The sequence below is a fragment of the Antedon mediterranea genome, chromosome 5 (assembly GCF_964355755.1).
Source record: "Antedon mediterranea chromosome 5, ecAntMedi1.1, whole genome shotgun sequence".
Lineage (NCBI taxonomy): Eukaryota > Metazoa > Echinodermata > Crinoidea > Comatulida > Antedonidae > Antedon > Antedon mediterranea.
Window position 1 is genome coordinate 21,105,340 of NC_092674.1, and position 134,765 is coordinate 21,240,104.

Consider the following 134,765-nt stretch of genomic DNA (forward strand, 5'->3'; position numbering starts at 1 on the left):
TTTTGAGGCAAATCGTTGAACAGGGTTACAACAGTTGGTTAAAATCAGTACCGAAAGTACGAACCAACTTTATATAGGCCCTACCATCGAGTAAACATTCTAGAAATAACGCGCAATTTACCGTTATTTGCCCTCAAGTAAATTTATTGACTAAAAGTGATTCTTGATAAAGTAGTTGAGGTGCAAATAGACCAACATTTCTAATTTCAAATCACAAAATGTGTTCCCCAGTGGCTCAGTCGGTTAGCGCGCCGTACTTATAAGCAGTACATGGCTTCGCCCTTACTGGTTTGGTAATGCGGAGGTCGAGAGTTCGATCCTCTCCTGGGGAAACTAAATTTTTACCAACAAAATATCGACTATCATAATAATAATACATATTACTTATACATTTATGCTAGTATACCAAGTTAAAAGAAGTTGTATATAATAATGTTTTCCAACATTCTGCCTTTAACCACCAAATTCGTTTTGAGCTAAACATAGGTATACGGGTACCAATCGAACGTCAGAAGTTGTATTGTATTGTATAAGTGGACGTAGTTAAGGCGATAAACTTGAATTTAGGAGTTTCCCCGCGGATGTTCGAGTGCTGCCATGCCGACTACGAATTAAACATTTATCACAATCTAATATTTATTACTGCTACTACAATACATTTTTCGTGTAGGCCTAATTTTACGTATCTCGAAGCCGAATTGATGAATTGTACGTGCTGCTCACATTTGGCACACTGATGTTTATTGAGGGGACGCACACGATAGGCTACCGTATGTCACATTCCTGAATTTTAAGGATAAACACTAAAAAAAGGCAAAAAATAACAGTAATTTGACATGTTTCATGAGTTGTTACGTCACGCAACAGAAATTTATAATTCCCAGCAATGTTTTAACTGTATATATGAACTGTTTTATAAGTTGTTTTGTGACTGTGTAATTTGGCAGTAGTCACTCTCATACTGTAGGCCTACATTTAAAAGTAACACATCCAAATGCCAACTTCAAGTCAATGGCTACCAGATGTCTCTGTGAGACGGTTATTTGAACCAGTACCAGTACCAGTACCATCAACTACGCATCAACCTGATACCACTTAAAACAGTTTAAATTAGAGAATAAGAGTGACTATAAGGAATGGTATGATAAAGCAAAATCAAAGTCATCCCTAAGTGATTGTGCATTATCTATTTTCGAGTTGTGCACTTTTTGTGTTTAAAAGTCCGTACATTTCTGATGCGCACCCAAGATTAATAATATTCACACAGCACAAAGTCCCGTATTCAATATTGCGCTTTTATTAATAACTTAATCATCCTATACGAATTATTATTAAGGCAGGCAAGTGGTGCGGAGCACGGGTTACTGCTATCCCACAACATTTAATTAAACAAGTTACAGCTAACAAATATCCCACACTCAGATGCATGACTACCGTACTGAAAGTGATTCTTGATAACGTAGTAGAGGTGCAAATAGACCAACAATTCTAATTTTATATCACAAATGTGTTCCCCAGTGGCTCAGTCGGTTAGCGCGCCGTACTTATAAACAGTACATGGTTTCATCCTTACTGGTTTGGTAATGCGGAGGTCGAGAGTTCGATCCTCTCCTGGGGAAACTGAATTTTTACCAACAAAATATCGACTATCATATTATAATAATACATATTACTTATACATTTATGCTAGTATACCAAGTTAAAAGAAGTTGTATATATTGTTTTTGAACATTCTGCCTTTAACCACCAAATTCGTTTTGAGCTAAACATAGGTATACGGGTACCAATCGAACGTCAGAAGTTGTATTGTATTGTATAAGTGGACGTAGTTAAGGCGATAAATTTGAATTTAGGAGTTTCCCCGCGGATGTTCGGGTGCTGCCATGCCGACTACGAATTAAACATTTATCACAATCTAATATTTATTACTGCTACTACAATACATTTTTCGTGTAGGCCTAATTTTACGTATCTCGAAGCCGAATTGATGAATTGTACGTGCTGCTCACATTTGGCACACTGATGTTTATTGAGGGGACGCACACAATAGGCTACCGTATGTCACATTCCTGAATTTTAAGGATAAACACTAAAAAAAGGCAAAAAATAACAGTAATTTGACATGTTTCGTGAGTTGTTACGTCACGCAACAGAAATTTATAATTCCCAGCAATGTTTTAACTGTATATATGAACTGTTTTATAAGTTGTTTTGTGACTGTGTAATTTGGTAGTAGTCACTCTCATACTGTAGGCCTACATTTAAAAGTAACACATCCAAATGCCAACTTCAAGTCAATGGCTACCAGATGTCTCTGTGAGACGGTTATTTGAACCAGTACCAGTACCATCAACTACGCATCAACCTGATACCACTTAAAACAGTTTAAATTAGAGAATAAGAGTGACTATAAGGAATGGTATGATAAAGCAAAATCAAAGTCATCCCTAAGTGATTGTGCATTATCTATTTTCGAGTTGTGCACTTTTTGTGTTTAAAAGTCCGTACATTTCTGATGCGCACCCAAGATTAATAATATTCACACAGCACAAAGTCCCGTATTCAATATTGCGCTTTTATTAATAACTTAATCATCCTATACGAATTATTATTAAGGCAGGCAAGTGGTGCGGAGCACGGGTTACTGCTATCCCACAACATTTAATTAAACAAGTTACAGCTAACAAATATCCCACACTCAGATGCATGACTACCGTACTGAAAGTGATTCTTGATAACGTAGTAGAGGTGCAAATAGACCAACAATTCTAATTTTATATCACAAATGTGTTCCCCAGTGGCTCAGCCGGTTAGCGCGCCGTACTTATAAACAGTACATGGCTTCGCCGTTACTGGTTAGGTAATGCGGAGGTCGAGAGTTCGATCCTCTCCTGGGGAAACTACATTTTTACCAACATATAATAATACATACTACTTATACAATTATGCTAGTGTACCAATTTACAAGAATTACCTTATTGTATAAATGTTCTGCCTTTAACTGCACCAAATCCCAGTTTAGCTTCGTTTTGAGCTGAACATATTATTTTATACAACACGCTAAATCACCACGCATCGACGTTGGCGTGTTGTATAAACAGAAATGAAAAAACACCCAAAATAATACAGTTTAGCATTTTATACTTTCGTTAGTGCTTGCGCGCATCATCTAATTCACACAGCACAGTTTTCCTTAGCGCCATGAGTGTAAAGTCTGAACAGTCAAAAGTGAACTTAAAAATCTATATCCAGTATTGCTTTCAATTCTTTAAGTGAAGGGATAGTGCAAAATCAATGGCCGTAATTAGTTCCGAAATATAATTATTCTTACTACAATTTGTTTTTATTTTAATAATTTGTCAAAGTACTTTTATCAGAGTGCGCTTTTATTATACTTGCCCATGCAAAGTATATAACCACATATAAAGCAGAAAAAGACCGTGCGGAGAACGGGGGTTACTGATAGTTGTACATTATTTAATTTTAATTAGGGCTTCGATATCAATTAATATCATAGGGTACCACGAACATCACCAATTAGGCATATACTTCAAACAAATATACTACATTATTAAGGTAGTCGTGGTCGAGTGAGCAAGGCGATATAATATACGAATCTATAGGTTGGAGTCCTCCGACGAATTAATCTTTTTTTATGCATTTAATTTTGGGCTTGGATGCTAATTAAACAGAGTCGTATTTGGAGCCATAGTCCTTTGACATATAGAAATATAATGTTTAACCAGGGAGTTGTTATTATAATATAATAACAACTCCCTGGTTTAACAATATGGGCCTTTGCGACTATTCGTTTTGAAAAAAACAACCACGAAAAAAGAAAAATGCCAAACTTAGTTGTTGAAATATTTTTAAAATCCGATTACGATTAGCAAATGTTCATACATAACTAAAACAGGCGCATAAACCCCAGGAGGAGGTCGTCAACCGGGCTCCTATTGGTAGACCAATTGACAAACATCCTCATTCGTGCTCAGAGGGCAGCCAAGTTAGCAAACATTTTTGACAAGAAATTATCAAATAGCCAGCTAACATGGTGTCTAACGTCAACCACAAACATTCTACTGAAAAATCAACTTTGGCTGTTGGTGGAGGAATAAGTATTGGTGTTCTGTTAGTTTTGATATTGACAACGGGGACACTGATTATGAGAACTATTATTTTCCGACAAGAAATCAGTGAGCAGAAACATACACTGGAAACCATCTCAGAGCGTCTGGCTGATCTAGAAAACAACGGGGTAAAACCCGAAATTGCACAGGTATTATTACGTTATGTTCACATGACAGAGAGTTATCTTAACATATTATTTTTTTGTACTAAGCCGACGTATGGATTTGACCAATAATCAGCGAATAATAGGCCTACTCTAGTAGTAGGCCTACATACTTTATCTGTATCTTTCCTATTATTTTACCACAAAACTAACTTTACTACTAGTTCTTAAGATTTTGTTTTGTTTGTTTTTTTTAATATTTTTTATCAAAGTATCGGTCAACAGCCTTGTGAGTTTATAATAACCAGCTTGAAAATCAAGAAAGCCCAGCGGCATGCCTACTAAAAAAAAACTGCATTTAATGATAAATCCAAATGTAACCGGCCTTTCATGTATCGTCCGATGATGGAACTTCCGTTCGAATGTATATTATACCTTTATGTTATATAGGCCTACACGATACAGACTATATATATATTATGTAAAGTGGAAAAAAAACATATTATTAATTAGACAATGTATTGATATTGTGACGTCGATGCATCAATGGTGAGAACAATGACGTTTACGAACATTAATTATGACGACAACGCAGCGATTTGGACAATTAAGACATTGCATAACCACAAAAACAGTACGAAAATGATGAACAACAGACGACGACCTTTGTGAATATAAATGACGACGAACATGACGAAACCGGATAGGCCTACTGATGAAAACCGTAATGACGATTATGACGAAAATAAGGATACGAAAGCAAGACAACGATAACACACAAATTACGATAGGATTAAAATTATTATTAGGCCCAAAGGCATATAACTTCACAATGTTAATAGTGATTACGTCTATTGTGCCTTGATAATATTTTATTAAATTTCAAATCACAGACATCAGTTGGCCGCAAATTGCTAGCTGTTGATGGACAACAGTGTACCTGTCCTCCAGGTAAGTTTTAACAGAGTATGTACACATAACAAGTATGGCGTTTTCTTCCTGTTTTGTAATTGTTTTACCTTTTGTATTGTTTGTTACATATATTTATATATTTGTAAAACGAGCATTGTATTTCCGAAATCATTAATAAAAGATAATTTGAATTTGAAGTAATTGAACATTGTGTATATGTACTGTATATCTTGCTATCCTGCTATCTTGTTTTCAAATCAAAATCATGCAGGCGATGTGTTAATAGTTCGGGGAAAAGTCTCAATGGTCTCGTTGCAAAATTGATTAACAACTTGACAATTAACATTATATATTTTTTATCATTTTAGGTCCAAAAGGAAATCAAGGTGAAAGAGGTGAACGAGGACGGAGCGGTAGGACAGGCAAGGCAGGTAAGTTGTAACACCTGCTGTGTCTTTGATTTAATTACCGCTTGATGTTTACGGAAATGGATTAGGTAAAATTGGCTTCTTATGTGCAGGATTTATCTATTCAGTGGTATACACCATTGCCGATAGCTTATACCTAGTCTATCAAATTAGAAAATCCGGGCTCTAATTTGGTAATCAAAAGTAGATGGAAATAGGCTATCAATGCCAAGATTTTCTGAATTTTAAATTAAATAACTTCAGTTAGAAATAAATTCGAAGAAATCAATAAAATATTAATAAATCTGTTAGAGTAGAACTAGAAGAACCATAATTAGTAGGTTGTAGATATCAAAACGTGTTATTTAAAGCTACAATATCAATATTATTATGACCAAAATAAATTTACAGTTTTATTTGAGGAAAGAAAACTTGGAAGCTTCAGCATATTCTCACACTTGTTTTTCTTATTCTAACATAGGAAATGTTGGGACTCCTGGTCCCCCAGGACTAGATGGCAGTAAGGGGGATAAGGGTTTGAAGGGAGATAAGGGAGACACGGGGCAAAGAGGTGAAGTAGGTAAGGCTGAGCCTATTTTAATATACATTTTGATTTCTAACTTTCCGCACAACAAGCAAATTAACCTGCTGCGGTGGTAGTAGGCCTACGGGACGACGTCAAACACATCAATTTTCTCCGAACAAGGAGCCGTTCTAATGCCATTGCCATCATCATACATAATTAAGATCGTCCCATGAACACAGAATATAGCATATGCCTAAACGATGGAAATGTAGAAGAATAACTCATACACATCTAAAATATGATAAATATTGTTATTACTATAGGCTTGGAAGGTGCTCACGGAGCAAAAGGTGAACTTGGAGAGAGGGGTCAGCCAGGAAGACAGGGCGTCAAGGGTTCACGGGGAATCAAAGGAAACCCTGGTCCACTTGGCCCAAATGGACCACCAGGTCCTAAAGGTAACATTGGAAGAACAGGACCACCTGGTCCACAGGGTAAGTCGAATTACAATAGGCCTACTGTTTAATCGTTTAATCATCGACCATAAATATAATTTTCAAATAAACCTCCAACGAATGGTAGAATTAACTAAAATAGTTTCTTATTATCGGACCATAAAGAGACAAATTTAAATCCAGGATTTACGGGGTAGTTTGATACGAATTTATACCAATATTATTTTATTAAAAAAATAATAATAATAATACTTCTACATCGTGGTAAATTTTGATGAGAGTCTACACAATACCAAACAATAGTATCAACGTTATTAAGGAGACAACTTCGGAACGCCAAAGTGGCCCTTAATAATGATGTCCTCTGAATAGGGGTTGGACGTGTGTAAAACTCAGATTTCCCCATGGTATATTCCTTAATTGGGGTCTCCCAAATGAGAGGTATATACTGTAGGCCTACATTTATGATTATCCATGTGTGTTGTCTTTAGGTATGACAGGAAACTTAACGTTACTTGAGGAAGAGGGCCGGTTGATATCTGGAGGTACGCTGAGAGCAATACATTTACGCGGGTCTGGGGCAGAAAATAAACTAACGGGAAAAACAAATCTTGGTGAGTAGGCCTATAACAAGAATACGTACTATTTTAAAATCCAATATTGTTTGGTAGAGCTCTCCTATAAATATTTAAACAACCACGATAGTGATCACTAGGCCTGATTTTCGTTTTCTAAGTGTTTTTAGTTTAAAAGGTCATGTCTTTTTCTGAAATGTTGCAGTTTGTTGTGGTACCGACGATTAATATTTTGGCAATACATTACTTTAATAAATAAAAACAACTGTTTGTAATAGGTGCATCTGGTTGCATGAAGAAATGGGAAATTGCGACGGATACAGGTGGTTTTAAACTTCAATCTAATGGAAACGTTACTGTAATTGAGAAGGGCCAGTACTTCATATATAGTACGGTACGTAATATGTTAATCTTTGGCAGTTTGGTGCATGTCACTTCTAAATGTTAATATGATATTCGATATCAGGTCCTTTACCTGGCAGTCACGAGTTACGATCCGCTTGTGTATTTGTGTATTACATTTATTTACAATACGGAACAAGTTCTTTTGCGTCCCATCCATAGAACGAGGTAATACACGTAATGCAACTTGATTAGAAATGTCACAATGTAATGTATTTACGTCTAAATATCGCTCTCATGTTTGCTTAATGGTGAGTAAAAGACGATGGTGGCAAAACGTTCGGGTATCCAACCTAAACAATCTTGATTCCGATCCACTACGTCAACAACCAACCGGTCAAATAAATAGTGTTGAACTTTCTACCTATTATTACTGTGAAATTGGAAATGCATTATTTGTAATTGACCAATCAATTTCGTTCCACTGACAGATATCTTAACATGAATCAGCAAAATAACTTGATACTGATAACTTCATAGTCGATTTCCATATTATTTGTCTCTATAATTTAATATAAAAGATACGGTAGGATAAATAAATATGTTTGATTGATATGGTTTTTATAATTTTTTTTATTATATATATATTTCAAATTCAATACTACCTACCTTGTTTAAGTAGTACCTTATTAATTTATATTTTGTAATTGTTTATGAAAGATGAAAGAAAGAAAATAAATGTTTATGTTGAATTGAATTGAAATGTTTACAATTGGTTTTTGGAGTTTTCAGCAGCCCCAAATCGTTATTATCGTTCACGCAAAGGACTAGGTTAGCATAAATTAACGATTTCAAATGTAACCGTCAAAGTTGTCCTCAAGAACGTGAAACATAATTTACATAGAAGGTTAGCTTACACTAGTAATATCAATTTAGTCGATAATATTTATAGCTCTATAGTTACAAGGAAACTTTAAAAAAATTATAAATAATCGAACTAGCCTATACATTTTCGAGGTAAGATTTGCTTTGCCTTCAAACTTATGAACTGTAAATCGTTACTTTTTCTTTCTGAAATTAATTGCTTGCAAAAGAAATTTAGTACAAAATGTTATTCTTCTTTTTTAGATATTATTCTACGATAAAAAAGCGTTCTTCGCAGCTGACACCAGGATAAATGGAGTTCCTTACATAAGGTGCAGTGGGCAACGCGCTTCTGCAGCTCAGAAGTTTGGTTCTTGCACAGCGAATGGAGTTGCTAATCTGGAAGATGGAGATGAAGTCGGAATCAAATCTGTATACCCGTACAGTTTTGTCGATATTAGGAATGATGCTAGCTATTTCGGGCTGATTAAACTCAACTAAACTCAATGTGTCGTGTCTTTAATAAACATTGCCTGAAAAACACGGCAAAAATGTGGAATATGCCTCTTTGCCAAGTGCTTGGTATGTGTTGAGTTCTAATTGTTGAAGTACTTTTGATAAATGTTTTCTTTGGTTTATGTTTGTGATAAAACAACATTTTGAAGGAATTTTATGTACATATTATTTTACAATTGTCTAGTAAACGTTGCCCGAAAACATGGTGATAATTTAGAAAGGTTCTTTGCTAATTATGCGTTTGGCAGACGTTTAAATATAGTTGTTAAGGTTTAATTTGTAATAAGTTTGTGATGGACAAATGTGATTTGCTATACAAATACTATAATACAAGTAGTTTAAGTGCTTCAAGGAACAGTATTTAATATATTGATTATATGCTATAGTAAACTAATAATCTCTAATAATAAACATGTGTACATAACTGTCAATAAACCATGATTAGATATCTCAATTTTAGTACTGAATTTTCAAAATACAACTTGAATACTGCTTTATTGCATATACTATTGATAACATAATTCACATTGTAAACAAAAAGTAAATTTAACTACGAAAATATAATAAACGTAGTAAATAGTAAACGTTGCCCGAAAACATGGTGATAGTTTAGAAAGGTTCTTTGCTAATTATGCGTTTGGCAAACGTTTAAATATAGTTGTTAAGGTTTTATTTGTAATACGTTTGTGATGGACAAATGTGATTTGCTATACAATACTATAACACAAGTAGTTTAAGTGCTTCAAGGAACAGTATTTAATATATTGATTATATGCTATAGTAAACTAATAATCTCTAATAATAAACATGTGTACATAACTGTCAATAAACCATGATTAGATATCTCAATTTTAGTACTGAATTTTCAAAATACAACTTGAATACTGCTCTATTGCATATACTATTGATAACATAATTCACATTGTAAACAAAAAGTTAATAAAATATAATGTTCATTTAAAATATTAAGTCTGTATGTCAAACCATCAGTTCTCAATGTTAGTACTGTTTTTTCAAACACAACTTCATAGTAAAGTGTTCCCTTTATATGGGTGTTTAAAGGTGTATTCTAGGGGTGTTCTAGAGAGTATTCTAGGGGTGTTCTAGAGAGTATTCTAGGGGTGTTCTAGAGAGTATTCTAGGGGTTTTATAGATTCTAGGGTACTTTAAGGTAGTAAACTTTTTCCAAACATAATTTTGAAGTTGACATCGCTTTATACATATTCAAAATGGAGTTCCATCACGTTTACTTGTTTTTTCAACTTTTATGCAGCCTTGGGAATCTTCAACAAGCTCAAGTGATTCTGAAAATGAACTAAACTCATCTACATTTAGGGCCAAATTATCATTATCGTTCTGAGACTCTGACATAAAAAACTCTGATTTAGTAGTAAAGTTTTCATTAGGAATTTGACAGTCTTCAAAATATATTTCATTTTTTATTTTAAATTCATGTTTCTGATTGGCATCTGATTTCAGGTAATTAGTCTTTGATGTTTTATTTTTATCAGTACTCATTTCTTCTTTTTGTAAATTGTTGATACTATTTTGTAGACAAGAATCGCGTAACTTTAAAACATGTTCTTCAGAATCTATAGTAAACCTAAGACTCTTAAGAGAAAACTCATCAATTGGTAATACTTCAACCATAGAGGGCTCACTTTCAAACATAGAAGGCTCACTCTTTTCAAAATCCAATTTTCCATCTTGTGAAATAATCCCCACATCTGATTTTACATCATGTTCGTTGAACTTAATTTCAGAATGTGTGCTTGTACTGCTGTGACCTGTTCCTTCAACTTCCTCTAATGTATGAAGATAAACGTCACAAGAATTCTGATTGGATGTTTGTCTGCAGAAATCATCACTATAGTCCAAATATGGAGAATATGTGCTATCTTCACATTCAGTGTTATGCGATTGCAATTCATTGTTCAATAATGAAATATCATCACTATTAGAATTAGTTCTTGATGTGTAATAATTACTTTTATCTTGTAAATTGTCAGCATTACTGTTGACGACAAGATCGCCCTCTACAGTGTCTTTTGTACTTGTATCTTCTATTCTGTTAGTACATGTATTTCCATAAGAAGATTGACCATGAAACCTATTTGTCCATAGTTCATCAATTGTGGTCACTTGGTCTGTTATCATCTTATAATTGTTGTGGACTGTGATGGCACCTGTAATTTACAATATATTCATCAGAGAGATGCGTTTTCAGTTATAGTTTTATACTGAAGTAAAATACTCAATCATACTTAGCTTGGTTTCATCAAATCAACCGAGGAGCTGGTTAGATTGACTAAGTATAAAGAAATCACATTCGCATACTTGCTACAGTTTCCTTACCAAGCACTGTCTGATGTCAGTAGGACTTACACAAATGTGTGGCTCATTTAAACTTCCCACGTTTGTGCGACTATAGTTCATTCAATTTTATTAAAAAAACTAATTCTTATTGTTTAAAAAGGAAAAAATGGTGGTACTATGGCAATAATAGACATCCTTTAGCATCATTGGCCTTTTGTTATGATGCACCACAAGTTTTTGCACTTTCAAAAAATTGTATGAGCATTTACAGAATGACTGTTAGACTCAAGAGCTGTATACAATAGAAAAGGAAAGGTCACAATTATGCAGAAATAAACACATTCATGTTTATGTATGATACCCAACGTTCCATAATATAAATTTGGGTAAGCTGAATAATATCAATGATGATAATAAACTTTAATAAGACAATTGAAGAAATTCATGAAAATGATGATGTAAAATTTATATTTTAATAAAAATTATAAACTTACAATTTTGGTTGCAATTGTTTTCTTTCCCAGGATTAATATTTTGGAAGAAATCAGAAAGTTTGGTCTGTTTGGTAATATTAGTAACATTTCCAACTGGTTGCATTTTGGTAAGATTGTGCATTCTCAGTCGTTGCTGTGACAACCGCTGCAGAGTAGATTCATATTCTTTCAAATCCTTTATGTACATAAAAAAATAAAATGGTTTAAAGTTAATCTCATATCAGTTTAAGCCACAGGTTCAAGAATGTATGAAAGGATGGCCAGACAAGAGAGGTTGCTATAACAATCTTAGGCATCAGATCTATAGTACAGCAGTAACAAATGGCTATTCCAGGCACTTTCCAGACAAAATTTACAGTCCTCTCTATTTCATATATAATTGTTTTCATCACCGTTATCATATAAACTTTATTTTTATTTATTATATTCCATAATAAACACTGCTGATCCTAGTGGTTTCTGATTTTAAATATCAAACTAGGCCTATGTATTATGACCTACCACAAACTATCTATGGGCCACGGAAACTATGGGACGCAGCACAAATTTTGGGCGCAAAACAGAAAAAAGAAATCAATCAACGTACAACAAAAGGAGTTGTTAAACATGCGTTACTAGTCACAATTCCGATAATATTTATTATATAAAATCCAACAGTGGACTGGCACATCACAGTGTGACATGATGTCATGTGCATTATATTAAAAGGGAAACATTGGGCTGTGTTGAATTTGCTTGACATTAGCTGATAGATTGCTCTAAAAAAGTGCAATTGCAGGCTCATATTTCCAAAATTTACTTACTCAGCCCCACTATGGTTGGGGCTGGGGGTAGTGAACTTTCTTCTATTGGCTACATTACATGGGTCACTAAAACAGCAAGGGGCATGGGCCAAAGCTTCTTCCCTTCCAGGAACTGTATTTTAGGCTGTGAAAGGTTTGCGGAATGCTTGTGTATTATACCTGTTTTTTATTTCTTGTTGTCAGCCATGTGTTACAGGTTGTTTCCATTTCATCTGCTTTTCGTTTATTCATAGTAAATTGATCATCCTGTGAAAACATAATATATGTCAAAGGTTAACTCAGTTTTCAATAATATACAGCAATCAGAAAGCCACCTTTTCATGAAAATGTTTTCAGCAAGCACAAACAAAGATTTTTTTTTTGTCTTGTGTGAGTTCATCTGACGTTTATTTAAATTCTCATTGGTGAATATATTATATACATATAAGTACATTTGTGACAATTAAAAGTAAGTGTTTTATTTTTTCAGTATTAACCATATTTGTTTTCATTTAAAATTTTAGATACGATGTTAATTAAAATGTAAAAATGAAAAATGGCGGTAAAATACATGATTAAAATTTTCTTGTTAAACTATCTTATTTGTGATTTTATTTGTGTTCGAGTAGAGAGGCTATAAACTCAGGGGAGGAAAATATAGTATCCTCCCTTTTCACCAAGATAAAAAGGATGAAATGAAAAAAGAGGAATGCAAAAGTTAGATAGAATGATAGCATGCAATGATATATTTAATGAAAATTGTAAGGTTAGAGTCCATACACTGTGCAAGTCCAAGATGCGATTTTGGCTCTGTGCGTATGTGAGACGCTTCATACCCGATGTCACCTTAGTACAACTACTACTTACAATTTGTATTTACGATATAAAATATTGCAAATATAGACAAATAATATTGGACAAATGCAAATACATGCAGATAACATTGACATGTATACAATATAAATATTGCAAAATAGATCGATCGAGTTAAAGAACAATACCATGAAAGCCCCAGTGGTCTAATGGTTAGGGCAACTGCATATCAAGCAGACGGTCCGAGTTCGAGTTTCGGTTGGGGCGACATTTTCTCATTCTCACAGATTTCCTCATCTTTATCGTTTAAAAAATTAATTAAATAATTTTCAGTGTATCACCGGGCGGTTTGGAATTTATTTCTATGCCTGTTGTGTTTATAGAAAAATATATATATATATATTTTTAAAAAAGAGTTTATATTGTATTGTATATAATTATTTGAATTTCATTCATTCATTCATACACGGTTATTCATTTACAACAATAATAACAGGGGCCCACACTAAAAGCAAAAGCTTGTCTCATGAGGGCCCCTACAATACAAATATGTATAATACATGAAAAGAAATATAAAACAATAAAATAAGTTTAAAAAGAGATAAAATATTGAGCATAACAAAAGTTATGTTGTTTAAATGGCTAATTAGCATTTTACAGATTTAAAAAAAAGTGATTGGCTAGTGAAACAAAAAATTGATTTCTATCTAGTTAATCTTGTAAGTTGTAAAAGTTGTTGTTGTAACCAATTATCATTTTTTATGCAATATTTTCATTAAAGTTAAAAGTATATAGTTTGACAGTGCATCATTTTTAAAAATCTTTAAAGATGTCATCATAGTAAAACATTATAATTCATTGCGGTATGTAATAATCTATCTGCACCAAAGTGGTTACTGCATAGTAAATACACGGAGGAATTTTTCTACAACTTTTAGTCAGTTGTGTATGGCTCGGTGTTCTGTGCTCGTGTCTATGGCACTCAAGGTACCGAGATCGAGTCTCACCTTGGGAAACGAAATAAGATTTTTTTTTTATTATCCGTATTGTTTGTTCAAATTTATTTCTTAGTGTATATATTATACACATGATTTATAATGAAATCTAGATAAAAAGTAACTTATCTTTATTGTTATGTAACAACAAATGTGGTTTATGACATTATACGCAGAGGGATCTTTGATCGGATTGTGATACCGGCTATGGTGGTCGCGTTAGCAAGGTCCTATCATATATTATAAATAATTAAAGAATCTGAGAAAATCAATCAATCAAAATATCTTTTAAAAATCAATTATCTTTATTTAAATCAATGCATATAACCTATAATTCGTCATAGTGACGAATTAAATCTAGTTTATTTATTTGTTCTTTCTTTAAACTGAAATACACTTTCAATACAAATGTACTGATTTCCAAAGTGGTTCAGTAAACATATTTACAACAAAAATAAAATATAAAAGAAAAACAAAAAGAAAGAAAACCGATATAAAACTATTTACAATTGTGAAGGCAAAAGGTTAATACATATATGTTTTCTATAGTGAAGATTTAAAAGTTGCCAAAGACATATTATGGAGTTCTGATTTTATGTTATTTGGTAGAGAATTCCATAGTTTAGTTGATCTTATCTATAAACAAAACTTCTTTTAGCCTGAGAGTTATTCCATGAAGTCATTATTACACATATACCCAAGCACATTATCTATGTATTTTCCACTCTGTCTGATCTAATTAATACCCCTTTTTTTTACACTGCCAAGCTATGTGAAAGTGTTCTCTTCCTTTTATTATTGTATAGTTTTGCAGTTTTAATTTTTGTTTTAGTCATAGTCAATTGACTATGTTTTAGTGTAATGTATTAAGTATATGAGGTTCTACAGCTAATTAAATATGCAAGGTCTTGTACTCAAGTCACACCTCATAAATATTGGGCATAGGTATGTAAACAAAGACAGATATCATGTATCAAGTTATCTTAATCTCTACAATTCACTTCTATTATAACATCAGTGCTGTGAACATCATATTCTTTTCTGCAGAGTTTCTTTAAAATTAACATTACCAAAACTCAATTTTGTAATTTGTTAACTGTAGTGTAAGTAAAAATCAATATTACAATTTTCTTGTTATACAATTATGATTTAACCATGTAGGTTTATGTAATGATTTAGTTTGTATTATTAACATACAGAACAGCATGTACAGTGTCACAATGTAATGGTGTGGCCAATCAGATTATAAGGGACATAAATTATTTTGGACTAGTAGTAGGTTAGGACTAGTAGTTGAACCTGAATGAATGACATACTGTTACAGTGTTTTGTTTATAATTATTTTAGTAGGGAGTATCGGTACCTGATTAACAGTCGATGTATAAGGGTTGCAGTGTTGCGTATGTCTTTATACTTTCCGTTAATAATAATTAAACAATTATTAATCAAACTTCGTAATCTAGTAATATAATAAAGCTCAATATAAAGTAACAAATGAGAATAAGTAAACGACAGAAAATAAATATTCCTTTGCTTTATAATTAATCAGTGCATAAGTTCACAATACGCAAGTACATAACTTCGTTCCAGGTTGACTTGATGCGGAATACATTGCGCATCACTTAGGGGCCTTTCACACCTGTTCTGGCATGGTTCTGGTTCGGCGAATCGAACGGCAATGTTTCGTTTTCACATGCTCCACATGGCTATGCGCCCCGGGGGGGTCACTCTTAAATATTTCCATACGGGGAGGTGCCGCATTTACGACGGGTATATTTTCGAGGGCCTGGTAGCACAAGTGTGGGAAATTATGGAGAGTTGGTAGCACAAGTGTGGGGAATGACAGGGTGAAATTAGTAGTTTAAGTGCCTGGCCCGCCCACCCGTGTCAAAATGTCACGATTTATCGCCAAATTTTGCAGGTATTTTAGCATAATGGATGCTATAAGCCCAGCTATAAGCCCATCGCTAAACACCTTTGAATAGGCCTAGAGTTTTCGCATCAGCAGAAGAACACGAAACATAGCCTACGACAAAATCATTCAACTGTGACCACTCTTGACTCTTGATCATCGTCGTCATGCACCGCGGACGAGCGAAAACACGTTCATGATTTTGCCATGAACGGTCTCTTTGGCCATGCGCAGATCATGCCGGGAACCAGTACAAATATTGCGCCCTCTCTGGCGTGGCCTTGTTTCTGCCGTCTTTTTAGAGAACACTGGATTTTTATTTGGTAAATGGTAGTTCAAGTCCGTAGTATTTTTCAGTAAAACAGCTGGTAGCACAAGTGCCTCATGTCTTGAAGTGGCTGCTGCACCCCCCCCCCCCCCCGTTTGGTTTATATACAAGTGACCCCCTACGGGCTATGCGCCAATCGATATGCGCATGGCCGCGTAAAAATGAAACATTGGCTTTGCCAGCGCCAGACTGGAACCGTGCAGACGGGCCCTTTACCCGTGTGGTTCAGCGACCGGGTTGACTTTTTACCTTGTTTAAACCGGCCTGAATTTCTGCGTCCCAGGTACAATTCGGGTTACTTAATTCTGGATCAACTTGATTTGAGTTGTTATTTGTCCTAGACTCCTACTGTAAATTCAAACTATACTTTCAAATGATGTTTTTATTTACAATATAAATTTGTACACAATTTTAATTTCAGTGATTTTTTTTATGAATGGTAGGTAATTTCTTTTTTTCAGTGACTTCTTGAGAGTGTACCAATACCCAGCGGTGGACAGCCGGGGCAAGTCAGGCTTACAGTACTTATGCCATCTGTGAATAATGAATTTATACAAATGTGAACATTGTGGAGATAAACTTCAAACACACCAAGAGTTTAAATTTCTTCGATGTCAAGTGAACGTTGTCAGACTTTGTCTAGATTTAAATAGTGGATGGAGCAGACATTTGGGAGAGTACACAGAAGAGACGCCATATGAATGTGTACATTGTGGAAAGAAATTCAACCAGAATGACGATCTGAAAAGACATATGAGAATACACACAGGAGAGAAACCATATGAATGTGAACATTGTGGGAAGAAATTCAACCAGAATGACGATCTGAAAAAACATATGAGAATACACACAGGAGAGACACCATATGAATGTGAACATTGTGGGAAGAAATTCAAAGACAATGATGATCTGAAAAACCATTTGAGAATGCACACAGGAGAGAAACCATATGAATGTGAACATTGTGGGAAGAAATTCAACCAGAATGACGATCTGAAAAAACATTTAAAAATGCACAAAGAAGAGACACCATATGAATGTGAACATTGTGGGACGAAATTCAACCGGAATGACGATTTGAAAAAACATATGAGAATGCACACAGAAGAGACACGATATGAATGTGAACATTGTGGGAAGAAATTCAACCGGAATGACGATTTGAAAAAACATTTGAAAATGCACAAAGAAGAGACACCATATGAATGTGAACATTGTGGGACGAAATTCAACCAGAATGACGATTTGAAAAAACATTTGAGAATTGTGCACACAGAAGAGACACCATATGAATGTGAACATTGTGGGAAGAGATTCAACCAGAATGACGATTTGAAAAAACATTTGAGAATGCACACAGAAGAGACACCATATGAATGTGAACATTGTGGGAAGAGATTCAAAGACAATGATGATCTGAAAAAACATTTGAGAATGCACACAGGAGAGAAACCATATGAATGTGAACATTGTGGAAAGAAGTTTAACCAGAGTGACAATCTGAAAAAACATTTGAAAATACACACCGGAGAGACAACATATGAATGTGAACATTGTGGGAAGAAATTCAAAGACAATGGTGATATGAAAAAACATTTGAGAATGCACACAGGAGAGAAACCATTTGAATGTGAACATTGTGGAAAGAAATTCAACCAGACTGGGATTTTGAGAAGACATTTGCGAATACACACAGGAGAGACACCATATGAATGTGAACATTGTGGGAAGAAATTCAACCGTATTGGGAGTTTGAAAACTCATTTGCGAATACACACAGGAGAGACACCATATGAATGTGAACATTGTAAGAAGAAATTTAAACATAACGGAAATTTGAGAAGCCATTTGCGAAAACACACAGGAGAGACACCATTTGAATGTGAACATTGTGGAAAGAAATTTAAAGATAAAAGTAATTTGAGGAAACATTTGAGAATACACACAGGAGAGACACCATTTGAATGTGAACATTGTGGAAAGAAATTTAACCAGAATGACGATCTGAAAAAACATATGAGAATACACACAGGAGAGAAACCATATGAATGTGAACATTGTGGGAAGAAATTCAACCGTATTCGGAGTTTGAAAATTCATTTGCGAATACACACAGGAGAGACACCATATGAATGTGAACATTGTGGAAAGAAATTCATCCCGTTTAGGAGTTTGAAAATTCATTTGCGAATACACACAGGAGAGACACCATATGAATGTGAACATTGTGGGAAGAAATTCAACCATATTGGGAGTTTGAAAAGACATATGAGAATACACACAGGAGAGACACCATATGAATGTGAACATTGTAAGAAGAAATTCAACTTGATTGGGAATTTGAGAAGACATTTGAGAATACACACAGGAGAGACACCATATGAATGTGAACATTGTAAAAAGAAATTCAACTTGATTGGGAATTTGAGAAGACATTTGAGAATACACACAGGAGAGACACCATATGAATGTGAACATTGTGGAAAGAAATTTAACTTGATTGGGAGTTTGAAAACTCATTTGCGAATACACACAGGAGAGACACCATTTGAATGTGAACATTGTGGAAAGAAATTTAAAGATAAAAGTAATTTGAGGAGACATTTGAGAATACACACAGGAGAGACACCATTTGAATGTGAACATTGTGGAAAGAAATTTAACCAGAATGACGATCTGAAAAAACACATGAGAATACACAAAGGAGAGAAACCAATGAATGTGAACATTGTGGGAAGAAATTCAACCGTATTGGGAGTTTGAAAACTCATTTGCGAATACACACAGGAGAGACACCATTTGAATGTGAACATTGTGGAAAGAAATTTAACCAGACTGGGAATTTGAGAAGACATTTGAGAATACACACAGGAGAGACACCATATGAATGTTAACATTGTGGAAAGAAATTCAACCCGTTTAGGAGTTTGAAAATTCATTTGCGAATACACACAGGAGAGACACCATATGAATGTGAACATTGTGGAAAGAAATTCAACCCGTTTAGGAGTTTGAAAATTCATTTGCGAATACACACAGGAGAGACACCATATGAATGTGAACATTGTGGAAAGAAATTCAACCCGTTTAGGAGTTTGAAAATTCATTTGCGAATACACACAGGAGAGACACCATATGAATGTGAACATTGTGGGATGAAATTCAACCAGAATGACGATCTGAAAAAAACATTTGAGAATACACACAGGAGAGACACCATATGAATGTGAACATTGTGGAAAGAAATTTAAAGATAAAAGTAATTTGAGGAAACATTACACACAGGAGAGACACCATATGAATGTGAACATTGTGGAAAGAAATTTAAAGATAAAAGTAATTTGAGGAAACATTACACACAGGAGAGACACCATATGAATGTGAACATTGTGGGAAGAAATTTAACCATATTGAGAGTTTGAAAACTCATTCAAGAATACACACAGGAGAGACACCATTTGAATGTGAACATTGTGGGAATAAATTTAACCAGATTGAGAGTTTGAAAACTCATTTAAGAATACACACAGGAGAGACACCATATGAATGTGAACATTGTGGAAAGAAATGTAACCAGATTGGGAGTTTGAGAAGACATTTGAGAATACACACAGGAGAGACACCATATGAAAGTGAACATTGTGGGATGAAATTCAACCAGAATGACGATATGAAAAAAACATTTGAAAATACACACAGGAGAGACACTTGTATGAATGTGAACATTGTGGGAAGAAATTAAAAGACATTGATAATCTGAAAAAACATTTGAGAATGCACACAGAAGAGACATCATATGAATGTGAACATTGTGGGAAGAAATTCAATCAGAATGACGATTTCAAAAAAGATTTGAAAAAACACACAGGAGAGACACCATATGATTGTGAACATTGTTGAAAGAAATTCAACCAGAATGACTATCTGAAAAAACATTTAAAAATACACACAGGAGAGAGACCATAAAGTAGATCCTATTAGTAAGGTGTAGGCCTAAACAGGCTAGCAGGCCGTCTGTGACACAGTCACAACAGAGAGTGTGGAGCGGGAGTAGAGTCTGGAGTTGTGTGGAGCAAGTGGCTAGCCTCTAGGCCTATACCTAGTACTAGTAGTAGTACTAGTAGTAGTAGGGCCTAGTACTAGTAGCCTAGCTAGCTAGTTAGGAGGCCTAACTAGCCTCTAGCCTATCTTATCTAGTAGGCCTATTCTGTTGAACAATCAATAATGTCGTCTGCTTGTGTTGTACGTGTTGGTTGCGTTCGTTAATTTTCCAAACAGTTCTCATGCTTAGTTGGCCTAGGCTAGGCCCTATACATTAATAATTATCATAATGAATTTCTAAATAATTTAACAAAGACTATTATTATACCGTACCTACCCTTCTCAAAACATTGGCTTAACTTTGGATACTTTTGTCCTAGCCTAGCCTTTTTAAAGTTTCGCGCGAAATATCGTCAGTTGTGTTCCGCTTGATCAATTTTTCAACATACACACTCCCCCCAAATCCACCAATAGCAGCCTCCGAAGTCTGACGGTGGTGGTGTGTGTCAGGAAGGAGGTCAAGCGTGTCATCCAGATCCACCAAACACAAGATTATTTACCTGTAAATCCACATTGTGTTTCTAATCAGTCAAGGGAACTTACACAATAGTCGGAGATGGTATCTGTATTAATTAGTAGCACAACTTTATCAATGTTATTGTGTTCAAAGACCAAATTCCAAGTCCAGGCGGATCAGGTTGATCTAAATCGTAGGCCACACTCTGTCACGTCTGTGGTGTGATACGAAACAGAGCACACACGTACATATAGGTAGGCCTACTCTCTGTCTGTGACGACCATCTTGGCCGTGAATGATACAGGATAAGAACTATTTTATAGCCTACAATTACAAACATTCATCATGACTTCCAATGAACACACAACAAATGCAGATGATGTGTATGTTTTAGGAGTTGATTATGGAACAACAACTGTTCGCTGTCAAGTGTTTGATCGACATTCATCTGTTGTTGGAAGCAGTAGGCAGAAAGTAAGTAATTTTTGTTACAACAATTTTTGTCCTTACAGTTACACTATCTACAGATCTTCCCCTCTTCCCCACATTATTAATGATACAGGGGTTATATCAAAAAACCTAAATGGTACGTCATCTCACTTTACCACCAGAGAGAGGTCATGGCGCGTCCTCTAAAAGATCTGTCAGTGTCACTAATTTTAAACGCCGTGGCTAAAGATACGGTACCGTATTCTAACTTCTGTTTACTAAAGGTACGGTAAAATTGCATTACGTCATAATCAGCCAATGGGGTGCTGGTACGTGTGTGACGTCATCGTATAAGGACTTGGGATTTTTTTCATATCGCGTCTGTTGTATTTGTAGAGAACTCCTATCGGCGGCGCCAGGCTGCGTGGATGTGTGTGCGATGCAGATGAGGGTTTTATTTTTATTCCAAATGGCCTATTTAGGCCTATATTTTTTATTAAACTTTGTTTTCAATGGTGACCATAAACAACAAGCAAATGCGGACAATAAAGGGGCCCTCGATATGAAAAAAATCCACTAAGTCCTTATACGATGACGTCACAGACGTACCAGCACCCCATTTGGCTGGTTATGACGTTATGCAATTTTACCGTACCTTTAGTAAACAGAAGTTGGAATACGGTACCGTATCTTTAGCCACGGCGAATTTTAAAATGGGTGCGTCATTGTTTTCATGTAAAAGGTAAGTCAATATTTGTGATGCAGGGGTGTGTCATCATGGAGTAATAATTTGAAAATAATTCTTTTATTTTTTACCAATAATTTACTCTCAAACTTGATTTTGTTTGTCTGAAATCTTTCCATTCTAAACAGGTTTTAGGTGAATTGCCTCTTTAACATCCTTCCTTTGTCTGGGTTCATATTAATGTTCTCATGGGATTTTATAGATTAGAGAGTAGTCTGCATAAATGTTCACCATATGGCACTTCTAACGAAAGTTATATCTGTTTATGGATACTGCAAGGTCATAACAGAAATATTTATTACAGGGTGCATTCACACTTTAATACAACACTGCCAAGCTCACCTGCATATGGTACGCTAACCTAAAGGGTCTTTCACACCAGTACTTTTCCGGCACGGTTCTGTGCCGGCCAATAAAATCAAACATCAATGTTCTTTTTTGACATCGCTCCCCACAGCTATGCGGCAAATGACTACACAACATTGACATTTGATTTGACGATGCCAGACCGGACCCTTGGCGGATCATGCCATAAGTTGTACCCTTTTCACACTGCATAAATTGTTGCAATTTGAATACAACTTTTAACAAGTTGTAATACAATACAGTCTTTTATCTCCCAATTTATTATACATACAGTATTCATACATGCAAAGCAACATCTCTTGAGAAAGTGTTGTTGAATACAGTAGGATGCGAAGCGTAATTTGCTATAATTAGCATTGTGTTACTGTACCAGTGCAGTGCAATGCACAGTAAGAACTCGGAAAAACATCTCAGAAAAAACATGAGCCTCGTTGGTGTGTTTTTTTTTAGGAAAATCTCACAAAGTTTCTTCACAATATGCAAATCTTGTTACAATTCAATTTTAATTTAATAACTAGTGTTATTGTGGCAAGACAAAAGAGTCCAAAGGCTTCTGTCGCCAATTACTACTAGACTGTAGGATTAGTACCACCAAACATCTGCATACAAGGTTTTTTTCATGATTACACTACACAGTATTAACAGCATTTTGTGCAAATCTTTTTTTTTGATAATTCTTTGGCTCAAATTGCATATTACACAGTTCTTAATGCTAAAAATAATAATAATTCAGTTTCTTAATTAAATAATAATTTATTATTCGTATAATAGCATAATATAGATAATCAGTTTCTATGACTTGATTGCATTTCAAAATTAATCAGTTATGTTAATGAATACTTTATCCACAAAAACAGTAAATTAGTAAAATTTTCATCATCCAGTTTATCACCAAAATACTGTATTATTTTGACGTTATTAAAAGTGCAATAGAGCAATTATTTAGTATCAATCATGTGACAATCTTCCAATCAAATGATGATAATTTACTAAGGGTGTGTTTTAATACTGAATCTGTAATAAACCTAACTGAAGATCTGTATAGCAATTGTAGAAGATATACTATATTTTGGTATTGTACTGAATCTTTTGATTATTTTTTGGAAAATTGTGGTTATTGAATAGAATGTTTATCCCTTGTATTTATCTAATTCTTATTTGGGAAATTAGTCATTTCACTTTGGTATAATAACCAAACAATCATACATAATAGAAAGTTCAGGATGTTTGGAATAATTGGACTTTTCATTTCTATAGAATAAAATATAAAGCTATCTTTAAAACAGTGTGAATGGAAAGGCTACTTAAATTTCACAGATTATCTAAAATATAATACTTAATAGAGTATGAATAATAATTAGAAATCATAATGTTTGATTTCATTAATTGATTCTTTTGTTATTTAATACTTAAATTTTTCCCTATAGGCCTACTGTAATCATATCATCATCATTGTCAGTTTGAAACCCAACCAAACACTTTAAAAAATTCAACTACTGTACTGTATTTATAAATATAATAATACTGTAAAACTGACTAACTCTCTAGTATCAGACAGCATGGAATGATTACTTAATCTAAAGTATATTAACTAATAATATTTCATGCATAATTTAATATCGAACACTTTGTTTTTTTCTGGTTCATTACATTTCATTTGGTTGCATGCATGTTTGTTCTTATTCCTTTGTCTTTGTCGTGTGCTAGTTAGTGGAGGATGAATGATAGTGAGCGATGGTATCGACTAATGCATTCAATATCTTGAAACAAATATCTTTTTATTTCATTTTTTTTCTATTTTGAACATTTTTGTTTTCATCAAAAGCGAGAATAATAATTTCAAATTAAGTCTGTAATAAATGACCTGAGTGTTACTGTTAAATGTTGGTGGGACATCAATTGCCATTTATGATATTCGCTGATAATGTTCCATCTTTAATATCCTCGTGACAACTCTTCCTTGTTGTCACACTGACAGTGACACTGCGGTGGATGCACAGTTTCCTACTGTACTGTATGTGGAATCGTTTCTTTGGAACAAACTTCCACCTTTTGTCAAACACTGATTAAGCTTGAACTTGATGGGAAAGCGCCTTCATTTGCTGTACTGATCCTTTAGTTGAAAAGTGTGTACAAATGGGTACCTGTTTTGAAGCACAACATGTACTATAGTACTGTAACAGGTAGCTGCAACATTATGGAAGTATTTTTCCATACGTGTTTGATGATGACCAGTGTAATAATGTGAAGCACTTTGACTACATAATGAGGCGTATTATTATTTATTATTATTTTTTTTTAATTACTGCAATACTGTTTGATTATTGATTATTATTATTTGATGTTGAGGTGGAGAATTTTAAATATTTCGGACTCATTTCTCTACTGTACTGTAGTTTAGCAAAATTGCAGACAGAAATGGACAATACTTGTTGACATTATTCAAGAATTTAAACACCATTCTGCACTTTGTTTTCAATACAGTGAACATAATGGGTCTAATGAATCATGACAAGTTGCATATTTTACAACCGTTTTTATGCATAGCAGTTGCTTTGATCTGATGATGCTTTTTGAAAAAATTCAGTTGGTGTTTTCACATCAAAACCAATACTACAGTAGATCTACTAGACTTGAATTATTAAAGGCATCATCTCTCTGATTGTACTTAATTGTGTCTTCTTTAAGTCCCAAAATTATCTTAAAATAGCAAAGTTATTTGTTTAAGAAGATCCTTTTAGAGTTGATATTAATGACCTGTCAAGTGTAATGTTCTTTTTCATCAAAAGCTATTGGAAATATTCAAATTATGTTGTTATTTTTCAGTGTGCAAAATTCCTAATAACATTTCTCCAGAGTTTGGTATAATATATTTTTATTGAATTCACTAAACCATATTAATATTTATTCACTAGGTTGAGTTACATTGTCCACAGCAGGACACAATTGAGCTGCTTCCAGATACAGTGTGGACACAATTTACAACTGTTGTCAAGAAAGCAATTGCAGGTACTGTAACAATAATGGAAAAACATATCATCAACATGCTCAATTTAAAGATTGTCGCCCATAAACATAAGTGAATAAATTAAGCTTTGGGGTAATTTTGTAGAAGCCTTGTTTGATTGTCCCCAAAAACATGAAAAATAAGGAAAATAAAATCAGACTTTGAATAGGTCATGGTATAGTTTTAACAAAGTTAATATCCGTAGAAAAAAAACCTTGTTTTCACTTATAAAATGACAACATATAAAGTGTTTAAATTCAACCAAACCCATTGACTGGCTATTTTTTTGCTTTGAATTATGGTTTTTTCAGGTAAATCATTTTTTTTATGCAATTTTTTCGTATAAAGAGAGTAACTGTTTAGATTTAGATTAAAATGGCATATTAAAAAAAAACTGTTTTTAAGGGAGTCCTGAAAACATATTTTTGTATTAAAAAAAAATACAGACATTTAATTGTTAATACATTTTGAGCAACTTCTATTTTTTTTTTTACACTGTGGTTTTATTAAAATCATTTTTGTTTCCGATTTTTGGTTAAATGTGACATTACTGTATGGCGTTTACAACGAAAAATGTAGTTTAAAAATTATTTTTTCAGTGGAACAATTGGTATCTTTACATTTTTTCCCAAAACTCACTACTACTATACTGTACTGTATGTGTGTACTATAGCTTCTTTCTACTAGACCAAACAATGACAAAAAATAACATTACTTACAATACACTTTACAGTTGTGAGAAGTGAATTGATAGTAAATCAATTTAAAAATACTAGTTAAAAGATTTATTTTTAGCTCCATGATAGTATTGAATGAATTTAGATTCAAAGATTCTTGCATTCTCACTTGAAAACAATATTTAATAGTGCAGTTAAAGCATTGTAATCAATCTCAAGTGGTAATGGTATACAATGAATTTTTATGAGTTTAGGCAGAATATTTTCATGAGTTTTGTTATATATATTTTTTTTAAAGATGCTGGCATCTCGGTAAACAATATTGCATGTATGGGAATTTCTGTACAGAGGGCTACATTTACATTATGGAACAGGTACAGTACATTTATACTATTTAAAACAAAGTAGCTACAGTGTGTTGAGGAGAGGTGTAAACATAGCATTGACTTGCTTTGGGTGTGTGATAATACACATGCAATTACTGATATGACTTTTAATAAAGACTTGTCTGTTATGACATCGCTCCATTGTAAAGCCAGTTGAATTCTAGCGGTCTTTGCTAAGGTTCCTACAACATAAGACTGTACTACCTTGTCTACTTTGTCATCTGCCATTTGGCAGGTCCATAACAGTCTTCTTTCTCCATACTTCTCTATTTGTGCTTCTTCTTTTAGTTCCGAATATATATTTTTATGTTTTAATCTATCAAGCATAGCTATCCTTTTCCTTCCTCTTCTTGTTTTACCTTTATATCTTTCTTCTATCAACATTTTCAATAATCCTCCTTTACCTAATTTTATGTCCAATCCATTGTCTTCATTATCCTTTTTAACGTGAGACCAGAGATTGAAATACCTATCAGTATCTATTTATTTTTTTCATTATGCCATTGTTTTTATAAGCTTTTTATCACTATTGACTTTGCCTATACTAGATTGATTGATCGATTGATTGAAATATATATTTATACTGGGTAACCTCTTCAGTCAATGACTGGTCTCCCAGAGAGACCATTGGGATGTTTTTTTTTTCCTATTTATCGAGGTCAAAAGCCCAATCTTCTTATGCATACTACTGTAGATACTATTAGTGTCTGGATGTGCATGCCCTATCGGTCACCGTAAGGATAGCTCTCATGGGTATTTACCATGTTTTTTAAGCTTTCTCTGTATATTGCATAGCAATACTCTCCATAGTGTACTTATTTTTCAGTTGCGCAATTTTATTGAAAGTCTGTTATTAAACATTCCAGACGGATCAGACATTATAATTGCAATAGAGCTAATTAGCATTAGATATTTTATCACTACCTTAGTATAAAAATTTACTCATTTAATGAACGTTTCATGTATTGAAAGAGTGACTGTTCTGGTTTAAACGATGTGGGGCTGATTTACAGTAACTAGGACAATCGGGCTTTCAATGAATGAAAATATTCTCTCATTCAATGAATACAAAACATGTTTATTTGTTCATTCATTCATAATCATAAATTATTGTAATCAGTGCTTAGCTTACCTGGATATTAAATTGACAGTAGTTGTATTTTGCACGACTTACGGACTGCCAACGCTAATTTAATTTTGGTTGGTGTTTTTTGATCATCATTTTTTTAATTATAGGCACACGGATGAACATTACTGTAACTTTATATCATGGAATGATACACGTGCAGAACCTTTCGCTAACAATATTAACCAATCATTATCATTTAAGGTAAGGTTATTTAGTGACTCAGCAGTCTGGATCGCAAAATTGTTGCTCAGTTTAGACACAGACTTGCCATAACATAAAGTTATGTCAATATTTTGATTGAAAGTTTAAATGTGTGTACTCATAATAATATTGTTTATAGCCTAAAGGCAAAAAACAACCACAACCAGTTTCATGTTTATAGTAAATACAATCCTGTATTGTATGGTATTGTACATAACAACCATTTAATTTTAATACTATGAAATGACTGTATAGTAAATGATACAAATCTTTAGTGTTCTGTTTGTGTGCAATAAGATCAACAACCACCTACACATTTTCCTCTATTGGTGGTTCATCATACAGTTATTATTAGATCATGGATGGAAACTAATTCAATCTTCCATAATTAGATATTGTTTTAAACTTCCTGAATGGAACCTTACTGTTCGTTCCTAGCTTGCCTGGATAAGTCAGCTATAGCCATTTCCGAACAGAGGATAATTTAATTACTCATTTTTTTTGTATTGATGTCCGAAAGCCCCATCTTCTTATTCATAAATACCTAATGAAGACATTTTGAGTGTTGAGCACCCTCATTGGCCTATGGTATTGTCTTTGAGTGTTGAGCACCCTCATTGGCCTATGGTATTGTCTTTGAGTGTTGAGCACCCTCATTGGCCTATGGTATTGTCTTTTGTTTTCTTTTGAAATTCTTAGAATTATTTTGCTCATTACATTACAGTATTACAGTACGAAAGGAAAACAATGATTCTGGTGAGTCAGTATATGTATAGAAGGCGGTCATTAACCCTTTGAAGACGTGGCCCATATACCATACGGGGTAATTTACTGTCACAGGACGTGAGACCCATTTGTACAGTATAGGTTTTTGAGCATTTGACCTTTCACCTAGGTCCAAAAAGTGCAATTTTTCGGAAGGCCAAAACATTCACCTAACAATAAAACCAACAATTGCAGAAAGTTTACAGGCTTCATAAAAATGTATTGTGCATTTTTCCTAAACCTATTAAAATACCTCATTTAGCCTCAGTCACTTTGGGTAGAAACCTCGCATCTTAAAAGGTTAAATAGGTGACTCGTGGCCACCTGTAATTCTTCCTTAGTAATAGTAATCCTAGTCTGAAAAATATCCCAATTTTGCAATAGAAAAATCCCCGAAATTTTGGTCACCAGAGTGTGTACTTTATCCAAGTTTTTGATAGAAATAATTATATAATTTCTAACTGTACACATACTTTTCATGGTATTGTACCATATGTTGTAATGTCTAAATCAAGTTTAACTTGTAAGTGAATATATTGATTAAGTTCACCTGAATGATTGGATCATTAATATTGATTTGCCCATATCCATTAAATATGTATATTGATGTGATAGAAATAGTTTATGGTTTACATTTCGAGGAATCATTTCCAGAAATGTTTTCCTGAATTTTGCTCTGCCTTTTCCTTATTTTCATTTCTTCGGTTTTTTTCAAAACATAACAATTTAAACAAGTACAGTAATCAACTGCACCAAAACTTAACACATTAATGACATCTTCCTACAGTAGTATTGAGAAACCCCATAAATTTAGAACAAAGCGAAAACATAGATCATAAACATGAAAATATTTTGTCAAACCACTTGCAAGAAGCATACATGCACACATTTGAGGGACGTACTCTTTTGCTTATTGTCATACGTCAGTCGTTTTAGAACCTAGTTGATATGAATTTAATACTTGTGCATAATGAATTCAAAGAATTATTAAATTATGGAATTTATGGTGAAAATGGTAATAAATCTTACTATATTTTATGGTTGTTTTTTATTGGTTTTGCTTTGATTGTATTTAAGCTTTTGAATTACTGTATTTTATCATAGCCAATTTACAATAACAATTTTTAACCATTTTAGTGTATAACCAGCTCAAAAGCTTCAACATGTAATGTACAGTTAAGCTTTCAAATACAAATATTGGTAAATGCTTCTGAATGAACTTGTGATAAAACTCCATCTATAACATGATGGTTTGGTAAGAAAAATAAATCTAGGGACCTAAATGATAAAATACAGTAAAAATTGTATGAAAATGATTAGTAAATTGTACAGTAGATCATGCCAATCAATGAATTCAGATACTACAAATAGAAATGTGATTGTAAACACAATATTTTATGCATGTGTTGAGGCATTTATTCGAGGAAATGAATAAATGCCCTGTGCGTTTTTTCCACATGATGATTGTTCTTGGGCGACGTTACGGTTAAAATATAAATTTCTTCGAAAAAAGTCTGTTTGGAATTTTGTTTTACTGAATTATTTGACTGACCTTTTCGCCCACTTCACCATACTTAGATTCACAAAGGAAATAATAACACATTGTTAACTACATTCTATTCATTGTTACTGGTAAAATATTTACTAAACTTGTATTTTGTTCAATTTGGCAACAACTTGTCCTTGGGGGATGTCAGTGATGGATGTACCAGTATTGATCACTCTTTTTTTTCACGCTGCAGCTCTAGCCCGCTACGTCCCATTAGGACTATTCAATCAGAAGCTAAAGCAAGCAGCAGTTATAGTTCTAAGGACAGACAGTTTTGTGAAAATGGAAACTCCACTATGATTTATTGATTCCAGCTGCTACAGTAGACCCAAAAAACGGCTGGGAAAGAGTCTATTAGGACATGTCATGCTAAAATTTCCATTCCCTATATTCACTGTCAGTGTCAGATATTCATTGAATTATTATCGAAACAGTCCATTAAAGTTTGTGTTTGTAATAGGATACTTCACAATTGAAATATCTAGGGTGATGAAGTGACCCCCAGATTTGACCTTAGCAATAAAATTAACTAAAATGACAGAAATTGAGTATTCACTTCTGTAACAAAAAAGTAATATTTATTCACATATAAAAAATGAAAAGAAACCCCAAAAACATTGTCTGACAGACAATTTAAGTATTTGTTGCTTTAAATTACATTTTTTCAGGTAAAATAAAAATCTATTATGTGACAATAAAATGACACATTCAAAAACATTTGAAATAAAAAATATTTTTCAATAAGCGAGCAGCGTTTTTTGTAAGAAATATTTCTTGTTTAAATTTCTTTTGGTTTGTTTTTTGTCAGTTTTACACCCAGAATTGTCTATTCAATAATTTCGATATTTTTACACATGGCAGCGATCGGTTTAAATGTTCCAGATATTAGTCTAACATGCTTGCTTTCCAATTCCATGGCTCAATCCTACTTAGTTCTGGGATGTAACTCGCAACTGTTCAACTCCACTCCCTATCTCAAGTAAATGAAAAATGATTAGTTTATTCTTCTGTGTAATTGGAAAGTTACAGTACTTACAAGGACATCTCTCAGTGTTATTAATAGAAAATGTGTTTCCGATATGATTTTGAAGTAAAGATTTACAGTATACTGTAACCCGAAAAACCTGAAAAAATTTTGAATAGGCCATTTCACAGGGTTTTTTTTAATAAGGTTAATAACTTCTGAGTTCCGTAGAAAAAAAAATGTTTTCACTTGTAAAAAGAACAAACTAAGTTGTTAAATTCAACCAAAAACGCATTGACTTTCAGTAATATTGCCAGCTTGATGTAAATTACAGTTTTCAGGTAAATTTTTTTATCCAATTTTTGGTGAAAGTAGATCTGTAATATGTGACATTAAAATGGCATATTCAACAAAATATGTTTTAAGAATTAATTTTTAGCAGGTCAATGAATGCAGATGAACATTTACAATACATTTTGTCAAAATCCATTCAGTAGGTTTGATTTAATCTTGATAAAACTGACAAATAAACAAATGTGATTGCAACCTCCTTTACTTTGCAGAGGTTCATTATAAACCTTATTTTAACAATAATATCGTGACATAAACACAACAAATCTATTGGTTCAACAGTTTCATAGGTGAACACCAGGAGCAAAACCATCCAGGATTAAGTATGTGCTAAAACTATGTTTTATGTGTTGACTTTCAAACTTGAGTTATGTTACTGCAATTTAATAGGTGCTAATTGAATTATTGATTAATAAATATAATTTTGAGACAGTAACGGCCACCTTCACACTTGAAGTGTTGATGTTTCATGTATAATTATAAACACCTAACAAAAACCAAAATTGCAAGATGGCCTAAAACAGAAAACACTGTAGTCTACAATAGGTTCTAAGCAGTGATTCCAGTGAAGATTCAGGATTATGAAATACTGTAAAGATGTTGATGTGTAGGGTTCGAGAGCAAAGGCTTAAACATTGTAAAATAAGGTGCTGAACTTAACTGTAACATAATGTCCTATCTTTTGCAATACAACTTGGGCAGGCCCATGGCAAATTTGTAAGCAAATTATGCTATTTTTTTATATAGCCGTAGTAAAAATAATCATTAATTTTTCATCACAATCGTAGGCCATGATCAAGATTATTCCAAAAATGTCTGTAAATAGACTATCATTACTGTACAGTATGCTTGACATTTCACAAAGCCCTGAATTTAAAAAAAAACATTATTTTTTTAATTGGCCTAATCTTGAACTTAATAAAACACTATGACTTGTTGGCTTTTCAAGGTATATTGTTTTAATAACCTTGATTCAGATTAATATGTATTGTGAAATCCAAAAAAAAAGTGAAAGTGACGTTAATATACCTAATATTGTTAAGCCGGAGGTTTATTGTTTTTAATATAAATAATGTACAATAGAATTGTGTCATGATATTAGGAAATTATAGATCAGATTAGTTATTTCACTATGCAAGCATTCAAATTTAAAAGTTGGGGATGTTAATATTTGTTTGACAGTTTTATTTGAGCATTATGGCTAGTTTTATAATAATACATTGCTGTATAGTGTTAATGTGTTAAATGACTTCCAGGAAATGCCTTATATTAACACTAGCTATTTTGCTTTTGTTATCAATGACATTGAAAAACATACTGTAATCATCAGTTGAGTTTATTACAGAAAATTTTCAATTGTTTTCTTGTTCAAATACTATCTACAGTATGCAGTACTGGGCCTACTGTATGACCCTATTAAATAAATTTCATGTACTTACTAATCATAGTTTCCGATTGCCATTTAATGTTTAAAAACATTCCTTATACAGTATATTTAGTTTAAAAAAAAAATGTATTTGGTGTTCAGATATTGAGTAAAGGGTCTTTCACACCTGTGCATACAGCATTAGCGACTTTTCATATTCACAACACACCACATGGTTACACGTATATTGAGTAAAAGGATAGAAAACACAATTTTATTTACGAGAGCCGAACGGAGTCGGAACCTGAGCAGGTGTGAAAGACCCTTAAATATCACAGTATACAGTACCTGTAATAATAAATAAATGAATATAGTAGTCCAATTTTAAATTCAGAGTGGTACAGGGTTTAAAGAGAGAAATACGTGGGTTCTCAAAAGTTTTCTAGCATGGCCCCGATTGAGAATTAACCTTGTAAGCCAGATTTAGAAGTGTGTCTTCAACAACATCCCTGAACTCTTTTTTAAAAATGTACTCGCATGTCTGAACAAAAATCGGTTGAATCAGTAATTTTTTAATTGTGTTGTTTTGTTTATCAGGGCCTGGGTACTGGAGCCAAGTTACTTCACATTTTGACAAGACAACAGAGGTGGGAAGCAGCTAGTTCTTTTCATTTCCAATCCCAACATGTAAGTAGGATTACACCAACAGATTTAGAGGATTAAACTTTACAGAAATGAAGCTTTGCAGTGTTTCGAGGACAACACTTAAGTTTTTACTAAAGCATATCAAAAAGTCAAAATAAATATTTTTATTCATTACAATGTTGCTGTGCAGTTAAGTTAGTACAGTCAAAAAATGTGTACTGTATAAAATGTTAACACACTAATTATAGAACGCTGGTTGTTGACGTCCCAATGTGTAAACTCCAGTATGTTGCAGTATTGTGAAAAGGGTGATACTTTAGGGCCTGTTTCTATTTAGAAAAAGAATTGGTTTTTCAAAATGTTTTTTACCCACAGAAATTCCTTTCAAATAACCCGATCTTAAATGCGGTATTAAAAACACCAATTGATTTCATTCCTGATCTTAAAAAATATATGGAGCAGTTTTTAGCTGCATTCAATCTCAATCTGATCTGACTTCACTGAATGGCAGAATACTGTATCTCTGGATACTATAATGATACCATCACAAAACCACAATTTATCACCAAATTGGCAACCAGTTGAGTGATTAACCTGTATTGGGAACATTCAAAATAAACCAAGAAACTGGTTTTAATAGAAACAGGCCCATAATTTTTTAACTTTGTTAGATACCACAGTAATTTAAGAATTCAATGGCTTTATTATACTTTCTCCAAGATAAATAAGCTCCGGATAATGTAGGTGTTAAAGTCAAAGTATTTTGTTTATCTTGGCAGATTAATCGAACCTTGTATAAAATTATGAGTGCTTATATAGGTTTGCAGGTATTGTGGCATTATCTAAATTTCAATTTATTTTTCAGGCAATTATACGATTAGCATGGATCCTCAATACCAACGCAGAGGTAAATATTACAATAATGATGTTTATGAGTGCAATGGTACAAATATTTTCATGAGCTGAAAAGAGAACATTTCATCTTTCACTGAATGAACTCCAGGGTTTTGCGATAAGAATAAATAATATAAAGTATATAAAAGATAAAGTAGGGGAAAGTGAAAAGTTGAAGAATATTAACAAATAAAGTTTCAATACCACCATATGCTTTAATATTTGTATCTGTAAAAAAAATTAAATTGGTGATAAACTGTTGGTAACGACATAACTTGAAAATGTTATATTTACATTGATTTACAGTCTCCTGATTGTAATGCACTTAGTTAGAGCTTTAACTTATTTGTCCCTTCAAACTTATGTTTGCAAATTATTTTGAAATAAATAGGCAAATACTTAAAAAGTGGTGGGCAGACCAAATATTCTCAATTGAGCTATTGAATATTATGTCCTGTTTGGTATTCAGACCTTTTAGAGAGGAAATTGTGGATTTTATCGTACTTAAAGCTCAGGTACAGGCATGAATTTTAAATATAATATTTGGTTAATTGTACATAAATCAAATATTTGTAACAGAAATCAAGATGAAAAAACATGAATTTCCCTTAATATGGCCAAATACAAAATTTTGCAAAATTATTCCATAAAAACCAGGAAGACCTTTTTTCAGTAGTTAGGTATTTAACCTAATGTAATAACATGTCTTGTGACTCCCTAGAAGGTGAAAAAAGATGGTGGATATATGGTGGATAATTTTTGCTATAGCATGAAAATAAAAATTTGAAGTTGAATAAAAATTCCAGAAATGTAATATTCAAGTTATATTACCTATACTTAGTCATCTGCTAAAATTTTTTACCACACTGTTTATTTTTCGTAGCTTTTTAAAATGCCTCTCTATTTACAAACTGTTTGTACAAAAGAATAGAGATTTTACTTTGTAATTTGAACTATCCCCCCACTGATAAGAAAGTGCTTATTTTCAACAAGCTCTTGTAACACAAATAAAATCCCAAAAATTATGAAACATAGGGGAAACTATAGATCGATAATTATTGGAATGTATGATCAATAGAAATTTTTTGCCCGCACCTGGCCTTTAAACAAACATACATTTAGTAAACGTATGGTGCAGTGTGTTGGACAGTGAATTAATTGCCAGATCATGGGTTCAAATCCAACACTATTCACATTGCTTTTATCCTTAGGCAAGACATTTTAGTTTACTTATGTTTGCCTCTCTCTACCCAGGTGTAGAAATGTGTACCTGAAGGTCAAGATACAACTTGCCCTGATTACTAGCTGTATTATGGGAGTTTGATCAAAAAATGACAATAATATATATAGGGCTTAGATATTTCACAGCACAAGGCGCTTTATAAATTCAGAATATTATTATTTTTATTTACATGTACAAGCATATAAAGCAAGTACCATACACTTTAATAACAAAAATGATGGAAAGAATATGATACCGGCATTTGTATTACTCTATTAAAACATGATCAAATACTTTTTTTATTTTTATATTGCAATCCTACTACAACTACTACCTTTCAATAGTTGGCAGTTAAACAATTACTCTACTGTACTGTAGGCTACTATGAGAAGCTGTCATCATTATATCATTAATAAAAGTCACATAAATATTTAAAGAGATATTAACATTCTTCAGACAACATTAAATCAAACACTACAATAAATTGCCATTTTAATACAGTACTGAGCTTTAGTGTATTGATTGTTGTAATTTATGGTGTTGGTAGTTTTATGTCAAGAAAAAGACAATGTTATATTGTCCAATAATCTTGCATTTATAGAGTAGCAGGGGTTTTATTCATCTGTTACTGGTCCCTGTCTGGTGCCGTTATGGTCACTTGTTTTATTAATAACAGGTGAAACTTGTCTGCTTACAGATTTTATCCACTGTATGTATATTATCAATAGGGACGTGAACTAACACAATCCATTTTAAAGTTAATCTGAAAATGTTTATACCATTTTGACAAAATATTAACAGAACCTCCTGAGTAGATGAAGAACAGCATAATGTCCAATAAGGTTGATAAATACATTCTACAATTCTATTTTTGAATGCCATAAAACTGTTAACAATTATCTTGAAAACAAAAGAATCATATAAAACACTAACGCCCATATTCTTAAACCGGACTTTAGTCGTAGTTCGAAGTTCGACTTGGAAAAGTCGTAGTTCGAGCTATTACTTCAAATTCGATTCAAAAACGAAGTAGTCGAAGTTTGCAGTTCGACTTAATGAAGTCGAGCTTTTAGTCGAGTTGCACACGTCTGGGTAACAAAGGCTATACATTGGCCAATGACAAGAGAGTATTGAGGAGCAGACGAAATTTTGCGCATTGATATCACTTTCCATTTCTTACAACACTTTTTACGCATCAGGACTATACATGAAAAATAATTTTAATCGTTAATTATTAGAACAATATCAGTATTAATTTAACAGTGAAGTATATTTGATTAACAACAAATAAAATCTTAAAAATATATTTAGGAACCATGGCGGTACGGTAACTTTTATATTTTCTAGGCCCCCAACAAAGTATGATCGCCACGAACCACGCACTTCATAGCGTGACAAGAAAGTGCTAGGCCCCCTAAACATTCCATCGCGTGGTGAATTGCCGCATCTCCCATTGTCGCTATGGCGTGACGTAGCTCAAGTCGGACTTGCGCGAAGAAAATAATGTAATTTGTATACAGTTGTAAATAAAGATGATTTTCATTATTATAATTTATACCAATGTAATTAAGCTAATATAAATATAGATATTTCATTCTTCAATATCTGGCCAATATAACAACTCAAAGACTGATTACGTTTTTTATAAACATCGTTTAAAAACCATTTAGTCGACCATTTAGTCTGCCCCCTCCAGGACTAAAAAAATCGATCAAAATCCGTCTCGATTTAGTCGAGGTTGGCCTGATTTAGTCGGTGATTTAGTTGAAGTTCGGTTTATGAATTAAAATGACGTCATTTTTTTAGTTTTAGCTCGAACTACGACTAAAGTCCGGTTTAAGAATACGGGCGTTAATCTGTGAATGTTAAATGTTAATTAAAAAATTAATCACTTTTTCCAGAAATGTTTAAAAGGATGTTTCTTTTTCCAATGTAAAACAAAACTATTTTTTCATTTCACCAATTTTTCATGTGATTTTTTTTCTTGTGATCTGAGGTTACAGATTGAATTTTTTTTTAGAATAACTTTGTTGTTTTTGCAGATAAAGAAAGAGGCTAAGGCTGGAAATGTGTTGTTTGGAACCCTTGAAACATGGCTTGTATGGAAACTTACTGGAGGTAAACCAAAGTAGTCATTTATTAGAAGATGCAAGCTTCACCATTGTTAATACAATAAGACAAATGAATTTTGAATGGGGAGAGAATTTGTTTGTGTTGAATTATTTACTGTTCTATCAATATCAGTATACAAACACTACAGTCATTATTAAAACATTTGTTATTAACCAACTTTTTATTTTTGAATTGAATGTTGGGAGGCTAAAGACCATGAACAATGGCTGGCACTAAATATTGGGCTGAGGAATAGAGCAGTAAAAGACAGTGTACACTACAATGGATTTCGATCCCACGTGTTTACAAAGACAGAGTTAAAATGTTCAAAAATAATGCATGTCATGTGATACAAAATCAGCCAATCAAATGGCAAGAATTCACCTTCTATTAGTGTTAGCATTTTATAATTTCTAAGTTATAATTCAATAAATATTATTGTATGATTGAATCGTAAATATGTATAATTTTTTTTTGTTACAGGCAAAGTACATGCAACAGAACCATCCAACATATGTTCAACTGTTTTATATGATGTTTTTAAGGTGATTTGTTGTTTTAAATATCCTATTTTTATTACATTTAAATGCTTCTTTATTCAATTCAGTTCAATTTTTAAATACCTAGCTCGGCCTAGTCTTTAGACAAAAGGCATTTCATGATTGTTTTAATGAGAGCGGCGTATGTTGTGTATGCGGAACATGTGTTGCGTTCTACACTTTCGTTCAGAATTCAGACAAAGTACATAATTAATGCAAACTGTTATGCAAATGAGTAGAGTGTTGAGAATGTTTATGTGCTTGTGCAAAAACCTTCTATATCGTGCCTAGCTTTGATATACCAACAAAAGCCTATCCTCAAAAAGTATAAAATTAAAGTATAGTATAAAAAACCCCAATCTTCACAAGTTATATAGTCCACAAGCTACTATAATACCCTCAAATGGCAGCATCGCCACAAATCACTGTCATCATTTCTTTTCTAAAAATGAAAGAGTCTGACAATTTCAAGTTCCAAATTACAAATTGAAAAACACGAGAAAAGCTTTTGTTGTTACACTATTAATATATCAATACCGTAATTTTGTATTGCATTTTTATTACAATTTACTTTATTATTATTTTTTTATAAAATATTTTCATTATAGAAAGATTGGAATTCTATTCATATTAATTACTTTGGCATTCCGTTTTCAATCTTACCCAAGTTGAATGATACAAGGTAAGATGTATTTTTTATTTTGAGCAGCAATAATACCATAATGGACCAAAATTAAGTTCATGTAAATGTTGATATATGTAAAATTCTCCTACATAAGATTTCTCCGGTAAAAAATATATCTATATATATTTGTGTGTGTCTTAATGCTGTTTGTGATTTAGGCTAATTTCACTAAAAGCATGTGTATGCGAGTTCGGTGTAATGGTTATGTAACAAGCCTTTCAATTAACAATAGCTTCAGTTGACTAACAATAGAACAGCAACGCGAAAATCAAACGAGTGAATTTGAAAAGGGTTTTTTAAACTACTTGAACAAACAACAACAAAACAAACGTGCACATTAAATCAAGTTATGTTTAAAATTACAAATCAAAAATTATAATTTTTGCCTCTTGTACAAAAATGAAGTTTTTTGGACAAGTAGTTCTCGAGATGCAATGCAATTTCAGTTTACTTGTTACTTTAAGACTACCAGCTTTTGAAAAATTCTGTCCTATCTTTTAACACTAGCAGGTCTGAAAAGTATACTAAAAAGTGGTCCAGAATTGGGACTGTGATCTTGTAATTACTTGTTGAGTAATCCTGCTAACAAACAAACAAACACAGGCTACCGATACCTCCTTGGCGGAGGTAAATTAGCAGATACTGTACGAATAGCAAATCAAAACCATTTTAATTCCTTTTATCAATAACTTTCCTTTTCTGTCTTTAGTTTTTGAAACAAGAATGTTGATTACCAGCAACCAGGAAGGTATACCAATACTTCCCTGCTGAAATAAACAACTTTCATTAGTTTGTACCTATGCCAAAAACTTGTCCATCTACAGACTATCTACTAACTATTTTAAGAAATTAAACCCTACAGTACTTTACAGTAGTCTATAAAAGTTTTCAAATACAAATATTTCTAGTTCCTTGTAGTAAGCTCCCAATTATAAAAATCTCTCACACTCAATCTCCCCCTTGGCCGAGATGTGCAGTATTGCTAGCTGCTCCTGTACTTTTTAGATATTAGGTATTATATCTATATAATATATATATATATATATATATATTTCTATATGAAAATGAACCCTCGAGATAATAAATATGATATATTTATTTGCCATCCATAATTATTTTCACAATGATCACGATACTGACCAATATTACCAAGGACACGTGCCACCAAATTTCTTATTAAATATAATTTCATGGGTTTAATAATGATTTATTGTTTAAAATGCCCCAGCAAATGTTAAACTTGCAAGTTTCTTTGCTGCTAATACTGATTTAAGTTCAATGAGATTAAGATATTAAATCAGCAGTTACTCTAAAAGGACAGTGACTTGTGAAACACTTAGAAGTAAACAAAAAAAATGTTTTTAGCAAGAAAATGCAACACTTGCATAACTACTATTATAACTAAGGTCTTTTGGCAACTCTGATTGGCTTATGTCCAACTATGTGTGCATTGCAATTTTTATCACATATAATTTTTGGTGAAGATTTTATCCAAATGTTGTCAATTCTCTTTCTATGGGGTGTGTCTGCAAGGGCTGAAATGTAGTTTTGTTGGCATATCCCCATAAATTTTGCAATAAAAAACTGAGGTATGTCAATAGAGTTATGCAGATCCAGGATTGAAGTTAAAATCCTTATAACACATACATTTTGTTTTCTTAATCAGCGATGATTTCGGATGTTGTGATAAAGAGATCTTTGGAGGACCAATTCCTATCAGAGCCTGTGTAAGTATTTTTGTTCAATGAAATGAAACATTAAAAAAATGTTAATTTACAGCCTTCTGTTTGATATGATAACCATTCTAGACCACTGGTGCTTTCATGTTATTTTTAAAATGTTATTGAGTAACTCTTTATCACCCTCGGCGTAATAATGCATTTGTTCCTATTTTAGTGTACTGTTTTATCAAAAAAATTTAAAAGTATTTTTCCCCATAACAAATAATTATAACATTTAATTAAAAATTTATTTGAAATAATCAAGTAATAAAGTTTGAAAATTAGCATAAATAATAGTAGGTTTGGGAAGAACTTCAAATTACACAATTTCGGTCTTTTCTGATTTTACAATATATAAATGCAGAGAATTCAACATCGACTTTTCGTTCAGCGCAATTTGCATTCCAGGCTGCAACTTTATTATTAGGCAGAAACATATTCAGATACTCTAATCATTTTAGATTTCTTTGTTTGGCACAATACAAAGAGCATTCGGCTGTGAATATATGATCGTGCAGCAACTGCTTTTGCTGGTTCAATGTTCTAATTTTAACTTTAGACATAAGGACAAAACAGTATTAATGTTTAGTAGCTGTCCGTCAAATGACTGACAACTATGTTTATTGCTGTCTTGTATAATAAGAACTTTTCTTTGATTTGAAACGGATGATTGAGATTTAAAAGACACTAAAACACATGACCATATTTAGTAAAAAAGGTCCTGTTTCTGCTGCATAGCAATAACATGTTATAAACGGTGTAAATAAATTAACCTCAATTTCTTGGCAGCAGAAACAGGACAATTATTTAATAAACGGTTAAATAACCGGCAAAAACAATGGTTAAAAACATGTCTCATTCAATTCGGTCTTAGAACGCCATTTAACCGGTTATCGCTGAACAATGTGAATAGATACCGTCACGTCCTGACCTTTGTGTTGTTGTTTGTATGTACCATGTGTGCTTTCCTCGTGGATTTGACAGTCGAAGAATTAAAAATGTGGACGGATGAAATCACAAGATACGTAATTCAGTTGAGTGGTGAAGAAATGAGGAGGATGATGCCAAAGTAGGGTAGAAATTATTGAGTTTCCTAATGAAAAATGTCAAGATGACCTACATTAATATTATATATATTATATTACTAAATCTGCAATCACTCCTGGCATTCCATATTACAACAGCAGCATCTCAGCAAATTGTTTGTTTTATATTTGTAACAATTTAATTTAGTAAACAAAGAAAGGAAAAGTGCATTAAAAAGGCTATCAATCTTATCATTTGGATTTATAAGTTTAATCCAATTATATACATCTTTTTTATTGATAGCATGTGTCAATAGTTATAGTTCAATGACATGAATGCCTCCAGGGAATTGCTTTTAATGCTACAGATAAAATTGTGCCTGATTCACTAAATTTAAGCTTCAAAAATGAGAATTCATTTCATTTCTTTGTTCATAAATTTTTCTATGTTGAACTCTAATTATTTCCTTTATAAATGATATTATCCATTGTACCAAATTTGTTGTTAATATCATACTGTAATGCAATATTACAATACTACTAATTATAATACAAGTACAGTACAATTACAATCACAATACAATTACAGAATTACAATGCAATACAATTACAGAATTACAATGCAATACAATTACAATGCAATTACTGTACATCAATTACTATACAATTACAGAATTACAATTCAATTACTGTACATACAATTACTATACAATTACAGAATTACAATTCAATTACTGTACATACAATAATTATGCAATTACAGAATTACAATTCAATTACTGTACATACAATAATTATGCAATTACAATTCAATTACTGTACACACAATAATTATGCAATTACAGAATTACAATTCAATTACTGTACATACAATAATTATGCAATTACAGAATTACAATTCAATTACTGTACATACAATAATTATGCAATTACAATTCAATTACTGTACACACAATAATTATGCAATTACAGAATTACAATTCAATTACTGTACATACAATAATTATGCAATTGCAGAATTACAATTCAATTACTGTACATACAATTACTATGCAATTACAATGTTTACTGTCCATATATTCATATAAATTAGTTTATTTGTTAGTGTTTTATACAGGGCGGAACATACATTTTTATAATAAAAAATGATAATAATAATCACAAAATTAATTTTAATTACAAATCATACACACTATCAGAAAATGAAATGTAGTATTTGTCAGATCCAAACATTTTACCGAAATCCATGCATATCAAAAAAGTGCAGAAGTATATATACTCCACCTGTTTGTATACAAATGTTGTCTTTATAAATTTTGTAGTCAGATAATAATTAGGTAATTTTTTAAATAGTTTCTGAGCAGTGGAATATGGTTTACATGGTGCTACATCCAATATGTCAATCTGTATTACATCACTCTACAACAACTACACTTGTTAATATAACAACTGGCTGCCTTACTTGGCTGCCTTACTTGGCTGTCTTCATTGATCTTTGCATTTGTCACTCTCAATCATCCAATCTTAATAAAGCTGTCCATAACATACAGTATTTAACTAGTTCCCAAAAGTAAAAATGTACCCTCCTCTTCAGTGTAAAGTTAATTGAATAAAAAATGAATAAAAGAAGTTACTACAGGCATATGCACTGACAATTCGTACATGATAAGTATTCTGTGCACCAGGCCACTTTAGTTGTCTCAGGGTTATGTGCCAGTGGCTGTATTCACCAATCACACTTAAGTGAGATATTTTCCTTAAATATTAAATATTTTTCTTAACTCAATATAAATCTAAGTATTTCCCTTAAGTTGTATTAACTTAGATAGGAGATTTTTTAAATTGAAGGGTAAGTGTTATTCTAAGTGTGAATTGTGAATAGTCGGCCATAGGTCATCAAAATTATATGCAGATGACCATACATAACTCATGTGCTGGGGTACTGAGAGTTACGGTGCACAGACCATGACAACTTTTCTTTTGTGCAAAGCCACCTTTATTTAACACTTTGCAAAAATAAACAATGTTACATAACCAGTGGCATAACGGATATAAGCAGTCAGTGGCTAAACCCAGGGCCCCAAAGCTTAAAGAGCTCCAGAGTATGAGCAACGCTGGAGGGCCCTTAGGAGGGATAAACCCACCATCTTTTCCAATGCGTTACACAACTATTTTAGTGTTACCTGTACAGTATGTGTTATTATGTTTATCATTATGTATCATTTAGGTTGGTGACCAACAGGCAGCCATGTTTGGACAGTGTTGTTTTGAGGAGGGAGACATTAAAGTTACCATGGGAACAGGAACGTTTATCAATTTAAACACAGGATCCTACCCTTGTGTACCAAATGTTGGTATGTACTTTGTATTTTTATCGTAGTAAAACAATTATTTTTTGTAAAATTGCAGGTAATGCATATTTATATAAAAATATTTTTTTCTGCAGCAAAAAATAACCGGTTACGAGTTGAATAAATTAACCCCAATTTCTTGGGAGCAGAAACGGGAAAAATTTTCGATAACCAGTTAAATGGCATCCTGAAAATAACAATCGCTTCGGTGTTATAATACCATTTAACCGTTTATTGCTGTTCAACTTTTAGCTGCAATGTAAAATAATGGTTATTTGATTGACAGCCGCTGATCCTGACACTACAGAAACATTTGAATTGACTGCCAGTGCCCATTGCATTTTGGGTACTGATGATAACGATTTCCGTCGATGACCACTCACTAATTTAAACAGTTATTTAAGAGCAAAAATTGAGCAGAAATACATTCGATATAAAAATTATATTTTAACTATTTTAAAATAAACTGTTTATTCAGCGCTCTGCAGCAGAAGCAGATGCATAGAAACAGTTTATGCTGAATTACATTTACAATAGAAATTTTTATTCCAAATGCTTTTCCATTCTTACCATAGGAAACCAATAACATAAATAATCACATAATATACACATTGGCGTTTGAGATCATTTCAGGTACTGAATATTCTCTAATTTCACTGTAAATTTAGATTCTGATAATATTACTCTAATGTTTTAGGTACGTATCCTCTGGTTGGTTGGAAGATTGGGTCAGAGGTGGCATACACAACAGAGGCATTTGATTCAGATTCTGGAACAGTACTAACATGGCTTGAAAATGCAGGTAATGAATGTAAACATTACTAAATATAGTGTACTACCTCTATAATCTAAAGATCAAAATTGACAAAAATCATTATTTGTTTTTGTTTATGTATTCTTTACACCTCTGTCTTTCAAACTAATTGTAACTATTCCTGGATACCATTCCGCACACACAGCATATGTGACTGCTTTTTAGGTACATCGAACTGGTCGACTGAACTGCTCATATGCATACATATTTTGAATTATTTTAAGTTGCGGTTAGTTGTAGTCATTTGAGGTCAGTGTTTATGTTAACACAGTTGAGTTGTATTATTACACTCATATCAAACAAGTTGTGAATTATAGGAAAACGTTAAATGATAGTGTTTGAAGTCAATTCAACCTTAATTTTTTGTTTTATGCTTAAAGAACAAAATCAGGCAAAAAATGTGTATCAAACAATCTATCCATCATGTGCAAATCTTAATCCTATAATTCTTAAAATATTTTTTTTTTCTTGGTTTATTACATGTAAATGTTACTACTTCCATTTTATTGCAATCTCATAAAACCTAGGTACAAGCATTACACTTGACACAACATTCATCAGCAATCAATCAAAACCTATGGTATGAGTTGTAAACAGAGTATAGCTAGCGCCTCAAAGATGCCATTGCAAAGGTTACCAATAAATTACCCACAAGAGAGTAACATTCGATTTACCCCCAAAGATGTTATTGCAAAGGTTAACAATAAATTATCCGTAGTAACTTAAAGATGTTGTGTACATCCTTTAAAAAAGCATTTATTATTTGATATCTATATAATAGACCTGTTTACACTTGTTATAGAATATGATGCTGATAAACATTAAAGTATGTACAATCAGTGTTTTTGCATAAGACGTAAAGACATAAGTCTTGCAATGCTTATGGAAATGGGCAAGTGGGCATAATATGCCAATGTAATTCAGCTTTCTATCCAATCAAAACATGTTCTATGATGATAACAAGAAGTAATAACAATAATAATATTTATTCATATTATTTTATAGGCTAAAGCCAAATAGATTATACCAGTGTACACTAGTCGCCATAACTCTGTATAAAGAATCTATTATTAACCTTTTGAGTTGGCAAACAATAATAAATTTAATCCACAACAGAATGTTACAGAACAGATGTTAAGGTTGTAAATTTTAGCAAACATCCAAGAACATTTTTTGTCGCAAATAATTTGTGATACTGCCCTCCTTTCATTTCTTTCCCCCATTTATTTCATAAAGTTATATTGCAATTTGTTTGATGATATCAACATCTGAGAGAGGGTAATCAGCTTTAGGCCAAGAAAAAAATGTTTTGTTTCACTTCCAAATTTTTAATTGTCCATTATAATTTTACGATTGGAACCATCATCAATGGTTCAGAGGTTTGTGACAACAACCAAATATTTGGTAGTCCAAAATAGCTAATAGTACACTAACACTTCTTTTTTTGTCTTTTATTTAACCAACTTTATTCACACAATTATCATTGATTTGAAATTGAAGTTTTTGTTTTAGATTTTCTCAAATACTTTCTGCTTAAAAAATGATTTATTTAGAGTTATTTTTCTAGTTAATATTAGCTGGAGCTATACACCTGCATGGTAACAGTGTTATAGGCTAATTGTGTGCTTTGCTGGCAGCAGTGTTGCAGTCAATAATGCAAAATTCTTTTTGAAAACATTTTTGCATTTTTAATTATGATTTAATTACAATTCACAAGATTTTGGACATTAATAGACTATATTACATATATTATTACCAGAATAGATGAATGTTCATGACACAATATGCTTCATATTTTTAGGATTCATTTCAAATCCAGGAGAATCGCAGGAAGCAGCAACAGAAGTGAAGAGTAGCAATGGATTGTGCTTTATACCGGCTTTCACTGGATTACAAGTAAATTGTTAAATTTCAAAATACAAAATCCAATATAACAAACCTCCCTACTTGGAAATAATTAAATATCGGAATGTTTTATGGAACTATAGAGGTATAATTCATTAAACCATAGAGGGTTTTATGAAACTATTGGAGTATATAATAACAGTATGTCCGGTGTGCTAAGTGAGGAAAATGTGGTTCCAACTCATTATTTCACTTAATAAACAATGAACTAATTGATTATTAACATCTTACAGACCGATATTATTATGTTTTCTGTTCTCTTATCTATATCTAGAGTAGAAGAATATAATTTGTTGGTTTATCTAAAATATCGGTAGAAATTTAATTTCTTAGTGGGAGACTCCCGCCATTATCTGAAGAATTGGGAGGTCTCAAATCATCTTCATTATATCTTAGTTATTGTAGAAATTGTCTAAACTTTTAAGGAAAAACCTCAGAGTAGTAGAAATCATTGTAGAAAGGGATGGAAATATGCTTTCTATTCACACAAATATTATCGGCCAATTGAAAACAGGCTTTAAAAACACCTGTTTGCAATTCAGCCTAGTTTTGGCAACAAGTCACATTTTTTCTCTTACATTCACCTACATTTAAAATCCTACTTATATCGGTATAATAAGTGTTTATTAGGATTACTTAAGGGATTTTGATGGAACATTAAGGCAAAGTTCATTTAAAGTGGTCCATTTATTTTATTGTGTGTTTAAAGTCACATGCATTTTTGTTCTGTTTTGTTGATAGTGGTAGTCTATAAAGTCTACGGATTGTAGGCTTGTCTTGAGTGTAATAACTGAATTTTGTATTTGTGATACTGTGGGGTTTACCTGTCTGTTCCAACCACTCCAACCACAAGTGTTGTATTAAGAGCAATTTTCGTCGTTGTTACAATTGTGAAGTGGTGGATTGGAGCTGTACCTTCCAATCCTAAACTCCAGGGTTCAATCCTGAGCTAGTGCCAGGGTTCTGACTTTTTCAACTTCATTCCTTAAGCCTCAAATAATACTTAGTTTATAAGCATGATAAATTATAAAATAGTTTATCCATCCTGTAAATGGCGAATTTGTGCTCGCTGTAGATGCATATGAAATAAAAAAATATCATACTGTACAATCATCATTAAGGACCTTTTTTTGTACTTTATTTGTCTCTATTTTTTGTAGTCTGGTATAAATGATAACACGGCTTGCTGTTGTTTGATAAACATTACTCCAACCATTAAGAGAGAGCACATCGTTCGGGCCGCCTTGGAATCGTTAGCATTCAGAGTGGTTCAGATATTCAATACTTTGGAAAGTAAAACTAAAATAAAGATAAATGATACGATCAAGTAAGTACTTGTAATTAGTATCAATTTATTTGAAAATACTGTTTATACCATAAACAATGAATATTGTGAGAAAAGATTACTGTGAATACTGTCAAAAAAATGAATACTGTGATTCTATCAGAAAATAATACTGTGAATACACATAGTACTGTACTGTCAAAAATACTAAGTGAATACTGTGGGACAAGAATACTGTGAATACTGTCACATACTGTACTGTCAAAAATACTAAGTGAATACTGTGGGACAAGAATACTGTGAATATTATCAGAAAAGAATACTGTGATTCCTATCAGAAAAGAATACTGTGATTATATTTTGTCAAAAATGAAAAAATTTAATAATATCATCAGAAATTAATACTGGGAATATTGTCAGATATGGAGAGAGTTTGATTTGTTGTAGAGGCGTATTTGACTTTTCAGCTTAACATAGGCTTGTGTCTTTTAATATTCCTTATTTTCACTTTCTCCATCCTATGTTTAGAAATGAATTTGATTCCTTGTTGATTTTTGTTTGATATATTTTTGTTTGTATAATATTTATAGATTTGATGGTGGTGTCAGCAATAGTGATTTTGTGCTACAATTAGTATCTAGTTTGGTTAACAAGAAAGTTGATCGACCCGACAATTTGGACATGTCTTGTCTTGGAGCTGCCTTTCTTGCAGGTCTTAAAGCAGGTAAACTATTTTTTTTTTAAAGTACATGCATTATGTATGGCATTGTGATGCCATATTTATTGTGTGTTGTCATATTTGTTGTATGATGTCATATTAATTGTGTGATGTCATATTATTTGTGTGATGTCATATGTATTGTGTGGTGTCATATGTATTGTATGGTGTCATATTTTGTGAGATTTTATTGTATGATCGATTGTATGTAATGTATATTAAAATGTCATAGTAATGTATTCTTATTGTATGATGTCATACTATATTTAGTGGTCTGCCAATGAGGTTATACTAGGAAACTTTCAATGACTAAACAATGTTAATTCATTGTGTGCAGGCAGAGATATTGGGATGGGGGTCCTTACTTCCCACATCGACACAGGGTTAAAGTCCGACGACCAGATGGCACATTGATTGACCAGACATACGTTGGTCGTCAAAAATCGAAAGTTACTGTAACATACCTCTTTGTCTGTTAACTATGGTAGTAAGACTTATACATCAAAACTACATAACAATATTTTCACCTTAGACAGACCATAGTCATTTAGGATCGTTCCTTTAAAAAGATGTATGTAAAACATGTAGGTATACTAATAGCTCAAGGCCATTGATATTAAAAATTACTTTTTAATATCAATTTAATATTAAATGTGCAATTAATTGACAGGCGTATGGAAAAGCAAGGAAGAGTTGAAGGAAGTACGAAAGACAAAGAACATGTTTAAGCCGAAGGCAGATGTGCAGGTCGACTACAAGCCAATATTCAAACAATGGGGCAAGGCAGTCAAGAGGTCAATGAACTGGAATGAATCTGTATAAACATATGATCAGTATAAGCATATTGTGTGTAAAGCAAAACAATGCAATATTAAACAATTATAATTAATATTAAATATAATTGATAAATATTAAACTTATAAAGCAGACGCTACTTTAAAGGGTAGTTCCGGGTTTTGAAATGTAATGTACAGTAGCATCACAAAGAACATGTTTAAGCCGAAGGCAGATGTGCAGGTCGACTACAAGCCAATATTCAAACAATGGGGCAAGGCAGTCAAGAGGTCAATGAACTGGAATGAATCTGTATAAACATATGATCAGTATAAGCATATTGTGTGTAAAGCAAAACAATGCAATATTAAACAATTATAATTAATATTAAATATAATTGATAACTATTAAACTTATAAAGCAGACGCTACTTTAAAGGGTAGTTCCGGGTTTTGAAATGTAATGTACAGTAGCATCACTTTTGAAATCAGTTTAAAAGTGAAAGTTATTATCAATGTTGTTACAAATAAGAAACATTATCATATATATATATATATATATATATATATATAAACACATCAGGCAATGAACATTAATTCTAAACCGCCCGGTGATATACTGAAATTTAATTAATTAATTTGAAACGATAAAGATGAGGAAATCTGTGAGAATGAGAAAAAGTCGCCCCAACCGAGACTCGAACTCGGACCGCCTGCTTGATATGCAGATGTCCTAACCATTAGACCACTGGGGCGTTTATATATATATATATATATATATATAATAATATTATTAATATTAACACATTATTGTTTTATAAGAAACAATAGACATTTTAAACCTGGCACTACCTGTTAAAAGAAATTGTTCTTATTAAATGCCTCGCTATAGTCATCTTAACAATACAGTAGTTTGGTAATGTACAATTTATGGTGTTTTTGCTTTGAAGAGCTAATCTTAAAATAGTTTCTTAAGATCTAGTTTGAAAACCTTGGTTACATTTTTCAACAACCAACAACATGATTAATTTACTACACATTTCTCTACATTCCTGTGCATATATAATATAACTTGAATCTTAATAGAATTGTAGACACAAATTCATTGTACTTTATATGCATCTCTCTCTATATATTCTATGCAATAAAGTAGGTGCACAAATGTATTCATTTGTTGTATTTCAAAGTATGGTGGCCCATAAGTTCATGGCAATATTATATTTTGAGAAAAATAATATTGCTGTAAACAAATTGTTATCAATTTAAGGGCCACCGTAAAGAGCACAGCTAACACAATTTTTTACCGGTAATTTTTTAACATTTTGCTGAATGATAAAAAACATATAATATATATAATATATACATTCCTTGTACAGAAACATAAAAAATAAAAAGTATTACCGCCTCAATGTAAATGAAAATAATAGAATAAATCCCACATGTCTTTTGCAAGTTTATATTAGCTGGTTCTGTAATGAACCTTAAATATAATAGATTTAACTATAAAGTAATTTTTAAAGAAAATTACATCCAGTCTTAAAATTCCTTTTTTTATTTAAGCAATATTCATTAAAAGCATTGGGTAAATATAGTAGAAATTGTATTTTCCCAAATAAATTGTACAGCTAATTTGATTTATACAGTACTTTTTTTCTACATGAATGAGTTTGCTAGTTATTTTGCTAGACTACAACAATGCCCTGTAACGTCCACTTTTTGTTACTGCCTACTGTATCTTTTCAATTCTGAATAAAATGAATAAATGATGTAACATTTTTTATTAATAAGATTGCAAATCCTTTCATAGTTTGTTTCAATTGTAAAACTGGAATTACCCTCTTTCTCAGCTTGACTTCCACCTACATACCCATTGCTCAGCAATACTTTTTAATCTGTTAAATGTTTATAGTTCAATAATTGTTAACATGCTTTGTGAGAAGCAATATTCGTATTTAAATTCAGCCACCTGTATACAAAATATGCAAATAATATAAATATAAATTAAATATTTGAATATATAATCCATTAAATGTATGAAATCACCATTTTTTTCGGTCTACTTCAAGAAACTTTTGTTTTAATGTAGTACACGATGTTACGTAATATTTTTTAGGTGATCCGCAATTCTGCAGATCACCTGATGTGTTATAATGCAAGAAATGCAAATGTTAAACATTGTTTTTGTACAAATTGCTGTACATTCAAACTTATTTAGTTTCATTGTGTTTAAATTGAATGTTAGAATATAATTAGAATATATTAAATATTTTGTTTTTATTTTGTATATTTTGCACAAAAATTGCTTTGCTTTCTTCATAACTTGTAATTTTGAAAAATGTTAAACATTGTTTTTGTACAAGTTGCTGTACATTCAAACTTTTATTAGTTTCATTGTGTTTCAATTTGAATGTTATTGTTAGAATTTAATTAGAATATATTAAATATTTTATGTTTTTATTTTGTATATTTAGCACAAAAAATGCTTTGCTTTCTTCAAAACATGTAATTATTTTTGGTTACAATGTTAGAGTATGTTTTTGTGATTAAGCGCTACAACAGTTTACAAGGGAAAATTCCACAAATTAGCAGCTATTCTTACCTTAAATAATCACCTTAACTCTACCATGTTTAAGTATACATGCTGAAAACATTTTCATCATTGGCTGAAGATACTTAATGCACTTTGTCTGATGCGTTTTCATTAAAAAAAAAAGTTTCAACATGTTGTATCTTTGGTTAAAACTGATTTCCATTAGGCCTACCGCTTTTTTTTAACACATTATTGTAATTTGTTTTTTTTATTGAAATATATGGTTACGTTTATCAGGTTTATGTATAATATTCCGTATTTTGTATATAAAAAAAAATAAAAGGTGTGCGAAATTGGGAAAATATTATCCAATGAGGCTGGTGTACACATAGAGATGGTGGTCATAAATGTATCTATATTTATCCAATAGGGCTGGTGTACACATAGAGATGGCAGGTGGTCATAAATGTATCTATGTTTATGAATCGTATAAGTCAATTTATGAATATCTTATTTATGAGAAAATATATTTAAACTATTGTTTATGATCGTCAGTAATAGATTTCTTTTTTTCACCTAAATACTAATACTAAATTCTACTGTATGAGTTGATGCATACCTAATGTTTGAATAATAACAAATAAAATAAATAATTAAAATTACATCTTTAAAGCTTGGTTTTCACTCGACTGCAACGACGTAGGTTGACCAATTATAACATTTTGGATGGTCCATCTGGTCGTTATTGGTCAAATTACTTGCGGTGCGGTTACGTCCTTGCGTTATGTCCGAGTGGGAAAGTTAACGAAATTGGTTTGCACCATTGTTGTTAATGTAGTGTGTGATTGGGTAGGTTTACACTGAATGTGCATTTTACAGTAATGTTATTACTTCTAATGTAAGTAACCATTTTAGAGAAAGAATATTATAGTATTGCAAAATGTATAATATAATAATTTAAAATTATTTATGATTTTAAAATTCGTATTTATAAATGTGTATTTATTTAAGAATTGTCCATCATTTGAGTACTGGCATAGATTGCTTAAATCGATAGGATTAATTGAAACGTATTGTATAATGGTACCATATACGCTATATTATTATACAAACCTTCGTTTATAGAACACTATATTCCTCCATCCATGATCCATCAGTTCATAGGCAATCCGCTAATGTATCGGTAATGATGTTCTTAATTTATTTGGGAACTGATTTTATCATCACAATTCTGTCAGGATTTTCTTAGAATCCTGGATTTTATGGTTGCGGCATTGGGAATTGTATTGTCGAGATGTCTCTGAAATCCCACTAGATTTTATGGTAGCAGCATTGGAATTTCATTTTCTAGATATACCTGAAATCCTGCTGAATTGTATACTTACAGCATTGTAATTTGTATTGTTGAGATATACTTGCAATCGATAAATATGCATATTAATTTGATTATAATAGAGAGGGTGTGTTTGTTTATCAGTCAAAGAAAATATTGGGAGTTGAAAAATGATTTATCTATGAAGTATTCTTTAACTTAATTCATGAGGTATATCTACGAGGCCTATTCATAAAGGACCAATCATCAAATGTTTATGGTCATTTTGTGAATGCATACTATTGAACAATAGAATAAATGATGGCTGAACAGTGACTGTACAGTACTATACTCAAATAATTGTACAGTAGTAATACATGACTAGTTATGTTATTTCAGAAGTGTTTAAAAATCTTGTTTAACTGTATTGTAAGGAGTATTTTTGTATACTAATAAAATTACACCACCTGCTAAAATTGTTTATTTCATTATTGTCCCCTTGAATAATGTTGTTGAATCAATAGGCCATTTTAATTTCACACAATAGTTATTCACATTCGGATATATTTGAGAGAAGGATTTGTTATCAATCTTACATTAAATCGTAAAATGACCTTTGTCGTAACAATTCCTGTAGTACTGAAATTTGCGAAGATCTCATTATGTTTTCGAAAAATGAGCAGAATATCGACTTTTCCAAATATTATATTGAGGTAACATGAGCAGAACACATGTGCATCTTTGCATGCCAAACAAAAATAATATTTATTGAGGTAATATGCCATTTTTTTTTATATAACTTCCATAAAGGAATTTCAACCCTTTTATTTTTTGACATAACTGGTTACTATATCATAATCTGGGATGCATATAATATTTGGAAAAGTTGATATTCTGCCCATTTAAAAAAAACAAGTGACTTTGGGGTTGGATCAACAGGCTTAGCTAGAGTGATTAAGTTCACTTAGGTTGACCCTGTTCTCCCCAATTTTTAGTTTCTTTTTTAATGTATACTGAAATAGACCGAATAAATAATGAAATGATTGAATGAATTCATTCATATTTATTTAGTTATCGTTTATAATACAATTTCGGTACATAATTAAGAAGTTTACAATTCTGTTTTTGCAAGACCTTTTTATATAAAACAAAGATAATACACAACATAATATAATAAAAGTAAAAAAGAAACGTCATTTCCTATATATACAATTCAGTGTTGTTCATCAGCATAAAGCGATACATTTTTCAACATGTTTATGTATACATTTATTTAAAAATATAGAATTCAGCGAATATTCCAGAAGTTGCAAGTGTTTTAATCTTGGATTTCTATTGTACACTTATTAAACAATACAATCCAATTAAAACAAAGCAGTGTGATGACAGATGAACGAGTACCGTTTGGTGGCAGCACTCACCCTGGAGTGAGAGGCTAGCAGCATTGGTAGCTGAAGTATTTCTGTATATTATTACTATCTCTCAACTACCCTTTTTGTCTGTGCTAAACATTTTTTCCTTTTTTAGATTGCTCATCTGCTTCTGACTTAAAGACCTACAAACAAAAATTTAAAAATACAAATACAACATTAACCATTTCTACTGCAGCCTTGTCTAGACTATCAAATAAAAATAAAGACAGCATTCTTGAGTTATGATTGTTTGCAAATTTTTCCATGTCACAAATATTTGATGATAATAGTATTACACATGTGAATTAGTAAACACTTTTGATTCACACAAATAAATTCGGCTAGTAGAAAAATGGCTTAAAGATGTATTGTCCCCCAAAATTATGAAAAATAAAGATTTTTAAAATCGGACTTTGAATAGGCCTTGCAGTTTTAATGAAGTTGTTCACTTCCATAAGAAAAAAAACAGGGGAAACAAATTATTTCACCTATAAAAAGACAAAATAAACAGTTTAATTACCCAAAAACTCATTGTCTTCCAGACAATTTGACCATTTTTTGCTTTAAATTACATTTTTCTCAGGTAAATTAATTTTTTTCAGACCCAATTTTTTGTGAGAGTGAATAACTATTATGTGACATTAAAATAACATATTCAACAAAAAAATTAAAAAAAAATATTTTTTTAGGGGGACAATATATCTTTAAGGGTCCCTTCATGTCGTATAGCTGGCAACAAACGGCGCTGATTCGTCTGTGTGACCCTTTGTTGTTATGTGTGCTGAATGTAAGTACTGTACTGTAAGTAAACAATCTTTCCACTCACCTAATTGCGTACTGTGGTACATTAGATGCAAACAAAACAAATAGCTGATATGGCTTATCATCAATAGCATATGCTTTGTAGTCCGGTCCACATATATATGTTTCTTTAGGCGTGTGTGTGAAAGGTATGCTGACTTCTGAGTCTGCAATAAATAATATTACCAATGCCATGCCAATGCTTTTTATAGTGAACTCTGACTTTTAACATTTGACCTACTAAATTATCAATTCTTTTCAATTAATTAATTTTAATAATTAAAATTATTGTTCATTTTGGTATAGATATGTACATGTTTTTATCCACGAAAACTACTATTAAGGGGACAATTTTTTTTTTTTTTATTAGTGTCCCAAAAGTGTCTCCATAAGCTACTGTATTTGATAACCATTTATTATTTAAAAATTACCCAAAACAAAGCAATGTCATACCTTGTTCAACATCTTGTTTTACTAGTGGAAATATTGTACCAACAGTATTTCTATAAAAACATGACAACAGTTCAAGTCGTCGTTCATAACTAGGTAATTTACTTGCTGGAATTGCTGCTGTTGGTGGAAACTGGACCGTTGATAAGCATTTCTTCTGAACGTAGTTGATAAATAAAAAGCTGGAAAATATAAAAAAAATATAATGTAATGATAAAATGTCAAGCCCACAGCCTGGGGTTCATAGTGTTCAAATGTCAAGCCCACAGCCTGGGGTTCATAGTGTTCAAATGTCAAGCCCACAGCCTGGGGTTCATAGTGTTCAAATGTCAAGCCCACAGCCTGGGGTTAATAGTGTTCAAATGTCAAGCCCACGGCCTGGGGTTCATAGTGTTCAAATGTCAAGCCCACATACTGGGGTTGGATTCATAGTGTTCAAATGTCAAGCCCACAGCCTGGGGTTCATAGTGTTCAAATGAAAACCGTGTTCTTTCTAGTAAATTGGCATAGCTCATGACAATTTTTTTGGCCAATCCTAACTAGCCAGTAAATAAGTATCTCTTCTTCAGTAGTTTCCTTTTTGGCCCTACATGTGCAGTAGTGCTTGTACTCCATAGCTTTTGGAGGTGTGTTTTCATAACTATGTCTTGTGTATGTTAACATCTTTGATTGGCTGATTTATTTTATTATGTAATTTTGTGACTACTATGTTATCCTTTGTTACAATTCTCTTCACCTGATGATGGGCTAACATGCCCGAAACATGCAAAATGGCCAATTGTATAGCTAGGCCAAAATGTCTTTGTGCCCTTAATTTTAAGGACTTTCATGATTTTTTTTTAAGCATATCAATCAAAACTTATTCCTTTTTGGAAACCCTTTGTTTACTGCAAACCTAACTTCACTAGCCCTGCAGTATTTCACTATCCCTGCAGTATTTCACTAGCCCTGCAGTATTCCACAAGCCCTGCAGTATTTCACTAGCCCTGCAGTATTTCAGTTAAAATTATGCAACAAAAACATGCATACCACATGTATTATTCTTACCCTATAACACCTTGTTCTATTGCAAAACTTGACGAAATACTCTTTGTTCCCATATTTAAACATGCTCTCATTGGCTCCATGTGAGGCAACCAACATGCCTCTACTAACTGTGATTTGACCGCATCTAATGACGGCGATGGCCCGCATAGTACACTCACGACCAATCCACTAAGAAGATGTATACTTAATAAACGGTGTGGAATCTATAAGAAAAAATACACATAATAAGAAAAAAAGCAAAGTAATCTAATTAATAACATTAGTATATATATATATTAGTATATAGGGCATTGTGGTCGACGTTGGATTACTGATCGCGAGTTTGAATCCAATTTTCACTGCACTGCTTGTATCCTTAGGGAAGACACTTTACTTACAATGGCCTCTCTCCACCCAGGTGTATACAATGGGTAACCCGGTTAGATCAAGACACAAAATTGCGCTGATTACTAGCTGCATTATAGGAGAATTTTTCCATGTGATTGAAAAAATATCCGGGGTAATAAGGTGAAGCACTTATAGAAGCATTGTGAGAATAAGCGCTACAGTATATAAGAAAAAATGTTATCTTATTATTACCATAAGTATTTTTTGTGTACAATATAAATTCCATTTATATATTATATTATTTATATATTTTCCTAAATCCTGAATTTAACAAGAGCGTCAGGTTTATGCTTAACAAAAACAAATCATCTCACATTTGTTTGAAGTCAATTTTTTGTCCTATTTCTTTCTTAAATCGTGCATTCCATTAGATAAAAAGAACTTTGATAAAAAGCCCAGTTTTTTTACCTAAGCACTCCTTAGCAATCTTTTTTCAAACACAAACATTGGTGTGTACTGCAATCTCACTCTTTCCTGATGTACTTGAATAAAACTGTATAACCTCTATTTTAGGGGTCCACCCATTTATTTTGACACTTTCATATAAAACAAATGAGGGGCTTATTATTATTTTAACAATATGGCCAACAACTATATATACACATATAAAGAGAAGACTCCTACAGTAGTGAGGAGACACTTTGTTGGGTCCTAAAGGTGTCCCCTTAATAGGGTTCTATTGCACCGTATGGAAGTACCTTAGGACTTGCATCTGGAAGATAAATTGGCACATCCGACGCCGTGTTCTCAGGAAGAGTTCTTATAAATGTAGCCAAAAGGTTAAGTTCAAATCCAGTGAGGGTCCACCATTTATTAGTTGCACATACAAGTAACCCATTTGAGTGAACACAGCCATGTGTACTGCCTGCTGAATTCACAAACACTTCCAACGGATCCTAAATAGTGAATAAAATGTGTCTTATATTACATGAAGGGAAACTCTATTATAATAAATATAATTACTGTCGTTCGACAGAGGTCTTTCATCATTAAAAATATTCATAAAATTGAGGTAATTTACAATTAATATACAAGTTATAAGCACATTTTTAAATATTTTTTCTTTTATTTGTTAAAATACTTTAAAAAAATAACTTCACTATGAATAAAATTACATACATTTTCTGTCATGATGTTTGAAAATTTGTAAAAATTTAAATTCATAATTTTTTACTGTGTATTAAATTTGATATTTCAATAAATTTGTATAAAATTAATATTTGTTTATAATACAAGATGTCAACAATATAAATACTTACCTGAAGTAAATTACTGTCTGGAAAGAGGCTAACATCAACAGAGTTTGTAAGACCACCAAGGAATTCACAGTCATTCAAAAGTGAATCAACAACCGCATAACAACACTAAAAAGTTTGACAGAGAATCAATTTTATTTATTTATTTCTTCATTACTGGGTGAATTCTTCAGTAAGACAATTGAGTGGGCCCATTACACAACTTCTATAACAATACCAGATTCCCAGTGATCCACATACGACAATATTTGCCCAGTATGAAATACAGCATCTCATATTAATGTAAGATGCTTACCAAATTTTTCTATGATACTGGGGAAATGTAGAGTATTGACAGTCAGATGCAATTAATTACAACCTGCCATTAAATCAAAGTTCAGTACTTGATAAAGTAAACTGCTCTGTGGCTGACATAGGAAATGAATAAATGAAAGCAACCACTGTCATGAAATACTATACTACTGTACTACCAGTACAACTAGTCCCTAGCGGTCGTAGGGCTGCTTCGCAATGCATAGAATGTCCTGGACATATATACCTGATGGAGCCCATCTTTCTCAAGCCTGTGTGCCAGTGGCTGTGGTAAATAGTACACCAAGGCAATACTTTAAAGTGCACACAAGCATTTTTGTGTACCTACTGTCTATAGTCCTTATCTAAGAAAACTTGTTCTTCCACCAGAACCATGGAGTGAGCCTTTGGTTTAAGTTTTACAGTTCCACTGTCTTAACCAGTCACTCACTATACTCTACAGCATACCAAAGTATATGTTTTTTTAATATAATTTCCCTTTATTGTTTGTAAAAATTTTATGAATCCTAATATTTAATTTTTTTTTATGGGACCTCTGGCATCATCACAGTTCACCATTTCTATAGAAATTTTTATAGAATTTTACCTTTAAGTCTTTACGCAGACGTTCAACATTCTTTATATTTTCTAAACTATCCAAACCAACAAAAAACACCTGAAAAAAAAAAAAAAAACTGTTAGGCCGTACAGCTACAATATGTCAAAACTACAGGATGGATCTTTATCATGATTCTTTATGGCGGGGTTGTAACTCTTGCTCTTATTGATATGTAAAAACTACAGGATGGATCTTTATCAGGATTCTTTATGGCGGGGTTGTAACTCTTGTTCTTATTGATTTTACCTACAGTATAATTATTCTATATTCTTAGTTACTAAAACTTCCATTAAAATGATATTGTTTTTTAGGTTCAGTCTTGATCTAAGACATATTTTCGACATTTTGCATGCATTCCATGTTTTCACCAATACACTCACTGCATTGTAAACAGGAAACAGTCTGTACATGATAATGAAAGTGTATAGTCACCATTGCATTGAAGATGTTCTGTAGTAAATTCAAGTAATGACAATCCTCGCTATCATCATCATCCACAACAACAATCAGGGTAATACTGGAAAAATAAAAAATGATTATATAATTTGGTGCAATAACTTGTCAGGAGATTCATCAAATACAATTTGAATTTGGTGAATCCTAATTATGGTTAGTGACGTTTAATAAAAAGAGTTTCGGTAGAACACGGTTAACTAGAAAGCTTCACAAAACACTTTTTTTTATTGCCTGTAAAGATTAAAATTTAGCTACTAATATTAAAAAGGTTGAGTAGTTTAATTTATTATAATCATTCTTGATATAATAATTATAATGTTACAGATGTATTCATATTAGTATCACATCGTGGAATCACTGACAATCTGTATTTTGCTTAAAGATATGATTCTTTTGTGTAATGAAGTATATATGTAGCTTGGTGGTTAACATGCTTGCCTTCCAATTCCAAGAGTCTAATCCTCATCTATTGCCAGGGTTGTAAATTCACAACTATTATAATTATAATCCAGTCCTCGAGACTTGCTTTAGTAGTAGTACTTTAAGTTGTTGTATGGATGCTGGTACCTTTAGTTAAATGGCTTACCTGTCCGAGAAAACTTTCCATAGGACGCGCGAGTCAGTGGTTGTACTTTGTAACTCAACATCATGATTCTGTGCAAACATCTGTACGCCATATAACATGCCAATTTCAGCAAAAGCCAGCTGAAAATGAAACCAAATAATTAAAAGCCTTCTTTGTATGGTGATTCCATTTGCAGGAAGTGACTACCAACACAACACAAGTCTTACTCTTATTCGCCTTATTCAACATACAAATTCAATATAATTAAGAAAATATTGTAAACATATAGGCCTATTTCATATTTTATATTGTTTAATGTAATATGGTAAATGAATGTTTATTTAGGCATATAGGCCTAATAAATTATACATAAACTCTGTTTTCATTTTAAGGATTTATTTGGAAGTCTCTAAAAAGATATCAATCAGTCAGTGTATTTAAAGCATCAAAAATGTATTTTAATATTTTATAATTAGGCCTTATCTATATATAAATTTACGTAAAGGGCAAAAATCGGTAAATCGTGCGTTATTTCTAGAATGTTTACTCGATGGTATATAAAGTTGGTTCGTACTTTCGGTACTAATTTTAACCACCTGATGTAACCCTGTCTACTAATTAAATTGAGTTCGATAATTAGTTATTGACGATTGGAACGAATTTAGGTTCAACGATTTGCCCCAAATAGGGGTGTTTTCCGATCGTGGTATACACTGTCTTATGGATGTCAATTTGAAAAATACCCGCACACAATAATACGAGGACACTTCGCATTTTCCTATCTCCTCCTACGATAATTGTATTTAATAGCTGAAAACCGGTTGAACAGTTCGAGTACAGCATCATAATGTTGAAGACAGGCCGATTTTCTTTAAAAAATGCTATTTTGATACATGTAATATCAATTTTTACACATGTATTGATTTGTGATGAATGGAACATTCCAAATTATTTGGTTTAACCATAGAGGTATAGATTTAGATTTATGGGCCCCCTTGGAGAATAAACATAAATAGTATTGCAATGCACTTTTGATCGCAATTTGAATCGCAAATATCTTACTGTGAGTGTTGGTACTGTTAGATATAATATAAACAAATATACAAATAAACTTTATTACTGTGAGTGTGGGTAGGCCCTACTGTTAGATTATAAACATATAATATACAAATAAATAAACGTTATTACTGACAGTTGCTTCTCAACGTTTGTATTAATTAATAATTTAAAAATATATAAACGTACGTACGTAGTGGTGTATCGTTACATGTACTTTACTATTTCAATCGACTATGACAGTGAGAGTTTTAACAAAGTATTAAATCGTAAATGTTTTACTGTATTTAGTGGTATATTATTTATAGGCCTATAAAACATTAAAAACAATATTTCGTTACTGAGTGGATAAGAATATATTTTAAAATGTTTCCTCTTTGTACCTATCTTCTTCCCCCATCCCTCAACCCTTAATGTTACATACAAAACACAAATTGGGTTTGTTTAAATGAGTCCAAATAAAAAAATTTGACTCATTTTGTTTCTCTCTCGGAAGTACTTCCCAGGGTGCTAATTTTAGCTGACTACATAAATATACGTCGTTTCTGTAAACGACAATGTATTATAGTCCTGCAGTACGTACATTTGAAATCTCCATTTTTTTCTCGCTGGAAAATACTGTGTATTCGAGAACCATCTGTGGGCACGACCTAGCCTAGATGGTACGCGAGCGAAGCGAGCGTGCCATCTAGTAATTTATAATGATACACTGTAGACTGTATTGAATTAAGTGTTGTCAATAATTAGGAAACCAGCTCATTTTCATTCTTGCTGTTAAAGTGGAATTACAGTAGTAGGCCTAGGCCTAGCTAGGCCTACTTTAATGCTTTACCTACCTATTATATAGGCCTAACTAGGCCTAGCCTAGTACTACTACAGTACTACTACTAGGGCCTAGAGTAGAGCCTAAAATAGGGCTCTGAGCTTATTATTAGCTACTATGGGTCCAGGCTAGTATATGGCTCGGCCTAGCTAGGGCCAGGGGGGCTATTTATTTATTTATTAGGCTCTAGGCCTAGGCCCTAAATTAATTATTATAGTATAGGCCTAGGCCTAGGCCTAGCCTAGGCTAGTAGCCTAGGATTATTTTATTCTTACTTGCTTGACTATTCCTTTAGACCTTGTAAATAGTGGAACTCCTCCAGCTGTAGTTAAGCACATGAGATATATGGATCTAGGAAGAGAATCTTCCATTTTCGTATAATAGAAGTACAGCAAGATTCCGAAGTTAGGCTTGCTAGGCCGTCAAACAGCCTCTCTCTCCTCCCCCTACGGTGTTGTCCTCTCCGTGTTTGGTTGGTGGTGGTGGTGGCGTAGAGGTAGCGCAGATTAGGACTACGCCCTCTGTAGATAATTAAAAAATCAAACTACTCTCAGACATTCTAATCACAAAAAAAAATTTTTTAATTTCAAATATAACATCATACCTCCATACAATACAAACAATACACTTTTCCTCAACGTAAAAAAAACATCAATTTCGACACAACAGTCTACTGTAATTGTTTAGAAAATTAGCCAGCGACTCCAAAGAACCTTGGCGCTCGCAATTTCTTGTTTCTGAAAACAATACTATGCGGGGAGGTTCTGGAATTATGTATTCGACACCACCAACTACTAATCCCATTCTTAAACTCACTGAAACAAACACGATACCCCATATACTATATAAACTAAATAAATAAATTATAGCAAAGAACTGATTGAACTTTTTTCAATTGTTTATAACAAAAATTGTTTTGTCGAAGTTGATAAGCTATTCACATTAAATTAATAGGATAGTTTTATGTTTGTTAACATTATTGCGAAAATATCATTTTAAGAAACTAAAACAACAGTAATTTGTTGCTGAATGCAACCGGCAAAAATAAATCGGGAAAAGTGGTCCTTTAAAATTGTACAGACGCGGCTCTGCTCATTCTGAATGAATCAGTGTGTTTATCATATTCCCTGTTGCCATTGCTGTCATAAAGAAAAAACAATATCTGCTGATCCTCGAATAATTATAACACTCACTGTCTCCGATATGTATGGTAAACCAATCCGTGGTAAAAGCATAAACTGGTCATCTCGACTGAAAGTTAATGTCCAGACGGCTCTAATGTAAATAAGAATCCTCAAATTCTCGCCACATGCTGTAAGTCGTTATTGAAAAACTTTGCAACTTCAGCAAGACATCCATCCATCGGCGGTGTTTTCCCACTTTCCGAATCGCACACAACGCACTGTGACACGCGCACACACTTTCGTTTCCGCCGCCGATTTGTGTTGGTACGCGCGCGTTTTATTAGTGAATGCGGGTCAAATTGTACTATGGAAACGGCAATAATAAACATTCAATTGAATAGCTAAAACGAAGAAGATCGTTTTAACTGACCACATCTGATATTATTAACTAGAAATCTAAGAGAATTAATAAATGGATATGCCAAATGGTAAGATCATTTACTTATGTAATATTTTTGTTATATAATACTTTAATTGCATTGATAATTAAATTGATTTAGGCCTTACAACAATTCATCTTCATTTTTTTTAGAAGACCTAGGCCTAGGCCTAAACAAGTTCGAGTAAATTCAAAAAATGATTGTGATGCTGGAACAATCAGAAACTTGCTAGCAAGTGCCCGTTCTGAGATTCAACGGTTAAGCCTGGTTTCCATTAAAATCGCTACAGCGTTTCCATTAAAATCGCTACACGCGCAGATGTCGCCGACGCAATCGGGAAGGCTCCCCGATTCATCGCAGTCAAATCGGCAAAGTTCAAACATGTTCAACTTTGCCGATTTTGTCGTCGGCGATGAATCGTATACGCGTACCAAAGAATATTTAGCGCTCGCGTACTAGATCCCCGATAAATTCTAGCGTTTCCATAGAATCGCATGCTCTGTCGTGTAGCGATTTTATGGAAACCAGGCTTTACTGATCTGATGTCCGATTACGTCGACTTAGCCGATCGACGAGTTACACATATACAAGAACCATAGGATGGTGCTTTCCCCGGAGGAACGACAGGAGTTATCTGACAAAGATCTTGATAGAATGTTGGCATGTGAATAAACGGTCAGTCGTAGCAGCTCCGCTAAATTCTTCTAAAACATTACTAATATTTAACTATCATCAAGTCTAAGTATATTTGAACTGTGAGTATTTCATTTGTAGTATACTAATCTTAATTAGATGATTTTGTAGAAAATTGATATTTTATTTATATAGATAAAGTTTTAATAAGTGACGGGTACCACTTTTTACCCTATAGTACATCGACACGTTTTACCGTATGCTTATTTTTTTTTAAACAGATAATATTATTATAAAGGTTAAAGGCATATCCAAATTAAGTTGGAGTTTTTAGAAACATTTGAAGCAACACGATCTTGCTGGTCGACTTTGAAAAAAAAGATTACAGTTAGAATTTGTTTGTTTGTTTTTTTAATACAGTATGGTGCATGGATCCGCATTAGGCCAAGTCGCCTCGTCGGTTGAAAATTAAACATGAAAGTTCACAATTTCAATTTTCAAAGATTCAACTCAGACAGCACCGACGAGCCAAGACAATTTCGTCGGGCCTTGTCGTACGACGCTATCTGAGTTTACAATATACAATGTTACGTTAGCAATATTCACATGTCAATAAACATTTTGTTTAAACTAAGGCCCGTTAGTGAAGAAGCTATATTGGACTGGTGAAAAGTTGACCACATTTTAACATAAAACTCTATCAAATACAGCCAATCTCTAAACAGTGACGATAAGTGTACCAACAAATGTATCAAATGAAAATATCATACATTGCATAAAGTTCCACAATTTAGCCCTATTTAGTAAAAAATGAACGACATTATAAATCAAAATGTGTTTAAATAAGGTAAAACCTTCTAATATAATTAACTAATCCTATGCAAAGTGCAGATAAACTGGCCAAATTCATGATAAAATGATACACCTTAACGACCAGTTCTACTGAATACTGTTAGACCCTACCCCTTAGGAAGGCCTTTTTCATAACCAAACAATAGAAAATCGTATAGATATCTCTGATATAAGGCTTCTAATTCTGAATCTGAAATTGCAGCATAACTTTGTACAACTCTCTCATGACTCGAGCTATTTGTAAAGTGTGTTCCTGTTGATTTTGGGAACTCTAAGTTAGTTCCTACAAGCTTTAGGATGTAATTTGAATCATTCTCTATATCCTCCATGCGACCGATGACGTCATAGTTGATATCGCATGGATGACATATCGAATACATTCTTTCCCAGTGAATATTGCGGTAGTAATGTTTAGAAACTAACATTTTAACGAATTCACCAAATGTCAAATCATGTTTTCCAGTAACGTTTCCAGGTCTTACTCTCTTTATAATTGCGTGATTCAATACTTTTTGTAAACCGTGTTTAAAATCACTTGTATTCTTTGCAACAAGTTTATCATTATAAGCTGATAATAACCGAGTAAAAGGATTCCTCACAAACATAACTTTCGTGTAATTTCGCATTATTTCTTCCTGTTCATTGACAGTAAACTGTTTTAGAAGAGATACATGTTTTTTCCAAGTAGCAGACACCTTTGGAGCACTCATTTCCAGTACATCGGAATAGTTTTTATATCCAGACAGAACTAAGAACAGTTTACACCAACTAACTGTTGCTACTTTAGGTGTTTGACAATAAACAATTTTATGTTTTTCATTAACTAGAATATTAGGATACTTTTTCATTTTTGGAATCTCATTACGATATTTGTTGCACATATTTGTTATGTATCTAGTGTATTGCTCACTTCTGTCTGAGTATCGCTTCATAAATGCATCCGAAGCCATCTTAGATTTGACTTCATTAGATGGTGCGGCTTGTATGATCTGTAAGAAAATTAATCAGAATTATGGATTTTTTTAAATAGTTTATATTTCATTAATTCAGTCTATAGATATAATTCTTATTGACCTAAATGTTACATTGTGTCTAAATAATGATTTTCAACTCAATTTAACTTTATTTTATCAAAGCAGATCAAACTATCAAGTTGGTCTATCATGTGTATTTAGGCCTACTATCATACTGTAGGCATATTTACGTTTATGTTGTCTTCAATCTTGTTTTACCATTTTCCTTTTAGTTGCAAATCACCACTCGTTAATATTATATGCTGAATACAAGTCAGTATTTTTGCTAAAGCTCTGTTATCTACATTATTAAACTTGACGTGACAACAAAATGTGATGTGCCCATGGGCATGATGATGTCATATCACTACCATATTTGGGCATATCACTACCATATTTGGGCATATCACTACCATATTTGGGCATATCACTAACATTTTTTTACTTTGTTTGTCAAACTAGTTTTTTTTTTAAATAGACAGCTCTGTTGTCTACACTATTAAACTTGATGTGACAACAAAATGTGGTGTGCCCATGGGCATGATGATGTCATATCACTACCATATTTGGGCATATCACTACCATATTTGGGCATATCACTACCATATTTGGGCATATCACTATCATTTTTTTACTTTGTTTGTCAAACTATTTTTTTTTTTAAATAGACAGCTCTGTTGTCTACACTATTAAACTTGATGTGACAACAAAATGTGATGTGCCCATGGACATGATGATGTCATATCACTACCATATTTGGGCATATCACTATCATTTTTTTTACTTTGTTTGTCAAACTAGTTTTTTTTTAAATAGACAGAGCTTAATTCTACACATAATAATATGTTGTTATCACTTTGTTATCCTCTCCTATTTCGTTATATTCTTAACAAGACAATAACGATCGACAACACATCTTTTGAATATATTATTTTCATCAAAGACAGTAATTATTATTCTGATAAAAACTGTTTCTAATATCGTTTGTCGAAGGAAAATGATTATTTATTATCGTCGATCATCATTGTCCGTAAATACTATTCAGGCTACAATTTAAGAGTATAAAAACATGATTACTTGTTTTGTTCTGCCATAATATTATAATACAATTATAATTTTGGTTTTTAAATTTCAACTGTGTACCTTTTTTAAACAATTTACTTTCATTGAAAGGTCATGATGACGTATAACAAGAATATGATTATTAATATTTTAACGTGGGCAATTAACCTAAATTACTCAATCAACAAGTTGAGTGTCCGAACAAAAGAACGATTAAATATCACTTTGAAACCACCTTGTATTTATATATATTTTCCATATGTTGAAGGAAAATAGTAGTATAAAATTATTGTTAGAAATCAATATGTTCTTTTCAAATCGACATGTGTTTTCAGTTAAAACACAATAATTAATTTGTCGGGAAAGTGCACAATGTCTTTATTATAGCCAATAAATACAAGAAATTGCTTCTATAATTTAATACTAGTAGTTTTCGTTTTGGGACGACGTGGAGAGAATATAAACGAGGTCATGTCACCGTGTGTTTTGCATTATAGTTATATATTTAAATAGGTCTACAGTACACTGGCCTACGGCGTCGTTAACTATAAAACCAACAGGTAAACACTATTATTATAAATTTGGATTGGTCATTCAAGTCCAAGTCATTATCTTTGGTTAGTCGGTTAATCGAGAAATTATTGAGTAACAACAAACAAACATTCTTTTTAACCTTCTCACAATAATGTAATCACAATGATAATTGTATATATGAATGGGTTAGCTACGGAAAGGAAAAATGAAGAGTTTGTTTAGGCCTACATAATTCACATAACAATCTTGCTATATCAATATTAATTATGCCTACCACGATGCTTGAACAGTGTTCCAAATTTAGGCATGGCATATACACGTAAATAGCAAGTATAATAATAATAATAATGGTCATCTATAATTAGCGCCTAATACAATGTTTCTAAGCGCTTTACACACAAAAATGATGCATTATTATAATAGCATAAGATAATAAGAAAAAGGACAAGCAAAGGAACCATTTACACCTAGTTCTCCAGTACTTAACGCTCCCATATGAGAGCTCGTCGGAACAGAATTCACAGGAGCTCTAGTGAAAAGGCATATATCTACCATTCTATCAAAATAAGAAGTTTTCATTCATTCATTCCATCGGACACGTACGTCCATAGTAATTTTCAAAAACAATTGCATCACATTAGAACAAAAGGTTTAAATAAAAAGGCACACACACACCCAACCCCACACACCCAGAGACAACTGATAAGGTCATCTCAGGATCTCCATCATCATTGTAATGGAGCCTGCATGATTCAAATGATGATATCATAATATATTCTATAATTTCAGTTTGCTAGCAGACATTCTCTGTAATAATATAATGAAAAGACAGATTTTCTTAGATACTCCACAAAAGACGGGACGCCATTATTAACAAACACGTCACTAGCACTGCAGTGGCAACCTTAACAATAACGATTAAGTTAGGTCGATCTCAAGATAATCCACATTAAACAAGGCCAACAGCCATAAGTCGCGTGCTAAATGCATAGTGATACCGGACCGACAGACAGACCGACAGACAGACCGACAGACCGGCCGACCGATCGACCGACAGACCGACCGACATAGTGAACTATAGAGTCGCGTCCACGCGACTAAAAATGTATAATAGTAGTAATAAATATGTTTTAAAATGGCTAGGCCTTACGGTTATCGTACCTTGTTTCTGTTTGTCCACTTTGATATTTCTCCATGATGCTTCAACAACGTTTCATATTTAGTCATGCCATTTACACTCAAATTTGATGATTGCAAGACAATCTACGGCAAAAAAAAAACGTAACACGTCTCACAAGATGCCAAACGAACAATTTAATTAGAAATAATTTTTCCTCCTTTTGAACTATAATATAACTTGTTATATATACGGGTTTTTTTCTCTCTACATTCCTTCATAACAAAAATAATAGGTGGAAATTCGTAAACGTCAAAAAAAGAAGGAAAAAGAAATTGTATAGGCCTTTAATAATTGCAAAATGATGCAGAAGAATTGAAATTTAAAAAAAACTTGTAAATTCATACATTAAAATTACGGTACGTTATCATTAGTTTATGGTTTTATTAGTTTAGGTTTATTGTATGCCAACGATCGATCTTAACTTAACATTATCATATAACGGCACATCGATATATAATGTTTCCATATTTTACCAAACATACCTGAGTGGTTGTTCCGTCTGTTTTCTTGAAAGTAATCACCCCTGTGAATAATAAATAAATGATACAGACATTAGCTTTTTGTAATCTATCAAAATCAATAATATTCTGTTTTTCTTGCTTCGATCGTCTCTGCCTTTTCCAATTCAATTTATTTTCCACATACAACTACTACAACCTAGTACATAAAGGATGCATATTTTAAGATCTGTGCAGGGCACAGATCTTTAAGCTAATAAGCAACCTTAGAAAATACTAAATAGTCGAATTGTTGAAACAACATGATATAATTCTGTCGCTTGTTGTAATCTCTCGTTCATGTTGCACTTCATAAATATGTGTCTTAACTTTTTTTTCTTACATGTATAATCAGAAGTCCACTTATATAAACCAAAGCTAAATCCGAATCCGATTACAATGACAGCAATAAATACAGTAGTTAGATACGAAGTGTTGGCCATCTTTCATCAACGTTTGTGGAGTTGAAAACTGTTCAGTTTTAAATTCGGTGAGTGGCGTTTTGCTGCGTTGAGGTCAGACAATTTTACAGGAAAATGGATAGTTTGGCTATGAACGTTGACGTAGTCTAGATAACTGAAATACTAATGATTGACAGGAAAAGAGGTTCAAAACAACCATAGAATTCGTTAATACAGGAAAAGTTAAAACTAAACTAAACAAATTATTATGAAAATAATAATAATTATAACAATATTAAAAATGCACTCTTTACATGAGAAAATGTAAATTAAAGAATAATTTTAATTGGGAGCAAAAGTCTTTAATAATTGATTGAAATAAGTGTAACTAAACATGCGTATAATATAATATTATATTTCAGAAATTTTTATTCATTCATAAAAAAAGCAATCATATACAACGGCAGCCAAAAGGTTGAAAAGTAGCATTTTGCAATTACAACTCATTTATTTTAAAAAATAAAAAGTTCAAAAAGTTTCTAAAAAAAATGTAAATTGATATACAGTTTGTAGTACCTATTCAAATTTCGTCGAATTATCATTATTAATTTGACGAACTAAATCTTGGTTACCACTTGGTAAACCACAACGCAAGCGAATTGAACGACTATCAGTTCGTTCAACTTACGTCCTTACATTTCCTTCTACTGTAATGTATAGGCCTACCCACATTACAGAAAAAGTTTAATTCTTCTGTTAGCTAGCGATGGAGCTGACAACTCAAGTGCATATTCATAGGATAGGCCTACAGAAATGCCACAAATAATGCAGATCTCTTTTAACAAATCTTTCTTAATTGGCATTGTCATCATTCGCAATACTGGTATGAAGTGTTCCAAATAGGCAATCGTAAAAGTCGTATATAACAAGTAGGCCTAAATACAAATACATCCTAATAGAAGATAATGTTTAGTTGATAGAAACGTCCAAAATAGATAAAGGCCGACTTTGTGCATTAGGCCAGTTGACCGGCTTATAATTCTAGTAGTAGTGATTTTATTATACCGGTGTCATAACTATTAGGCCTATAACATAAAAAGAACAAAATAAATGTTGCAACATGATTTACCTGTGTACGTCTGAGTACAGTACCGTACTCCTCTTGTTCTGTGCATTTTCACTGTAAAAAGTATTATTACAGCAGCCGGGAGCAAAAGTCCATCACGGTGTATTCGAAGCCTTTGTAAAATCTGATCAGTTAAACTATTGATTGGATTGTCATTATTACCGTATGTCCAATCTGAGACAATGTCTCTGGTCCAATTTTAAAATCCGACAATTTTTGTATCTATCAATAATTCATACATGAGGCATTATCGCATTATAGGCTAGCTCAAAGGCCTGACATAACTTCCGATATCATTAACAAAAAATCAGATGTATGATTGGGGAAATCATTTCCACAATATGGCTGTATTGGTTCTTGGTGGCTCGGCATAGTGAGTATAATATAGCCATTAAATATGAAACACTAATTTAAATCAGTTATCCATGTCTCAAAATATTAGGAACATAATGTAGGCCTAATAGAAGCTAAAAATATTACACAATCAATTTACATCTACAGGTATAACAATAATACCAAATCATGAATCAAAATGTTTATGAGAAAAAATAATAAAAAACGATAATTATAAAGGATTTTGTTTGATTTTTTGTCATTCATTCTTTTATTTTGAAAAAGTTATTAAACATTATTAAACTAAAACATGGTGTCATAAGTTAATTTCCCGATTCATCGTGAAATCAAAAATAGTCATCCACACTCCCCAAAAGAAGAAAGTTTATCATTCTATACTTCGGCTTTAGCTGAAATGTTTCTTTTTTTTGGAAATAGAATATACAATGTTTGAATATTAGTGTAAAAAGTTGAATGTAATGATCTTATAGATTAAATTGTCAAGGTATTCTTGTTCATATCCAAAATGCAAAAAAAAAATGTGTATTTTCTATAAATTCTCATCATATCTGAGCGTGTAATCTGGGTTCCAGACGGAGTTTTGTTTTAATTTTAGTAAAAAGATAAATATTTTTGCACATAATATGGCGTTTTAAACGTATACTACTTGAGCTTGGTATTTTCAGTCAAAAATCGAAATAAAAATAATAAATATAAAAAAAATAAAATAATTAAAAAAAACAAGACAATGAGTACAGACTTAGGGCAAGTCTACTGAGCGTGTAACTGTAGCATAACTTTGTTTGATCTTGACAAGGTGCGAACTGTTTGTAAAATGTGTTCCTGTCGATTTAGGAAATCTTATATCACTTCCCACAAGTCTTAATATATAGTTTTAATCGTCTTCAATATTTAAAAAATTGCAAAAAGTGTCACTATTGACCTTTTAAATGCATGATATGGACTGTTTAATGGAGAGGATGTTTTTCCTATATTTTTCAAGATAAACATTTTTTTATTGGTGCATAACTGGAAAATTGACTTGAATTTGAACAATTCTATTCATTCATAAATGGTGCATAAATCTTTGTTGACATCATTAATTATATTTACTATTTGCGTATGATACTTAATTTACCACGACATAATAGTGCATCAGCTATGTTTGTTAGTAATGGTATATTATCATTTAAAGAAAACATCAGAAAATCTATATTTATGGTTTCTCACTAAGAGTCAACCACTCTAATAATATCCTGGTTATGTGCATTATGAGAAATGTCTTTTACGGCTCAGAAATGGATGCAAACTGGGGATTTTTACTAGTTTGTGGTCCATGGGATGTTGTATTATTATTGTATTGTTTTATTATGTATATTAGTTAAAGAGCTTTGTATCTGTATATTTACATTTGATTACGAAATAAAGACTAAATGAAAAATGAATGAAATTTATTTATTTACTTATTTAACAACATATTTATACAGGATTATACACAATCAAGTATAGAAATATACTTGTTTGCATTTTGGTACTGTCGACAAAAACGAATACAAATTTAATCTTATACAATTACAATTAATAATAATAGCAACAAAAATTATAAACTGGCAGTTAAATGTTATGAAAAGAAATGAGATCTGTATCTAGCTTTAAATCTGCTGGCAAGTCATTCCATATTTTTCCGCCTGCAACTTTAAAAGACGAATCCATTTTGCTACAGGTATAATGAGGTATAACAATATTTAAGTTGAATGGGTGTGTACATTCCCAATTAGTTCAATTTTATTTGTCAATCTGGTTGGATACATTTACACATTAGACTAGCTAGATAAAAATCTCTTCTCTCTTCAAATGTTTTCCAGGAAAGATCCTGAATTGTGTCATCACTCCTCACGTCAACAAAATCAAAATGTTGGTAACATTGCGAGCCGCTCTTATATGAAGATATTCTTGTTTTGCTCAGGGGTATTTCCCCAAACAGTTATCGCATAGTCACTACAAGGTTGTATGGTACTCAAAAACAACGTTCTAATAATGATTTATTTAGACATCCCGCCATTTTACTCAACATTGTAATTTTATACTCAATATTTTTACTGATAGACTGGGTATTCTGTTTTCACGTTAGCAGTAATTCATCTATAATAACTCCAAGATATCTTATACTATCAACTTGTTCAATTTTGGTGGGCCCAATTTTAATATCCAGTTGGTTATTATCTACTGAACGACTGTTACTGAGTAACATGACCTTAGTTTTGTCTGTATAGGGATTGAGAGGTGGTTTTTATTATACCATTCACTAACATTATTCATGATTATTTGTAGAGAATCGTTTACAGACTTAGTTGAATTACCAGTAGTATACACAACAACATCATCAGCAAAAATGCTGCAAGTTCCATTTATAACAGACTGCGAGAAATATCATTAATAAACAGAAGAAAAAGAATGGGGTGTCTAGAAAACTCAGATCTTGATATCTGAGTTTTCTAGATCTAGAAAAGTCAGATATCTGAGTTTTCTAGATCTAGAAAAGTCAGATATATCTGAGATCTGAGTTTTCTAGACATCCAAAAGAATGGGCCCTAGGACACTTCCTTGCGGAACACCAATGTTAATATCTCTCAGTTTAGATTTTCTATTGTTGCAGTACAAACCAATTTAAAACATTTTTCACTGAAACCGTTGTAGCAGACCTACCACATAGCTTTTAAACAATTCAACATTTACTTTTAATTTGATTATTTATACATCCTCTATATATCTCTTTATTTAACCTCACATTGACAGGTTACCTTCCTGTTACCTTCACTTTTCTAGCTAATGGATTTTAAGAATGTTAATGACTCTAACAGAAAACCACATTAATTCTCTTAATCCTAATTGGTCAGATGAGATGGGCCAAGCCCAATATTACCATGCACTGACCACATTATTAACACACTCTTTTCTCAACCAGCATCTTAGCTACACCGTTTATTGCTCTGTCTTATCAAATATTGTATATTGTATATTTTATCTATTTATTGAGAATCCTCACTTGATTCACTTGGAATAAATTGTATAGTTTACTGTATACATTTAGTAGTTGTTTTATTTTACCGTTGCGCCGACAATTACTAAAGTGGTGACCCTCGACTTTCTTATACCGAATTTAACTTAAAATGGAAGGACAACAGCAACAACGACAGCTACCGCAACCTCCAGCACAACCCCAGCACCAGGAACAACCTGTGGTGCCCGCTCCTGACGCAGCAACCGTCAACAGGCCAATTTCTTCGGTAGCGTTGAAACTGCCTCCATACTGGCCCAATGATCCGATATTGTGGTTCACCCAAGTGGAAGCACAGTTCACAACGCGTGGGATTACAGTAGATGCTACAAAATACGCTTGCTTAGTCGGATCATTGCAACCTGAAATTGCGCAGGAAGTTCGGGATCTACTTCTCAACCCGCCTACTGATAACAGGTATGTGAACTTGAAAGATACCTTAATACGTCGGACAACTGACTCCGACCAACAGCGCCTCCGCCAACTCCTGACGGCCGAGGAGTTGGGGGATAGGAAACCGTCGCAATTATACCGACGGATGTTACAACTCTTAGGCGACAGGCCACTTGAATCTTCAATTATGAAACAACTATTCTTAAGTCGCCTCCCAACTAATGTACAGCTTATCCTAGCTTCAACCAAGGATGAGTTGGACCTGGGAAGCTTGACATCATTGGCTGACAAAATTATTGAAGTATCTGTAACTGCAACTGCGCCAACAAGTGTATCGGCAGTACACACGGACAATACACCCTCCTTGTCTGCGACCCTTGAAAACCTGCAAAAACAGATTCAACAACTGTCGACGCAAGTTAATTCCTTGCAATCTGACCGACGGCACAACAGATATCAAAGTCGCAGCACAAGTCGACACCGAAATCGATCGAGTGGTAGGCATTCATCTCCTGCTCAACCTAACAGTACCAATCGCTCAGCTCAACATTCAAACAACACTCCTCAACTCTGTTGGTACCATGAAAAATTTGGAGTAAATGCTCGAAAATGCAATCCGCCGTGTTCGGAAAACTCCAACGCCGACAACTAAATGCGACGAATGTTGCTGGCCGTCAATTCGTAAGTCGCCTTTTCTTTATTGTTAATCAATTATCCAAACAACGTTTCCTCATAGACACTGGGGCAGAAGTTAGCGTTGTTCCACCTACTCGCCATGAGCGTCTACATAGGCGACAAGAGTCTACTTTGACTGCCGCAAATAATACATCTATCAACACTTATGGACATCGCTCTGTAACCTTAGACTTAGGTTTGAGACGAACATCTCAATGGTTATTTGTTGTCGCAGACGTCACACACCCCATCATAGGGGCTGATTTTTTAAGACATTTTGGACTGTTAGTCGATATGAATAATCGACGACTCATTGACACTACCACCAACCTGAGTATTCAAGGTGTCGCCTCCAAAACTTCGCCTCTCGGTCTTATATTTACCACCCTTGAGGCTAAGTCCAATTGGGACTACATTCTTACAAAATTCCCAAACATTACACGCCCTTGTTATCAGGAAGCGTCGCTAAAACACGATGTGACACATCATATTCAGACCCATGGTCCACCAATTTCGTCACATCCTCGACGGCTCGCACATGACCGCTGCAAAACAGCCAGAAATGAATTTGAACACATGATGCAGCTTGGAATTATACGCCCCTCTAAAAGTAACTGGGCATCACCTTTACATATGGTGCCTAAGAAAACTCCTGGGGATTGGCGTCCCTGTGGGGATTATCGAGCATTGAACAATGCTACTGTTGCAGATCGGTATCCTATCCCGTACATGCACGATTTTACAGCATCTCTGCACGGATCCACTATATTTTCTAAGATTGATCTCGTCCGAGCTTACCATCAGATACCAGTTGAACCTGCTGATGTTCATAAGACAGCAATTACTACACCATTTGGACTTTTTGAATTTGTTAGAATGCCATTTGGCCTCCGCAATGCCGCTCAAACTTTTCAACGTTTTATTGATCAGGTAACGCGTGGATTGGATTTTTGCTACGCTTATATCGACGACCTGCTTGTTGCAAGTTCCAACGCCGAGGAACACGAAACTCATCTTCATCAACTATTCACACGTCTTAATGAGTATGGCGTTGTTCTCAACCCAGCGAAATGCCAATTTGGAGTTTCGTCACTCGAGTTTCTTGGACATCATGTTGATTCGCAAGGTGTCCGACCACTTCAAGTAAAGGTCGAAGCGATACAAAACTTTCCACAACCAACTTCTTTACGCAAACTACGTGAATTCCTTGGACTTATTAACTTTTATAGGCGATTTATACCGCAGTGTGCCCAGATTTTACAACCTGTCACAGCTCTACTTGTTGGGGCAGGTAAGAAACAGGATCTGGTATGGACCGACGCAGCTTTATTGGGATTTAATAATATTAAAGTCGCCCTCACAAGTGCTACACTTCTCACCCATCCGCAGCCAGATGCACCTTTAAGTATCATGGTTGACGCTTCGGATGTGGCCATAGGCGGTATACTACAACAATGCATTGACAACAATTGGCAACCTATTTCATTTTTCTCACAGAAGTTGAAACCAGCGCAGACGCGATACAGCACATTTGGTCGTGAACTTTTGGCGGCATACCTTTCAGTTAAACATTTTCGTCATTCACTTGAAGGACGCTCATTTCATATTTTTACTGACCATAAGCCACTTGTGTATGCTTTACTCGCCAAACCAGATCGTCACTCGCCACGCGAAATCCGTCATCTCGATTTCATATCTCAATTCACAACGGACATACGCCATGTGAGTGGAAAAGCTAATGCAGCAGCTGATGCATTGTCGCGAATCGAACTTAATACTTTCAGTCACAACACAACTAACATTGTTGATTTTAGTCTTATTGCTGCTGCACAAAAGAATGACGATGAATTGCACAAGCTACTTGAATCACCGTTTTCACTACAATTTCAAAACTTTCCAATTCCAACTTCTGACTCTACAATTCTTTGTGATATTTCCAAAGGCAATCCACTTCCATATATCCCACAAGAATTCAGACGCATAATATTTGACACTCTACATTCGCTATCACATCCTGGTATACGAGCAACACAACGTTTAATTACTGACCGTTTCGTATGGCCAGCAATCAATCGTGATGTACGACGATGGTCTCAAACATGCATTCAATGTCAACGTTCCAAAGTACACCGGCACACCGTTTCGCCACTCTCTACTTTTTCTACACCTGACGCCCGTTTTGACCATGTACATATAGATATTGTTGGACCTCTCCCTCCGTCAAATGGTTTTTCTTATTTACTCACTTTTATCGATCGTTTTACTCGATGGCCCGAAGCCGTACCTATTCCGGATATCACAGCCGATACTGTCGCACACGCATTTGTCAATCGATGGATCGCTTCATTCGGAATACCTTCAACCATTACAACAGATCGAGGAAGACAATTTGAATCTGCATTATTTCATTCACTCGCCAACTTACTAGGAACTAAGCACATTCATACAACTGCCTACCATCCTATTGCGAACGGACTTGTAGAACGTTTTCATCGACATTTGAAGGGTTCTCTCAAAGCACATAATGATCACACTAAATGGACAGAACATTTACCTATAGTACTTTTAGGCATTCGTACAGCCCTTAAGGCTGATCTAGGTCATAGTGCAGCTGAACTTGTTTATGGCACCACTTTAAGATTACCTGGACAATTCTTTAATTCAAACTCTGAACATTGTGATTATTCTAATTATATTGATAGATTGCGTGATAATATGAGTAAACTACGTCCCACACCTACCCGCACCAACTCTAACCGTAAATCCTATATCAATCAAGAAATATTTAATTGTACCCATGTTTTTGTGCGAAGGGACTCTGTTCGAAAACCCTTACAACGTCCATATGATGGTCCATTTAAGGTATTAAGTCGAACAGACAAACACTTTGTTCTCGATCTAAATGGTCGACAGGACACAGTCAGTATTGATCGCTTAAAGGTAGCTCATTTGGATACTGATATATTTAAAAGCCAAGAGCAAACCCTCACTCCCAAGCTACAAGCATCACCCCTAGTCAAACCAACCAACCCGTCACCCATTTTGGCAACCCCTCCCCGTACTACTCGTTCTAGTAGACATGTTCATTTCCCTCAACGTTTTGTCTCGTTCTATCATTAATTCTTTCACTGGAAGGGGGCTCCTGTAGCAGACCTACCACATAGCTTTTAAACAATTCAACATTTACTTTTAATTTGATTATTTATACATCCTCTATATATCTCTTTATTTAACCTCACATTGACAGGTTACCTTCCTGTTACCTTCACTTTTCTAGCTAATGGATTTTAAGAATGTTAATGACTCTAACAGAAAACCACATTAATTCTCTTAATCCTAATTGGTCAGATGAGATGGGCCAAGCCCAATATTACCATGCACTGACCACATTATTAACACACTCTTTTCTCAACCAGCATCTTAGCTACACCGTTTATTGCTCTGTCTTATCAAATATTGTATATTGTATATTTTATCTATTTATTGAGAATCCTCACTTGATTCACTTGGAATAAATTGTATAGTTTACTGTATACATTTAGTAGTTGTTTTATTTTACCGTTGCGCCGACAATTACTAAACCGTATTTATCAAGTTTATATACAAGAACTGAGTGATCGATCGTACCAAAACATTTAGATATATCCAAGAATATAAGAAAGAAATATAGTATAGTTTTGTCATTTTCGTAATAGATCTGTGCCACACAGGGCAAGCGCATTCAACATGTCGAATCTAACAGTCACGAGTATCTATATATAAAATTAATTATGGTTAATTCTGACATAGGCGAGCACAATGCAAAAACGTCGGTACAAATCTCCGCCTTGGATACCTACCTTATCTATCTGAGATGTACCGCGAAACGTAGATTTGATAACATTAGTGTTTACGGCGACGCTATTGTTCCATATTTCTATCTTAGGAAGATGTTATAAAGAGTTTTTTAACACAATTTTTTGATTTCAACATTAGATTTTCATCTCAATTTCAATTCTTCCCGGTCAAAGTAATTTCCGGGTTTAAGATAAGTTCACTGCAATAACCTGGTTTCAAATATTTCCTCTCTTTTATACACAGGGGAGCAGTTAAAATAATAGATTTGACCCTAAAGGTGACTGGAAACAGGCACTTTCCATCAATCAATACAGTGGATTTGATAACATTAGTGTTCACGGCGACGCTATTGTTCCATATTTCTATCTTAGGAAGATGTTATAAAGAGTTTTTTAACACAATTTTTGATTTCAACATTAGATTTTCATCTCAATTTCAATTCTTCCCGGTCGAAGTAATTTCCGGGTTTAAGATAAGTTCACTGCAACAACCTGGTTTCAAATATTTTCTCTCTTTTATACACAAGGGAGCAGTTAAAATAATAGATTTGACCCTAAAGGTGACTGGAAACAGGCACTTTCCATCAATCAATACAGTGTCCCTTTTGAAGACGAAAAAAAAATCAGATATATCCATTTCAGTTTTTTGTTTATTTCGCTCGCGTACCATCTAGGTCGTGACGCGCCCACAGATGGTTCTCGAATACACAGTAATTTCAGGGTAAAAAAAATGGCGATTTCAAATGCACGTACCGCAGGACATAATACATTGTCGTTTACAGAAACGAATAAGTAAAATGATTTATTTAGTCAACCAAAATTAGCACCCTGGGAATTACTTCCGAAAGAGAAACTTACCACAAAATGAGTCCAAATTGTTTATTCATTTAAAGAAACCCAATTAGGGTTGAGGGATGGGAAAGAGGATAGGTACAAAGAGGAACAATTTTTAAATATATTCTTTATCCACGTCAGTAACGAAATATTGTTTTCATTTTTATAGGCCTTTAAATAATATACCACGGTGACTAAATATAGTAAAACATTTGCGATTTAATACTTTGTTAAAACTGTCACTGTCATAGTCGATTGAAATAGTAAAGTACATGTAACGATACACCACTACGATGTTTATATTTTTTGTAATTATTAATTAATGCAAACGTTGAGAAGCAACTGTCAGTAATAAAGTTTATTTGTATATCACGTGTTTATATATCTAACAGTAGAGCCTTCCCACAATCACAGTAATAAAGTTTATTTGTATATATTTTTTTACATCTAACAGTAAGAAATGTTCGATTCAAATGACGACCAAAAATGGTTAATAGGTATTTGCAGTACTGTATTGTCAAAGTATTGCAAGTTTATTCTTCAAGGGCTCATAAATTTACCTACTTGTGTTAAACCAAACTGGCAGACTGAGAGATTGGAATGTTCCACTCATCGCAAATCAATACATTTGTAAAAACGTAAATTAAATCTATCAAAATAGTATTTTTTTAAGAAAATCGGCCTGTCTTCAACATTATGATGCTGTACTCGAGCAATTCAACCGGTTTTCAGCTATTAAAAACAATTATCGTAGGAGGAGATAGGAAAATGCGAAGCGTCCTCGTATTATTGTGTGCGGGTATTTTTCAAGTTGGACATCCATTAGACAGTGTATACCACAATCGGAAAACACCCCTATTTGGGGCAAATCGTTGAACCTAAATTCGTTTTAATCGTCAATAACTAATTATCTAACTCAATTTAATTAGTAAACAGGGTTACATCAGGTGGTTAAAATCAGTACCGAAAGTATGAACCAACTTTATATACCATCGAGTAAAAATTCTAGAAATAAACCGCGATTTATCGAATTTTGCCCTTACGTAAATTTATATATAGATACCGCGCGGATGTGTGAAGGTACAGTAGTTAAATAATAGGAATTATACTGCAAATTAATAAAGATCAAATTAAATATACGCCATAAAGAATCAGAATATATTGTGGGGAATAGTATTATAAAATTACATAGGGAGATTTGATGATAAGACATTTTTCGAGTGAAATCCCGATAGCTTAGTTTTATTGAGTAAGCTTGCAGGAATAACTGTAGGCTATCTTCCTGTGTCCCGTTAGGACCGAGATGTCTGCCCATGTCTTCTTTCTTGGGCCCACTCTGTCACGGCAGTTAGTTTCAAAAGATGATTAAATTAAATAATGTATTAATAATTATTAGGATGGTATTCATTTGAATAAACGCCTCTCCAATAAAACATCACTTTGAATAATAACCTCCCCCCCCCCCCCTCCCACCCCCAACCCAACTATCTAATAAACGTCCATCCACATATTTATAATAACACAATTATACTATTTGTAGTAGAATTCACCGCACTGTTATCTACAATTTACCAAGCATTTGTTATTCTTTTTCACTTTTCATATCTATTAGAGGATTTCATTTGATTATAAATGTTACCATTATTAAAACTAAAAAATTTAACGAATATATCCCTCGAATAAGCACCTCCCTCAAATGACATCCGCCTCCACAAAGGGCCCTACCAAACAATAAAAACTATACTTTCAAATGTTATTAATCATCTAAAACACTGTGAAACGAAGTAGTTTAGTTTTACGAATGTCAAGCATTTTCAATAATGGTAACCGACAGAAAACGTATAAGGAGAACATTATCATTCCGAGAACCATCGTCTACACTTTCTAGAGGGGGAGCGAGCGAAGCGAGCTCACCCTCTAGTTATGTGAATCGATGAAGGAGGCTAAGCCTTACGCCCGTATTCTTAAACCGGACTTTAGTCGTAGTTCGAGCTAAAACTAAAAAAATGACGTCATTTTAATTCATAAACCGAACTTCAACTAAATCACCGACTAAATCAGGCCAACCTCGACTAAATCGAGACGGATTTTGATCGATTTTTTTAGTCCTGGAGGGGCAAGACTAAATGGTCGACTAAATGGTTTTTAAACGATGTTTATAAAAAACGTAACAGTCATTGAGTTGTTATATTGGCCAGATATTGAAGAATGAAATATCTATATTTATATTAGCTTAATTAAATATACATTGGTATAAATTATAATAATGAAAATCATCTTTATTTACAACTGTATACTAATTACATTATTTTCTTCGCGCAAGTCCGACTTGAGCTACGTCACGCCATAGCGACAATGGGAGATGCGGCAATTCACCACGCGATGGAATGTTTAGGGGGCCTAGCGCTTTCTTGTCACGCTATGAAGTGCGTGGTTCGTGGCGATCATATTTTGTTGGGGGCCTAGAAAATATAAAAGTTACCGTACCGCCATGGTTCCTAAATATATTTTTAAGATTTTATTTGTTGTTAATCAAATATACTTCACTGTTAAATTAATACTGATATTGTTCTAATAATTAACGATTACAATTATTTTTCATGTATATAGTCCTGATGCGTAAAAAGTGTTGTAAGAAATGGAAAGTGATATCAATGCGCAAAATTTCGTCTGCTCCTCAAATACTCTCTTGTCATTGGCCAATGTATAGCCTTTGTTACCCAGACGTGTGCAACTCGACTAAAAGCTCGACTTCATTAAGTCGAACTGCAAACTTCGACTACTTCGTTTTTGAATCGAATTTGAAGTAATAGCTCGAACTACGACTTTTCCAAGTCGAACTTCGAACTACGCGACTAAAGTCCGGTTTAAGAATACGGGCGTATGTGTTACTGTCGTGAACAGTACATTACGCATACGCCCGTATTCTTAAACCGGACTTTATTTAGTGAATTGCCGCATCTCCCATTGTCGCTATGGCGTGACGTAGCTCAAGTCGGACTTGCGCGAAGAAAATAATGTAATTTGTATACTGACTGTTATGACTGTTACGTTTTTTATAAACATCGTTTAAAAACCATTTAGTCGACCATTTAGTCTTGCCCCTCCAGGACTAAAAATATCGATCAAAATCCGTCTCGATTTAGTCGAGGTTTGCCTGATTTAGTCGGTGATTTAGTTGAAGTTCGGTTTATGAATTAAAATGACGTCATTTTTTTAGTTTTAGCTCGAACTACGACTAAAGTCCGGTTTAAGAATACGGGCGTTAGACTCATATCTAACGTTAGTAGTGAATTGATTGTAAATTATACTGTTAATTTCATAAACAATATGACAATATTTTTCAATAACAATAACTCGTGATTTTACCGGTTTGTTTGCACGTCTGAGCATCTGTGAATTTTCACTGTAAAAAATAATGTATTATAGCTAGAGCAAAGTTCATCACTGTGTATTTTATATACCTTTATATTCCTTTGTAAAATTTGATAGGATTGCCAGCTGAGATTAATGACCATATTCACAACAAGAAAAAATCATGTTTAATATAATTACAATAACAAACAATTGTGCAGAATTACGCAGCCGCCGATTCTATTCTCCGACAGTTGTTGTATCTATAAGTTATACGCAGTGGTTCATGTATCACACTTGAGAGTTGGTAATGGGAAATAGCCCAAATGCCTAACCTCTTTAAAACAATCCCATTTGTGTGGAGATACAATATGCCTTAAAAAGTAAATACTAACTTCACAATAAGAATGATTAAACAATTATGAAAGCACGTACAAGTTTTGACATATATCATTTTGCGTAAAAATACGATTGCTTATCATTTTATAGATTGTGTTCATGGTAGGCCTATCGCGTTTAGGCTGCTATAACAATATTTATTGCCGTCATAGTCTTTTGGTCCTCCAGGACACATCTCAAACAAGCAACGTCCAGTTTTGAACAAATCACATTTTTGAGAGAAATCGTTTCCAGCCAGTTTCATATTTTTGTTATTTATCCTTGGCGACACAGCATTAACAAAACGTAAGCGTATAAATAGATTGCATTTTTAATAAACGTAGAATTAAAATGTAAACATAACAAATGAAATTGATTAAAGCTTTTTAATTCACTTAAACTCACAAAAATATCCATATGGAAAACTTCACATTTATAAATCAGTTAAAAACATGGTATACAAAAATCAATATATTAATAAACAGCCATATACATGGCTGCAGTCGCGTGCTCAAGTTAGTGTTACCGACCAACCGACCGACATAGTCCGTTGCACGCGACTAAAAAAAATCCACATAATAATATTACAATCAACTGTATTTACATATTATAAAAAATTAATGTTTGTGAAAAAACACACAATAAACGGTAATTAGTATAAAAAATGTCAGTATTTATTCGGGGAAGACGTTTATTTTTTAGTTTAATATGGTAACATGTATAACCAAATAAATACCCCCTAGATATGAACAAATACAACACAATACATATCAAGAAATGATAAAAATACAGTAAAAATGGTATCAAAAGGTTTGGTAAATGTACATATCATGTCAATTAATGAATTATTGATTAATTGGAATTGTAGCATAACTTTGTTTAATCTTAGCATGGTGCGAACTGTTTGTAAAATGTGTTCTTGTCGATTTAGGAAATCTTATATCACTTCCCACAAGTCTTAATATATAATTTGAATCGTCTTCGATATGTTCAAATCTACCAATAATGTCGTATTTAATATCACATGGAAAACATATCTGGTGCATATTCCTCCAATGAATATTTTTAATGGACTCCGTTGAAACAATCATTCTTATAAATTCACTAAATGTCGGATCGTATTGTACTTAATTGGCGTTGAAATGACAAATTGTAATCACTTTTATTCTTCGCCACTGCTTTGTCATTGAATGCTGATAAGAGTCTTGTCAAATGATTTCTTACTATCATAATTTTTTGGTAATTTGACAAAATGTATCTTTGTTTTACGTATGAAAACTGTGACAACCTTGGTACGTGTTTCTTCCAGGCAGCACTGACATTCATAACATTCATTTTCAAAACGTCTGTATAGTTTTTATATCCTGAAAGAACTAAAAATAGTTTACACCAGCTGTCTGTTCCCGCTTTAGGTGTTTGACAATAGACAAGTTTATGCTTTTCATTAACAAGCAAAATTGGAGATTTTTTCATCTTTGGTAATTCCTTACGATGTTTGTGACACTGTGCTTTTACATAATCTGTGCGTTTTTTTGTGCAAAGCTGTGTACCGCCTCTCCACTAGTCTTAAACTTTGGTGAAACATTCTGCATGATGGCTGTAAAACAAATAATTACTTTTCAAATTGAAAATACTTAAGGTTATTACTTGCTGGAAATATCACCTACATTCAGTAAGCCAACAGTCATTTATAATAGTACAACATATCTCGATATTCAAACGGACTTTTATAATTCTTTCACCATAAACACGTGGAATACTGCTGCTGAAATATATATTTCAAATATATATCATTATATATTTTTGTATATGCATCTTATCCACGTTAGTGGCACAGGTCATTACATCCCATAACTTGTCTTTTGTCAATCTTTATAAATTCATAGAGTTAGTTGATTAAAGGAAATAATGTCATTTTTAGTCAATGAAAATAAACAAAAAAAGTTTTCACAACAAACAATCTGGATTAGATAACCGTTGGAGGCACACATACCTCTTCTCAGTTGATGTCAAACGATTTCTTCTAGTTTTGCACACGAAGCCATGTAACCTAATTAAATTTACAATTTTAAATGGCATAGAACGGTAGTAAGTGTGTGTTGATAAGACCTTACCTTTCCTGTCGATAAATCTACGACAGCTCCTATAAATAAAAACTTCATGGTTAACACTTAGCCTACTTTAGTTATTAAAATTATGTACTGATTTAGATAGGTCTTACTTTTAAAGGAACCATAAAAAACAAGACACATAAGAAAATATGTATGTAAACATTATGGTTCTAGGACACCTACCCCCTAGACAGTTACCCCCCGGATGTTTACCACCCGGACAACTACCCCCTTAGGACAACTACCCCCGGACAACTACCCCCCCGGACAACTACCCTCTTAGGACAACTACCCCCTTTATAACAACCCCCCGGACAACTAACCCCCGGACAACCACCCCCTTAGGACAACTACCTCCTTAGGATAACTACCTCCCGGGTAACTACCCCCCGGTCAACTACCCCCCGGTCAACTACCCCCCCCCCCCCCCCCAATCCAAAAGTAGACAAATATATATGACCGGTTTCTGTAAAAATGAAATAATCTGTTTTTTACGGGTGTTTCGAAACTAGAGACCCGAGACCAGAGACCTGACACGAGACCCAATACGAAAAGGGTCTCCCTTTTCGTATATTAGGGTCTCCCTTTTCGTATAGTGTGGTCTCTCTTTTCGTATAGTGGGGTCTCCCTTTTCTTATAGTGGGTCTCCTTTTTCGTATATTTGGGTCTCCCATTTTGTATATTTAGGTCTCCCTTTTCGTATATTAGGGTCTCCCTTTTCGTATAGTGGGGTCTCCCTTTTCGTATAGTGGGGTCTCCCTTTTCGTACGTGGGTCTCCCTTTTCGTATATTTAGGTCTCCCTTTTCGTATTGGGTCTCTGGTATCTGGTCTCGGGTCTCTAGTTTCGAAACACCCGTTTTTAACCGATTATTCTGTTTAACAGCACGCTAGACCCCAGATGTGCTAGATTTAAAGTACCGTATTTATTGAAAAAACGGCCTGGGCTGTTTATTGTTTAGGTGGTTTTTAGGTGGACATTTATTGGAAGAAAGTTCTTTATTCATTTGGAGGGGGTATAATCTAATGGAAATAGACGCCGATTATTCCATATGATGTTTCATGGGAGTGACATGGTCACCGTTTATTTGAGGGGAATTTATTTAAAGATCGCCGTTTATTCGGTGAGTGAACATTGAGGTCAAATATCAAAAGTGATATTATTCTTCAAGTGTACAAAAATACATATATGACAAATTTTAGACAAAAATTAATTCTTTTAAGACCAGTGGTTATCGAAGCATTGTCCTGACGCAAAAATTATTATTATTATTAGCGAACCCAGGCTTTACAGTAAATACAGGGAGTACTATATAATACGTTCGACTATCCTATGATCATGTATGACAATCTTCAGTTTATACCAGGCTATATTTATGTTGTATCTTTTACTTTTGTTTACAATAATGAATAGTAATTCGTCAAACGAATTAAAATATAGTTATTAATTCCTATTATACACTGTTGCAGAGTCAGGTTGTTGAATGGTCTGGGTGGTAGTTGTCCGTCCGGGGGTAGTTGTTCTAAAGGGATAGTTGTCTGGGTGGTAGTTGTCCAGGGGTTAGTTGTCCTACGGAGGTAATTGTCCTAAAAGATTATTTGCCCTCGGAGTATTGTCCAGGTCCAGGAGGTAGTTGTCCTACGGGGAGTATTGTGTCAGAGGTAGTTGTCCGCGGGTAATTACCCGGGGGGGGGGGGGAAATTGTCCGGGGGGTAATTGTCCGGGGGGGGGTAATTTCCGGGGGGTAATTGTCCCTAGGGGGTAATTGTCCGGGGGGTTGTTGTCCAGGGGGTAGTTGTCCTAAGGGGGTTGTTGTCCTAAGGGGGTAGTTGTCCGGGGGGTATTTGTCCGGGGGGAATTTGTCCGGGGGTAGTTGTCCTAAAGGGGTAGTTGTCCCCGGGTAGTGGTCCAGGTGGTGGTTGTCCGGGGGTAGTTTTCCGGGGGGTAAATGTCCAGGGGGTGAATATCCGGATACGAAACATTATATCAATAAAAAATGCGGATGTGGGCAAAACTACCTTTGCCGGTTTACTTGCCGGTCTACTTTGGCTGACAACCCGCAGGACCTAAAATTATTATGAAGTACCATTTGCATTGACATTAACGAAAAGCCTGTTAGTTTGTCTGTTAGCGCATTACGTCAAAACTATTGAACAAATTTTTACTATAGATAGAGCTTATTCAATAAGGTTTACGGGGTTGTTTTTCCTCCACATATATCATTACAATTTTTACAGAGGACTAACATTATAATACTGACCTGTATAAGGTTCAAGCGTGACAAAATAGCTAATAACTACAAAGGTAGCGATTCCAAGAAGTAGGCATGCTGATATCCTAGCCATAATACCATGGAATCACACCTGGAAATAAAGTATAATTTATTGATAATTGACAATTGATAATCAGGGTAAAAATGTCTTCTTTCAAATTAATATTTTTAAAAAAAGAATCGAAAATGACCTCTGATACAAAATCTTTTCACACCATATAGACCTTGTCTGGTGAGAATACAGTATTGCTTGCATGTGCAAGGGAACATATCGTACTATCTTTCTAACAATCCTTTCTTGATCATACAACTGTTAAGTTATCCTCTCAAATTGCACATTTCACTTTTCATAGGCCTACATTTTGCTTTTGAATACACATTTTGTGGAATGACCTTTTTGCACGTTGTTAAATAGGCGGATCTCTAATTGCTGTAACTAATTATATGCAATTATGATTTCAAACAATTCATGTATTATCAAAAAAGGGCGTAATTTGTTTTGTGTATTTCTTAAGAGAAGATCTAATACATCGAAAACGAAGTTCTTACTGAAATGTAGGCATATAGATGTAAAAAAAAATGACCCAAAAAATTCGATGAAGAAAAAAAAAAAATGGAAAAAGAAAAAAAAAGACGGGAAAAAAAAAGAAAATAAATAAGTAAGAAAAAGCAAAGAAAGAAGAAAGAAAGAATAATTACAATTAATCTGCTTTTGTTGTATGTAAGAACCTACTAAACTAACACATTTCGATAGGCGTGAAAATAGTACAAGCAAAGTTTTCACCGTCCCAAATGTTTATAGTGTCGATATTTCAAAAAATAATCATATTTATTTTCCTTCCACGACTCAAATGTATTGTGTAATACATTTTTATTTAGACCAATTTGACAAAAAAAAACCCTTAATTTTAAATTTGTCGTGAACAATGTACTTTTACTCTAGTACAGTAGCTAGATCAACTTTCGTATGCACTTTGAGGTCCAGAGAATTTGACTTCTGGAAATTGGTTTAGGGTGGTCAAACAATCATTTTTGGCTTGGTTACACATTTTCAAAATGTGGCGAAAGGTCAAAAGGTCAGGGTGAAAGGTCATAAGACCAAACACCAATATGTCCTTAAATCTCAACAACCACTGGTCACAGCGAGGTAATTTTGGTCTTAAATTGATCAGAAGGTATACATTTATATTTAGTCTAATGGGACATTTTAGTAAAAAATGACCGGAAATGCCATTTCTGACCTTTGACCCACAACCCAGGGCATGTATGTATGTATCTCCGTAACTACTGGTCGTAAACACTTGAATTTGATTTTAAATTGTTCGAAATATATATTTTGTTATTTGTTACACATTTTGAAAAATGTTACAAAAAGGTAAAAAGGTCAGGGTCAAGGGTTATATGAACAAATAAAAAAAGGTACTTGTATCTCGGCAACCACTGGTCGCAGCAAGTCAATGTTGGTCTCAAAATGTTCAGAAGGCATGTGTTTATATTCCGTCTAATGGGGCATTTTAGTCAAAAATTATTAGAAATGCCATTTCTGACCTTTGACCCACATACCAGGGCATCTTCATATCTCTGTAAGTACTGGTCGTAGAAACTTAAATTTGGTATCAAATTGTTCGAAATATACATATTTAAATTCATTTTAATAGAAAATGTTGTTAAAAGATGAACATAAATACTATTACTAATGTTTCAAACAAAAACATATACATGTACACAACTTATCCTTAGACAGTAATGTTATGCAATAATGATACTTTAAATTGTTTCAATTTCAAGTACTAGTTATTGCTGTCACCGAGGACAATTTGATAGAAACGTTAAGCTCAACAGTTCTTTTCAGAATGCTAGAAGTAACTTGCCATATGTATCCGATTAAACGCCCCGGGCATTTATTGTTCAAAAGGGTTTTTAGGGGGAAAGGAGGCATCTTTATTTGGGGTATAATATGGTAACATGTATAATCAAATAAATACCACCTAGATGTAAAAAATACAGCACAATTAATATCAAAAAGTGATAAAATTATGTCAAAATGCTTGGTAAATTGTAGATTATCGTAATTAATGAAATGTGTTGACGTGATACAATTATTGTGTAAATGCATGTGGCGGGGCGTTTATCCCACATAATTTTCTGTTGGAGGGAATGGTGGCGTTTATTTGAGGGAGGCTTTATTCAAAGCGGGTGTTTATTCGAATAAATACTCTAATTTTAATAATTATATTTCGTTTCTCAACTGATAAAAGGTACTTTACATGATTCGCTTTCCTCTTTATGCTTTTTAACGAAAGGTTTCTGTCTTTTAGAATAAAGTTGATAGATTCATTTAAATGGATCTTCTCCTCTAGGTGCCAGTATAATGATATAAAACAATGACAGATCATTATCCTGACACGATTGCACTCATAATGGATCTTCATTCTATCATCTGTTTGTTTGTGACTATAATTTGACAACAATCATTTGCATATTTTTAAATGCCAATAAATAGTTTTATTACTATTGTAAAATATGTCCAGCTTTCCTGAAAACACCCTTGTGTACTGTAGTACAGTGTTGTAGTATGATTTTATCAAGATAACTTTTGATGCTTTTATTGTCAATGCATTCAGTACCTAAAACAATTCAAAGTTTCTAGTGGCATTGATAATAAATCTCCAGAAATATATATTGTTTTATTATCTACACTGGGAACAGACGTGTATAAGTATAAGTTTTGTCGGTGACATTCAAAAATATTATGCAACAATGTTACGGAATAATGACAATGAATTGATCTATTATAGTTGTCTCTGATACCTTTTATTACATGATTGTACTTGCAACAGGATAGAATGAGGTTTAATCCAGTTATTATTCTTATATTAATTTTTTTTTAATATCTTGGGTGTATTTATTTGATTATACATGTTACCATTATTACACTCAAACAAAATAAACGCCTGAATAAATAAATGCCCGGGGCTTTTCGGGTAACTACGGTAAGTTACTTCTAGCATTCTTAACTGTTGAGCTCGACGTTTCTATCAAAATGTTTAAACGTTCTCGGGGGTCAACAATACTTTCTAGCATTATTATAAGCAAAAGTACAATTATTACAAACAGTAAAGGATTTGTTTTAATTCCTATAATAGAATCATTAAGCATCAATTATTGCATAACATTACTATCTAAGGATAAGTTGGGTAAGACTAAAGAGATATGTTTTTCGTTAAACATTAGTAATTAATAGTATTTCTGATCATCTTTTATACTTTGACTAAAATGTCCCATTAGATTGAATATGAATGCATGCCTTTTGAACATTTTGGACCTAAAATTGAATTGCTGCGCGCGACGAGTGGTTGCCGAGATACAAGTATCTATTTGTATTTTTTCATATAACCCTTGTCCCTGACCCTTTGACTTTTTGTAACATTTTAAAAAATGTAAAACAAATAACAAAATGTTTATTTTGAACAATTTAAGACCACATTCAAGTATCTACGACCAGTAGTTACGGAGATACATACATGCCCTGGAGTGTGAGTCAAAGGTCAGAAATGGCATTTCCGGTCATTTTTGACTAAAATGTCTCATTAGACTGGATATAAATGTATACCTTCTGATCAATTTGAGACCAAAATTACCTCGCTGTGACCAATGCTTGTCAAGGTTTAAGGACCTATTGGCGTTTAGTTCTATAACCTTTCACTCTGACCTTTTGACCTTTCGCCACATTTTCAAAATGTGTAACCAAGCCAATAATGATTGTTTGACCATCCTTCACCAATTTCTGAAGTCAATTCTCTGGACCTCAAAGTGCATACGAAAGTTGATCTAGCTACTAGAGTATTTACCATCATAATTATAATTTTTAATGAATAATATGTGTTTTTCTTCTTCTTCTTCTTCGTATTAGGAGCCAACTTCATATGTGAAGACTCTGCTCCTCCAACTCTGTTTTGCTAGCTCTACTGTATTTGGTTGTGTATTATTGTTCTATTTAGTTATTCTTTTACAGAGAGAAACTGACTCCCTTATTTATTTATAATTATTATTATTAATTATCATTATTATTATTATTATTTTTTTATTTTTTTTATTTTTTTTCCCTTACTTCTCCTTTCACTTTTCTTTCTCTCTTTTCTTCCCTTTCCCTTATCTCTTTTTTAAAGTTTTACTTATATAAATATATATACATGTTAGTATGAATATATATAATTATTTGATCTATCCTATCTATTATATAATTGTATTGTATTCAGACACCTTGTAAAGAGTAAAATAGAGTAAACTGTACCCAACATTAAACACTATGGAAGTCTACCGTCCGTGCCAACCGCTATCACTTTCCTGGGCCGCTACCTATAATACATTATTCGATGATAATACCATTTTCTAGAATCTTTAGAATTGTATTGAATAGAATTAAGAGAGACGTAACGATAGTGGGCGCGCCAAGTGTTAGCATTTATTACGAATTCCGTCTGAGGCACTGCAGACTTACCGTTTTTAAGGTTACATAAAGTTTTAAATACCTCAACCGAGGAAATATGAATGTCTAGTATATTGCTAAAATTGTTATTGAAGTCAACATAATTGTTAATGTAATTTTCAAAATCAGAATCTGCATGACGGGTACATCTGTTCAGTAAGTTAGAAAAATAGTTCAGCCATTTTTAGGTGAAATATTAGCCTCAGTTCGTTCCACTGTATTCAATTCATTTCATAGTTTCCAGAAAGCCTTTGGATTATTACCTTCCAAATTTTCAAGTCGGTTAAAAATTATTCCTGAAATCGTTTTTCTTCTTATCAAGAAACTTAAAGTACTGTTTTCTGACTTCACGGTAAGCATGAACCAACTTAACATTATTTACATTATTGAGTATTTGTTCAGCCAACGCTTTTAATTGTTGTAAACGAGATTTAGATTAGCTATCAAACCATTTTTTGTTGTTTTTCTTAGATTTAGTTTTACATTGCTGATTGGACCCGATTGTAATTGGTTTTGCGATAGGCCTACCAGCTGATCTACCTACTAAAATGATATTACTATACCAACGTTTAACAAAATTGTCAACGGTCATTGAAGAAGAAATCTCTGAATTACAAAGTTGATCAAATAACATTTTCGAATTAGAATGGTTGATAGTTTTATTCCATGCAGATGCGGCATTATCGTATCATGCAAACGTATATGGAAGATCATTGAGAGGAATGTCATCACCGATTTTTTTTTGCACGTTTTATAATCTCCCAGGAAATCATACAATAAACATAGGAATGTTATCGATAAAATCAGTGGAGCATAACATATAATCAATTGTGCTTTTAGTACCCTTATGGTTGTTATAAGACGTGTAATTACCCTGCAGATCACAACTTTTTACCGTTCATAATTCTCATATCACTATTTCTACATAAGTTTAGCAGTCATTTACCATAGTCGTCAGGTGGTTTCTTATCGTTTTTAATTAATTAATTAAAAAATGTATCATCATCGTTACCAACAAAGTCAAAGTTATTGCATGTATGGGCGTTTAGATCCCCAGCAATAATACACTACTTTGGTGAATTTAGCTTTGTCTGACTCAATTGGGTCAAATATATTTTCCTAGTACGAGCTGTGTAGGTGGAATTTTTGGGGCTAATATAAGTAAAGCATAAATAAATAATTATCACGATCTGTATTGAAAAACTTATGACATACTTATGACCAGATGTATTCAGTATATTTGCATTTAATTTCGGATAGTCTTTATAATAATTATCAAGTTTGATACCTATCGATAAACCCCCAAAGGGATGCGCGGCTCTTGAGGCCATGGGTCTCAGTTTATGAATAAAGGAAAAGCCATGCATATGAATTTTGTATATATATATATACAATTGGTCTCAATTAAACAGAAAATATCAATCTTTTAAAACGGTTATAATATCATTAAAATCAAGTTTACATTCATGGGATCTACCGATTCTACAATGAAGCCAGTCAATGTTCCACGAACCAATTAAAAAAATGATTTATACGTAAACATAAATAAAAATTCAAACTATCAAAGAAAATAATGTAGTATATCAATAGATATGTAACAGTAAAGGCTTAGAGTGGAAAATACTTAGCTATAAATACTTATCTACCGTACGCATCTGTTACCATGGGTGCGTTTGCTATTGTAGGTGGGTTTACGTTTAAACATTATGTCCAAAACAGGTGGAAATGCATTTCGTAATGTCCCAGTATATTTGATAACAATTTAAATTACGTTTAATTCATTCTTTCAAAACGTAATTATATAGTGTGTTGATGTGTTCGTCGTCTACGCATCCTTTATTTCTCCGCTTACAAAGGAATGCAAAACAAAATCGCTAGCATATTCTTAATTTAGGTCAACATTATTTACAAGACATTTTATCGTACATTTACAATGAAGCCTGTAATCTTACACTAAATGTCGGATTATATTGTCCAGAAACATTTCCTGTTCTGAAATCTTGTAGAATTTGTTTACTTAATTGGTGTTGAAATGACAAATTGTAATCACTTTTATTCTTCGCCACTGCTTTGTCATCGAATGCTGATAAGAGTCTTGTTAACGGATTTCACACGATTATAATTTTTGTATAATTTGACAAAATGTCTTTTTGTTTTGCGGGTGTAAATTGTGACAACTTTGGTACATGTTTCTTCCAGGTAGCACTCACATTCATCACGTTTATTTTCAAAACTTCTGTATAGTTCTTATATCCTGAAAGAACCAAAAATAGTTTACACCAACTGTCTGTTCCCGCTTTAGGTGTTTGACAATAGACAAGTTTATGCTTTTCATTCACAAGCAAAATTAGAGATGTTTTCATTGCTGCCAGTTGGCATATATAATAATCATTATATATAATGTACACTATTTTAATTAAAATTATGTTTTATTTGTTTAAGGACACTTAAAGACAACAAACACATCAAGTAAATATGAATGTATGTAAAAAATATTTCCAACAAACAATTTTTCTGTGCTGATCTAACAATGGCGTTTTACTACCTCCACCGCCGGTTTATTTACCAGTCTCGGTGTCTGTCTGTTTGTCGACACACTACCCATTCTGTTCTCAATAGTAACTCAATAAAAAGATAAATGGTTTGTAAACGATCTGTTTTTTTTGTACTGCAGCTGCCAGATGTCTTTATTGTTACGGTGCACAATCATCGACAAACAGTAAAATAAAATCATAACTATTTTTCTGTGCTGCTCTAACAATGGCGTTTTACTACCTCCACCGGTTTATTTACCAGTCTCGTTGTTGTCTGTCTGTCGACACACTACCCATTCTGTTGTCAATAGTAACTCAATAAAAAGATAAATGGTTTGTAAGCGATCAGTTTTTTGTACTGCAGCTGCCAGATGTCTTTAATCATGATAGAATAGGTAATAACCGCGAATGTAGCGAATCCAAAAACTAAGCTTGCTGATATTCTAGCCATGAGACCCGAACCTACCAATTACATCTGAAATAAAGAATAATGACCGTAAGACAATTAAGAATTCATAATATAGAAAGATGAGAGCAAAAGACAAACATATATTCTGGGACTATAAATCTAAAAAGATCTTTATAAATCAATTTAGGGGGAGTGGAATGTCAGGGCTTGTCAACAACAAGCCAAATATCCTAATTAATCAGAACTAAATAAAATAGATGCAAGATCTTGGTGTCTAAATAGCCTACATGTTGACACTTCCGTTTTTGCCTTGTATTGAAATAATAGCTCATATCCTACATGTTTTTGTCTATTATTTGGAGTTCTGTTTAGACCTTTCAAAATTATATAAAATTTGCTTCAATACGAGGCGAAAAGTGTCAACAAGGTCTAGAGTGGTCAGAAGGGATTAATGACGATATCTGGCTACGTTGATTGCCTCTAACATTCTACTTTTGAGCGCTTCCTTATTTTCGCAAATAATAATTTCACTATTCGCACAAAGCTTAGTGACTGTGTACCTGTATTCTAAGCATAGTTCCATATTGTAATGTAATGTTATAGAGTTATAATCTAAGTTCACCAAATTGCCTCAGAAATGTCCAGTGAAGAATTTGATCAGATTTTGTCATTTATAATCAAACCTCCCTAAAGAAAAGTTTGTCTGACCTTAAGAACACATCGTGAAACCATTGAATATTGAAACATTTTGGGCACATGTTTGATACCATTAATAAACACTCCCAAAAGGTACGGTACCTGGATCTACTTACGACCAATAGTTAAGCTCAGAGATATTGTAACGACATATGCTAATGAACAGAAGCTCAGACATACCTCTCATACACTTCAAGCAGACACCTTACCGACACTTCTTCAGAAGCACAAACAGGAGGTAATCGTTATTTTGTTGTGTTTAGTCGTGTTCATAACGTCCGGTTTCTGTCTTGAAATGTGCCAAATTCTACTACTTTACGAGTGTAATTTGAGGTATTGAGTTACTTAGGGCTGCTAATTCCACAAGCCTCAATACAGTCAAAAATCTTTATATTACAACATCGTTTTAGAAACGTGGGTCACATAGAACTTAGAAGACAGAAACAAACAAAAAACAACTTCCGCCTACAATGCATGAGAGAAATTATGTTTACATACAATGATATTAATTATTATAATTTAAGCCACCATGATACAGATCTTTTCATCCCTAAGCCAAAAACCGATTTAAAGTCTGTTTGATTGTGGAGCAATCACATGAATATTTGAATAATACTTGAATAAATAAGTTGATTGAAATTCAGCCTAGCTATAATGTTATTATTATTATTATTATTATTATTACATTTATTTACCCAGGGTAGCCCAAACAATTAAAAAAATGGTTTCCATTTGGGCCCTGAATTACGTTATTTGAAGGTAACGTAGCTCCTCTCATTTTGAACACAGTATGGTCTTAATTGTACTTAATGCATTGTATCATACAAAGTGGATTTTAAAACACTTACAGAAGTCTCGGTTCTCAAGTCAATATGCAACTTGTTCCATATATTTGTCCCACTTACACAAAACTCGTGAGGTAACTTTCTTTTTTCGCAAAAGGGACCTTCAACTTCATAACTGTTGACTGCCTTGTTTCAAGAGTTTGAGGTGCCAGATTGTTGAAACATTTAAAAACGAGTATGGCTTTTTTTTAATATGTGACTCTTTCGGAAAACGGGAGCCAGTTCAAATTTGAAAACATATCAGATGATGGGAAAATCACACTTTAATATTATTCTAACTGCTCTTTTCATGCACATGTTAAGCAAAGTATTGTGGGATAATATGTACCAACCTCCCCATACTGTACAGCAGTAGTTCAACGATGGCCTAACTAAACTTATACATAGAGTGTGTTTAGACGTACTGCGTTGGGGACACAGCCCTGTACTCTGCTTAACATACCCAGTTTAGATGAAAGTGTTTTCCTAACATGTGGCGTCCAACTTAATGTCTCATCAATAATTACCCCTAGGCATTTAAAATTCGCTTCGTTTCTCTTACAATTACAGTTGTATTAGCTTTCTTTTAGCTGTTCTTTATTTGTTTGTTTCCGTGCAAAAATAGAATGTTTGAATTGTATTGGCTGTAGGCCAAGCATTAACTTATTAGTAGGAGGGTCGTATACAGTGGCGGATCTAGAGGGAGTGCACCCTCAACACGCCCCTATAAATCTGGAGAAGAAAAAAATTATCCTACTATAAGGAGAAAAAAAAAGCGTAAAAAAGAGTACTTTCACTTTTGATTAAAACAAAACGTTTCAGTGCCGTGCTAATTTAATTTTTATCAGAGGTCACCTAAGAGTTGCGAAATGAATTTCCTATTTTTTTTTCCCTGAAAAATAAACTTCTCTGGATGTAACATGATATTGATGCGTGTATCATACCCATACTAGGGGCACGAACGATTCCTACAAACGACACCGTCAACAACCGCCTGTAGGCCTAGGCCTACCTATTGTTTAGATCGCTGGCAGTCAGCAAGCATAAATATAAGTATACGTCTAAAATGGAACGCCGTGTTTACCTACAGATCATTATCATAGAGGATATGTAAATAAAAATATAGTACTAACTGTGGTAACTGTGTACTGTAGTATATATAATAGAAACCGATTTTTTTTCTAGGCCACCCACCCAAATGTATCAATATCAATTATATTTATATACTTAATTTATTTTTTCGGGGCTTCCCCTAGATGTAAGTTCTCTTTGAACTCAAAACTAAATACTGAGTGAATAAAAACGGCAACAAAATGTTATATCGTCCTGTAATTGAAAAACGTACGTGTGTTTATTGGAGGGAAAAAGTATGATGATTTATCATGAATTTTATGTCCGAGAGTACCATTTCCAGCCATCTGGGACGTCATTTAAAGATATATTAATAAGAAAATAATTGTTAAAACATTTTTTGTTGAATATTCCATAATAAATAATGTAACATAATAGTTATCCATTTTGACCAAAAATTGAATAAAAAAAAAATGTATTTACCTGAAAAAACGTGATTTAAAACAAAAAATTGTCAAATTGGCTGCCAGCCAATGGAATTTTGGTTGAATTTAATCATTTATTTTGTCATTTTATAAGTGCAAACAATCAACAACTGGACCATGCATGGTATTGTCGTTCATTGATTGTTTTGTGATGTAATTAATGGTAATTAGTAACCATAAGGTTCGTTTGCAAACAAATTGCAAAGAAGCTGATTTCAACGGATTTGTGTAGGTATGGGTATACAGATATACCAACAAAATGTAAGGAAGGATGGGGGTGGGGAAATTTGGGGGACCCATTGACCTCATTTTATAATGCTAAAAGTTGTATCTTCGCAACAAAATATGGTATATGGTTGAGCTTGGTGTCAAAATGTACACAATTATGCCAGGAATTAAACAAAATTGGACCCTTATGACCATATCTTGACCTTCAAAAATCAGGTCAAAGGTCAATATACTAATTTTTTTTTTGGTTTAACACATACTTATAATGTACTATCAACTAAAATGTTACATTATAAAGTGCATGTCAACTGATTTGTGTAGGGGTATGGATATACAGATATACCAAAAACAAGTGAAGAGAAATAGGGGATGGGAATATTCTTTTTTTTTTCGTGTTAAGGTCATTGACCTTCTTTAAAAATACTAAAAATTGTATCTTCGCAACAATGTATGATAAAGGTTGATCTTGGTGTAAAAATGCACAGAGCTATACTAGAAATAACAACAAATAAAATTGGTCCACTATGACTATATCTTCACCGTTGAAAATTAGGTCATAGATTAATATACCCATTTTTGTGTTATCCACATAAATTAGGATAGTCAATCAGTGCCCACAGAAAACCCGGATGCAGAAGCACATGACAATCTTGCCTTAATACAGCTACAGCATTTCAGTCCTTGACACTGCCTATCGCCTTCTTTGCAGTTGCAGCATATTCCTTTTAAAAGAGCATCTGGTGCGATACTCCATGTATCATTTTCAACCTTAGATTTCCGTTACTACTATCTAGATCCCATCTTCTTTCCAACAGACTCAAGAACGTATGGGTTCAGATGTTTCCGAAGTACAACTTGTAGATGAACCCGAAAAAAGTGCTGTGTAGCTGCATTTTCTGTTGTTGGTGGTAGACGGTCAAGTCAAGTCAAGTCAATTTCACCCTTTGCTGCTTGGTTTTGAAACTTTTCATAACGAGCCTTTTCAAGAAGGGTCTTTTTGCTTCCATATGTAACCTGCATTGCTATTAACCCTGCTGTTTGAATGGTGTCGACTGCATATTTGTAAATGTAGTGTAGACAGTATTGGGAAACTTGCATTTATAGATTGCACATTTGGTGTGGCCATAAATGCAAGAAACCGTGTCGTTTACTGACCAACCATACTTAAACAGAAACTCTTTCTTGTCACCTATAACTATTTAAGATATATCATAGAGGCCATCAGCTTCTCCGTAATCTTCTGCTTGATACACACATATATTGTGATGCATAAGCTCAGTAGTTATCATCTTGATTAGTCAAGATTTTTTTTTTTATTTGCTAGAAAGACCTCACTGTCGCAAGAAATGATCAATTCTGGTGTTATTGGTAGTGTCTGCGAAACCTGTTTAGCTCTGCCATTATTTTGGTTAATATATGATATGGTTACTAAATAGATTATTAAAACAAGATGGTACGCTCACTTCGCTCGCGTACCATAGGTCGTGCCCACAGATGGTTCTCGAATACACAGTAATTTCAGGGTAACAAAACTGGCGATTTCAAATGTACGTTCCGCACGACTATAATACTATAATTGTCGTATACAGAAACGAATAAATAGACACGATGATTTATGTAGTCAACTAAAATTAGCACCCTGGGAATTACTTCCGAAGGAGGAACTTATCACAAAATGAGTCAACATTTTTGATTTGGACTCATTTAAAGAAACCCAATTTGTGTTTTGTATGTAACATTAGGGTTGAGGGATGGGAAAGCGGATAGGTAGAAAGAGGAACAATTTTTAAATATATTCTTTATCCACTCAGTAACGAAAGATTTTTTTCATGTTTTATACGCCTATAAATAATATACCTCTAAATACAGTAAAACATTTGCGATTTAATACTTTGTTAAAACTGTCACTGTCATAATCGATTGAAATATTAAAGTACATGTCACGATACACCACTACGACGTTTATATTGTTGGTAATTATTAATTAATACAAACGTTGAGAAGGAACTGTCAGTATAAAGTTTATGTGTATATAATAATGTGTTTATATATCTAACAGTATAGCCTATCCACAATCTCAGTAATAACGTTTATTTGTATATATTTATATATTACATCCAACAGTACGAACATTCACAGTAAGAAATGTTCGATTCAAATGAGGACCAAAAATAGTTAATAGGTATTTACAGTATTGCTCAAGTTTATTCTCAAAGGGCCCATATATTTACCTACCGTATGTGTTAAACCAAGGGCTCATAAATCTACCTACTTGTGTTAAACCAAACTCTGGCAGACCGAGAGATTGGGATGTTCCATTCATCGCAAATCAATACATTTGTATAATCGTATATTAAATCTATCAAAATAGTATTTTTTTAAGAAAATCGGCCTGTCTTCAACATTATGATGCTGTACTCTAGCTGTTCAACCAATTTTCAGCTATTAAAAACAATTATCGTAGGAGGAGATATGAAAATGCGAAGCCTCCTCGCATTTTTGTGGCGGGTATTTTTCAAGATGGACATCCATTAGACAGTGTATACCACGATCGGAAAACACCCCTATTTGGGGCAAATCGTTGAACCTAAATTCATTTTAATCGTCAATAACTAATTATCTAACTTAATTTAATTAGTAAACAGGGTTACATCAGGTGGTTAAAATCAGTACCGAAAGTACGAACCAACTTTATATACCATCGAGTAAAAATTCTAGATGTAAGGCGCGATTTACCGAATTTTGCCCTTACGTAAATGTATATATAGATGTGTAGTACTACCAATCAAACCAGCTATACCTCTTAACATTACTACTTTTTAACAGCAGAGAGTTCGTCTTAACAGTAATTATTGTGTGAAACCATATGTGTTCTCATTGAGTGGGGAGTGGTCTATCATACGGTTTGCCTATTAATCTATTGCGTACCCTATTTTTTCACATGCCCACAATTCTATTTTGTTATAATGTGCTATGCCTATAAAACACAAACGAAACTGAAGGTACGCAAACAGGAATACTGCTATATGTAGCTTAAGTCAGAAAAGCTTTATAAAATAACATTTCATTTCATTTCAAGCGAAATTAAGACGATAAAGCCGCCAAGCCTTTGTACTATCAGATGACTTACCAACCTTCTTGTACAGAAATCAAATCAGCAGCAAGCTTACTCATGAAAATGATGCCATAACAATCATTCGAGTTTATAAAAGTACCCCCAGTTCAGACTTGCCCCAAGTCTGTATATATTTCGAGGCTTTTCGGTGATTGTCTGAACCTGAAATCGGGCCTGAAATACATACTTGTAAGGACGCGTATAAAAATCGATTTGCAGACCGCAAACATCAGATAAGAATGACATAGATTAACATATACCATATTTGGCTAAATGAGGCGAGCCGCGAGTATTGATTTCGAATCAACCAATGATTAAACGGATGGTTTCAAAAAGAGTACTTTCGATCAAGTCGAGTAAGACTTTTAAACTGAAACAAGAATTGTCGAAGTATATATTGTGAAAGGTATTATAAAAGTGGTTGTGTTGTTTGATACAATAACAAGTCAAGACCCACCCGCCTACGGTTGTACTCCTATGAACGAACCGGCAACTAAAACGTCAATCTAGACACTATTTATACATGCCACCGCCGGTGTAAGATTTAAATGTGTCCGGTGTTTGAAAGTGTCCACTGGACAATTTTCAGCATTGAATAGTGTAATACTAGCTGTTGAAAATGGCTGCAACCACCCGGGCAGCTTTCATCGATAAAAAAGTAGGACCATCGACATCGACATCATATTAAACCTGTAAAAACTAGGGCACTGGACGTTCACCAACTCCCGTTATAGACCGGGCGCCCGGAAGATTTATTCATGTGAAAAGATAAAAAAGGTTTGATGATGTAGTTAGGTGCGTATTAGGGCGAGATGCAATATTCGACATTGCTGCCGGGTCACAGCCTGTACATGGGGCCTGTGGGGATCATAACATAGGGGTGTAAAAATGCATTTATTCATGTGAAGCGATACAAGGATAAACTTTGTTGGATATCATTCGCAGTGGGCTACTAATGATTACATCACCAATGACAGCAACTTTATCCTGTACATAAGCTCAGACAGCAGCCCTAAAGGTCCGCAGTTTTCCCCCTATTCGGCTATATACTCGGTGCGTATGTCGTCTTATGGCGTTCAGCTGAGTTAGAAATACGTGAAACGGACTCGGACTGACAATAAATACACAGTAGAATGCTAAAACAATAAATAAAGAGAGCAGTTGTTTCCTGTACCAAATCATCAAACATCACACTCTTAGGAACTTGCCCAAAATGGGTTTATCCATGAAGTATGAATCATTTTTGAAAAAAAAATTTTTTTTTTTCACTTTATCCGGTACACAGCAGCTCAAATGCCCGAGGCTCCATTCGATCAACAATGTCGATAATACAAACACATTCACGATAACGAGTGACTTTTATTTTATAATTGAAATATATCTTTATTTTGGAATAATAAATAACACCAACAAAAACACTTAAAATAACCAACAGCAGATTTGTATTTTAGGGTAAAATTTTGAACAATCAATATTATATCAAAATCATTATTTCGATCAAAATAATATAATTTAAGAATATTTTTCAGATAAACTAAATAATTACACTCATAATGATCGACACCGGTACCGATTTATTGTGCATTATTATTATAACTCGATTTAAATATTGTTTTAATTACACACTAGACACTAGTGATATGTCTATGAAAAAGGGCAACGAAATCTAAATTTGCAACATTTTTTAACATAACATAATATAATAGTAAAGTAAATAATAGTTCGAATTCTACATAATCACTTAGAGAATTGGTAAGGTATAGATTAGACTATCGATTGCACACTATTACTGTATTTTTAACTCAATTAAATAAAAAAAAAGTAACCGTTTTCATGTGAATTAGACTGATAAAAACCAACAAAAAACTTAATCTGCCAACATTTTAAACATCGTTACTTGTCCATAATGGATCAACTACTGTATCGATTACTGCACATTGTTTTACTTTAACTGAACCAAAGAAAAATTTGTAATTGTTACTGTACTAACATTAGACAGTGATATCTGATAAAAGGCAATATTAATAATACTGACCAAATTAAATATCGTTACTTATCCACAATGGATCGACTACTGTATTGATTATTGCACATTATTTTACTATAACTGCCCAAGTAAAATTTAAAATTGTTACTGTACTAACATTAGACAGTGATATCTGATAAAATGCAACATACTCTGGACCAAATTAAATATCGTTACTTATCCATAATGGATCGACTACTGTATTGATTACTGCACATTATTTTACTATAATCAAATTTATAAATGACGCTGTCACAAATCATGTAAAAAGAAATCCAATAGCCCTTATTGGTTTTATTATATCGTGTATTCTGTTCAGCTAGTAATGGAATATGAGGAATGTACAATATTCAGTTATTTAATTCATACAGCCAGTAACCTGGATGTCTTTGCTCAATGCTTTTACAGTGTGTCGGTAGTTACACTGAATGTAAAATATTCGACCTGGGTTCAGTTAGAGAAAAATAATGTGCAATAATCAATACAGTAGTCGATCCACTGTGGATAAGTAACGATATTTAATTTGATCCAGTATTATTAATGTTGCCTTTTATCAGATATCACTGTATAATGTTAGTACAGTAACAATTTTAAATTTGACTTCGGCAGTTATAGTAAAATAATGTGCAATAATCAATACAGTAGTCGATCCATTATGGATAAGTAACGATATTTAATTTGGTCCTGAGTATGTTGCCTTTTATCAGATATCACTGTCTAATGTTAGTACAGTAACAATTTTAAATTTGACTTCGGCAGTTATAGTAAAATAATGTGCAATAATCAATACAGTAGTCGATCCATTGTGGATAAGTAACGATATTTAATTTGGTCCTGAGTATGTTGCATTTTATCAGATATCACTGTCTAATGTTAGCACAGTAACAATTTTAAATTTGACATGGGCAGTTATAGTAAAATAATGTGCAATAATCAATACAGTGGTCGATCCATTGTGGATAAGTAACGATATTTAATTTGGTTCAGTATTATTAATATTAATTAATGTTGCCTTTTATCAGATATCACTGTCTAATGTTAGTACAGTAACAATTAAAAGTTTGACTTTGGTTCAGTTAAAGTAAAACAATGTGCAGTAATCGATACAGTAGTCGATCCATTATGGACAAGTAACGATGTTTAAAATGTTGGCAAATTAAGTTTTTTGTTGGTTTTTATCAGTCTAATTAAAATGAAAACGGTTACTTGTTTTTATTTAAATTGAGTTAAAAATACAATAAAAGTGTGCAATCGATAGTCTAATCTATACATTACCAATTCTCTAAGTGATTATGTTGAATTCGAACTATTATTTACTTTACTATTATGTTATGTTAAAAAATGTTGCAAATTTAGATTTCGTTGCCTTTTTTCATATAGACATATCACTAGTGTCTAGTGTGTAATTAAAACAATATTTAAATCGAGTTATAATAACAATGAACAATAAATCGGTACCGGTGTCGATCATTATGAGTGTAATTATTTAGTTTATCTGAAAAATATTCTTAAATTATATTATTTTGATCGAAATAATGATTTTGATATAATATTGATTGTTCAAAATTTTACCCTAAAATACAAATCTGCTGTTGGTTATTTTTTTAAGTGTTTTGTTGGTGTTATTTATTATTCCAAAATAAAGATATATTTCAATTATAAAATAAAAGTCACTCGTTATCGTGAACATTGTCGATCACGAATGGAGCCTCGGGCATTTGAGCTGCTGTGTACCGGATAAAGTGAAAAAAAAAATTTTTTTTTCAAAAATGATTCATACTTCATGGATAAACCCATTTTGGGCGAGTTCGTAAGAGTTTGATGTTTGATGATTTGGTACAGAAAACAACTGCTCTCTTCAATTATAAAATAAAAGTCACTCGTTATCGTGAATGTGTTTGTATTATCGACATTGTTGATCGAATGGAGCCTCGGGCATTTGAGCTGCTGTGTACCGGATAAAGTGAAGAAAAAACCATTTTTTTCAAAAATGATTCATACTTCATGGATAAACCCATTTTGGGCAAGTTCCTAAGAGTTTGATGTTTGATGATTTGGTACAGGAAACAACTGCTCTCTTTATTTATTGTTTTAGCATTCTACTGTGTATTTATTGTCAGTCCGAGTCCGTATCACGTATTTCTAACTCAGCTGAACGCCATAAGACGACATACGCGCCGAGTATATAGCCGAATAAGGGAAAACTGCGGACCTTTAGGGCTGCTGTCTGAGCTTATGTACAGGATAAAGTTGCTGTCATTGGTGTTTTTGTCATCCCCAATATGTACTTCTGCCATTAAAAAAAGATTCAACCTTGTATCGCTTCACATGAATAAACCCATTTGGGCGTGGCCCTAAAATGTTGCTGTTTGGCGCCCCGTACAGGATAAAGTTGCTGTCATTGGTGATGTAATCATTAGTAGCCCACTGCGAATGATATCCAAAAAAGTTTATCCTTGTATCGCTTCAAATGAATAAATGCATTTTAACCCCCTATGTTATGATCCCCACAGGCCCCATGTACAGGCTGTGACCCGACAGCAATGTCGAATATTGCATCTCGACCTAACACGCACCTAACTACATCATCAAACCTTTTGTATCTTTTCACATGAATAAATCTTCCTTGCGCCCGGTCTATTTAGGGTAATTATAATTCCTTAGAATACCAACTTGAATCGCAAAATATCAAGTCAATTGAAATAAATATTACTATTATTATATCTGGAGACATATAGTCTAATCAAATTAAATTGTTTGTTTTTGATTGAGTATATACAACCTGTTGTCAATTTGAAGTAAATCGACAACTTGAAGAAATATATAGCCTACTGTATTATTATTTCGAGGGAATGAATATCACTAAATCATATAGGCCTAGGGCCTACCTATTTCGTTCTCTCGAAATATTATTTCATTCGAATTCGAATTACTACTTCGCGAGAGAACGAAATAATTTCCCTCGAAATTATTTCGTTCTAGTCGAGTCTCGAAGTAGTAATTCGTTTTTTATATTATTCAGTTCATTGAAATCTTATTTTGTTCTCCCTAAATATATTTGTTCCCTCAAAATATTTTTCAATTCTCAAAATATTATTTTGTAATATTCATAATACTGTTACTAATTTAATAATATTAACTGATAACATAAGTTCTGTAAACAAGTAAGTTCGTCATTGTTAAAGTCAGTTCTTTTTCATTATATTTTTTTTCACAGATGCCTGATGTTTGTTTTTATTTAATAAAACATTGAATTGGTTAGTCACAATATTTTTTTTGTTTCTAGAGACTTTACATTATTTATCTATTTATCTTAAATACATTTGAAAAATATTGTTGATGCATATTACCAAAAAATATTTATTTTTTATATTTTATATGGCAAAATAAAACACCTAATTGCGCATCATAAATATTCGTTCACTCAATGGTATTTCGGTTTTTTTGTTTTTTTCGAATATTATTTCGTTTCCAATACAAACAGTCCAATACCGTTATACATCAAATTCATAGAATAATGGCTTATATTGAAATCAAGCGTTTAAAACGTCTTTGCCACAATAAAATGTCTGTACATGCAGCTGAGTTTAAAAAATCGCGGTTGTATTTTTGTTTAATATGGACATATAAACATAGAAACCTCCAGCTAATACCAGAAATACCAACAGCTTATGTATCAATTTTTAAAATCAACACCAGCTAATTTAGAACGGTCAGCAGATAATGTAGTAACGAAAATTGTCTCACAGCTAATGTTGAAAATATTGTATAATTTAAAAACCTGTCTACATCATGTGAAAATGCATTTCTTTACTTACCGCTAGCTATCCATCTATCCACGTCTCGTAAGTGACCAACCAACAACCACTTCTAGTAAGTAACCACCTCTATTGAACGACCACCGTCTTTGATAATCGACCACCGTCTCTTAACGACCACACCACTCGAGGACGAGGTATTTTATTTTAAAGGACCACCACCTCGGCTTCTCATAATCAACCTCATGATGGACTACCTCTCTTAACGACCACGCCTAAAGTGTCGACCTCTCTAAAAAAAAATGTCCACCTCTCCAAGAGACCACTTCTCATAATCGACTACCATCCGTAACGACCACCTTTCGCAAATTACCACCTCTATTGAGGTGGTCACGTCTACGAGCGGTGGTAGTTTATGAAAAGCAGTCCCTTATGAGAGGAGGTTACCCCTTCAGGAAGTTGTCCATTGTGAGAAGCGGTCCCTTAACAGAGGTAGTCCCTTTTAAATATTAAAGGTGGTCGCTAACAAGGGTGGTTGCTTACGATCAGAGTGCTACGTTTTGAAAGCCGATCACTTACGAGAGGTGGATAGACTGACGGCTAAGTAGAGAAATACATTTGCACATGATTTAGACATTTAGGTTTGTAAAATATATAATATTTTATTAGCTGGTGATATTAACTACATTAGCTGTGAGGCAATTTTCGTTACTACGTTACCTGTTGAGTTGTACATTAGCTAATGTTTATTTAATAAATAACTGTTGGTGTTTCTACATTAGCTAGTTCTAGGTTTTACTACATGGGTGGATTTGACTTTGTTTCGACAACATTTGCTGGCGTTTTCTACACTAGCGGTTTTGAACAGGGACTACTGTATTAGTGTAAAGGGAATGCCACAAGTTGTATTTTTTTTTTCATTTATCTTTTTGTGTACTGAAGTGGCAGCATAATCAGTATTTATTTTTACCAGATGTCCAGCAAGGGTAATGTCCCATAACTCAGGCCACAATTGTCAGGTCAACCTCTAAACAGCGGCTCTCGGGAGATATTAATTAGTCGTGTTAACTGTCATCTGTTATTTTTCAGGAGAAGGGGTGCGAACTTGCTCAGGGTTAGCCATATCTCAAATTAGGATTACGCTTACCATGAATATGATTTCATTACAAGAATTATATACCACAATATTAGTTCATGGGCTGAAGGGGGTTACCGTGTACCCCCCCCCCCCCCCCACAGTTAAACTTCTTTGGTATCATTTTCTTCCCACGGACATATAGAGTGAAAAAATCGATGTTAAGAAGAAAAATATAGGGATGCATTGTATGTACTTGCGTCATTTGTAATGATAATCAGTGTTTTATCTTCAAATATTTTTTGGGGTAGGGGGTAACATCTATCCTAATAACCCAAGAATCCAACATCTAATTAGTATTATCTTAGTAACATTGTGTAGCATACATCTTTTAAAATCTTTTAAAATTTAAATAAGATTAATCGGAAGATTATTAAGGTCAGTAGAGGTCAAAAGGTCATTGACCTTTTACAAAAATGCACATTTTTGCCAAAATATAGATAAATTTCAACATAGTATCTACAATTTTCAATATTTTTTATCTTAATTGTGTTTTACTTGTGCTTACTGACATATTGAATAAGAAAATATATGTTAACAAGATAAAAATTGCAGTTCATTATATACAAATTGTTATTTTTTATTGTTAAAAATTTCAATAAAAATACATTGTTTGGGGTAGGGTGTAACATTAATAGCAATAACCCAAGAATCAAACATCTAATTAGTATGATCTTGGTGTCGTTGTGTAGCATTCGTGTTTTTTTAATCATATAGAATTTTAATAAAATTAATTGAACCATGTTTAAGGTCAGTAGAGGTAAAAAAGGTCACTGACCTTTTGCAAAATTGCAAGTATTTGCTATAATGAGATACATTTCAATATAAAATCTCCAATTTTTTCAATACTTTTTATTTTAATTGTGTTTTACTTGTGTTTACTGACATTGAATAACAAAATGTGTGTTAACATGAAAAAAATTGCAGTGCATTAATACCATTGTCATGTAATGTTATTATTCTTCAAAATTGCAATAAAAAGACATTTTTTGGGGTAGGGGGTAGCATTAATCCCAATAACCCAAGGATCAAACATCTAATTAGTATGATCTTGGTATCGATGTGTAGCATATATTTTTTTAATCATGTAGAATTTAAATGAAATTAATCGAACGATACTAAGGTCAGTAGAGGTCATAAGGTCACTGACCTTTTGCGAAAATGTAATTTTTTGGCAAAATGAGATATATTTCAAAATCAGATCTCCAATTCTCGATATTTTTTTATTTGAATTGTCTTTTACTTGTGCTTACTAAAGCCTGGTTTCAATAAAATCGCTACACGACAGAGCGTAGCGATTCTATGGAAACGCTAGAATTTATCAGGGATCTAGTACCCGAGCGCTAAATATTCTTTGGTAGGCGTATACGATTCATCGCCGACACAATCGGCAAAGTTGAACATGTTTGAACTTTGCCGATTTGACTGCGATGAATCGGGGAGCTTTCCCGATTGCGTCGGCGACATCTGCGCGTGTAGCGATTTTAATGGAAACGCTGTAGCGATTTTAATGGAAACCAGGCTTAACATATTGAATAAGAAAATGTGTGTTAAGATAAAAAATTGCAGTACATTGTATAAAAATTGTCAATTTTTAATTGCAATAAAAAGACATTTTTGGGGTAGCAGGTAACATTTATAAGAAGAAGAATAACCCAAGAATCAAACATCTAATTTGTATGATCTTGGTATCGTTGTGTAGCATTTTGTTTAATTTTATTTAAATTCTGCATAATTTTTATTTGAAATTCTACACAACGATACCAAGAACATACCAAATTAGATGTTTGATACTTGGGTTATTCTTATAAATGTTACCCGCTACCCCAAAAATGTCTTTTTATTGCAATTTTTAACAATTACAAAAATGACAATTTTTATACAATGTACTGACATTTTTTATCTTAACACACGTTTTCTTATTCAATATGTTAGTAAGCACAAGTAAAAGACAATTCAAATAAAAAAATATCGACAATTGGAGATCTGATATTGAAATATTTATATTTTTACCTCCATTGACCTTAATAATCGTTCGATTAATTTCGTTTAAATTCTACATGATTACAAAAACATATATGCTACACATCGATACCAAGATCGTACTAATTAGATGTTTCATTCTTGGGTTATTGGTATTAATGCTACCCCCTACCCCAAAAATGTCTTTTTATTGCAATTTTGAAGAATAATAAAATTACATGACAATGGTATTAATGCACTGCAATTTATTTCATGTTAACACACATTTTGTTATTCAATGTCAGTAAACACAAGTAAAACACAATTAAAATGAAAAGTATTGAAAAAATTTGAGATTTGATATTGAAATGTATCTCATTAGGCCTATGGCAAATATTTGCAATTTTGCAAAAGGTCAGTGACCTTTTTGACCTCTACTGACCTTAAACATAGTTCAATTAATTTTATTAAAATTCTATATGGTTAAAAAACACGAATGCTACACAACGACACCAAGATCATACTAATTAGATGTTTGATTCTTGGGTTATTGCTATCAATGTTACACCCTACCCCAAAAAATGTATTTTTATTACAAATTTTAAGAATAAAAAATGATAATTTGTGTATAAATAATGAACTGCAATTTTAATCTTGTTAACATATATTTTCTTATTCAATATGTCAGTAAGCACAAGTAAAACACAATTACGATAAAACATATTGAAAATTATAGATACTATGTTGAAATTTATCTATGTTTTGGCAAAAATGTTTTGTAAAAGGTCAATGACCTTTTGACCTCTACTGACCCTACTAGTAGTCCGATTAATTTCATTTAAATTTTATAAGATTTTAAAAGATGTATGCAACACAGTGGTACCAAGATAATACTAATTAGGTGTTGGATTCTTGTGTTATTGGGATAATTGTTACCCCCTACCCCAAAAATGTCTTTTTATTGTAATTTTGAAGAATAACAAAATTAGATGACAATGGTATTAATGCAGTGCAATTTTTTTCATGTTAACACATATTTTGTTATTCAATATGTCAGTAAACACAAGTAAAACACAATTAAAATAAAAAATATTGAAAATTGGAGATTTGATATTGAAATGTATCTCATTATGGCAAATATTTGCAATTTTGCAAAAGGTCAGTGACCTTTTGACCTCTACTGACCTTAGAAATGGTTCGATTAATTTTATTCAAATTTTATATGATTAAAAAACATGAATGCTACACAACGACACCAAGATCATACTAATTAGATGTTTGATTCTTGGGTTATTGCTATTTTTGTTATCCCCTACCCCAAAAATGTATTTTTATTGCAATTTTTAACAATAAAAAATAAAAATTTGTATATAATGAACTGCAATTTTTATCTTGTTAACATATAATTTCTTATTCAATATGTCAGTATGTTAGTAAAACACAATTAAGATAAAAAATATTGAAAATTGTAGATACGATATTGAAATTTATCTATATTTTGGGAAAAATTTGCATTTTTGACCTCTACTGACCTTAATAATCTTCCGATTAATTTTATTTAAATTTTAAAAGATTTTAAAAGATGTATGCTACACAATGTTACTAAGATAATACTAATTAGATGTTGGATTCTTGGGTTTATTAGGATAAATGTTACCCCCTACCCCAAAAAATATTTGAAGATAAAACATTGATGATCATTACAAATGACGCAAGTACATACAATGCATCCCTATATTTTTCTTGTTAACATCGATTTTTTCACTCTATATGTCCGTAGGAAGAAAATGATACCAAAGAAGTTTAACTGTGGGGGGGGGGGGGTGCACCGTAACTCCCTCCAGCCCATGGACTATATGTTACGTAATTTAATTCTCTTATTTTAGAAAATAACTAAATAAATTAGTACATGATTCTAGTATAAGTATTATAAAAAATGTTTCTATTTAATATACAGGGAGCGGAGGTTGCCTCATAGACTGAACGGTTTTCATACGAACTTATGTACTGTAATATTATTTTACGTAGATTACTTTTTAATATTATTTTATTTATTTAATAACATATTTATACAGGATTATACACAATCAAGTAGAAATATACTTGTTTTGCATTGTGGTCCTGTCGACAAAAACGGATACAAATTTAAATACAATTTCAATTAATATTATAGTATAATTTGAGATGAACGTATGTAATAAAGAATATAACTATATGATTATATTTTATACTCCTATCTGAATGTGCTTTTTATTGTGTAATAGAACGACCGAAGCGTTTACCTATAGAATAAGAGTCTCTTCGAAATTTAATTTAATAAATGGCATTTCCCTCCAATAGTTTTTTTCTCTCATTTTTTTGTGTACTCGCCACTGTAATAAATTACCATTCCCTAACCATGAACATTCTAGAATAAGATGTTTACATTTAAGACACCATGTATAATTAATATAATAACAATCAGGAACATTCTAGTATGCTATTAATAGAAACTGTAATCCAATAGAATAAGAAGTATAAAGAATGATCTAGAAGGATAGGAACATCTTGATATAAAGGGATGTAAAACTATTGTCAGGTTGTTGGATATTAGAGGTTGGATATTAGATTGTAAAAGTTATTGTGAAGCTGTTGTTTAAAGTGCTTACTGGGTTGTTGAAAGTTGAAGTTGATTGAAATTAAAGCTTTGTTTTTAAGTTATTTGACAACTTTGTGGATTTGGTGTGTATACTTTTATGTCACAAGGGAGTTCCTAAAGTATTTTCAACGGCTCGGAAACATACGTAAAAGGAGTTCGTGACATCCACTTAAGACACAAAGTTTAAATTATAGGCCTACACCTGACAAAACTGTTTGCTCTTCTCTTCTAATCGGCAATTGGTTAAAACAAATGTAGCAAGAAGCTGATTGGCTCAATGTTTGTTCAAAACCTCCTACATTTCAAAAATCGTTCACTTTGCTTACAAAGTTCCAATCACGGTGTTGTTCGTTACAACCTGCCTTCTTTCTATTTTTACTTACTATCATTATGGCCGATCATGAGTTTGATGCCTTGAGAAACTATCTACAAAACAACGTTTATCCTGTAAATTATTCTGAAATATTAAAACGAAGTTTGCGACGGAAAGCCAAGAACTTTACAATTCTTCGTGATATCTTGTATTACAAACAACATTCTGGTAGATTGTTGCGTGTATTGTTACCGAAAGAAAAAAACGAAGTGTTAAATAGTATCCATAAGCAGGCACATGGTGGTCACTTGGGTGTCAACAAAACGTAAGTTTAAAGTTTGTTAATTAAATAATATTTAAGCTTCGATAACTTTCTGGGTGACTTTAAAACTGTTTATGTTTGGCCAGGTGGAATGCCATCCTGAGATGAGTATTAGTAATTATTACAGCATTGTTTTTAAATGATTGTATACGTAATTTTACTTTCTGTGAACCACAGAATTCGAAATAAACGATTAAATGAATGAATTAAATGAATAATAACTAATACTTATCAATTGAAAAATGTATAATGACCGTGTACATTATGAAGTTAGTATTTTATATATAGATTCAAACATATTTTTATACCTCCAAGAATGAAAAATATGTTAAGTCGATAATAATTTCTACTCAATATATTATCGCAATTAATTGTATAAATATATTGAAGTTGAACATAAAATATCACATGTAAAAAATACAAAACATATGTTGACATTCAATAATTAATCAAAAATGTTCCGAATATGAGCACTGTTTCAATAATTTGACAGACTATTATTATATAATTTACACAGTGCTACACAACGCATATATCTTTAGTTCAAAATTAAGATATCTCTTTTAATAGAGATACATTATTTCAATTTAAAACTAAGATGTCTTCCTTTTTAAAAGAAATATCTATGTTAATAGATATTTTTGTGTAGGCTTATTACAACTCGAAAAACCAAGAAGAATACAGTACAACTAGCTCTATCTATAATATTTTTAAAAAGTAATGTTGCAGTTTTATAACAGTTCATATACGGTACTCTACACGTGCCCACTGCATAACTAACACAGAAAAAAATCCACTTGTGATATTCCGAATGGGACAAGTTAATCTTCCATTCTAAATATCTTGGTTACTAAATCTTAGATAGCTCAAGTAATATAGAGATTTCCCTCATGAGAGATATCTTATTTTTAAATAGTGATACAAATACTTCCCGAATGAAAACTTATTCAGGTCTTGGTATAATAAATATGTTCAATATTAGTTGCTCATTCATAATGCAAAAAGCCATATCAGTAAATAATGTATTAACTTTCGTTCGTTTAAAATGTATACTTATGAAAGAAAATACAATTTGACAAAAAAAAAAGGTTAGGAATAAGACTTTTATTATGTAACTTTTAAGTGGATTATTAATTTTTAATTGTTTTTTTAGGGAATACATCTTTATAAGAAAACGCATTTTCAATAACAAAACTAGTTTCCAGTCCCCCGCTAATGTAGTAAAACCACCTGCAGCTTATGTAATGAAAAAATTTAACACCATGTAGAACGATCAACAACGAATGTAGGAACGAAAATTGCATCCCAGCTAATGTAGGTACTATCGCCAGCTAATGTAGAAAATATATATTTTACAAACCTAAATGTCTAAATCATGTGCAAATGCATCTGTTTACTTAGCTATCCATCTATCCACGTCTCGTAACCTACCAACTTTCTAAAACGACCACACATCGTAAGCAACCACCTCTTTTAAGGGACCGCTTCTCATAATCGACTTCCTCTCTCGTAACGACAACTTTTTTGGGTGACCACCTCTATTAAAGGCCATCGTCTCTGTTAAGGGATCGCTTCCCATAATCGACCAACTCTTGTAAGTGATCACATCCTCTCATTATGGACCGCTTCTCATAATCAACCACCTCTCGTAGTAAGTGACCACCTCTCTTAACAACCACAACTCTCGTAAGCGACCGCTTTTTATTTTCGACCGCCTCTCGTAAGTGATGATTACATTGATGACGATAAATTTAAATTTGCTTTATTCAGTCTTAAAAATATCCTTGAATATAATAGAATGTTAAATCTGAAATTTAATCCATTTGTCTTTAACGATGTGATAAATAACTCTAATAATTTAATTGATTATGACATACCACATTCATGTTCTTATACCTTTGATCATAACATCTCAGCTACATGTGAAAAAGACTTTTCCATCTTACATATAAATCCACGAAGTTTCAATAAAAACGTTGATCTGATTAGCACTTTCCTCACTAGTTTAAGGCATACCTTTTCGATTCTAGCTTTATCAGAAACCTGGTTTAAAGAAGATGGTTCCAATTTAATCCACATATATAACTATAACTCGGTTAATACACCACGCTGTGGAAGAAGAGGTGGTGGTGTTGCTATCTATGTTCATAATACAATCTCATTTCGAATCCGGAATGATTTAAAATTAATTGACAAACCGTCTGAGCACTTTGATCATTCTGAATCTATCTTTATCGAAATAACAGTTCCCGGTAGGAAAAACATTTCTGTTGGCAATATCTATCGTGCTCATCGTACCAATATTGAAACATTTTTTTATGATCTTACAAACTGTCTCACAAAAATTAATACTGAAGAAAAACAATGTTATATATCCGGTGATTTTAATCTTGACCTTCTAAATTCTAATGACAATCACATTATTAATGAGTTCCTCTCTATTTTTTATAACCATAATATGTTTCCTCTTATCGATAGACCCACCAGAATTACCCCTTCAACAGCTTCCTTAATTGATAACATTTTCACTAAAGTTTTTACTCAATATATAAAATCGGGTGTTGTTATTGCCGATGTTTCTGATCATTATCCTGTTTACCAAATCACTAAATCAACTCCAATTAGCAACGCAAATACTTCGAATAAAATTTCCACTCGTTTATTTAACCAAACTAGAATTCAACACTTTTATGAAAATTTAAGCTTGGTTGATTGGAGTTGTATTACTGATCTTGATTCTTCTGACCATGCATATAATGCTTTCATCCATAAATTTACAGAGGTCTACAATGTACATTTTCCCATCTCTAAACATTCCAACAACAATTCCCGGCGTCGTTGTATTCCTCAAAAGCCTTGGATTACTTCGGCGATCCAAAAATCAATAACTCGAAAAGATAAATTAAACAAAAAGTATGCAAGTAACCCTACTGAATCCAACAAAACGTCTTATGTTAATTATCGTAATAAACTTACTTCTTTAATCAGGATTTTTAAACAGCAGTATTATGCTGAAAAGCTTGAGGAAACAAAATTTAATTCAAAACAGACTTCTCAATAACATTATATAATAATAATAATACCACATTTATATAGCGCCCTTTTCATGAGTAATCATGCTCAAAGGCGCTTTACAAGCATTATTACCCCAGTATTTTTTGGGATCAAACACGTATGGAAACATACTCCCATAATGCAGCCGGTAACCAGCGCAAAGTTGTGTCTAGATCTAACTGGGTACCCATTTATACACCTGGGTGGAGAGAGGCAACGTAAGTAAAGTATCTTGCCTACGGATACAAGCAATGCGGCGAGAGTTGGATTCGAACCTAGGTCTGACGATCGGTAGTCCAACGTCCAACACACTGCGCCACACGCCCCTAACACACTGCGCCACACGCTACATTATGGGTAGACAAAACAATAAACACATATCATCATTTTTTTAAATAAATGATATACATATATCTGATTCTCAAATCATTGCTGATAACTTTAATAAATACTTTGTCAACATTGGTCCTGAATACCTGCGTAAAATTCCTCAATCTGATATTACTTTTAATTATTTTATAAATAACATAAAATCACCCGTTAGCTCTCTGTTTGTTTTACCAACTGATAAAGATGAAGTACTCACAATATTCAGAAATCTAAAATCTGGTGCTAGCAGCGGTTTCGATGACATTAAACCAGATATTATTAAATATGTTGGGGAATTAATAGCATCTCCACTTGTTCATATTTTTAATTTATCACTATCTACCGGTATTGTCCCGGAGAAGCTGAAAATTGCCAAGATAATTCCCGTCTTGAGTGAGTGAGTGGCCGAGCGGTTAAGACAGTGGAACCGTAATTACGTAGCCATAACATCGGCATGGGTTCGAGGCTCACTCACTCCATGGTTCTGGTGGTAGAACGAGTCTTCTCGGATAAGGACTATAAACCGTAGGTCCAGTGTACACATCTAGCTCGTGTGCACTTTAAAGAACCTAGTACATCTTTCGAGACGAGTAGGGGGTTACCCCGGTGTATTAGTACATCACAGCCACTGATCACCAACTGGGCCCTCTGGGAGACCAGTCTTTGACTGAAGAGGTTACCCAGTATAAATATATATTTCAATCAATTTCAATCAATCATGGTGAGACTGATAAATTTAGCAATTATAGGCCCATCTCGGTAATGCCCGTTTTCTCCAAAGTTTTAGAACGCATAATTCATAAAAGACTCTATAATTAATTTTCTCGATTTAATTTATTGCAAGAAAACCAATTTGGTTTCCGCCCAAACATGTCTACTGAAATGGCTGTTCTACAAGCATATGATAAAATAATCTCTGAATTAGATAAGAAAAAGCATGTTCTTGGGATATTTCTGGACCTTTCAAAGGCCTTTGACACCGTTAATCACGACATTCTCCTGTCTAAACTACAGCATTATGGTATACGTGATGCTGCCTTTGATTGGTTCAGAAGTTACCTGGCGGATAGAAAGCAATATATATCTTTTAATTATCATAGTTCTTCTTCTTTAAACGTTTGTTGTGGTGTTCCACGGGGCTGAATTTTAGGCCCGCTACTCTTTATTATTTACATTAACGATTTAGCAAACATCTGTAAACACTCCAATCTTATTTTATATGCTGATGACACTAACCTTTTAATTTCAGATAATGTTTTAAACCGTCTAGTTGATAATGTTAATTCCGATCTCTCGACTATCTCGAGTTGGTTTAAAGCAAATAAGTTATCGCTTAATGCTAATAAAACCAATTATATGATTTTTAAGAACAGATATAGTAACCGTGTTTAGAATGACCTTAACGTTTTCATTGATAATAATAACATCTCTCGTGTAACTAGTTGTACATTTCTTGGTGTAATAATGGACGAATGCTTAACCTGGAATCAACATACAATCCATATTGCAAACTTAGTTTCAAAATATTCTGGTATTCTTTTTAGGCTAAAACCAATTTTACATGTCAATGTTCTATCATCCTTATACAAGACTCTAGTCCTTCCTCATATTCAATACTGTAGCTTGATTTTGGTTGACGACAATAACTGTCGCCTTGAAACTGTTTATCGCAAACAAAAGCGCATAATGCGTTTATGCACAAATTCTCAATTCCTTGAGCATTCACCACCATTATTTGCTAGTCTTAACAACTTAACTGTGTATGATATTCATAAGTTATCAAAAGGTGTTTTCATGTACAAATTTAAGAATAATTTATTACCAGCTAACTTTTCTAATTATTTTGTTAGAGTAAACTCAGTTCATAATTATGGCATCAGGTCCTTTGATACTTATCGTCCTTATCATTTTGTTACCGATATGGGTAGAAACACTATCAGAGGACATGGTCCAATTTTATGGAACAGTATTGATGCTTCTATTCGTAATTCATCATCTGTCAAAGTATTTAAAAAGTTGTATAAAAATAATTTGCTCTTAACTTATCAATGAGTGTTACAAATATGTTTACATTTACATTGTTCTTTTGCTTTTTTGGTTTTATCGCACTATCTTTGAATTCATATGCCAACATGTTTAGCTAGTATTGTCTCGTCCTGTGCTTCAATTATGTTTGTATCATGTATTAATTATTTTGTTAAGGTGGCCAAATACTTTTTTGCTCTTTTTTGGTCATCCTTCCATTTTTGCATATATTCATTACACTTTTTTATATTGGAAAATAAAAACTGAAACTGAAACTGAACTGAAACTGATGATCTCTTTTAGAAGACCACCATATCTCTAAATGGACCGCTTCTCATAATATACCAACTCTTGTATAAATCACCTCTCTTAAGTGGCCACTTCTAATGAACGACCTCTCTGTTAGGAGACCGCTTCTCATAATCGATCGTAAGCGACCACCTCCCTTATCGACCACAACTTTCGTAAGTGACCCCTTTTTTAAAGGACCACCACCTCTCGCAAGGACCGCTTTTCATAATCAACTACTTACTTATTCTTTACTTAAATTTTAATATTGTAATACATTTTTTACTTGTAATGTTTTTTATGTCGTTTGTATTGCTTATTCACCATCTATTGTTGAAAAAATAAATAAATAAACTACTTCCCGTAAGCGACCGAGGTGGTCGAATATAAGAATGTGGTCCCTTAAAAGAGAGAAAGAGGGGTTGTGGTTCCATAAAAGAGGTGCACTTACGAGAGGAGGTCGATTATGAGAAGCGTTCCTTTATGAAAGTGAGTGCTCCCTTACGGGGGTGCTCGATTGTAAGAAGCGGTCTCCTAACAGAAATGGTGGTCGTCCAATAGAGGTGGTCTCCTAAAAGAGGTGTTTGCTAATGAGGGTGGTTGCTTACGATGTATGGTCAATTCTGGGAGGTAATCGCTTACAAGTTAATTACCGCGTTTTTAAAGTCGGTCGCTTACGAGAGGTGGATAGTTACTGACAGATTAGTAGAGAGATAGCTGGCAATAGTAACTACATTATAGCTACTAGATGGTCATCTAGGTCGTGCCCACAGATGGTTCTCGAATACATATAATAGTGATTTCAGCGTTAAACAAGGCCAACAGCTCATTAAGTCGCGTGCTACAATGCATAGTGATACCGGACCGACAGACATACAGACCGACCGACATAGTGAACTATAGACTCGCGTCCACGCGACTAAAAAGGCATGATTTTGACGAATTTTTAAACTTTTTCATCAAAAACGTGCGCAAATTATCCAATTCGGCGTGCTCGTATGACGTAATTTTAAGTCGAAATTGTTTAAAAGTTGATAAAATTATTAGAAAAGGCTGCAAAAACATAAATCACGCGAAAAAGTATGTATTTAACGCTACGTGCGCACCGCGCGCGTATGGGAATTTTTGACATGCTCAAAATGACAAGAAACGCGTAGAAAGTTGATTAAAAATTAATTTTGCACATTTTAAAATTTTAAATGTCCGTGCGCGCGTAACTTTGTGTAAAACACATTTTTTGTCAACAGAAAGTTAGCGCCTGATATAAATTAAACTTTTGCAAAGTTTCAATTTAAAATGTTATTTGGTTTTTGACCTATGTTAAATACGAGAAAATCGTTAAATCGCTCGTAAATCACGTTGCGCAACTCTAACGTCATTCACAATAAAAGGTGCACAATTTCACGTAAATGCCCACATGTTGACATCAAAACAGTTCAAAAAGTACAGAAAAGTGATAAAGCGCATAGTGATACCGGACCGACAGACAGACCGACAGACCGACAGACAGACCGACCGACCGACATAGTGAACTATAGAGTCGCGTCCACGCGACTAAAAACTGGCGACTTCAAATGTACATGCAGGACTCGACAATAATACATGTCGTTTACAGGAACGAATAAATAGACACGGTGATTTATGTACTCAACTAAAATTAGAACCCTGGGAATTACTTCCGAAAGAGAAACTTGTCACAAAATAAGACCAATTGTTTTGTAACAAACTGAATTTGTATTTTGTATGTAACATTATGGTTGATGGATGGGGAAGAGGATGGGTGCAAAGACGAACAATTTTTAAATGTATTCTTTATCCATTTAGTAACGAAATACTAATTGTTTTCATGTTTTACAAATAATATACACTAAACACAGTAAAACATTGCAATTTAATACTTTGTTGAAACTGTCACCGTCATAGTCGATTGAAATAGTACAGTACATGTAACGATACATCACTAATACGACGTTTATATTTTTTTGTAATTACATTATTAATTAATACAAACGTTCATAAGGAACTGTCAGTAATAAAGTAAACGCCTCAATTCGGGGAAAATCGTAAATTCGCTTTAATCGTCAATAGATAATTATCTAACTCAACTTAATTAGTAGGCCTAATGGTTTTCAATTGTTTCTGAGAGCCAATTTAAAGTTGTTCTGCGTTTAGGGCATGTGATCCTTCGTACTGTAAGTCTGTCCTCTACTGGCTTTACAACGCTACTCATGCCAGTGAGGGGGAGGGTGGTGGTGTGGATGGTGGTTTAACTGCAATAATAAAGTTGATTGTACATAATAGACGACGACTGGAAAGGCTAGCTCATAATCCGTTAAAAAAATACCTCTGCAGCACTGATTGAAAAAAAATGTATTGAATTTCTGTTATGACTGTACTTGTCTTTACGACGCCTGAGGGAATAGAAACTTGTGGAACAGAGATTGGAACATGTTTCATTTATCGCATATCAACACATTTGTATAAACGTATATTAAATCTATCAAAATAGTATTTTTTAAAGAAAATCAGGCTGTCTTCAACATTATGATGCTGTACTCGAGCTGTTCAACCGGTTTTCAGCTATTAAAAACAATTATCGTAGGAGGAGATAGGAAAATGCGAAACATCCTCGTATTATTGTGTGCGGGTATTTTTTAAGATTGACATCCATTAGACAGTGTATACCACAACCACGAAACACCCCTCTTTGGGGCAAATCGTTGAACCTAAATTCGTTTTAATTGTCAATAACTAATTATTTAACTCAATTTAATTAGTAAACAGGGTTACATCAGATGGTTAAAATGTGTACCAAAAGTCCGAACCAACTTTATATACTATTGAGTAAAAATTATAGAAATAACGCGCAATTTACCGAATTTTGCCCTTACGTAAATTTATATATAGACTAGATGGCACGCTCGCTTCGCTCGCGTACCATCTAGGTCGTGCCCACAGATGGTTCTCGAATACACAGTATTTCCAGCGAGAAAAAAATGGAGATTTCAAATGTACGTACTGCAGGACTATAATACATTGTCGTTTACAGAAACGAATAAATAGACACGATGATTTATGTAGTCAACCAAAATTAGCACCCTAGGAATTACTTCCGAGAGAGAAACAAAATGAGTCAATTTTTTTTATTTGGACTCATTTAAACAAACCCAATTTGTGTTTTGTATGTAACATTAAGGGTTGAGGGATGGAGGAAGAAGATAGGTACAAAGAGGAAACATTTTAAAATATATTCTTATCCACTCAGTAACGAAATATTGTTTTTAATGTTTTATAGGCCTATAAATAATATACCACTAAATACAGTAAAACATTTACGATTTAATACGGTACTTTGTTAAAACTCTCACTGTCATAGTCGATTGAAATAGTAAAGTACATGTAACGATACACCACTACGACGTTTATATATTTTTAAATTATTAATTAATACAAACGTTGAGAAGCAACTGTCAGTAATAACGTTTATTTATTTGTATATTATATGTTTATAATCTAACAGTAGGGCCTACCCACACTCACAGTAATAACGTTTATTTGTATATATTTTTATATTACATCTAACAGTACCAACACTCACAGTAAGAAATTTGCGATTCAAATTGCGATCAAAAGTGGTTAATACCTTAACAGTATTGTACAGCATTGCAATACTATTTATGTTTATTCTCCAAGGGGGCCCATAAATCTAAATCTAAATCTATACCTCTATGGTTAAACCAAATAATTTGGAATGTTTATTTGTATATTATATGTTTATAATCTAACAGTAGGGCCTACCCATACTCACAGTAATAAAGTTTATTTGTATATATTTTTATATTACATCTAACAGTACCAACACTCACAGTAAGAAATTTGCGATTCAAATTGCGATCAAAAGTGGTTAATACCTTAACAGTATTGTACAGCATTGCAATACTATTTATGTTTATTCTCCAAGGGGGCCCATAAATCTAAATCTATACCTGTATGGTTAAACCAAATAATTTGGAATGTTCCATTCATCAAAAATCAATACATTTGTAAAAACGTATATTAAATGTATCAAAATAGTATTTTTTAAAGAAAATCGGCCTGTCTTCAACATTATGATGCTGTACTCGAACTGTTCAACCGGTTTTCAGCTATTAAAAACAATTATCGTAGGAGGAGATAGGAAAATGCGAAGCCTCCTCGCATTTTTGTGGCGGGTATTTTTCAAGATGGACATCCATTAGACAGTGTATACCACGATCGGAAAACACCCCTATTTGGGGCAAATCGTTGAACCTAAATTCGTTTTAATCGTCAATAACTAATTATCTAACTTAATTTAATTAGTAAACAGGGTTACATCAGGTGGTTAAAATCAGTACCGAAAGTACGAACCAACTTTATATACCATCGAGTAAAAATTCTAGAAGTAAGGCGCGATTTACCGAATTTTGCCCTTACGTAAATTTATATATAGATGAGGCAATTTTCGTTACGACGTTAGCTGTTGACCGTTCTACATTAGCTAATGTTAATTTGTATTTACTACACAAGCTGTTAGTATTTGAATGCCAATCTGCTTAATTTTTGTATTTAATTGTAAAAAATTTTTGAGAATAGAATTTAAATTTATTTTATTAAATACTGTATTAATTTAATTGATTAAAAAATTTAAATAAATTTTATCTTAAAACGTATTAGAATTATTATTATCATCATCATTATTTAGTATTATAATGTATTCATTCAAATTTATTCAGCAATATATTTACATTGTTACATACACCATTGCATTATTTTCCTACAAGTTAAAAAGAAAAAAAAAACATTAGGCCTATATAATAAAACAAATAACACATATTATTGTTATTACTAAACAGTCCCTCGTTTCTCTCGCGTACCCTAGGCTCTAGAAATTATTGTCAACGGGTTATTAGGGTGGTTCTCAAATATTATAGCCTCGACGTACATAACTGGCAATAGTAAAAGTGAACGCAAGGCACTCCACACCTACACACAATATAGGCCTAAATGGACTGCATGAAACAAATGCAGAGTCTCTTAATTGACAAAAAACACAACATACATCGGAAAAATAAATATAACATAATTGCATTACAGTAACTAATCCACTTACCTACCAAAGTAAAGTTGGGTACAGAAAGAAATGGTACCAAAAGTCCATTTCAAAATACTATTTATTTATTTATATTAAAAAAAACAAATCTAATTTCTGTTAGTGTACTGGTTTTTGTTTGGAACTGATTTATTACGCCTGAGGGAATTGACACTTGGAAGAGAAATTCTTTCATTATACCCTATGCACGGTTGTACAAACGTATTTTAAATTCTTTATTAATAAAGTACATCAAAACAAATTTGATTATATTACTATCAAGAAAGGTAAGAGCCAAAACAAATAAATAAACAACAGTAGTTGTCAATTAAGTATGTCTCCTAAATAAGGCGAAGTTAACATAATTGATAACAGCCAAAATAATATCAAAGTCATGGGGAAAGTGTCATTAAAATAATTGTTATTAAAATCAAAATGATTAGCTCAGTTTCTTACATTGCTACACAAATCATAACGTAAATCTGATTAAAATAAGCATTTTTATTTTTTTTTTAAATAAAGTTGGTTTGTCTTTAACATTATGATGCTGTACTCGAGCTTTTTAATGGGTTGTCAGCTATTAAAAACAATTATTGAAATTTTAAGAATATGTTACTAGATCATTCATATTTAACATATCTTTAAAGAAGAAAATATTGTTCTCTTAATAGTGGTTAAATCTACCATTTTGGTTTTTTAAAAAAATGGGGATTTTTATATCTACTCTTTCGCACATTCACCAAGCGTACACAATAATTCTAGTAGGACAATTAATTATTTATACTTTTCAAGTGAGTTTGTTATTGCCTGAGTGAATTATTGAGGGCGTAGTTATTTTGTATGGGAGGCTGCCCTCAATTTTAAGTTTATATGTGGGTATTTAGAATGTAAACACGGTACAATCAGGGAGATGTAAATCTCCCTGGTACAATGTGACAACGGAATCATCACGGACTGATGGACATTTTTCATAGAAGGTATCTTTTCCCTTTTCAATATTCATTTATCATTGTCAAATAAAAAAAACTAGAAACATAGATAAATATTAAAAGTTAATTAATCACTTGTGCCCAGTGCTTGCCTTAAACGAAAAGTTAAAATATATGGAACGCCAAACTGTAATGTTAGTATAATGCATTGATGAGAATGGTGATGTGAACTGCGGTAATAAATAATAAATAATATTTAAAATCAAAACAAAATTAAATTATTTAAAGAATCCATAATACAGTTTTAAGGTCAATAGTAAATCTACAAAGAGATTGAATATCATCAATACAATAAACACATTTGTTTTGGTTTTTTTTAACAGTTGGAAAAAGATACGCGAAAGGTATTATTGGAAGGGGTCATTTGATGATGTTCGTAATTTTATAGCCGCCTGTGATCAGTGCCAACGGAAAGAAGTTTTAAAAAAAGTGCCACTTCAACCTATACCCGTAACAGATACTGCTTTCAGACAGATCGGTATGGATATTGTTGGGCCTTTGATAAAGACAGAAAATGGTAAGGTATCTCATAACAATTTACTGAAAAAACAACAATGCTGTGGCTGGATAAAAAAGTTAAATCAAAATGTAAAAGTAAAAAGCAAGAAGACATGAATGCAATACGTTCAGAAAACTCTGTAATTCATTCTTCAGGGCCTAAAATTACAGTTAATAATTAGTTCTGTTCGGCCTTTATTGTAATAGGGCTGAACTTAAATTTATTATTGTAAAGGCAGAAGCGCAATATTTGTGAGGTTTCTTGAAATTGTTAACTAAACTAAAATTATGTCAGTTCTATTTTTTACACTGTCAACAAAAACTAGATTTACCAAGAATCAGATGCTCTTATTATTGTGGCCGGATTTACATCGATTATGGCTATACAGTAATAATCTTTATTTCTGCCTGTTTTAATTTGATCCAAGCCATGACTGGGGTAATACTGTTTAGCGCATAGAGGTTTTACAACATTAGGCGCTATGTAAATCCACGATATTATTATTCTTCTTGTTCTTATTATTTTTATTGATATTAATATTGTTATTATTATTGTTATTTCATTCGTACAGTTTGGGTCTTGTACATCTCATCATGACATTTTGATACTATTATTACGGCTTATTATACTATTATTTGCTGTGTTTCAGGTAATCGATACTTACTTGTATTTACCGAGTACCTTACCAAATGGGTGGAAGCTGATGCAATTCCAGATAAATCTGCTAAAACAGTGCTGAAATCTTTTATTGATTTTGTCTGCAGACATGGAACACCTTCTATATTGATTACAGACCAGGGTAGAGAGTTTTGTAATGAGCTGAATGACAGCTTCTGTAAGCGGATTGGGGTAGACCACAGAGTTGCCTCACCATACCATCCTCAAACAGGCGGGCAAATGGAGCGCTTTAACAGAACACTTTGCACAATGCTTATGACGTTTACCAACGCAGACCAAAATGACTGGGATATACAACTCCCATACGTGTTGTTTGCCTACAGAACATCTGAGCACAAGTCTACGAAATGTGACCCATTCTCATTAGTTTACGGTAGAAAGGCTGTGTTGCCTGTAGAATTACGTATTCCCATCGTTTCGTCTAATAAAGATGACATATCCGGAACTGTTCCTTTAAAAATAAGAGTGGACGCTTTTTTGAAACTCAAAGATTCAAGGAGAAGGGCATCAGAAAATATCAAAAAAGCACAGAAAAAGCAAAAACATTATCATGATGCTGGTGTTAAAAGCAACACGTACTATGCAGGAGATCAAGTGCTCTTGCAGAATTCCAGAAATTTGTCAAGAAAGGGAGGCAAAATTAATGCTCGATGGACTGGTCCATATATTATAGAAAAAGTCCTCACTCACAATACATATCGACTAAAAGGAAGAAAGGCTATTGTTAACGGAAACAAGATCAGACATTACAAGTCTGATAAAACAACCTCTTTGAACTGTCCATCATCAAGCACTAAACAGAAATGTAATACTGATGATAAGCATCTCCCTCCAAAGAAACGAAAGCGAACGCCAGACATCCCACCTGAAGTAACGCACCATGATAACAGACCTACATCCAAGAATGGTGATATCACACCGGATGATCACATTATTAACATACCTACATCAAAGAATGTTGATGATAACGATAACAGACCTACATCCAAGAATGATGATATCACACCGGATGATCACATTAACATACCTACATCCAAGAACGATGATATCACACTGGATAATCACGATAACATACCTACATTAGACAATGATAATGTCGCACCGGATGATGACCATGACAACAGTAGGCCTGTATCTGATAGTGATGTGGTATACCTCAACACGAAAACTTCAAGAAAGTTATTCTTTCCTGTCGATGCCAATTGGCAGCTTGAAAAGACAGCACCGTTTGGTATCAATGTCAAAAATTTTCACAAAACTCACTTAAAATGTGAAATGGACAAGGCAGCCAGGCCTACTAAAGTTGTTAATATGAGAGGGGACGGCAACTGTCTTTTTAGGGCTTTGAGTTATATTCTCTTTGGTGTCCAGAACTACCATGTAGTTGTACGGGATTACATACTAAACTATATGTCCATGAACAAAAACCTATTTGAAAAAATTGAATCCAGATCATTTGAACGATACGTGGAAGACACGAGAATGGGGGAATATGGGACATGGGGTTCGGACATCGAAATCATGGCATTTGCGACCATGTCAAATACGAATGTTTATGTTTACAGTAAATATGGAAGAAGGAAAGGAGTTCCACATTACGAATGGTTGAAATATGCACCAATAAGTAATCAGTTTGGTGATTTAGTATCTGAAAGAAACATCTATCTATCAAACGTATGTGCACACTTTGAGCCTGTCCTGGATGTAGACAAGAGGGCTTATGATGCTGAATTAAAATACACTCGTACACCATACGCACCAATCAAAAACCACCTTGCACGGAAATACTGGGATATTGTATCCGATGTGACCCTCAATGCTGCTCTGGTAAATAATTTCTGTTAGTTCTTTTAACACATTGACTGCCAAGGCATTTTCCGTAATTTCTGTCCCAGTGCCAAGTCCCGTTTACATATTAAATTACAGTTTGAAAGTGTAACATCTGGTCACAGACTATCATGATGTCATTCAAAATACGATGGCGGGAAAAACCGTTGAGACGTATAAATACGTCACTGGCAATGGTCCAACAATTTTATTGACTTTGCCAGGAACGTAAATATACGTCGGGGATTTTCCGCGCTAAAATCGGTCAAACCTATCATCGAGAGATAAAAACAGTAAACCACACTGAATCATTTCATCCTTTATTATTTTTATTTACTATTAGCGCAATTTATGACATGTTTGAGATGATTATATTGAGTGTGAGGGCGCCATCGTATCAACCATATTCAATGCATGAGGGAATAAACACAAACAAACATACGACATTTATTTTTAGATTATCGTTTACGTACATCATTCATAAACTGCCATGCGATAATTCCTGTTCCAATCACCACTGCCAGCGATTCTACATACAATACAAAAGTGCTACGATTTTGACGTAGTATTACGTCTTGGCAAGTAGCGACACGCAATTTTTGACGTATAAATACGCCGTGGCAGTGAACGTGTTAAAACCAAATTACTTAATTATCTCAATATTTATTTTTTAAATAATTTTGATATTGAAAATGTGTGTAGTTGGTCGCTTTCTTGTCGATGTTTTTATTGTAGAACGTAATTTATTTATTTTTCTCTGTTCTGGGTTGACCAACTAGCATAGGTGTTTAGCACCTGTTTGGTCTTTCCGTGCCTCCTTTTATAATTGTTTTGTCTTCTTTATTTATGTATATGGCAGAAATTGAATAAATAAAAAAAAAAAAATAATAATAATTACGAAGATAAAAATGTGGTATTTTTGGGGAAAAATGAAGTTTGAGGACGCTGTTCACAAAATAAAAATACATCTTTAAGTTGCCTGTATCTAATTAACTTTTAGCCATAATAATTTGAAAATGGTCTTATTTGATATATAATTAAATTTTCGTTAAAACTTTATATTTAAACACACCTAATTCTAATAAATTCATGTGAAGTGCTTAAAATCAGCAAATATAACACATTTTAATATTGTAACAAATGCTAGTGATGTTAATAAATTACAAAGTTAGTGATCATAAATTGAATTATTTTACATTTCTATAAAATGTTGTTATTATAAAACATATACTGTAAATGTAAATTTTTCGAAAGATTTCGCAAAAAAAATCCTTTTACGTCCAATAGATTTTGAGATTGCAGGAATGTGTATTACCTGTACAGGTCAAAGGTCAATAAGAACATTTTGGGTCATTTTCGTGAAAAAGTTCTTATTAGACTGAATAGAAACATACACCTTCAGAATATTTTGAGCCCTATTTAAAGTTTGTCCAACTGTTAGTTACGGAGTTATATGATATGTAGGTCAAAGGTCAAAAATGCCAAAAATCATACTTCCGGCCATTTTTGGACAAACTTTTCCATTAGAACGAATATTAATATGCATCTCCCAAGTAATTTGACACTAAAATTATTTCATTTAATCTGAGCGTTACAAAGATATGACCATTTTGTTTTCAATGGGTCAAAATTGAGGTCAGAGGTCAAAGATGAATTTTAGAAATTTGACAACATGGGTTTTTACAACCAGCATGATTCAAATATTCATAAAACACAATGTTTACACTTTCCCCATGATCTGCACACGAAGGCAATTTTTGTTACATAGGGATCTGGACTAAAGGGGTCTAATGGCAGATAACAACAGACCAAATATAATGTGTCCAGTGTAAACAGGCGATGATGTGTCATGCGCCCTGCTTTGATCGCTACAAGGATTAAAAAGCAGATTGTACAAAGAATAACGCGACTAAAGGTAAGGTAAAAGTACGTGAATTAGATTGTAAATAGTGTTTATTTTTATTGTATTTTTATGTTTAAAAAACTTGTTCATATTTACAACTCATATGATTCTGTTTCATAATGTTATGCAATTTTCTTCTATAATATGTTTTCTTTGGTCAAAGGAGCACATACAAACGTGCAACCTACCCTCTTTATGATCATTAACCTTGACGTGGTAGCGAGGCTTGCAGTGTATTGGTAGCCAGACCAATGATGATCAATAACAAAGTAAAATAAATACAAACACACTTACTGAAACAAGTTTTAATAGCAAAAAATAAATAAATAAATAAATAAATATTTTTCTATAATTATTTTTCATTATTATTACACTATTATTATTTTGTCCTGTTAATATAAGTAATGATCAATGATATATAATTTATGTTTACAAAACTCGTTCATATTTACAACTCATTCTGACAAGACAACAACATATTTTTTGTAATTCACAATTCATACATTTATTTATTTTCAATCTGTCTGCATAACAAAAAATATATAGTATAACAGATAGATTCCAGATACCGGATCGTTGTTTTTTTACATAACAAGTCATTTTTTCTTTGAATATAAATTCGGATTTAAGGACAAAATACTAAAATAAATACTTACACCAAAGGTGCATAAAAACGTGTTGATGTGGCGCTATATCAATTTCATTATCTTTGCATTCACCCTAGACGCACATAGTGTGACACCCCCACCATATTCTCGATGTGACGATCAATGTGCCAATTAACATAATACTTCAGTAAAACGGATTATGTTCTTTCAAGAGATCAGCTATATCGTGTTGATTATAAAAAGGTGCAACTTTTAATTGATTGGGGATTAAACGGTCGCTAAATGGAAGTGTTTAAATTTAAGTGATCTTTAATTGGAAGAGAACCATTACAATAACTTGTTTTTTTATCACATGATTATAAACTATTTATTCTTCTTGTCTTTACTCGTACAAAATAATATAACGGTCGCTAATTAGAAGTGTCTTAAAGTAAAGTGATCTTTAATTGGAAGAGGACCAGTAAAATTACTTGTTTTTTTATCCCATGATTAAAAACTATTTATTCTTATTGTTTTTACTCAAACAAAATAATATAACGGTCGCTAATTGGAAGTGTTTAAACTAAAATGATCTATAATTGGAAGAGGACCCGTACAATTACTTGTTTTTTATCACATGATTATAAACTATTTATTCTTCTTGTCTTAACTATTTATTCTTCTTGTCTTTATTCATACCAAAAAATATAACGGTCGCTAATTAGAAGTGTCTTAAAGTTAAGTGATCTTAAATTTAAAGAGGACCAGTACACTAATTACTTGTTTTTTATCACATGATTAAAAAATATTTATTATTCTTGTCTTTACTCATACAAAATAAAATAACGGTCGCTAATTGGATGTGTTTAAATTTAAGTGATCTTTAATTGGAAGAGGACTAGTACAATTACTTGTTTTATATCACATGATTATAAACTATTTGTTATTCTTGTCTTTACTCGTATAAAATAATAAAACGGTCGCTAAATGGAAGTGTTTAAATTTAAGTGATCTTTAATTGGAAGAGGACTAGTACAATTACTTATTTTTTATCACATAATTAAAATCTATTTATTCTTCTTGTTTTTATTCATACAAAATAATAATAACGGTCTCTAAATGGAAGTGTCTTAAAGTAAAGTGACCTTTAATTGGAAGAGAACCAGTACAATTACTTGTGTTATATCACATGATTATAAACTATTTATGCTTCTTGTTTTTATTCATAAAAAATAATATAACGGTCGCTAATTGGAAGTGTCTTAAAGTAAAGTGATCTTTCATTGGAAGAGGACCAGTACAATTAATTGTTTTTTATCACATGATTAAAATCTATTTATTCTTTTTGTTTTTATTCATACAAAATAATAATAACGGTCGCTAATTGGAATTGTTTAAATTTAAGTGATCTTTAATTGGAAGAGGACCAGTACAATAACTTGTTTTTTATCACATGATTATAAACTATTTATTATTCTTGCCTTTCTTCATACAAAATAATATAACGGTCGCTAATTGGAAGTGTTTAAATTTAAGTGATCTTTAATTGAAAGAGGACCAGTACAATTACTTGTTTTTTATCACATGATTAAAATCTATTTATTCTTCTTGTTTTTTATTCATACAAAATAATAATAACGGTCGCTAATTGGAAATTTTTAAATTTAAGTGATCTTTAATTGGAAGAGGACCAGTACAATTACTTGTTTTTTATCACATGATTAAAATCTATTTATTCTTCTTGTCTTTATTCATACCAAATAATATAACGGTCGCTAATTGGAAGTGTCTTAAAGTAAAGTGATCTTTCATTGGAAGAGGAGCAGTACAATTACTTGTTTTTTAAACTTCTTGTCTTTACTCATACAAAATAATAAAATGGTCGGTAAGTGGAAGTGTCTTAAACTAAAGTGATCTATAATTGGAAGAGTACCAGTAAAATTACTTGTTTTTCATCACATGATTAAAATCTATTTATTCTTCTTGTTTTTATTCATACAAAATAATAATAACGGTCGCTAATTGGAAGTGTATAAATTTAAGTGATCTTTAATTGGAAGAGAACCAGTACAATAACTTGTTTTTTATCACATGATTATAAACTATTTATTATTCTTGTCTTTCTTTATACAAAATAATATAACGGTCGATCGCTAATTGGAAGTGTCTTAAATTAAAGTGATCTTTAATTGGAAGAGGACCAGTACAATTACTTGTTTTTTATCACATGATTAAAATCTATTTATTCTTTTTGTTTTTATTCATACAAAATAATATTAACGGTCGCTAATTGGAAGTGTTTAAATTTAAGTGATCTTTAATTGGAAGAGGACCAGTACAATTAATTGTTTTTTATCACATGATTAAAATCTATTTTTTCTTTTTGTTTTTATTCATACAAAATAATAATAACGGTCGCTAATTGGAATTGTTTAAATTTAAGTGATCTTTAATTGGAAGAGGACCAGTACAATAACTTGTTTTTTATCACATGATTATAAACTATTTATTATTCTTGCCTTTCTTCATACAAAATAATATAACGGTCGCTAATTGGAAGTGTTTAAATTTAAGTGATCTTTAATTAGAAGAGGACCAGTACAATTACTTGTTTTTTATCACATGATTAAAATCTATTTATTCTTCTTGTTTTTTATTCATACAAAAT

General features: G+C 32.9%; 5 protein-coding genes and 3 non-coding genes across 8 annotated transcripts; 5 read left to right on the top strand and 3 right to left on the bottom strand.

Annotated features, from left to right (window-relative positions):
* The first annotated feature begins 224 nt into the window (after positions 1–224).
* Positions 225–332, top strand: Trnai-uau (transfer RNA isoleucine (anticodon UAU)). The gene is made up of 2 exons: positions 225–262; positions 297–332. It is a non-coding gene; the product is annotated as a tRNA-Ile (tRNA).
* Positions 333–1,511: 1,179 nt separating this feature from the next.
* Trnai-uau (transfer RNA isoleucine (anticodon UAU)) lies at positions 1,512–1,619 on the top strand. Its single transcript has 2 exons — positions 1,512–1,549; positions 1,584–1,619. It is a non-coding gene; the product is annotated as a tRNA-Ile (tRNA).
* Positions 1,620–2,791: 1,172 nt separating this feature from the next.
* Trnai-uau (transfer RNA isoleucine (anticodon UAU)) lies at positions 2,792–2,899 on the top strand. The gene is made up of 2 exons: positions 2,792–2,829; positions 2,864–2,899. It is a non-coding gene; the product is annotated as a tRNA-Ile (tRNA).
* A 1,101-nt stretch (positions 2,900–4,000) lies between these two features.
* LOC140049504 (uncharacterized) lies at positions 4,001–9,348 on the top strand. The gene is made up of 8 exons (XM_072094402.1): positions 4,001–4,279; positions 5,128–5,185; positions 5,515–5,577; positions 6,035–6,133; positions 6,403–6,573; positions 7,026–7,148; positions 7,388–7,503; positions 8,580–9,348. The coding sequence occupies exons 1-8, from the start codon at positions 4,052–4,054 to the stop codon at positions 8,814–8,816; spliced, it is 1,095 nt and encodes a 364-aa protein (XP_071950503.1). The 5' UTR covers positions 4,001–4,051; the 3' UTR covers positions 8,817–9,348.
* Positions 9,349–20,991: 11,643 nt separating this feature from the next.
* LOC140048629 (glycerol kinase 5-like) lies at positions 20,992–50,172 on the top strand. Its single transcript, XM_072093387.1, has 16 exons — positions 20,992–21,503; positions 25,485–25,578; positions 26,552–26,627; positions 27,876–27,969; positions 33,562–33,651; positions 34,475–34,516; positions 37,768–37,843; positions 38,321–38,382; positions 38,985–39,058; positions 40,728–40,788; positions 44,035–44,161; positions 44,856–44,960; positions 46,774–46,868; positions 48,038–48,204; positions 48,753–48,886; positions 49,551–50,172. The coding sequence occupies exons 1-16, from the start codon at positions 21,375–21,377 to the stop codon at positions 49,700–49,702; spliced, it is 1,578 nt and encodes a 525-aa protein (XP_071949488.1). The 5' UTR covers positions 20,992–21,374; the 3' UTR covers positions 49,703–50,172.
* Positions 50,173–54,201: 4,029 nt separating this feature from the next.
* Positions 54,202–63,131, bottom strand: LOC140048763 (protein fuzzy homolog). Its single transcript, XM_072093544.1, has 10 exons — positions 62,934–63,131; positions 60,801–60,919; positions 60,191–60,275; positions 59,747–59,815; positions 58,852–58,956; positions 58,291–58,488; positions 57,206–57,408; positions 56,162–56,340; positions 55,734–55,875; positions 54,202–55,050 (listed from the first exon to the last, which is right to left on the bottom strand). The coding sequence occupies exons 1-10, from the start codon at positions 63,027–63,029 to the stop codon at positions 54,978–54,980; spliced, it is 1,269 nt and encodes a 422-aa protein (XP_071949645.1). The 5' UTR covers positions 63,030–63,131; the 3' UTR covers positions 54,202–54,977.
* Positions 63,132–65,792: 2,661 nt separating this feature from the next.
* LOC140049797 (carbohydrate sulfotransferase 11-like) lies at positions 65,793–70,436 on the bottom strand. The gene is made up of 4 exons (XM_072094745.1): positions 70,337–70,436; positions 69,979–70,019; positions 69,478–69,579; positions 65,793–66,696 (listed from the first exon to the last, which is right to left on the bottom strand). The coding sequence occupies exons 1-4, from the start codon at positions 70,434–70,436 to the stop codon at positions 65,815–65,817; spliced, it is 1,125 nt and encodes a 374-aa protein (XP_071950846.1). The 3' UTR covers positions 65,793–65,814.
* A 14,790-nt stretch (positions 70,437–85,226) lies between these two features.
* LOC140049798 (carbohydrate sulfotransferase 11-like) lies at positions 85,227–86,026 on the bottom strand. Its single transcript, XM_072094747.1, has 2 exons — positions 85,651–86,026; positions 85,227–85,454 (listed from the first exon to the last, which is right to left on the bottom strand). The coding sequence occupies exons 1-2, from the start codon at positions 85,852–85,854 to the stop codon at positions 85,227–85,229; spliced, it is 432 nt and encodes a 143-aa protein (XP_071950848.1). The 5' UTR covers positions 85,855–86,026.
* Positions 86,027–134,765: the final 48,739 nt, after the last annotated feature.

What these genes read in the sequence shown, in the direction of transcription:
- LOC140049797 (XM_072094745.1), bottom strand. Translation starts at nt 70,436, where the DNA reads ATGGCCAACACTTCGTATCTAACTACTGTATTTATTGCTGTCATTGTA. An exon ending in CAGACGGAACAACCACTCAG is followed by an intron (nt 69,580 to 69,978) that starts GTATGTTTGGTA and finishes TTTTTGCCGTAG; the next exon opens with ATTGTCTTGCAATCATCAAA. An exon ending in AGTGGACAAACAGAAACAAG is followed by an intron (nt 66,697 to 69,477) that starts GTACGATAACCG and finishes ATTTTCTTACAG; the next exon opens with ATCATACAAGCCGCACCATC.
- LOC140049798 (XM_072094747.1), bottom strand. Translation starts at nt 85,854, where the DNA reads ATGAAAAAATCTCCAATTTTGCTTGTTAATGAAAAGCATAAACTTGTC. An exon ending in GGTTGTCACAGTTTTCATAC is followed by an intron (nt 85,455 to 85,650) that starts GTAAAACAAAGA and finishes GTTTCAACGGAG; the next exon opens with TCCATTAAAAATATTCATTG.
- LOC140048763 (XM_072093544.1), bottom strand. Translation starts at nt 63,029, where the DNA reads ATGGAAGATTCTCTTCCTAGATCCATATATCTCATGTGCTTAACTACA. An exon ending in AAAACAAGATGTTGAACAAG is followed by an intron (nt 55,876 to 56,161) that starts GTATGACATTGC and finishes TATTTATTGCAG; the next exon opens with ACTCAGAAGTCAGCATACCT. An exon ending in GTACCACAGTACGCAATTAG is followed by an intron (nt 55,051 to 55,733) that starts GTGAGTGGAAAG and finishes TTTTGTTTGTAG; the next exon opens with GTCTTTAAGTCAGAAGCAGA.
- LOC140048629 (XM_072093387.1), top strand. Translation starts at nt 21,375, where the DNA reads ATGACTTCCAATGAACACACAACAAATGCAGATGATGTGTATGTTTTA. An exon ending in AACATGGCTTGAAAATGCAG is followed by an intron (nt 44,961 to 46,773) that starts GTAATGAATGTA and finishes TCATATTTTTAG; the next exon opens with GATTCATTTCAAATCCAGGA. An exon ending in CGGCTTTCACTGGATTACAA is followed by an intron (nt 46,869 to 48,037) that starts GTAAATTGTTAA and finishes TATTTTTTGTAG; the next exon opens with TCTGGTATAAATGATAACAC.
- LOC140049504 (XM_072094402.1), top strand. Translation starts at nt 4,052, where the DNA reads ATGGTGTCTAACGTCAACCACAAACATTCTACTGAAAAATCAACTTTG. An exon ending in GGGGCAAAGAGGTGAAGTAG is followed by an intron (nt 6,134 to 6,402) that starts GTAAGGCTGAGC and finishes TTATTACTATAG; the next exon opens with GCTTGGAAGGTGCTCACGGA. An exon ending in AGGACCACCTGGTCCACAGG is followed by an intron (nt 6,574 to 7,025) that starts GTAAGTCGAATT and finishes TGTTGTCTTTAG; the next exon opens with GTATGACAGGAAACTTAACG.